Below are 144179 nucleotides of genomic sequence, written 5' to 3'. Positions count from 1 at the left end.
TTGAAAACAATTTATTTACATTTTTTTAGTCTGATTGAGTTCTATAGTCATTTACCATTAAAAATACATGCATTTCATATGGTTACAGCACAAAAAAAAACATTAATAGGTTTTGTAAGACCAAATTTATTAAAGCAATATTTGTGTCTTTTGCCATCATACTGCTTTGAATGCAAAAAAAATAGAAAAAAATGATTGTGTTCATATTTAATAACTTTTATTGTGTGAGTTTTCTGGTTCAGTGTATGAATTATCCAACAGTGTTTAAAGCTACTTTAGTTTATTGTTTCATGCATGATATAAAACCACTTACAACTGATCTCAAGAAGTATGTTCCCATTGTTTGAGGTATTAAATAGTCTCAAGTCTTGTCACTATCATTGTTCTATTGACTTCAGTGCTGAAAAAGGCTTAGTTATAAATAAACTTATATTTTTGGTACATATATTTCACTTTGTAGATCCATGTTGCACTAAACTAAGTACATTTATTCGCAATCAGTCTCATATCTCTTCTCCACATGAGCTAGCTGTGTAGGCCGCATGTTGAAATTTTAGAATTGCCACACTATTGCTGATGAGAGAGACCAGTTTTCTTATTTCTGTAGCCTGTCCTACTGTATCAACTATGTAGTAGAGCTATAAAAAAAAGAAGAATTCATATATTCATTGTTAAAAAGTAAATAAATAAGAAAATGTCCATATCATATGAAATAAATCCTTATAACAAGTAATATACAGTATAATCAGCTTTTTCTAGTACTATGCTGAGGCTTATTTTACTTTTTTCTCTCTTTGTTAGGCCAACTAAAATTAATTAGTAGATTTTCATCCAAATTTTTTTTTTTTAAATGGGGCGGGTGGGAGGATTTTATTTTTTAAATTTTATTTCATATGAAACCCTCTTGTCATGTGTTATTCATATACGCAAGTGTAATAATAAGCTTATAACATGTAAATACATCCATAAGGTATCGTGTATAAGACAATAACAATTACTGTGGGTATCCAATCACCTTTGTGGTAGTGAATTACCTATTGCCTGACCAGTTAAAAAAATTGCCAATACAATTTGTCCATTTAAATTGTACAATAGGTATTGTGAGAGCTATTATCAACAGGTGGTCATTTAACTACCTGTAGATTTACCTGGTTTGTTTTTAACAGAGCTAATTTAAATGAATGATAGCTAGCTTGCTTTCCTCATGTCCAATGTCCTGAATGGACTATTCTATTTAGGTATGGGACATTTTACATTTGATACACTATTTGTTCTTTCTAACAAATATAATTATTGTAAATTTTTTTTTTTTTTGCTAACAATCACAAATAAATCATTGCTGGTAAATCCCACTTTTATAATGAAGAATAAAGCACTGAAATTTCTATTCACTAAGCCATTTGTACTTTTTTGATATATTGAAAATAAATTTTTCACAGTAATTCCGATTGAAGAAGATCCTGAATATTAAATGAAACTTTGATACACTATTTGTTCTTTCTAACAAAGATAATTATTGTAAATTTTTTTTTTTGCTAACAATCACAAATAAATCATTGCTGGTAAATCCCACTTTCATAATGAAGAATAAAGCACTGAAATTTCTATTCACTAAGCCATTTGTACTTTTTTGATATATTGAAAATAAATTTTTCACAGTAATTCCGATTGAAGAAGATCCTGAATATTAAATGAAACTTAGCATTACTACTATTCCATTTCAGGAATCGTAATATAACATGAAAATATATCCCATTATAAAACACCAAGCCACACATAATTCATCTTGTAGAATTATTCACAATTAGATGGGCTATCCAAAAAAATCCATTTCACAAACACTTTAATTCCATATCAGGAATCAGAAACTTAAAATATATCCCACATTAAAACACCATGAAGCAAACATATATTTCCTTTTTTTATAAACTAAATTCACTGATTGAATTTCCATCTTCACTGTAAAGAGACACAAAAAGAAATGGCCTAAAATGCCCCATCTCTAAATAGAATAGTCTATTCAGGACATTGGTCATGATACATGAGGAAAGCAAGCTATCTATCAGTCATTTAAATTTTACCTTTTAGTGATTTTTTTTTACTGGGTAGTTAAATGACCACCTGTTGCTGACCTCTCACAATACCTATCATACAATTTAAATGGACAAATTGTGTTGACAATTTTTTATACTGGTCAGGCAATAGGTATTTAAATACCACAAAGGTGATTGTGGAATGACAGTAAAACCAAGGAGTAACCAATGACTCATAAAACTAAAAGACATTTACATCAACAGTTACAAATAATAAGTAGGAAACAACACGAACTCCACTAAAAACCAGGAGTGAAATCAGGTGCTCCGGAAGGGTAAGCATTTCCTGCACTGTATACGGCACCCGTCATGCTATTTCTTTGTTCAGTTCGGTAATGATGAAAGGTTGTTATGACTGAGGAAGAATATCACTGAGATATGATTTCTGACACAATTTTGTCATAATGCATTGTGTAATGGCCAATCAGCTCATGATGGCGACCATAAAATTGCTTGAGTGATGACCTTAATTTGATTGATTCATAGCCCTGGGTTAGCAACTTTTGAGAAAGCAGTATTCCTCTTTCAACAAAATCAACGTACTTTGAGCTAGCTCTAGAGTTACGTGTCAACTGAGACACATATACTCCATATGCTAGTGCCGCTTTTTCAAATTCATAAATATATATCTCTGATTGGCAACCACTGTTCTACATGTAATTGCCGCTTTAGAAACCTATTTTATAGTAAACAGCAGAAATGTGGAGAAAACTCTCTTCAGTTGGACTACCTACATCAAATGTATTTTGCTTTCTAAGCAATGTTTTGTTGTCCTAATGATCCTAATGAAATGAAGCAAATGCATTGATATGCAACACAAGTACGATAAGTACAGAATAAAATGAAAACTCAAACAGTGTTTAAATAATAGGGTTGGTCCTTAATATGCAAGATGCAAATATAATTACAATATAGAACATAAAGTTGTTTAATGACTCTATCGTGGGTATTGTTTTTCTCTATTTCTACAAAACAAGAGTGCACACACTGAAATGTCTCGCCTTCTTTACTAATCATTGATATTATGTTGATAGTCCTAAGTATAAAGCTTTATTACAACTGTCACATAAACGTTACATTAACCAAGATAACTAAACAAAGACCAATGAACCATGAAAATGAGGTCAAGGTCAGATGAACCATACCAGGCTGACATGTACAGCTAACAATGCTTCCATAAAACAAATATAGTTGACCTAATACTTAGTTTAAGAAAAATAGAAGAGTGCACACACTGAAATGTCTCGCCTTCTTTACTAATCATTGATATTATGTTGATAGTCCTAAGTATAAAGCTTTATTACAACTGTCACATAAACGTTACATTAACCAAGATAACTAAACAAAGACCAATGAACCATGAAAATGAGGTCAAGGTCAGATGAACCATACCAGGCTGACATGTACAGCTAACAATGCTTCCATAAAACAAATATAGTTGACCTTATACTTATAGTTTAAGAAAAATAGACCAAAACACAAAAACTTAACACTGAGCAATGAACCGTGAAAATGAGGTCAAGGTCAAATAAAACCTGCGCGACTAATATATAAATCATAAAATATTTCCATACACTAAATATAGTTGACCTATGGCGTATAGTATCAGATAAAAAGACCAAAACTGAAAAACTTAACTTTGACCACTGAACCATGAAAATGAGGTCAAGGTCAGATGACATCTGTCCGCTAGACATGTTCATCTTACAATCATTCCATACAACAAATATAGACCTATTGCATAAAGTACGAGAAAAACAGACCAAAACACAAAAACTTAACTATAACCACTGAACCATGATAATGAGGTCAAGGTCAGATGACACCTGCCAGTTGGACATGTACACCTTACAGTCCTTCCACACACCGAATATACTAGCCCTATTGCTTATAGTATCTGATATATGGACTTGACCACCAAAACTTAACCTTGTTCACTGAGTCATGAAATGAGGTCGAGGTCAAGTGAAAACTGTCTGACGGGCATGAGGACCTTGCAAGGTACGCACATACCAAATATAGTTATCCTATTACTTATAATAAGAGAGAATTCAACATTACAAAAAATCTGAACTTTTTTTTCAAGTGGTCACTGAACCATGAAAATGAGGTCAAGGACTTTGGACATGTGACTGACGGAAACTTCGTAACATGAAGCATCTATATACAAAGTATGAAGCATCCAGGTCTTCCACCTTCTAAAATATAAAGCTTTTAAGAAGTGAGCTAACACCGCCGCCGCCGGATCACTATCCCTATGTCGAGCTTTCTGCAACAAAAGTTGCAGGCTCGACAAAAACGAAATTAAGGCTAAATCTAAATCTAAGAGCTTGCTATAAATTAATAAATTAAAAATGCGTATGTTTGAGAGGCTTGTTTAGGGGGGTATCAATATCCCATATCCCATTAAGTTTTTATCCCAATATCCCGTATCCCTATAATGTTTACCCCTAATATCCCAATAAATATTTATTACAAATATCCCATATCCCTCATTCCCAAGTCCTCATCATCACAACTTCAACAATTTTGACTGATAAATGATCAAATTATATTTTTTTTTTTTTCAAAATACTAACATTTGATTAATTGTTGAACTAGAATATAAAGGGAAAACAAACTGTGGTAAAGGAAATTTACAGTGCATACTTCCAGTGTTAAATAAGAATATATGTGTCCAAAAGATGAAGTGTTCCATCTTAGAGAAATATCTTTTTATGTGATCTTAAACGATAAATTTAGTGTAAGGGGTCTAATTTCAGACATTTTATTTTAATTGTTCAAACCGTGATGCATATGACTGTAAAATTTCATTTTGATAGCATTCTTCTTTCATTGATAAGAAACTTCATCCTACACGTTAACCTATGTTGGAAAGAACAGAAGGACTCAACCCTGTCTCTTGTCCGAGATTGCTCTGACACCCAACGGCTGTTTTGACAGACAAGCTGAGATTGTGGGACGTCAGAGCACGTCCATATCAAAAAGTGGATATTTAGCATGCAAGTTCAATAACTCAAAATTTAACACAAGAAAGCTTTCTGCTAATACACCTACATTAAACTTAACTGTTGCAATATTTTTACAGCAGGCAAAATTTGCACAGCCCTGTTTTGCAAAGACATAACCCAACATTTGACTCTGTGATCTTGAACTTTAAGAATTTCATAGATCACAATATGTTTGTTACTTTTTTTTTAATTTCCTACCTCAAAACACCAGTAACAAAGGGAAAATATATCAATTTACATTGATTATTTAGTAATTATTCGTTATTAACATAGTTTAAGCTTTTAAAAAGCTATTTAAGAGATAATTTCAAATTCAAACAAGGCATCCATTTTATACGGCGAAATATCTACTTTTTGATATGGGACGTGCTCTGACGTCCTTCGGCCCCAGCTTGTCTGGCAAAACAGCCGTTGCACATCAGAGCAATCTGTAAAACGTGGAGACCTCTGAAGATCCTCACCACGTAAACAATAAGAGGTAAAACACTAGAAAATATCCTGTAATCATATAAAGCATCAAAACAAATAAAAATATTGACAACAATAAGGCTTAACTCATCAGATGGATACATTTAACAAAAATCTATGATTATTTCAAGAAAATTATCAATGCATATGAGCATAATTTTATAATATAAAAAAAGAAGATGTGGTATGATTGCCAATGAGACAACTCTAAACAAGAGACCAAGTGACACAGAAATTAACAAGTATAGGTCACCGTACGACCTTCAATAATGAGCATAGCTCATACCGCATAGTTATCTATAAAAGGTTCTGAAATGACAAATGTAGAACAATTCAAACGAGAAAACTAACGACCTAATTTATGTATAACTAGAGGCTCTTAAGAGCCTGTGTCGCTCACCTTGGTCTATGTACATATTAAACAAAGGACACAGATGGATTCATGACAAAATTGTGTTTTGGTGATGGTGATGTGGTTGTAGATCTTACTTTACTGCATATTCTTGCTTCTTACAATTATCTCATTATCTTAATTTATAATGAACTTGGCCAAACAGAGGAAAATGTTTTGTTAAAATTTACAAAAATTTACAAAATTTACAAAATTATTAAAAATTGACTATAAAGGGCAATAACTCCTTAAGGGAACAACTGACCTTTTTGGTCATGTTGACTTAATTGTGGATCTTACTTTGCTGAACATTGTTACTGTTTACAGTTTATCTCTATCTATAATAATATTCAAGATAATAGCCAAAAAACGGTATAATTTCCTTAAAATTTCCAATTCAGGGGCAGCAACCTATCAACCGGTTGTCCGATTCACCTGACAATTTCAGGGCAGATAGATCTTTACCTAATAAACAATTTCACAGCATGTCAGATTGCTCTAAATGCTTTGGTTTCAGAGTTATAAGCCAAAATCTACATTTTATCCCTATGTTCTATTTTTAGTCATGGCGACCATCTTGGTTAGTTGGCCGGGTGACGCTACACATTTTTTAAACTAGATACCCAATGATGATTGTGGCCAAGTTTGGTTTAATTTGGCCCAGTAGTTGCAGAGGAGGAGATTTTTGTAAAAGCTAATGACGGACGACGACGACGACGGACGAAAAGTGATGAGAAAAGCTCACTTGGCCCTTTGGGCTAACTAGAGGCTCTGAAGAGCCTGTGTCGCTCACCTGTTACTGTATTTACTGATGTTGGCCATCTTGGTTGGTAGGCGGGGTCATTAGACACTTTTTTAAATAGACACCCTAGTAATGTTTGTGGCCAAGTTTGGTTAAATTTGGCCCATAGTTTTAGAAAAGAAGATTTTTGTACAAGTAACAAAAAATGACGAAAAGTTATTAAAAATTGACTATAAAGGGCAATAACTCCTTAAGGGGTTAACTGACAATTTTGATCATGTTGACTTATTTGTAGGTCTTCCTTTGCTGGACATTATTGCTGTTTACAGTTTATCTCTATCTATAATAGTATTCAAGATAATAACCAAAAACTGCAAAATTTCCTTAAAATAACCAATTCAGGGGCAGCAACCCAACAACAGGTTGTCCGATTCGTCTGAAAATTTCAGGGCAGATAGATCTTGACCTGATCAACAATTTTACCCCCATGTCAGATTTGCTCTAAATGCTTTTGTTTCAAAGATATAAGCCAAAATATACATTTTACCCCTGTGTTCTATTTTTAGCCATGGCGGCCATCTTTGTTGGATGGCCAGGTCATCGGACACAATTTTTAAACTAGATACCCCAAGGATGATTGTGGCCAAGTTTGGTTAAATATGGTCCAGTTGTTTCAGAGGAGAAGATTTTTGTAAAAGTTTACAGTCGACGGACGACGGACGCCAAGTGATGAGAAAAGCTCACTTTACCTTTCAGGTCAGGTGAACTAAAAAAATGAACAAAAAACAATATGTAACACAGCATCAAACGACAACCACTGAATTACAGGCTCCTGACTTTGGACAGGCACATAATACAGAATGTGGCGAGGTTAAACATGTTAGCGGGATCCCAACCCTCCCCTTTACCTGGGACAGTGGTGTAACAGTACAACATAAGAACGAACTATACAAATCAGTTGAAAAAGGCTTAACTCATCAGATGGATACACATAGAAATACATCTAACAAAAACACAGAGTGGACGTGACCGAGTACTTGTACATCCCATCAACAAAAAGACACTAAGTACAGATCTGAGAGTACTCGCAGCTAGTGCAAAGCCAATAACAACTAATAAAAAAAGTGATGCATCTGAGACTTAATTATCAATCATTTCACATCCAACATCCAATGGCACTGTAAACAACATCTCCGTAAAAATGAGGATGTGCTATCCCGTTTGAAATAGGTTTTCTACAGGTAGAACCAAACTTCAAAACCAAATCTTTACATCTACGGAAGAATTTAGTAAAGATTTTAAGTGATTTGTGGTAACGAAATCCCTGACTTAATAATTTACCAGTAATACATAGATTATGTTCATTAAAATCCAAAACGTTACAACAGACACGGGCATAGCGGAGGAGTTGTGATACACAAACACCGTAAGATAGTGCCAAAGGAACATCACCTTCCAAAATAGGAAAATTAACAATAAGGAACGAAGTATGGAAAGCAAAACAAATACTTTTAAAATTATCACTACATAATAAGTATATAAATATCGAAAATAGATAAATACTTTTTGCTTGGGTGGATTTGGATGACTTTTAAATAAAATGACCATAAACTTAATGAAAATCAACAAAGCAGCTGACTAAAGTGACCTTTAATATTAAACTCTTTTGGGCAATTTTATCAAGTGAGATATAAATATTTCTGTACTTAACTTTTAAATTCCACTTATTTTTTTTTTCATGTTAAAAATTCAATATCCTAATAAATGCATCAATATCCCATATCCCATTTACTTTTAGGACAAATATCCCATATCCCTAAAATTAAAATGGCAAATATCCTGTATCCCAATATACCCTATACAAGCCTCGTTTGTCGATTTTTTGAACTCAATATACGGTCACCAATCTAAAAAGTTCATGGATGATGCTTGTGTCAATTTCTTTATTCCAGTCAAATGTGTTCCACGATTCTAGTGCTTTTGGGTTTCATTCACAGTCCAAATTTCTTGACACAAAGTCATTGCATCAATAAAATAAATCCAAGGTGTTTTACTCACAAACATTTGTGTCATATATAAGTTGTGACATACGGCGATTTGCGTTCTTGGACACAGCGTATTACTCGTAACCCGAATATTTCACGCCCTTCTCGTAATCAATCTCTATTCTCGGTAAATGATGTTGTCATCATAGATCAGCAGAATATATCGACTTAATCATTCAGTAAGAGTACGCTAAGAAATACGAAAACCGAAATTTGAAACAGGAAGTTTTACATGAAACGAAATTATCGACGGATACCGGTATCGGAAATGAACAAAATCCGGAAATCGTATTTTTTTCTAATCATTGTTTGGTGAACATAATCATTTCAAAACTAATCAATTGAATATCATTGTTTGTATTGGGATACAGAGTTAACCGTCTTGATATTTGATAATTCTTAAATCCATGTAAAAACTATTTGCTTGCAAACAGACCTATACATTGACTGTGAATAAAACAAATATAATACCACACACCTGTAGGCACATTTTGTGATATTTTAAAATCATGTTAAGGCTTAATCACTCATTGAAAACAATTTATTTACATTTTTTTAGTCTGATTGAGTTCTATAGTCATTTACCATTAAAAATACATGCATTTCATATGGTTACAGCACAAAAAAAAAGCATTAATAGGTTTTGTAAGACCAAATTTATTAAAGCAATATTTGTGTCTTTTGCCATCATACTGCTTTGAATGCAAAACAAGTTGCTGTCTTTAAAAAAAGAAAAGCAATACATGAACCTAAGACCGCTGACTGCCGGGTCACCAAAAGATTGTTGCTGAATTTGTGTTTGCTTTTGAATTGAAATAATTGACTGTGAATAGAAGAAGCCACTGAGTTGAAAGTATATATTTACAGCTTCTATTTGAATAGTTATTTTAAAGCTCGACTATTTATTACTTGGGAATGTACATAATGTTTCCGATTATAACTCTTTGGCAAATCCTAATTTCTACTAACCAGATGATTTTTGCAAATTGCACAAACCTATCGCAATATAAATTTATGCACTCGGTTTGCTTTATAATCTAGAATTCTGGATGCATTTATTTTATCTATCATATCTTTATATTTTGTTTTCATGGTAGATGTTGTATGCGGTGAAACCTGTGGCATGCAATTGATTGGGACCTCTTATGAAGAGACTTATTTTGGTCTCATAAAACATCTCAAATTTTAAGGATTTCCTGATTTTACTTAAATCAATTCAAACATTATACTGGGAAACTTAGTTTTGCCAAAGAATTTCTTAATTCAGAAGTTTATGAATACCTTTACACACTTTCGAAATAACCAATTTATATAAAAAGGTATGTAGATATAAAAAGATACCAGAATTAAAATGATGTTCGCCAGACACGAGTTAAGTCTACAAGAAAAGCATCAGTGACGCTCGAATGAAAAAAGTTAAAAGGCAAGTACATGTAAATTACAAAGTTAAGGAATCTATTCTTTGGGTAGACAATCCTAAGCTTTTCGAACAGGTCAAAGTTTATAATAGAACAGTGACTCAAAAAAGAAATAAAATAGAAACAACTCGAGGTCAGAATACCGTTAGTAATGATGACCGTGCTTGAAAGTCACATGTAAAGCTCTTTCTCCCGTGTCCTGTATTTAGATAACAAAAACGGAACATAAGCTTTCACAAGTGAATTTAATAGTATTGCATGGAAGTAGTATTTTAGCGCACGAAATAGTAAATAGAATGCATCACACTGATACTCAGGAAAATCTAATAGTTGAATTCGAATGTCAAACGGTCCTGCCTATTTTTTTCAAATTTCATCCTAGCCCCCCCCATAAAAATCTAATGGTAGCTCCCTAAGCATGAACCCCCCAGGGGGTTCGTGCAAAAAATAGAAAAAAATGATTGTGTTCACATTTAATAACTTTTATTGTGTGAGTTTTCTGGTACAGTGTATGAATTATCCAACAGTGTTTAAAACTACTTTAGTTTATTGTTTCATGCATGATATAAAACCACTAACAACTGATCTCAAGAAGTATTTTCCCATTGTTTGAGGTATTAAATAGTCTCAATTCTTGTCACTATCATTGTTCTATTGATTGCAGTGCTCAAAAAGTACTGTAACCTCAAACCTGACAGTATAAAACAAATCTTTATTGTTCACCCCCTATGAAGTCATTTGCATTGATTATCTCCCCTTTATACAACATACACATAGTATAACCTACCATTACCTTAAACCTGACAGTATAAAATAAATCTTTATTGTTCAACCCCTATGAAGTCATTTGCATTGATTATCTCCCCACTATACAACATAAACAAAGTATAACGTACCATTACCTCAATCCTGACAATATAAAATAAATCTTTATTGTTCACCCCCTATGAAGTTGTTTGGATTGATTATCTCCCCTTTATACAACATACACAAAGTATAACCTACCATTGCCTCAAACCTGACAGTATAAAATAAATCTTTATTGTTCACCCCCGATGAAGCCATTTGGATTGATTATCTCCCCTTAATACATTATACACAAAGTAAATATAACCTACTGTTACCTCAAACCTGACAGTATAAAACAAATCTTTATTGTTCACCCCTATGAAGTCATTTGCATTGATTATCTCCCCTAAATACAACATATACAAAGTATAACCTACCTTTACCTCAAACCTGACAGTATAAAATAAATCTTTATTGTTCACCCCCTATGAAGTCATTTGCATTGATTATCTCCCCTTTATACAACATACACAAAGTATAACCTACCATTACCTCAAACCTGACAGTATCAATCAAATCTTTATTGTTCACCCCCTATGAAGTCACTTGCATTGATTATCTCCCCTTTATACAACATACACAAAGTATAACCTACCATTACCTGAAACCTGACAGTATAAAATAAATCATTATTGTTCACCCCCTATGAAGCCATTTGGATTGATTATCTCCCCTTAATACATTATACACAAAGTAAATATAACCTACCGTTACCTCAAACCTGACAGTATAAAACAAATCTTTATTGTTCACCCCCTATGAAGTCATTTGCAATGATTATCTCCCCTTTAAACAACATACACAAAGTATAACCTACCATTACCTCAAACCTGACAGTATAAAATAAATCTTTATTATTCACCCCTGATGAAGTCATTTGGATTGATTATCTCCCCTTTATACAACATACACAAAGTAAATACAACCTACCATTACCTCAAACCTGACAGTATAAAACAAATCTTTATTGTTCACCCCCTATGAAGTCATTTGCAATGATTATCTCCCCTTTATACAACATACACAAAGTATAACCTACCATTACCTCAAACCTGACAGTATAAAACAAATCTTTATTGTTCACCCCCTATGAAGTCATTTGGATTGATTATCTCCCCTTTATACAACATACACATAGTATAACCTACCATTACCTTAAACCTGACAGTATAAAATAAATCTTTATTGTTCACCCCCTATGAAGTCATTTGGATTGATTATCTCCCCTTAATACATTATACACAAAGTAAATATAACCTACCGTTACCTCAAACCTGATAGTATCAAACAAATCTTTATTGTTCACCCCCTATGAAGTCATTTGCATTGATACTCTCCCCTTTATACAACATACACATAGTATAACCTACCATTACCTTAAACCTGATAGTATAAAATAAATCTTTATTGTTAACCCCCTATGAAGTCATTTGGATTAATTATTTCCCCTAAATACAACATACACAAAGTATAACCTACCATTACCTCAAACCTGACAGTATAAAACAAATCTTTATTGTTCACCCACTATGAAGTCATTTGCAATAATTATCTCCCCTTTATACAACATACACAAAGTATAACCTACCGATACCTCAAACCTGACAGTATAAAACAAACCTTTATTGTTCACCCCCTATGAAGTCATTTGCATCGATTATCTCCCCTTTATACAACATACACATAGTATAATCTACCATTACCTTAAACCTGACAGTATAAAATAAATCTTTATTGTTCACCCCCTATGAAGTCATTTGGATTGATTATCTCCCCTTAATACATTATACACAAAGTAAATATAACCTACCGTTACCTCAAACCTGACAGTATAAAACAAATCTTTATTGTTCACCCCCTATGAAGTCATTTGCATTGATTATCTCCCCTTTATACAACATACACATAGTATAACCTACCATTACCTTAAACCTGACAGTATAAAATAAATCTTTATTGTTCACCCCTAATGAAGTCATTTGCATTGATTATCTCCCCACTATACAACATAAACAAAGTATAACGTACCATTACCTCAATCCTGACAATATAAAATAAATCTTTATTGTTCACCCCCTATGAAGTTGTTTGGATTGATTATCTCCCCTTTATACAACATACACAAAGTACAACCTACCATTACCTCAAACCTGACAGTATAAAATAAATCTTTATTGTCCACCCCCGATGAAGCCATTTGGATTGATTATCTCCCCTTAATACATTATACACAAAGTAAATATAACCTACTGTTACCTCAAACCTGACAGTATAAAACAAATCTTTATTGTTCACCCCTATGAAGTCATTTGCATTGATCATCTCCCCTAAATACAACATATACAAAGTATAACCTACCATTACCTCAAACCTGACAGTATAAAATAAATCTTTATTGTTCACCCCCTATGAAGTCATTTGCATTGATTATCTCCCCTTTATACAACATACACAAAGTATAACCTACCATTACCTCAAACCTAACAGTATCAATCAAATCTTTATTGTTCACCCCCTATGAAGTCACTTGCATTGATTATCTCCCCTTTATACAACATACACAAAGTATAACCTACCATTACCTGAAACCTGACAGTATAAAATAAATCATTCTAACATGACGTCCTTCAAACGCTTTGAGTACACACCCGTGGTAAAATATGAATATATTGCATTGGCTGTTCCGATCATACTCCCACGTCATATGCTTTTTTATGAATGAAGTACCCGACGTCATAGAATGATGACGTTATGATTTAAGCATTTTACGGGAAAATACACGCTTCTGATACCGAAAATCATCACAACAAGGAAACGTAAACAAACGATGCTTAAATGTGTTATAAGCCCATTTTTTTATATTCATAGAAGACCTATAAGTAAGTTATCATTAAAATTCATCAAAATCTATCTAAATAAGTTTTGTGAATAGTTTGAGCATGTCACTTATTCTGTTTGCTCCGTTCTTTTACGCCAATCTAAAAGTACGTTAATTTATGGGAACGGCAAATAATGGCCTCCACCTAGAGCGCTTCGATCCAAAAGAATTGCCGTATATGTCCTATTAGAATCGAAATAATTCATGGGGGCTTGAATGTATCTAGATTTTACCACGGGTTGTCCCTTTATGCCGATATTTTACCCCTCGCTATCGCTCAGGGTAAAATATTTGTCATAAAGGGCCAACCCGTGGTAAAATAACGATATATTCAAGCCCATGAATTATTTCTTAATTATTGTTCACCCCCTATGAAGCCATTTGGATTGATTATCTCCCCTTAATACATTATACACAAAGTAAATATAATCTACCGTTACCTCAAACCTGACAGTATAAAACAAATCTTTATTGTTCACCCCCTATGAAGTCATTTGCATTGATTATCTCCCCTAAATACAACATAAACAAAGTATAACGTACCATTACCTCAATCCTGACAATATAAAATAAATCTTTATTGTTCACCCCCTATGAAGTTGTTTGGATTGATTATCTCCCCTTTATACAACATACACAAAGTATAACCTACCATTACCTCAAACCTGACAGTATAAAATAAATCTTTATTGTTCACCCCCGATGAAGCCATTTGGATTGATTATCTCCCCTTAATACATTATACACAAAGTAAATATAACCTACTGTTACCTCAAACCTGACAGTATAAAACAAATCTTTATTGTTCACCCCTATGAAGTCATTTGCATTGATTATCTCCCCTAAATACAACATATACAAAGTATAACCTACCATTACCTCAAACCTGACAGTATAAAATAAATCTTTATTGTTCACCCCCTATGAAGTCATTTGCATTGATTATCTCCCCTTTATACAACATACACAAAGTATAACCTACCATTACCTCAAACCTGACAGTATCAATCAAATCTTTATTGTTCACCCCCTATGAAGTCACTTGCATTGATTATCTCCCCTTTATACAACATACACAAAGTATAACTTACCATTACCTCAAACCTGACAGTATAAAATAAATCTTTATTGTTCAACCCCTATGAAGTTGTTTGGATTGATTATCTCTCCTTTATACAACATACACAAAGTATAACCTACCGTTACCTCAAACCTGACAGTATAAAACAAATCTTTATTGTTCACCCCCTATGAAGTCATTTGCAATGATTATCTCCCCTTTAAACAACATACACAAAGTATAACCTACCATTACCTCAAACCTGACAGTATAAAATAAATCTTTATTATTCACCCCTGATGAAGTCATTTGGATTGATTATCTCCCCTTTATACAACATACACAAAGTAAATACAACCTACCATTACCTCAAACCTGACAGTATAAAACAAATCTTTATTGTTCACCCCCTATGAAGTCATTTGCAATGATTATCTCCCCTTAATACATTATACACAAAGTAAATATAACCTACCGTTACCTCAAACCTGACAGTATAAAACAAATCTTTATTGTTCACCCCCTATGAAGTCATTTGCATTGATTATCTCCCCTTTATACAACATAAACAAAGTATAACCTACCATTACCTCAAACCTGACAGTATAAAACAAATCTTTATTGTTCACTCCCTATGAAGTCATTTGCATTGATTATCTCCCCTTTATACAACATACACAAAGTATAACCTACCATTACCTCAAACCTGACAGTATAAAACAAATCTTTATTGTTCACCCCCTATGAAGTCACTTGCATTGATTATCTCCCCTTTATACAACATACACAAAGTATAACCTACCATTACCTCAAACCTGACAGTATAAAATAAATCATTATTGTTCAACCCCTATGAAGTTGTTTGGATTGATTTTCTCCCCTTTATACAACATACACAAAGTATAACCTACCATTACCTCAAACCTGACAGTATAAAATAAATCTTTATTGTTCACCCCTGATGAAGTCATTTGGATTGATTATCTCCCCTTAATACATTATACACAAAGTAAATATAACCTACCGTTACCTCAAACCTCACAGTATAAAACAAATCTTTATTGTTCACCCCTTATGAAGTCATTTGCATTGATTATCTCCCCTTTATACAACATACACAAAGTATAACCTACCATTACCTCAAACCTGACAGTATAAAATAAATCATTATTGTTCACCCCCTATGAAGCCATTTGGATTGATTATCTCCCCTTAATACATTATACACAAAGTAAATATAACCTACCGTTACCTCAAACCTGACAGTATCAAACAAATCTTTATTGTTCACCCCCTATGAAGTCATTTGCATTGATTATCTCCCCTAAATACAACATACACAAAGTATAACCTACCATTACCTCAAACCTGACAGTATAAATAAATCATTATTGTTCACCCCCTATGAAGCCATTTGGATTGATTATCTCCCCTTAATACATTATACACAAAGTAAATATAACCTACCGTTACCTCAAACCTAACAGTATAAAACAAATCTTTATTGTTCACCCCCTATGAAGTCATTTGCATTGATTATCTCCCCTAAATACAACATACACAAAGTATAACCTACCATTACCTCAAACCTGACAATATAAAACAAATCTTTATTGTTCACCCCCTATAAAGTCATTTGCATTGATTATCTCCCCTTTATACAACATACACAAAGTATAACCTACCATTACCTCAAACCTGACAGTATAAAATAAATCTTTATTGTTCAACCCCTATGAAGTTGTTTGGATTGATTATCCCCCCTTTATACAACATACACAAAGTATAATCTACCATTACCTCAAACCTAACAGTATAAAATAAATCTTTATTGTTCACCCCTGATGAAGTCATTAGGATTGATTATCTCCCCTTTATACAACATACACAAAGTAAATACAACCTACCGTTACCTCAAATCTGACAGTATAAAACAAATCTTTATTGTTCACCCCCTATGAAGTAATTTGCAATGATTATCTCCCCTTTATACAACATACACAAAGTATTACCTACCATTACCTCAAACCTGACAGTATAAAATAAATCTTTATTGTTCACCCCCTATGAAGTCATTTGCATTGATTATCTCCCTTTTATACAACATACACAAAGTATAACCTACCATTACCTCAAACCTGACAATATAAAACAAATCTTTATTGTTCACCCCCTATGAAGTCATTTGCATTGATTATCTCCCCTTTATACAACATACACAAAGTATAACCTACCATTACCTCAAACCTGACAGTATAAAATAAATCATTATTGTTCACCCCCTATGAAGCCATTTGGATTGATTATCTCCCCTTAATACATTATACACAAAGTAAATATAACCTACCGTTACCTCAAACCTAACAGTATAAAACAAATCTTTATTGTTCACCCCCTATGAAGTCATTTGCATTGATTATCTCCCCTAAATACAACATACACAAAGTATAACCTACCATTACCTCAAACCTGACAATATAAAACAAATCTTTATTGTTCACCCCCTATGAAGTCATTTGCATTGATTATCTCCCCTTTATACAACATACACAAAGTATAACCTACCATTACCTCAAACCTGACAGTATAAAATAAATCTTTATTGTTCAACCCCTATGAAGTTGTTTGGATTGATTATCCCCCCTTTATACAACATACACAAAGTATAATCTACCATTACCTCAAACCTAACAGTATAAAATAAATCTTTATTGTTCACCCCTGATGAAGTCATTAGGATTGATTATCTCCCCTTTATACAACATACACAAAGTAAATACAACCTACCGTTACCTCAAATCTGACAGTATAAAACAAATCTTTATTGTTCACCCCCTATGAAGTAATTTGCAATGATTATCTCCCCTTTATACAACATACACAAAGTATTACCTACCATTACCTCAAACCTGACAGTATAAAATAAATCTTTATTGTTCACCCCCTATGAAGTCATTTGCATTGATTATCTCCCTTTTATACAACATACACAAAGTATAACCTACCATTACCTTAAACCTGACAGTATAAAATAAATCTTTATTGTTCACCCCCTATGAAGTCATTCGGATTGATTATCTCCCCTTAATACATTATACACAAAGTAAATATAACCTTCCGTTACCTCAAACCTGATAGTATAAAATAAATCTTTATTTTTTTCAACCCCTATGAAGTTGTTTGGATTGATTATCTCCCCTTTATACAACATACACAAAGTATAACCTACCATTACCTCAATTCTGACAGTATAAAACAAATCTTTATTGTTCACCCCCTATGAAGTCATTTGCATTGATTATCTCCCCTTTATACAACATACACAAAGTATAACCTACCATTACCTCAAACCTGACAGTATAAAACAAATCTTTATTGTTCACTCCCTATGAAGTCATTTGCATTGATTATCTCCCCTTTATACAACATACACAAAGTATAACCTACCATTACCTCAAACCTGACAGTATAAAACAAATCTTTATTGTTCACCCCCTATGAAGTCATTTGCATTGATTATCTCCCCTAAATACAACATACACAAAGTATAACCTACCATTACCTCAAACCTGACAATATAAAACAAATCTTTATTGTTCACCCCCTATGAAGTCATTTGCATTGATTATCTCCCCTTTATACAACATACACAAAGTATAACCTACCATTACCTCAAACCTGACAGTATAAAATAAATCTTTATTGTTCAACCCCTATGAAGTTGTTTGGATTGATTATCCCCCCTTTATACAACATACACAAAGTATAATCTACCATTACCTCAAACCTAACAGTATAAAATAAATCTTTATTGTTCACCCCTGATGAAGTCATTAGGATTGATTATCTCCCCTTTATACAACATACACAAAGTAAATACAACCTACCGTTACCTCAAATCTGACAGTATAAAACAAATCTTTATTGTTCACCCCCTATGAAGTAATTTGCAATGATTATCTCCCCTTTATACAACATACACAAAGTATTACCTACCATTACCTCAAACCTGACAGTATAAAATAAATCTTTATTGTTCACCCCCTATGAAGTCATTTGCATTGATTATCACCCTTTTATACAACATACACAAAGTATAACCTACCATTACCTTAAACCTGACAGTATAAAATAAATCTTTATTGTTCACCCCCTATGAAGTCATTCGGATTGATTATCTCCCCTTAATACATTATACACAAAGTAAATATAACCTTCCGTTACCTCAAACCTGATAGTATAAAATAAATCTTTATTGTTCAACCCCTATGAAGTTGTTTGGATTGATTATCTCCCCTTTATACAACATACACAAAGTATAACCTACCATTACCTCAATTCTGACAGTATAAAACAAATCTTTATTGTTCACCCCCTATGAAGTCATTTGCATTGATTATCTCCCCTTTATACAACATACACAAAGTATAACCTACCATTACCTCAAACCTGACAGTATAAAACAAATCTTTATTGTTCACTCCCTATGAAGTCATTTGCATTGATTATCTCCCCTTTATACAACATACACAAAGTATAACCTACCATTACCTCAAACCTGACAGTATAAAACAAATCTTTATTGTTCACCCCCTATGAAGTCACTTGCATTGATTATCTCCCCTTTATACAACATACACAAAGTATAACCTATCATTACCTCAAACCTGACAGTATAAAATAAATCTTTATTGTTCACCTCTGATCAAGTCATTTTGATTGATTATCTCCCCTTTATACAACATACACAAAGTAAATACAACCTACCGTTACCTCAAACCTGACAGTATAAAACAAATCTTTATTGTTCACCCCCTATGAAGTCACTTGCATTGATTATCTCCCCTTTATACAACATACACAAAGTATAACCTACCATTACCTCAAACCTGACAGTATAAAACAAATCTTTATTGTTCACCCCCAATGAAGTCATTTGCATTGATTATCTCCCCTTTATACAACATACACAAAGTATAACCTACCATTACCTTAAACCTGACAGTATAAAATAAATCTTTATTGTTCACCCCTTATGAAGTCATTTGGCTTGATTATCTCCCCTTAATACATTATACACAAAGTAAATATAACCTACCGTTACCTCAAACCTGACAGTATAAAACAAATCTTTATTGTTCACCCCTATGAAGTCATTTGCATTGATTATCTCCCCTTTATACAACATACACGAAGTATAACCTACCATTACCTCAAACCTGACAGTATCAAACAAAACTTTATGGTTCACCCCCTATGAAGTCACTTGCATTGATTATCTCCCCTTTATACAACATACACAAAGTATAACCTACCATTACCTCAAACCTGACAGTATAAAACAAATCTTTACTGTTCACCCCCGATGAAGTCACTTGCATTGATTATCTCCCCTAAATACAACATACACAAAGTATAACCTATCATTACCTCAAACCTGACAGTATAAAATAAATCTTTATTGTTCACCCCCTATGAAGTCATTTGCATTGATTATCTCCCCTAAATACAACATACACAAAGTATAACCTACCATTACCTCAAACCTGACAGTATAAAATAAATCTTTATTGTTCAACCCCTATGAAGTTGTTTGGATTGATTATCTCCCCTTTATACAACATACATCAAGTATAACCTACCATTACCTTAAACCTGACAGTATAAAATAAATCTTTATTGTTCACCCCCTATGAAGTCATTTGGATTGATTATCTCCCCTTAATACATTATACACAAAGTAAATATAACCTACCGTTACCTCAAACCTGACAGTATAAAACAAATCTTTATTGTTCACCCCCTATGAAGTCATTTGCATTGATTATCTCCCCTTTATACAACATACACAAAGTATAACCTACCATTACCTCAAACCTGACAGTATAAAACAAATCTTTATTGTTCACTCCCTATGAAGTCATTTGCATTGATTATCTCCCCTTTATACAACATACACAAAGTATAACCTACCATTACCTCAAACATGACAGTATAAAACAAATCTATTGTTCACCCCCTATGAAGTCACTTGCATTGATTATCTCCCCTTTATACAACATACACAAAGTATAACCTACCATTACCTCAAACCTGACAGTATAAAACAAATCTTTATTGTTCACCCCCTATGAAGTCATTTGCATTGATTATCTCCCCTTTATACAACATACACAAAGTATAACCTACCATTACCTTAAACCTGACAGTATAAAATAAATCTTTATTGTTCACCCCTTATGAAGTCATTTGGCTTGATTATCTCCCCTTAATACATTATACACAAAGTAAATATAACCTACCGTTACCTCAAACCTGACAGTATAAAACAAATCTTTATTGTTCACTCCCTATGAAGTCATTTGCATTGATTATCTCCCCTTTATACAACATACACAAAGTATAACCTACCATTACCTCAAACCTGACAGTATAAAACAAATCTTTAGTGTTCACCCCCTTTGAAGTCATTTGAATTGATTATCTCCCCTTTATACAACATACACAAAGTATAACCTACCATTACCTCAAACCTGACAGTATAAAATAAATCTTTATTGTTCAACCCCTATGAAGTCGTTTGGATTGATTATCTCCCCTTTATACAACTTACACAAAGTATAACCTACCATTACCTCAAACCTGACAGTATCAAACAAACCTTAATTGTTCACCCCCTATGAAGGCATTTGGATTGATTATCTCCCCTTAATACATTATACACAAAGCATAACCTACCATTACCTCAAACCTGACAGAATAAAACAAATCTGTATTGGTTACCCCCTATGAAGTCATTTGGATTGATTATCTCCCCTTTATACAACATACACAAAGTATAACCTACAATTACCTCAAACCTGACAGTATAAAACAAATCTTTATTGTTCACCACCTAAGAAGTCATTTTGATTGATTACCTGCCCTTAATACATTATACACAAAGTATAACCTACTCTTACCTCAAACCTGACAGAATAAAACAAATCTTTATTGTTCACCCCCTATGAAGTCATTTGGATTGATTATCTCCCCTTTATACATTACACACAAAGTGTAACCTTTTGTTACCTCAAACCTGACAGCATAAAATGATTTTTTTGTTCACCCCTTATGAAGTCATTTGAATTGATTATCTCTCCTTAATACATTATACACAAAGTATATAAAGCGTCCGTTACCTCAAACCTGACAGAATAAAACAAATCTTTATTGTTCACCCCCTATTAAGTCATTTGGATTTATTATCTCCCCTTTAAACATTATACATAAAGTATAACCTTTTGTTACCTCAAACCTCACAGCATAAAATGATTTTTTTGTTCACCCCCTATGAAGTCATTTGAATTGATTATCTCCCCTTAATACATTATACACAAAGTATATATAACCTAACGTTACCTCAAACCTGACAGTATAAAACAAATCTTTATTGTTCACCCTCTATGAAGTCATTTTGATTGATTATCTCCCCTTTATACATTATACACAAAGTATAACCTACCGTTACCTCAAACCTAACAGTATAAAACAAATCTTTATTGTTCACCCCCTATGAAGTCATTTGGATTGATTATCTCCCCTTAATACATTATACACAAAGTATAACCTACCATAACCTCAAACCTAACAGTATACAACAAATCTTTATTGTTCACCCCTATTAAGTCATTTTGATTGATTATCTCCCCTTAATACATTATACACAAAGTATATATAACCTACCGTTACCTCAAACCTAACAGTATAAAACAAATCTTTATTGTTCTGATACCCCTATAAAGTCATCTGGATTGATTATCTCCCCTTAATACATTATACACAAAGTATAACCTACCGTTACCTCAAACCTGACAGTATAAAACAAATCTTTATTGTTCACCCTCTATGAAGTCATTTGGATTGATTATCTCCCCTTAATACTGTGACAAGTAATCCCCAGGGCATATATTTTACAGGGGATAACCTTCAGGTCACTCCAATGGCTTGCTATTGCCTAAATTTCCACATTTTTAGTTGCTTTTTTTATTCCTGCATTTGTGCAGAACGCAGAAATCTACTTCCTTCTTCCAGTCTTGTTGTTGTTGTGAGACTTTTAGTAGTCTAGTAAAATGTAAGAACTCAAGGAACACAATACCAAAATTTTATATTTAATCATTCTTTGTTTTTGATTATACTGAATTAACGTTACCTGATGCATTGTGTTTCTTTGTTTACATTGAACATGACGTCATAACTTAAATAACATCCCAAGTAAAATCTGTAACAATAGAACCAAAATTGGAAACATTACGGTATTTCTGTTTCTTTTTTTTTAATAATTATAAGTTACAAAATAAAATAATTCATACAGACTTCGTCCCCATTCACAAGCCTGCCTCATATCATATAAATAGATGATATATGCATATATTAATATAATATATAACAACAAACCAGTGTATTCTCTTGGACTATTATTACATTAGTATGGAGACGAAGTCCCCAATTACGGTAGAAAAAATCAATAAAAAAAAAATCAGGGAAAATTTTCCCGAAAATTTTTCATTTTACTAATGAACTCAAAATCGTTAACTTTTTTTTCAGATCTACTTCCTGGTCCTGTCTTGTTGCTTCCTGTTCCGGTCTTGTTGGCATTAGACTTTGAATAAAATGTATATTTATCAACATATCAACAAATATAGGAAGGAATTCAACACCCAATCATTTTTAATAATTGTTTGATATGAAAAAAACGTTACCTGATAACAGCGTTTCTTTGTTTACATTGAATATGACGTCATAACGTAAATAACGTCACAATTGAATCCCTAACAACAGAACCAATATCGGAAACGTTACGGTATTTATCAACATGTTTAGATAAAAAAAAATTAATACAGACTTCGTTCCCATTCACAGGTAATGCCATGCCTCATATTATAATAGTCCAAGGTATACTGATTGTAGCACTACAATATGATAGTTATTACAGTGAGGTTGAATTTCCCGTCATTTATTCATCATCCAAGCACGAACTTGTATCAGAAAAAAATATCTCTGTAAATTAACCTCAGTTTCAGGTATAGAGATGTGGTCTGTTTCTGTGACATGTGCTTTTGACCATCCACAAGAACCTGCGGTCATCTAATGTTCAGTACTTCAGTACTTTGATTTTATATTTTTATTATGCTGTAAATATGTTTTCTCCTTGTTATAGATAAGATATATGTTTAAAATTGTTGATAATGTTATTTATTCTATATGAGTGCTAAGTTCCTATGATAATAGGACTTTACTGTTTGTTTATTGTTTATAGAAGAGATATTTTCATAAATTATTCCAAGTCAGGAATGTTTTCATTTTTGCATAAATTGTAAACATCACAAGATTTTGTTAAAATTACTTTCCATATTTTTATGTTTATCTAGTCATTGCAAATACTTTAATAATTGTGTTTGTTTATTAACTTGTACCAACAGCAAATGGGTAGAAAATGAGGAATATTGTGATATTCAGATTTTTTAGACTTATTTTGAGAAAGTTCCCGTACTTTTTCATCTGAAACTTTTTCGGGATCACTTTAGACATACTTTCTGTCAGTTTTGGACAATGACAGCCAAACTTACTTATATACACTCTTTTTCTGAATTCGAGTTTTACTTTTCCCCACTGAAGGTTATGCATTTTGTTTAAACTTGTCGATCTTCGTATCTGTAACGCACAGCATGTATCGCCATTACTTCAGATGAAAGGCTAGCGATTTCATTGGTTGATTAAAAAAATAAAGTATTTTACCTTAATTTTTGTGGAAACTGTTCTGGATATGTTTTATTTTACGATTAATGTTAGAAAAAGTAAAATTTTATATTTTAATAATTTTGTATTCTTTGTCGTTTCAACTTGATAAAGAATGGAGCTTTTTGATTGGCTATCAGTGCAAGATGAGGCACTTAAGGCGAAGTGTACGTAATTGCACGCCTCTAGCGGAATACGGGATTAAAAACGTTCGTCGTTAGTTACGCAAGTTATCTCCCTTACTCCAAGAAAGGACACACGAAAGAGAAACTACTTTCTTCGGTCTATAATGAATCCAACAAGCACGCCTGTGCTGTCTTTAACCTCATAGAAATTATCTAAATAACTCCAATTAGAAATCACAGCATTCTTTACGTTGTTCTGTGTGCAGCCTGACTTAAAAACATTGTTTTAGACGCGTAGGAGAAGGCATTTCGTGTTTATGATATCAACAGAAAGAAAAAACGCCTCACAACAAAATTATAAACAAATAAACAAATAAACATGTAACAATTTTTCTTCTATTGATATCAAATTAATTAAAATGAAACCTGAATTGACCCAACAATATCGTTTTAAAAAGCCGTAGTCTTGAACGAAAAACACAGTACTCAACGTAAAGTTTTATAATAGGTTACACATAATTAATGAAAGACGTGTGAATTTAATTGTTTAATTAAAAAGACGTTGAAATGTTCGTATTTTGTGCAATTGAAAATTTAAGGACAGGATTTATATTCATATAAGAAATCAGACGATACCAAGAGAATAATTTGACCACTTGTGCAAAACTTACCAGTCGGAAGAACAAAGACGGAAAACAAACAAAAAATAAACAAATTATGCCCCAAAAATTTTCTTACTCTAACATTTATCTTAAAATAAGTAAAAATTATGTCATTCAACTCCCAGTTTTCAACTTTTCTACATGTGCAGAAAATAAACAGGTGTCTTCTATTCCGTCCGCAATTTATGGGAAAACTAAATCTAAATTTAGAACCATATTGAAATTGAAAGTACACATGTAAGATAAAATATAACATGTCATTTCTTCTTTCACAAATTCCAATTTCGAAGAGATATATAGCGAAATCTGTTTTCTTTTATTGTGCCTGTGTGCATCATTCAAAATTAGAGAATGTAATTTTGAAGTATCAAGTCTCAGACCTTTATCGGAACTCCGGGATCGGGTGTTTTTAAGCTCGGGATTTCGGGATTGACTCTTTCGGGATCCGGGAATTCTATTTCCGAATTTCGGGTAGTTGGGATTTAAATTTTTTTTTAATTCGGGACCTCGCCGGATTTCGTGTTTTTAAGCCCGGGATTTCGGGATCTGGATCCTTCCTTCCCTCCTCCCTCTATTATGGTTAAAGAAAAAAGGTCAGGGAAGTTCTGTGATACTTGTAACTGCAATTTAATATTTAGTGGAATGAGAGGTGAAATGTGTTCAGACTATTACATTTCGATTTTTTTTTTAAAATTTAACCAAAGTTTACTGCAAGGGGTGTTTAACGACCTCGATGATTATCCATGAGGATCTCGCACTCGGTCAGCTCTAGGTTTTCACCTAGTTCATGATCATACAAGAATTAAGAAGCCTGTGGTTTACTAGTCTTATAATATGAGACTTTGGAGTTCATATAATTTACATTCATTTTTATCGAATATTTCAAGGCTTTTTGACTATCAATGTTGATCCCCTCTTCCAATTGATTGGATAAAATGAATGGATTGCCGCCCCTATTTCTAACTGAAGACCTATAAACTGACTGGTATTCCAATTTGTTAAAAGAAATAATTGGTATCTCTATTGATTCAATATCGTAATGCCGAAAAACAATCATTTGTTTCCACGAATTCCGAACAGCTAGAAATATATTCCCGAGTTTCAATTTGAGTAACTCGAATAATTCAAGCCCTTTCCATGTCCGATTTTCTCCCACACGAGAAATGTAGCATTCGTACATCAGCTGAATAAAACGACTGAATTATTCGGGTTACAATTTGTGTAGATCCCGAATGCACATAAAAGTAAAGGTCCAGTCCGACTTTCGGAATGGACTGTTGTAGATTTCAGGTTGATTTCTAGAAATAAAAATCATACAAAAATGTTTCACGCAAATATTTGTCTTCAGACGTGTAAAGTTATACAACGGTTACTAGCCGGTTTGGATTGTGATAAAAAGAAGCGCATGCAATGCATAAAATATATAATGTCGTGGCTCAGGGATGTGTTGAATTATAGAAATGCTTGTGCGGCACAAAGATTAGATTAATTTACCCAAATGTACTAAGAATTACCACACAACTTAAATTTACTTAAATATTGATTTGTTATCCTGTGCCAGACAGATGGCTGATATTCTGAGAAGAGACCTTGACGAAATGGAGTTTTATGGGAACAAAGATTTTGAAAACACGTTGCAGTGTTTAGATTTTAACAAAAAATAAGGCACCAAAGTCGAAAATAGTTCTAGTTCATAATGAAGAAAATGTCAACCGTTTTCTAGCTTGGCGATCTCCGCACGCACCCGAATATAATAGACAAATACAATACAATAGTACACAAATCGTAGCATAAAGAACTAAAGACCGAGCAACACGAACTCCAACAAAACAGTATATATATATTTCATACAAGTATAGGACTATATGAAGCGTCGTAACTGTTGCGGCGACGTCAATAACGTTGTCGTTGTTTTTTGTTTTTTTACACTCAAGATTCAACTTTAACAGGGTATAGCTTGAAAAGTAGCACGGTTGCTAAGGACTTTCTTTGCACCAATCGATTCCTCAGACATTTAAGAATCGTCTCATAAATTAAAAAAAAAATCGATTGTCTAATATGATAGAAAATCTTGGAAATGTAACAATTCCTGCCGAATTTCACGATTTTCCCTATATATCCTTTGTAATTTTGGTGTATGATGCTGGTAACTTCAACAGCTCGTATCTCAAAAACGAAAACGGTTACCCCCTTTTTTTATTTTATTTTCCGATTTATTTTTACAAGCAGAATCTACATGTAAAATTTAAAAAGAATCCATTGTGTAGTTTAATTACGTACACTTCGCCTTAAGGGTAGATCTATCGTGCATGCCCCTGTGCGATACTACCAGGATCTACCAGTAGAAGCACAAATACACTTAAAGGTTATGACCCTCTTCAGAAATGTATGTACCCAACCCAAAAACAACTAGCAAGGAGGTAGTCCAAATAATTATGACGTCTGGCAAGGACTAGCAAGGAGGCAATTGTGCATCAAGTCAATAGTAACAGTTGGTTTATTGAAGTAAAAACAATCATGCTAAAATACGATCTCGGAAATGCAAGTGAGTGGTTAGATATTCAAATAAAAAAGGATGAACTGTTAAATAAAGCTAAAAAGGGTATCAGTGCCTACTGGATTGAGCGAATAATTAACATATCTAGCTAAGCTCTATACCGGCCTTCGATACCTTAACAGTGATATATTCAGTGCCAGGAAAAATACATCCAATATTGAGAATCAAGCACCAATCTCCAAGAACAGGCGCAAATCCAGAGGGCAGGTCCCGGGGGTTGGAACCCCACCCTCCCCCCCGTTTTTTGGACGATCAATGCATTTGAATCGGGACATGTAATTGGAACCCCCCCCCCTTTTGTCCTGGGTTAGGACCCCCCCCCTTTTCAAGTTAAAATGGCTGGATCCGCCCCTGAAGAGACAGCAAGAGAGTACCTACCAATGCTACAACCTTTAAGATATAAGATATACAAAGAAGGAACTGCAGATCATTGTCTAGCCTGTGACTGTAAAGAAAAGATATTAGAACATTTGCTTATAGAATGTGAAGCGTGGAATTACCTGCGAGATCCAATCACTACAAACAATTAAGAACATAATAACCACAAATGGGAATGTGCGTGAAGACTGAGATCTCACATGTGAAATGACAATTCAAGTATTAATTGACATTACACTTGCAACTACAAAAGATATACAGAGTCACATCTGACGACCTGATGTGTCAAATAGAATTCCGCAATCAAGAAGACGAGTGTTCCTCATACACAACGCACGAAATAAACTGACGATGAAAGACCAAGCAAAGGAAAAGGCTGCCTGAGAGTGGGTGCAATGATGACAGGGACAGCACTGTAAAATTTAAACAAACTAAATTAAAAAAAAATAGTCTACTAAATACTTTTCTTAACAGTATAATCCTTCTTATTAAATCTTAAGAGTTTCAGTTCATAAATATTCTGTGAATTAACTGAAAATATAGTTGTAAAACCATCATCTTTCTTTTTGCTCTCATAATACACAGTGAATAAATTAGTGTCAAATTAACTTTTAAGATATATAAAGGCGAATTCCTTAAGGTCAAAGACCAAAAATCTTGTCTTTTTTTTCATTTTGTGAATTCATGATCTAAAAAGTGAATATGTGACCTAATCTGTAAATGTTATCACATTAAATATCAGTAGACCAAAAAAAATAGAATAAAAAGAAATAAAACAAGTTGCTTTTTTTTTTAAAAGAAAAGCAATACATGAACCTAAGACTGCTGACTGCCGAGTCACCAAAAGATAGTTGCTGAAATTGTGTTTGCTCTTGAATTGAAATAATTGACTGTGAATAAAAGAAGCCAGTTGAAAGGATATATTTACAGCTTCTATTTGAAGAGTTATTTTAAAGCTCGACTATCATATTTATTACTTGGTAATGTACATATTTTTTCCGATTATAACCCTTTGGCAAATCCCAATTTCTACTAACCGGATGACTTATGTAAATTGAACAAACCTATCGATATATATTTTTTTTGCACTCAGTTTGCTTTATAATCTAGAATTCTGGATGCATTTATTTTATCTATCATATCATTATATTTTGTTTCCTATATGAATGCCTTTATATTCTTAACTCGTATTTGAAGCTGTCTTTACTCATGGTAGTCGTTGTATGTGGTGAAACCTGTGGCATGCAATTGATTGGGACCTTTTATGAAGAGACTTATTTTGGTCTCATAAAACATCTCAAATTTTAAGGATTTCCTGATTTTACTTAAATCAATTCAAACATTATACAGGGAAACTTAGTTTTGCCGAAGAATTTCTTAATTCAGAAGTTTATGAATACCTGAACACACTTTTAAAATAACCAATTTATATTAAAAGGTATGTAGATATAAAAAGATACCAGAATTAAAATGATATACGCCAGACACGAGTTAAATCTACAAAAAAGCATCAGTGACGCTCGAATGAAAAAAGTTAAAAGGCTAAAAAAAGTTACAAAGTTACGGAATCTATTCCTTGGGTAGACAATCCTTAGCTTTTCGAAAAGGTCAAAGTCTATAATAGGACAGTGACTCAAAATAGAAACAAAAGAAAACAACTCGAGGTCAGAATACCGTTAGTAATGATGAAAGTCACATGTAAAGCTCTTTCTGCCGTGTCCTGAATTTAGATAACAAAAAAAATAAGCTTTCACTAGTGAATTTAATTGTATTGCATGCAAATAGTATTTTAGCGCACGAAATAGTAAATAGAAAGCATTTCACTGATACTCAGGAAAAGAATACGCATTTGCGTCAGAACCACCCTATCCTATAAGTATTTGCTTTATCAATAAGAAAGTTATTAGTGTTATTTGTCTTTTAGAGATTGTAACAACGTATACTGTATGTACCGTACCGTATACTACAGTATACTGTTAGCTTATTAAAGCAGTAACAGGTTCTGCTAGACATCCGTAATTTCCGTTGCAGGATGCTTACTGATTTGTTTCGGAATTAAGTCATGATGACATCACTTCCAGAACTGCTTCCAAGAATATATCCAGCCATTGTTTACCCTTTTCCAGCAATCAGAACTTCAGCTACATTTATCTTCATTTCCAGTTGTTTTAATTTATATATATAGTAATGGCATTATTTCAGGTATAGCTTATGAACATGAAATTACTGGTAATATCTAACGATAATAGAACAGTTAATGGTGCTTTTGAGATAACACGTGGTTAGCAGCGTTTTAATACTCTTTTGAACTTCGTTTCATTTTAAAACCGAAAGTAGTAAACGTGATCTATTGTTGATTTGTTTACAACCTCCTTTCAGTCCTTATAATCGTTCCAAAAAGGATATAATACATTTCCAACTTGATAGAAATGATATCCAAATATCGACTTAGACGTTTTATAAGGATAATAATTATGCAGTGAAATAATCATTGCAAATTAATTTCTGCTGTGATTCCTTGTTTTAAAAAAAAAGAATCTAACTTTTGTTGTTCAGGAATGACCCCTGGAATAAACTGAAGAGAAATTGTGAACTAAATTTCTGGATTCCATGTCAGAATCTTTCATAATAATGGCCAATACAGTCAAATCATAAAATAACTGCCAATCATGCAGCTGCCTCAATCCCTTAAAATCTGACTAAGTCAAAAGATGAAGCTAGTAATATACATCATTGTTCTATTGCTTATACACAAAATAAGGTTGATTTTAATAGCGCGCAAAAGTGACTAAAGCCCTGAAAATCCTAGCTTAAACCCTGATAGTTCAATATGAAGTCTTGTCTCACACCAAACAGCAAGCTATAAAGGGAGCACAAATTACTGTCTATTCTGGTCTACAATTTTGGAGAATGTACTTAATGTTTAATATGCCCATAGACATGATAGACCAATGTGAGCCACACAGGCTTTTTAGAGCCTTTAGTTTTCTTTGTGCTTGAAGATATTGATTTGATATTTGGTGTATTGTTTTATCCTGACAAGTTACAAATTATATTTAAAATTTTGTTCTGGTCTGATGATTTTGTGCAGAGTCATGTTCCTTGAACTTAATAAATAAATGAAGATATTCAATGGATTAAGTCTTACTAAGACAAACGTAACAAATCAGGTTTAAAATTTTGTTTCTGTTTGATGATTTCGTGTAAATTTATGGTCCATTGACTTAAAATATTCTCTCAGATAATCAGATTTCCGCACTTTTTTTCTTTATGCTTGAAGATATTGAATGGATATTTGTTATAAAGTTTACACCATGACTAGTTAAATATTTGTAGATCAAGTTAGCATATTGTCTCTTAACATTTTAGTATTGTAGCAGTTTTATAAAAAAGAAGATGTGGTATGATTGCCAATGAGACAACTATCCACAAAAGATCAAAATGACACAAATATTAACAACTATAGGTCACCGTACAGCCTTCAACAATGAGTAAAGCCCATACCGCATAGTCAGCTATAAAAGGCCCCGATAAGACAATGTAAAACAACGAGAAAACTAACGGCCTTATTTAAGTAAAAAAAATGAACGAAGGCAAATATGTAACACATAAACAAACGACAACCACTGAATTACAGGCTCCTGACTTGGGACAGGCACAAACATAAATAATGTGGCGGGGTTAAACATGTTTGCTTGTATGTATATAAGTTAAAAAGTTTTATGTTTTTTTATTTTTGAATTAGTTGAAATTTTCTTGTCAGACTATGTTGCCTTAATAGAGTGTTTGTCATTAACAGTTGTTATTCCTATTCAATATAATTATTTGTCTGTCATCATGGAAAACTGATCATTTAAAGGATGCAAGCTTAATGCAGTATTTTCAAGGCTGTAACAATTTCTCTGGGTAGTTTTGACTCTCAATCTAATTTAGATATTAAATTTATTTAGCTAACCAGAAAAAATCTTTTAAGGCATGTTTTGACCCCCCAAAACACACACAACTAGATCATTTAACAAGTTTAAGGGCTTGTTAATAAAAATTAACCTGTATATATAATGAATATAAACATGATATATATATATACATATCCATATATATATAAGTAATTTTTTTGAGAAAATTAAGGGGAGACAATACCATGAAATCAAAATAAAAATCATTCACATTTGCCTAAATACATTGATATATTACTTACATTATCAATAAAAAAGAATGACTTGTATAAATGTTATCCTTTACTGTCATATATAGATTATAAATGAACAGTTAGAATATTTTCTGGTTTCCTTTAACATTTTTATTGTTTTAGCCATGAATTTGGTAGATTGTACATGTCCATTCATGTTCACCTTTAAATCCAATTAAATGAATGATTTTTTTGAAAAATGTATTAAATTACCCTGTCATCTTGTATGCAATTCAACATGATATTCAAGGCCAACCGCTGTGAATATAGAAATGTTAACAGTGCCCATTGAAGTAAAAACTGTCAAACATTTTCCTATAGAAGTTATTGCCCTTAAATTATTTTTTTACCATTTACAGAATATTTTCAGAACTCTAATATCAATATAGAAACTTTAATCAGACATATTATTTTGTTTAAAAAATTTCCTGTACCAAGTCAGGATTATGGCCATTGTTATATTATAGTTTGTTTCTGTGTGTGTTTCATTTTAATGTTGTGTCGTTTGTTTTCTCTTATATTTGAGAGTGAATTCACATTACTAAAGACGTGTCACAGTACATTTTTATCCCAAATTCATGTATTTGGTTTTGATGTTACATTTGGGTTTTTTTGTCCATCGATTTACGAGTTTCAAACAGCGGTATACTACTGTTGCCTTTATTTATAAGATCTACTGTATAAAGTCAAATGGCTGTACATATATATTTTTTTAATTCACAGATCAAGTTTGAATTTTGGTGGTGCCACTTTAAAGGTTCTTAAACGGTTATCCCCCTTTATGAATGGCAAAATTGCTGAATTTTTAATTTGGACCAAGGAGGCTATATTAGATATATATTAACCTCCTTGATTGGAAGGAAGGTTGTCTCATTGGCACTCATACCACATCCCACATCCTCTTACTTCTATGGCTGCTGAAAAATACCAATGGGCATATTTTGAAGTAGCACAAACAATATCGTATGAAAAAAGTCAAATAATAAATTAAAAAGCACAAAAATATACATGAATCTAAAACAGTAATCTCAAATGATCCAAAATGGGTTTACTCCAATTCATATTAGAAGCAGCCTGCATGAAAGACTGTTTATTGCACCCAGATGTCTTTTGATTATATATATATATATATATATATATATATATATATATATATATATATTGTGGTTTTGCTGTCTTGTTGTTTTTAAAAAATGTAGAACAAGTGTCAATGAGATTATACTGCAATCAGCTATTTTACTATACAGATAAAGCTATACGTATAAACGTTAGCTTTATACGTCAATGACCTCAACTCACCTATAAGCCCCGCCTACTTACAACGTCACGTCACAACCATGACAACATGTAGTAACAATGGTCAAACTTTTATGAATTTAAACCTGTTATGTCTTCAAATTGGTAATTTATATACCATGTTTATCAAATGTTATTAATTAAATTCATTTTCCCTTTCTAATTCCTTAAATTGTCAATGCTTACCGCCTAGACTACGCTCATAGGGAAATACCCCAAAATGGTACCCCAAGGGGGAAATTCCAAACACTTTTTTTTAATAATGTTTGTTTCATATTTTTATTATTTTTTTATTTTTTTATCGATTTCAGTATAAAAACAATATACGTATAGTGTCTTGAAATATGAAATTTATTTGTATTCGGCACGAAACGGGAAAATGCTCGGTAGAACCTCGCATTTTCCCGTTTCTAAGCCTCATACAAATAAATTTCATATTTCAAGACACTATACGTATATTGTCTAATTACACTCCACCAGATACTAAATGAGGTAGAAATTACATCTATATAGACTTGAAATTGGACGTTGAACAGAAGCCAGCACAAATGTTGGACATTGATTTGAGAACATTCTTTTAATATAGTACGTAGATGAGAGAACATACCTTTACATAGGACGTAGATTAGAGAACATACCTTTACATAGGACGTAGATTAGAGAACATATCTTTACATAGGACGTAGATAAGTGAACATACCTTTACATAGGACGTAGATTAGAGAACATATCTTTACATAGGACGTAGATTAGAGAACATATTTTTACATATGACGTAGATAAGAGAACATACCTTTTCATAGGACGTAGATTAGAGAACATATTTTTACATATGACGTAGATTAGAGAACATACAGAACATAACTTTACATATGACATAGATAAGAAAACATACCTTTACATAGGACGTAGATACAAAAACATACCTTTCCATAGGACGTAGATAAGAGAACATACCTTTCCATAGGACGGAGATAAGAGAACATACCTTTACATAGGACGTAGATTTGGGATACGGGCCGTCGATCTGAGTTTATGTCCAGTCTTTTAATTGACTTAAAATGTAATTTTAAAAAAATGATCATTAATGTATAAGTCCCAATTGAACATAAAAAAGAAGACGTGGTATGATTTCCAATGAGACAACTCTCCACTAGAGACCAATATGACACAGAAAGTAACAACTATAGGTAACCATACTGCCTTCAACAATGAGGAAAGCCTATACCACATAGTCTGCTATAGAAGGCCCCAGAAAAGACTCAAACGAGAAAACTATTACGGCTTTATTTTTATATAAGAAAACATGAACAAAAACCAAATGTGTAACACATACAAACGACAACCACTGAATTACAGGATCCTGACTTGGGGCACGAACATACATGTATAATGTGGCGGGGTTAAACATGTAAGCGGTATCCCAGCCCTCCACTAACCTGAGATAGTTGTATCACAGTACAACATATGAACAAACTATAAAAATCAGTTTAAAAAAGGATGATTTCATCAGATGGACAAACATACAAGTGAACGTGACCGGGTACTTGTACAAAAATGTAAACCCTAACATCAAAAAGACACTTGGAACAGATCTTTGAGTATTCGCAGTTAATTGACAGCTAGTTCAAAGCCACTAACAACTAATAAAAAATCATGCATCTAAGACTTAACTATCAATCTGTACACATCTAACATTCAATGGATTTAGTGTAAAGACGTAATAAACAGCCAGAGAAAAAAATGGCCTTGTGCAATGCCACCTTCCAACTGATATTAATACGGTGTTGTCATTTTTTTATGCCACATCTCTGTCCAAACAAGTTAAACTCGCCACATTCTTTATGCGAATATGTGTAAGTCTGAATGTGTTCCCATCATTTTCCTCTGATATCCTGGATAATATGTTTTCATTCACAAACATGCCGACCCAACTGCGGCATTTGTATATGGTTTACATATCAATTCATTGCACAAATTCATAGTACATACATGAACAAATACATAAAACAAAATCAAAGAGTTTGCACTGCTGTTTTTTTTTTTTAAACCGAAACATTTAGGGATATTAGATTTTTTTTTGCAAAGAAATCTATAACACATGCTGTTATAAAATGTTTTATATCATTAATTATAACATTCAAACCAAACAAGCACCACAATGAATGTACATGTATATGAAATAACTTATTGATAATTGAAAAAGCACACCTTTTCAAATTTATCTCAACGATATGACGGAATTGCTTTAGAGACTTTCAATGAGTATGTAGCTTAATGTAATATATTTGGTTAGCTTACTTGCTAGCTGAACCGTGAAGGCATTGTTCGGTAAGGTATAGTACTGCCCTCCTTTCAAAGTAGTCTCTGGTCCTACAGACAGATAATTGGTTATCTGTCGGACTAGACTACTCTTAAAGGAGGGTTGTTTCATTTTTATACGCCCGTCAAAATACGGGACGTATTATGGTATACAAATGTCCGGTGTCCGTTCGTCTTGTCTGTCCGTCCGTCCGTCTGTCTGTCCGGCGTAAACATGTCTTCCCGTAACTTGAGAATAACTTATCCAAATTTCATGAAACTTAACATAGTTGTTTCTTATGATGGTCAAATGATCTGTATACTTTATGGTGAAAATAAGATTAAAACTTTTTGAGTTACGTCACTTTGTAACTAAAACAGGGGTGTGTTTTTTTTCACATGTCGCACCGTATCTCAAAAAATATTCTTGATTATGGCTTAAAGCTTTAAACACTTCTTAGTATATTAATCTTGATATCTGTATACTTTTGGTGATGATTCAAAATTTCATTTTTCAGTTATGGAGTGTTTTGTAAAAAAGGGGGAGGTTTTTTTTACATGTTGTGCCGTATCTCAAAACAATTTATGATTATTGCTTAAAACTTTACACACTTCTTAGTTATATTAATTGTAAAGATCTATATACTTTTTGGTTTTGATTCAAAATTTTATTTTAGTGATATTTAGTTTTTTGTAAAAAAAAACCAGGGTTGGGGGTTTCACATGTCCCGCCGTGTCTCAAAAACAATATATGGTTATTGCTTAAAACTTTCTCAGAAACTATTTATGATTATTGCATAAAACTTCCACACAAGACGTCGGGCGTATCATGCGCTGTTTGCGCAGCTGTTTATTTCATTATAATAAGCAAACATCACTATTTATACTGCACTATTTTAGCAGCCAAAATGCGTTGACCGTATATTTCTATGTCATCATTTTTGGTAAACTTGCTAACTATAAATCATTACGTTTTATGCTTATTGTTGATATTTTAGTTCATTATACTCAAACAAATTCGTTCACCATCAATTGCGGATTTTAACAGGTAGTGTAAATTTTATTGTGTTGTATATTTCTCCGCCTGCATTTTTATAAAAGCAGAAGTTTCCCAATATTTAAATCAATTAATTACATTAACACATAACACAACAATTGAAAATGTATTTTTAGATTGCAGTATAAAGACACCGAATGATAATAGTGCATTTACTTACATTTTCCCGTTTCTAAGCCTTATTATAATATTGTTTATATGTCAAGTCAGTTAGCTATTATTATCTATGTGAAGGGTTTTAGAATTGTTAATAATCTAATGACCTTTACCTCTTATACCAAAAATTGCATTTATACCGTTTTTAAAATTGACCATGTCATCGCGATCCGTACCGCATGTACTCGAATTTGAAAACAGAATACAGACAAACAAAGGATATAGCTTATAGGGTATCCATCCATGACAAAATATCAGTTAATGCACAAGAAAAAAATCAACACACTAAAAAGGAACAGAGTTTATTGCTGTTTTTCATCTAGATTCATACAGATGTCCATTATAAGTCATAAATAATGAACATCATTCCGGTTTTCGTTCAAAAATTAAAAAAAAATATGAAATTTCACCTCAAATGTCTATATCAGATACATATATGAAACCTTGCATTCATTTTGTTTTGAAAATTCGTTCAAACTTTTTTAATCTAGGGGTCAACTAGAACAAGACAAGACTTTTCAAAAATACAGATAGAAAAGCTCGAAGATGCATGGCAGAAAGGCCTTACTTCAACAAGTAAAGACCATGCTGCAGAAATTGATGTTTTGAGTAATGAAACATCAATTAGCAGAGAGAGAATTGCGGTATGCTAGTTACTTAGCTTTTGCCCAAAGTAGGAAGCAAGAGTTACAAAATTTATTTGGGGGGACTATAGAAGTATAAAGAAAGTCATTTATTTGTTAATAAATAGCAATGTCATGCTGCATTCATGTTTGAATAAGTGTGATATAAAAATAAGCGAAAGATAGTACCCCAAAAAATGCATAAGAAAAATTAGAAAATAAACGTTGGCTATCAAAGCAACAGACCAGCAGAAAAGTCAAAGTACACAAAACACAACACAGAAAAATGAAGACTGCCTCCCTCCCACCCCCCCAAAAAAAACAATCAAAAAACTTAAACAAACTGATGTTGATCTCAAGTACCCTAGAAGGGTATGCAGAGCGTGCACCACATGTGCATGGCACCGCCAAGAATAGCCAATATTACTGATAGTGGTGTAAAACATCAATCAATGAACCAATTAATCATATCATACCATCAATGTCCTGTACATTTTTAAGTGTTCAGCAATAATGGAAACGTTTTAAGGTAGATGGGGGTGTCTAAATTATAATCCATAGAATTTCTTAATAATTTGCCAACATGTAGTTTATATCCTACTTGTTTAAGAACATTAATAAAAAGAATGGGTCACCGGACTTATTTTCACATTACGGGTTGTGCAAAATTTTTTTGTATAGATTATTCATTGAAAACCCAATTTTCGGTCATAAAACGAAAACTACACCATGGAATTTTAGATAAAGTATGAGAAGATGGCTCAGATATTCTTCTTTCAGATAAGAAGAAAAAACGGGGTCACCGGACTCGTTTTCTTGCTACATAGTAAAATTGGTAAATTCCTAACACATTCTATTGTAAAAGTAACACTATCTGAATTATCTGCCCTTGCATTTGGATTGCCTCTCCTTATTTGGCAAAGTTGGGAAACAATGAATCAAACAAAAGTATTTGTTTTTTGGTAAAATACAACCATAAATATGATAAAACATGGTATTTTCTATAGCATAATGAAATATCTTACACATGAATTACCTACTAATTTCAAAATTTGCACATTTTATCAAAAATCTAGACCTTGTTTTCTGGTATTTCAAAATCCAAAATGGAAGAAGACACCCTATCTACCTTAAATGTTTATTTATTGTTCACAACTGGTGAAAACATTAATTATTACATTTTTGTAACATAATGTTTCAAGTATTTTCCTCCAGGTCTGGATTGGTAACAGAAGAGCAAAACAGAAGCGTGGTGGCCAGGGAGTTCGTCCTACCAAAAAAAGAAAAACAGTAAAAGCCCCAACTGCCTACTCCCTCTTTTCACAACAGTTCAAAAGAGGCAAGTACCGAATAGTAAAAATAGTCAAGACATGTTTGATTATTATTTAAGCTTATCAGAACTAAATATCAAATACTATCATTTTTTTTTCAAACATGTATTGTATCTATTGTGTACAGTACTGTCACACATATATGTATATCATATAAGAAATATCAGTCTTTTCTAATGCAACAACATTTGTAATGATCATTTTTATTGGATAACGTCACTTATTTACACGGCATCAATTGACAATTGATGCTATGGGACGTATGCGAAAGTGCAGACGGCATATGACTGAATTTTTTTTACGTATTTTGTATTTTAAGCTCCGACGGCATCAATTGGGGATTTGATGGTCGCAAATATCAGTTTACTGTCCCCGCAAACGCGTCTACACAACATTTATCAAAAACTATAAACAGTCTACTTCATAACACACATGTAAACTTCGTAAGCGCTAATACAAAATTGTGAACTGTGGCATTCCGAATCCCAATGACGTGGATGTAAGCATATAGATAATCGTGTGGTCTTCAACAATAATGCAAAAGACAAAAATATCAAATGTTATACTTGTATTGAAACTCACTTGTTCATTTTAAGATGACTTCACATCTATGCATATCATTTTACCAATAAAATTTCAATTCTCGTTATTAGGTGATACACCCAAAGAGGAACACCTGAGGTCACTAGGGGAGAAGTGGGGAAGAACCTCAGAGGAAGAAAAGATGGAATTCCGCATTCAGGCAAAAGAAATAAGGGATGACCCATTGAAGGGAAGGACAGCAGAGGAGATTGCCGAAGTGCATTTAAACACCATAACAAATTCGGTTGGTTTATTTCTGCATAAGTTGACAAATTTAATAAAAACAAACTTATCTACATATTCTGAAGTACCTTAAAACAAAGAAAAAAATATATATCGAAAGCACATAAAATTTTCGAACAAAAAATCAAAAAACATTATTTTGTTAATTTTGAAATCTGTGTAATTTTTCTATCATAATTGTTGAGACATGTACAGTACAAAACATCCGTTTGATTGATATAATAAACCCATATGGTGCCTGACTTTGTAGGGGATCAATTTAAGCGGTAAACTGTTTTCAACCCACTTTGTTAACTGTAATGAGCATTTTTGCATTTTTTGTTAGCTGTTTTTGCCAAAATCGAGGTGTTGTTAACATGTTAACGGACCCCCTATTGCCCCCATTCCTTTCATTAATGAACTTTCAACCACAAAAACGCAGTGACTGATCCTATTTTCATATTACATCATTAAAATTGTATGTAACTACAAGATATCATTTTTCTTTCAAATTATACTGCACCTTGACCTAAAATTTAATTTGAAGTTCAATGGTAACTATAATGTATATTGAATTATATATTTATATTTCAGTGTGCTGTATTGCAATCTCTAGGGTACGAGATTGCCGCTATAGCTGCAAAGGAGAGCGAGCCATCACAACTGTTTGGGACACCAAGAGGCCTGGAATTTGTGAAAGGCATGCAATTCCAAAAGGGATTCCGAGAATCTGTATTCAGTTAGTAATGAGGAGTTGAATATTATAATATTATATACCACATTTTTTCAATGGTTGACTGGAGAATTAAAATTTTCAAACAACGTACTTGTAATTCACCAACCTTGTAAAATACAGTCTAAGCACATTAACATATAGTTTCTAGTAACCAAACAGCAGAAAATACACTTAATTATAATGGTGCATGTTTGAGACATTTAACATGACAGCATCATAAAGAAAAAGATTAAGCAGAAATATAATTCTTTTCAGAATTGAAAAAGGTGAAAAATTCGAATCACGTCCAAATTAGGAGGTGACTTTATGTTCCAGATGAATAAGCTATTCGTGCTTTAATATAGGACCCCATCAAGTCACTCATTGCACATTAATAAACTGCAATAACTCACATTTGGTAATATGCAACAATAAATGAATAAAAAACGAAGGAAAGTTTTTCCAAAACTGTGTTAACAAATATTTGTTTTACTATATTTTTAAGGACACATTGTGTATGTTGGAGATGATAGGACTCACAAAGACACAAAAAAAGAGCTAACTGAAAAAGTTAGAAAAATATTCAATTCCTGTTGGGGTAAGTATATTAGAATCTGTCGACAACAAACGAAATAAAAGAAACATGCAAACTTAAAACAAAAATATCTTAATTTTCTAAATGATTTTAAAAAGGGTTTCATTTACCAGTTTACCTTAGAGCAATTAAAGAAATTAATGTGTAAAAGCTACACTGTAATATCGGATTGGCGTTTTTGTCTTTTCCCTAAAGTAAACACAGTGTATGAACCTTTTTTTATATATTTTTTCGAACACGTGAAATATTTGTTTTTGCGAAAGTGTCAATTAACTTGTTCAAATCAAACATGCCATTATTTATTAGTACTTTTTTTTATCACAATTATATATAAGGTTGTTAAACTAAAACAGTAGATACATGTATCTGTTTTAAAGTGTCTTTTAAATGCTAAAACTACCGCGTATATCGTTGGATGGCCAGCAAACATGTTGATTTATGAGAAACGATTCGATAGTTCGTTTTTGGAATGATTGCCATTAACTGATAAGGGGAAATGCTTTAGGCTGAACAGACAGCTTTTGTTTATGGAAGAATAATAAAGATAGAAGCTGCAGGCAAACTACAATATGTACAAGATTTACAAAACGCTACAGACATATGGATCAATTGAATGTCAGTAAAGTTATTGCTGAGTGATGCAAATTAAATACTGGTTTACAAGTTTGAAAAAATATATTTTCTTGTAACTTTGTCGCCGTACGTGTAGTATTTCAATCTTTAGAATTGTGATTGCAATTTATAATAAGAATTGGCTTGTTGCTCCTATTTGCAGATTTATATGATAACATATATCTTTACAGCATCTGCCAGTTTGAAGAATCAGGCAGTACCCTATGGGAATATAATTAAAAACAACTTATATAGAATGGAGGGTCTGCCTGATGGTGTGATTTTTAAAGACCCCAATTCTTATGGTTTGTCTACTCTTAGGCAAATCATAAGCCAGAAAGACTCCATCAAATTTGTGTATGTATTACCCTTACTCTTATAACATGTAGACGCACATTTGATATTATGAAACCACGAATATCGTAGTTTTTAATGAAAAACTAGAAATGAATTTTGAATTTTAGATTTTTCTAAACTTAAATTGTCTAGGCTGATTTTAGTGTTGAAACAAAAGATTTTAAATAACAACATATAAATGAGTTTAGCGAATCATTTAGGATTTACATTTTCAAATGCTCCTTGAAAATACCATAACAAGTGCTAGGAATATGAAGCATTCATCGAAAGTAATAGCAAGGTAATCAAACTTTATCCAGCTTATTTTGTTCCAGTATCGATTAATTGTGAGTTCCGTTAATGCAAATACTAGAAAGAAACCGTTTATAAGATAATATAATTTAATTTAAGATGTTCTATTCCCATGACGAGCAAAGTAATTTATTACAATGATTTTGATAATTGTCACATTAATCTGTTGATATAAATTATATATAAATATGACTATAACGATCTCAACTGTAAGATATTTTAAACCAGTCAAACCATTGCCATACACAAGTAAGTAAAAAAAACCGCATATTAATTATATTTAATACTAACAGGCAAATACTTTCAATGGGTTACAAACTAATATATCTGTACTATTTTGATAGTTTTCTGAGTTCAAAATATTTGTTAATATCAATTGCTATAATTGACAATACCTTTGTGTTTTCTTGAATAAAAGCCAATAAAACTAGGCACTTGTGTTTATATGAAATTCATGAATGTTAATAATCTCTTTAAGGAACGTGATACCAGCTACTACACTTGCCTCATCTGCAACACCATCCAATGGTATGTGTTTACACTTTTAATTGCAGGAAGTTGTTCTTAAGCATTGATAAATGATTTTTTTTTTTAAATTTAAATTATTCAACTGTAGGATTTTTTTGAAAATTTTGTTTTCACAACAATTTTTGAATCATTATTGATATTTATTGAACAACTTTTGTTGTTCGAAATCCTTTTTTTTACACAAATGTTCTTTGAAAATTTAATACTTTGAACACATTTAATAGCTCCATAGTTTTTACACATTTATTCTATGTTTACTCTACTTTCCAAATCACCACAAATGGTTAATCTCAGTCATTTGTAAAAAATAAAAACATGTCCAATATCACTACACAGAGATTTTTTGTTTACACACAACTTTTGTGTTCTGTTCCTCATTTGGTGGCGCATTAGGGATATTGACCCAGATGAGCTTAATATTAATGAAAACTGTATCTTGCCCTATATAGATGCCTTTTGTTTAGTTATGATGTTAGGATGCTGTCTCATTGTAACCGAAACATTGTATTCCTACTTAACAAATTTTGTGTGAGGGATCTTTTGAGTGCTATAAGAAGACACTTTCCCAACAAGGGATAAATATCTAATATATTCAGCAAAACTACAAGCATTTCAATATTAATGTATTAGGGTGCTAATTTTACTTCACAATTAGAAAAACTGAAGTGTAGGGCAGTACAATGTTATTTGGTATTTAAAACAAAACACCATGTGTTAAAAACAAATAAAGACAAAATCAAGTAGGGTACACAACAAATTGTTAACGTACATGCAACTTACTAATTTAACTTTTTCTATATTCTTCAAAATATCTGTAAATTGTATATTTTGTAAAACTGTCACTCCTGGCATCTACTTACGCTTGTTAATTTCATCAGGTGTATATTTTCCGATGTGATTTTTCTGACCATACATCCTGGTCATTCTTCTGTATACAGAGAATAATGGCCGCTGTAAACCTCTATCAATGTTACGATAGAAATCTTTTCTTTCATCTTTTGACATCTCAAATATATATGTGTAGGGTAAACTATATTACGTTCCTACAGAATCACAAACATGAAATTACTATAACATTAGAATATCATAATCAAAAACAATAATATATAATGATAATTCATTATACAGCATGACATATATTATATATACATTTGTCTATTATTGAGGTCAATATGTTAAAAGATGTTGTTGTTGTTGGTTTTCTAAACGGTACGGCTTTCAACAATGAGCAAAGCCCACACCGCATAGTCAGTTGTAAAGGGCCCCGAAAAGACATTTCAAACGAGAAAACTTTGTTCTGTGACTTTTTGTCCTGTGACTGTTTGACTTTGACTTTTTGTCCTGTGAATGTTTGACTTTGACTTTTTGTCCTGTGACTTTTTGACTGTCACTTTTTGTACTGTGACTTTTTGTTCTGTGACGTTTTGACTGTGACGTTTTGTACTGTGACTTTTTGTCTTGTTACTTTTTGTCTGTGACTATTTGTCCGTGACTTTTTGTCGTGTAACTTTCTGTTTGACATTCTGTAAATCTTGTATAATATTTGTAAATAAGGTGTATTTTGCGAACATCTTGAACAACTTAAAACAAGCAGGCCATCGGATGATTTTTAGATTCAGAAGAACAATATTTTTTATATACATCTATATACTTCAATCAACCGAAATCCATCATCAAGATTAAAATGCATGTGCTGAAATAATTTATTCTAAGCTTTAGTAATTTTATTTTTTCAGGATTAGAAAATGAAATTATTACTGAGGACACGGATGCTCCAGCTATACCATTAGGTTGGTATTTTGATCCAAAGTTTGTACAATGTATGAGATTTATTATGTCGTCCACTTCAAGTTAAAACATTTACTTAAACTGTTTTTGATTAGAATAAGGGTGAATATATGTGTTTTCGCGGTGGTTTTTATGAATATATAGTAGTAACTTCACGTTATAACATATTAATATTACGTTCATACAGTAGCATAATGATATTTTATTAATTTATTTTTTTTCAAAATTTTCAATTTTATATACATCACACGAGTCACGACTGTAAATGATAACCTGTACAATGTACTAACTTCACAATATTTCAGAATCCATGAATGTATTAAATACGTACCATAGAATACGCTACCTTTTTTCAAAATGTTTATACGGCTTGAGTGTATAATATGGTGCGGAATGAAGGTGAAAAATACTTATTTACGAATAAACATAATAAAGTGTTTCTGAATTGGCATGATTCAAGGTTTGCTGTATACATAAATATTTACACATTACAATTGTATAGCAGAACTATATTTCTTTTATATAGAGCTGAGAGAAGAACCTATGGAGGCAGTAGCGGATGCTGTAGATATTACTATAGGTTAGTTTGTGTTATTCACCATTTGTACTAAAGCCTCGGTCACACCTTTAATACCGGATAGCTCGAACGGACGCCTAACGGATATTTTTTTTTCAATCCGTTTATGTCCGTTAGACGTCCGTCCATATCCGTTGCATGTCCGTTAAGGTGGTATGGGAGTCTAAAATAAAAATGATATACTTTGCCAAAATGTAGTACTAGTATCTATTGATATATGTTGAAAAATATAATAAGAATGATAGGTCACCGCGCATTTTCCCAAGCTACAGGGCGTGACAAAATGACACATTTTGTATGGATTATACAGGATAAATTGGTTCTTTTAAATGAAAATTCGCATTAAAAATCTGAATTACTGCATCAAATTTTGCTAACTTGATAGAAAATCTGGACCTTTGGTTCTCTGTTTTTTTTCAATCCAAGATGGAGGAAGACACCTATACCACCTTAAGCGTACGTTTTATCTGCCTACGTTCGTTCTATCCGGTGGAAAATTTTGAGCATGTTCAAAACTTTGAACGGACGTCCAACGGATAAAATGCCCGTTGAACGTCCGTTTTGTACGGTACTCGTCCGTTTCGTTTCCGTTTAATATTCGTTATACATGTCCGTTATACATCCGTTTGAGGTCTGGAAAATAAATTCACCAACGGACCTCTACCGGACGATTAACGGATAAAACTGATGTTAAAACGAATGAGAAACGGACTTCTATCGGGCGTATAACGGATAAAACGGATGATGAACGGATCTGAAACGGATAAATGCAAATTGAAAATTTCGCGGCAAAAATGCCAATTTTTGGTATGTCAGATTTCTTAAGGTTCATGAATTCATGTGTTTACTCTTTATTTCAGGTGTTTCAGGCACATAAGCCCATGCTGTTTCCAGTGATGCTGTAGGGGAGCATGGTGTTGAAGTACTTACAGGTTTGAATACAGTTTTTTTAATGCATTATTTTGGTATATATACTAGTCAACAAAAGAAACGATACGCGACTTTGAAATAAAATTTATCAAAAAGCATTTAATATAAAACAAAATGAGATACACCATTTTAAAAAGCTTTCATTTGCAATGTATGCACATGTGATAATCAAAATCAAAACTTGTCGGAAAGTATCTAAATTCCGTGTAAATGACCGAAAAGTGCAAATTAGTTTTACTGAAAGTTTAAAAAAATCGACACATAACTTTCTAAGCACTAAATCAAATTTCAATTTTTTTTTAGATATTCAATATGATAATCAAGTTATTTTCATGATGTAACTAATTGGTTGAAATATTGATTTTTCTCATTTTTTGGGAAAAAAAGTGTTTTTTTAAATCTCAAAAAATGCAAAAAAAATTTTTTTATTTTCGTCTCAAATCAATGCTTTAGATATGAAAATAACACACAGTAAATTTGGAACCTTTCGGATTAGTTATAAGATTGTGACCGCTTTTTGAATATCACTTTACACATACTGTCTATGGTGAATCAGTTGATATCATAATTTATACATTTTACCGATTTCTCGAGGGACTGAACTTTGCTTAACAAATAAACGAAGAAACTTTATGATTTTAAAAAACAAATTGATGGCAAACACTGTCTTAACCTTTAAATGAGAGGTTGGCATCATTAGTTGGAACTTCTGTTTTTAAAATTGTCGTTTTATGTAAATTTTGTAAAAAAAAAAAATCGCGAAAAAACGTCACAAAAGCAAAAAAAAAAAAATTTTGTTTAACGGATTTTTATTTTCATAATGATTAAGTATTACTACCTTCAATATTGGTCCAATGAACGGAAAACTTTTTCTTAAATTTGAAAAAAAGTCTTGTATCGTTTCTTTTGTTGACTAGTATATTTAGGAAAATATAGCTTAATTTTCTGCAATCATCAAAAAATTGTGTACGATTGATTGATCGTTGATTAATAATGTCTAACAACAAATAATTCATAATTCATGTTCAGGATGAAACTTAGTACGAAGTTAGAATTTTAATACAGTATTTGAAGTTTGATATAAATAATTGATGTGATGTTTGATTATACAAAATATTATACCTGAATTTTTTTTTATTTAGATTTGAGTAACATGCACATGGAGGAAATCACAGGTGCTCCAGAGATTCCATTAGGTTAGTAATTTTAATTTGATCCAAACTTTGTTTTACTTTCTTTTGTTACTTTTCTTTAAATCGGACTCAAACTTCTTTTTAACTGAGTTTTAATGTGCGTATTGTTATGCGTTTACTTTTCTACATTGGCTAGAGGTATAGGGGGAGGGTTGAGATCTCAAAAACTTGTTTAAACCTGCCGCATGTTTGCGCCTGTCCCAAATTAGGAGCTTCTTTCCTTTGTTGGTCTTGTTTGACTTTTAATTTTAGTTTATTGTGTATAAATCAGAATTCATAGTTGTATGTTTTTTTACAAAATGTTTCCAAGTATTTTATTATTACAATGACAGCTGGCAGCCAATAATCTTTAAGTTTTTATCCTTTCATTTCAGATGTTTTAGATTCATTAGCTGCAACAATTCAGGTTGATGTCGTAGAGGAGCAAACACGTATCATTGTACCTAAAGGTCTGTTTTGCTATCTTCTTTTAATTGCTTTTTGGGCTAAGCACTGTATTGGCCGGAAGAATTATAAAGTGGTTGTTTTGTAGATTGGCGAAAGAAAGTGGTTTCCAAATTGACGAAATCTCTGCCTTGTTTCTTTCATGTCAGATCCCCGAATGTTCATCTAAGTTTGAATATGAACAAGTCATATAAGTATGAAAAAAGGAAGATGTGGTATGATTTTCAATGAGACAACTGTCAACAAGAGACCAAAACAACACAGAAATTAATAACTATAGGTCATCGTACGCCTTCAGCCATGAGCAAAGCCCATACCGCACAGTTTGATAAAAAAAAAACCAATAATAACAATGTAAAACAATTCAAACTAGAAAACAAACGGCCTAATTATGTACAAAAATTGAACGAAAAACAAATATGCAACACATAAACAAACGAAAACCACTGAAGTACAGATTTCTGACTTGGGACAAGCACATAAATACATAATGTGGCGACATGGTTTAATGAACATTTGGGTTAATTAATTTATGAAAAATGTTTTGTTTATTTCTTTTTCCACCTTAATTTCAGATGAAGAAGAGGAAAATGGCATGTATAAAGTTGTCAGTGTTCTTGCCAAAAAGAAAATTGGAAAAAAAACAATTCTTTTTAGTGCACTGGGAAGGATACAATTCTTCCGATGCTACCTGGGAACCAAGAAAGATCATTCCAAATTATTTTATAAAATGTTTTAATAAAAATCAAACAAAAAAGAGTAAATAAAGTATGTTCCGAGTTTAGGATTATCTTATTGTTTAGGGCTGCTTACAATCATCGTTAATTTCTCCTGTTTAGAAAGCTCATATATAAAACAGCTTGTTCAAATTTGCAAGTTTTATTGAAAATTTCAAAACCCAAACAAAATGTATCACCGGGTTTCATTGGTGCAGTGGATATAGGTACTAACAAAGTCGGTGTTATAACTATTTTGACCTAACACGATAACGAAAATCTTTGGCTTGTTCACATAATATCGATGTGTACTTCAATCTAAACATATATGTTGTTTTAAGAAATGATTTGATCTTAGATTAATGATTAGAGATGTCTCATTATTTTCGATTTGTCAGTACCTATATCCGCTGTACCGATGGTATACGGTACGATCATTCTAAATTGATGTTATGTAAGTGTTTGCAATTAGTCTTAAATTGCAAAGTTGTATTGACACATTATTTATATTATAATTTAAGATTAATTTTAAAAATAGATTTTGACTTATGGTTGAGTATGTTCAATGCTTTTAGTAGTGTTTTGTCATACACATCTACTTAGGCTTTTCAAGTATTTTGGCTCTTCTTCACAACGTGTCTTCATTTTTACAGAACACTAGATATCCAAAATGTGAGGTCATAAAGAATATTTGTTTCTCTTTATATTGTGGCAATTGATATTTGGACTTTCTTCTAATATGTTACTTGTAAAATGGCGCAAATGTAGTTTTTGATTTTTGGTTCAAATGTGTTAAAAAATATGAATATGGGATATCGTAATAATTGATGCTTTAAATTTCAATGACCTCTGCATTAAAATTAACAATTACTTAAAATCTGGAACATACGGTCCTTCTGTATTACAATGTGTGCCATACGCATGTTTGTTTTTATTGAATGAATTATGTTTTACTTATTGTTGAATTAATATATATATATTAAAATGTATCAATTTATTATATAATTAATACAAAATAAAACTTATTACTTTTTTTATTTTTTTTATATATATATAGCGAAATGCTACTTTAAAAGGTGTAACCTTGAGGTGACCGTACAGCCTTCAACAAAGAGCAAAGCCCATACAGCATGGTCAGCTATAAAAGGCCACAAAAGGACAATGTATAACAATTCAAACGAGAAAATTAAAGGCCTTATTGAAATGAACGTAAAACAAATATGAAAAAACACATAAACAAACGACAACCAGTGAATAACAGGCTCTTGACTTGGGACAGGCACTTACATAAATAATGTGGCGGGGTTAAACATGTTAGCGGGATTCCAACCCTCCCCCTAAGCTTTGGACAGTGGTAGAGCAGTAAAACTTTAAAACGAACTATAAAAATCAGTTGAAAAAGGCTTAACTCATCAGATGGACAAAAATATTATACAATTAATACAAAAGAAAACTTTTACTTGATTTTTTTTATATTTTTAGAATTGTTCCTAATACTTGTTATGGATTATAAGTCATTCAATCACTAACCCAGCAGTATAATACTAGTATTATACCATTTAACATCGACAATGAAGCCAACTAAGAGGCGTTCAGTTACACTCTGATGTACACCGAAAGACCTATAAATTTCACTTAACTGATATCCATGTTTAAGTAGTTGTCGTTTTTACAGCGGATGACCGTGATGGAATTCCGTTGAATTGATATCGACTAGATTTCCATTACATACTATTCGTTTTTTACCGATCTATAAACATAATGAATACATAGACATCATCAAGTGCAGACTAACATTCCTTATCACTTGATATGAATGCATTTCTCCAATGAATCACATTTTATACATTTTAAAGAAAATAAACTGATAATATTAAAATGTTTCGTTATATCATATGTATATAAGTGAAAAATCATTAATATATAAGCACACGCATGCAGAAGAATATCGCAAGAACGTTTGCAATTTTAAGAAAAGATAACTCTGTATGACTGATTAAACATTTTTTGCGGGGAAAGTACGAATGCCTATTAAAATCCATTTTATTAGAAAACTCGAATTATTACAGAAGTGTGACATGCCCATCACGCACATACACTGCACATTAACATTAACCTCACTTACATGTATAGAGATGTGATTTTATTTCTGAGACAAGTGCTTGTCGAATCATTTACAGAACTTGCGGTCATCCGATGTTCAGTACTTAAGTACTTTTATTTTGATTCAAATCAGTAGACAATTTAAAGAACAATAGGTCGGTGAAATATCCCCGGTTGTTATAAAAGAACGATTTAAATTTTCTTGTGTTTTCCAATAGGATCAGATTTTTTAGTGTTTTCTGAAACGAAAGATGAAATCGATATTAAAACATAAAATTGAGAATGGAAATGGGGAATGTGTCAAAGAGACAACAACCCGACCATAGAAAAAAACAACAGCAGAAGGTCACCAACAGGTCTTCAATGTAGCGAGAAATTCCCGCACCCGGAGGCGTCCTTCAGCTGGGTCCTAAACAAATATATACTAGTTCAGTGATAATGAACGCCATACTACGTTCCAAATCGTACACAAGAATACAAGAAACTACATTTAAAATAATACAAGACTAACAAAGGCCAGAGGCTCCTGACTTGGGACAGGCGCCAAAATGCGGCGGGGTTAAACATGTTTATGAGATATCAACCCTCCCCCTATACCTCTAGCCAATGTAGAAAAGTCGCAAACATGTAACAATACAAACATTTAAAATTCAGAGAGTTCAAGAGAAGTCCGAGTCTGATGTCAGAAGATGTAACCAAAGAAAATAAACAAAATGACAATAATACATAAATAACAACAGACTACTAGCAGTTAACTGACATGCCAGTTCCACACTTCAATTAAACTGATTGAAAGATTATGATTTCATCATATGAATATCGGAGACAATCCTTCCCGTAATTGGTTTAGTATCATACCATCATAACATATATGAAAAGTACACTCAATGGCAGAATCTTTCACATGTTCTGTAACAAAATGATAATCAAATTAACTTACACACCTCGTTTAACATACTAGTAATTTATGCGCTATACTATATATAAACACCGCGAGTGTGAACCTGGGTTGTTGCATGGTGCTTAATGCAAGTGTCGGATCAAGAATCAATCTGTACGCTTATGGAATGAAGTGGAGAAACAACCATTTTGCCAAATTTATATTTTTCTTTACAGACCTCTCCTATATTTTTCTTTATTGCAGCTTGATAAAAGGCATGTGAGTGGACTACTCTTATCGGGTTGCAAAAATCCATCAGTTGATTTTACATCAGCAAACCGTAATGAGATCTGTTATCCGCAATGATTATTGTTTGGCGGTGTTTCTTACAATTAAATACTTCTGTGGCTCTGTTTGGATCAACTATTATCATAGAAAATTCTCCATCGCAACTCCATTATACCTACATAATCTCTACATACATTAGTATTCACACTTCTATCATACAGGAAAGAAATAGCTTCTAGAGCAGCAGGAAAATAAAAAAAAAAATATCAATATATTCTTTTAAATACTAAATCTGAGCTTTTGACAGAAATTGGTGACTTTATAAAGCAATCTTTAGAATTGCGAAAATGAGGTCCATGTCCATCAAAGGTTACATTAATTACCATTTATAACTATGTTTTTTTTATGTTTATATTTGTAATTCTTCACTGTCTGTATTAAATGTTGTATTTGTGTTTGCTTGACCCATATGGGTGTATTTTGCAAATAAAATTATTATATATAAATATAACTATAAGGTACTCTTACGCTTTACACTACTAGGTAAGTGTTGATACACCCACGCTATACCAACCCTGACTTTAATCTACCAGAAGGAAAATGAAAAATCTTACTATAATGTATACGGAGGCAATATAATACTTCTGCAAGCTTATATAGAGAGCAGCTTTTTAAAAAGCTTGAACAGGATAGAAATCAATGATCACATTAGGAATATATCTCCAAAGCATCTAGTACCAGTCTTGACAATCACCCTCCAAAGTAAGGATGTCTCCACACGATACCAAGCATTTGGATTGCTCCGTGTTTGGATCAGCTATCATAATAGGAAATTCTTCATAGCAACTTCATTATACTTTATAGGAACTACATGACCTCTACGTTCCACAGAAATCACGCTTCCATCATATAGGAAAGTAATAGCTTTTAGAAAAGCTTGAATAAGAAACTAATCAAAAAGCTATTGAAAAATATCAGATGCAACCAGCTGATCTTCTGGTGTAAATTTATAATACAAACATTGCGATAAACTAGTAATTACAGATTTGAAAATCAACTTTTTATAAATATTTTAGAACAAATGTGTTTTCATGATTTTGAATGATATTATAAAGTTATAAATTATTTATTCATGAACAATTCAATATCTTATTTTTGATTTGTACTGTATTTTTATTGCTTGATATTGTGATAAAATGATTTAAATTTAATATATAGCTTTGTTTTCTACTAATCACATCAACAGTTTCATTAAGGGCCGGTAATAAAATAGCATTTTTTTTCTATTTTGCCGGTGCCGATCAAAGAGCCACTACTTTTTTTTTTTAAATGGAATTGACAGTGATGTATAACAGCTTGCGTCCAGTGGCAGGTTATATAATTATGTATATATATATATATATAGGACTCTAAAGTGCGATGGTACTCTAAAGTGCAATGGTCCCGCTTAAGTGCGATGGTCTACGCTAAAGTACCATGGTGTCTCACGCTAAAGAGCGATGGTTGTTTGTTCTCTAAAGTGCGATGGTGTAACAAGCTAAAGTGCGTTGGACCAAAAGGGTAAGATTCGAGGGATTAAAACATTGAGGTTTAAAATAGTCTTTTTACAAAAGATAATTGGTGTATATTGCCGTTCTCACAGTCTATCACTAGTGGGAACACATCCTCATACAGTCGTTATTGTAAATTACAAATATAAAATTAGATTATTGTCGGAATATGTAACATTTTTTTATGCTTTAAACGAGAGAGAGACGTTTCTTCTTTTTCCACACAAAAATGCTATATTTTCCTTCAATATACAGACTAATGTTTTAGCCGACTAAATCAAATTATAATTTACGCATGCAAAAACGTACTTTTATTTTACCGACGTTACTTTCCAACAAAATCGACAATATTTTAACGGGAACTGCAAAGTAAACAGCAGTATAATCAATGATTCAAATGTATCTGTTCGCTTCCAACAAAAGCAGGATAAATGATATCCATGCGAATACTATTTTGTATTTATATGCTAGAAGTAAAATGGTCGACTGCAGGATACAAGTTCTTCCAGCTACAGAAAAAAAACCATTTGCCTCAGCCGACAAAGCACGGTCAGGTTTAAATCATTCCAGACAGTCATTGACATTTGGTTTTAATCAAATGTGTTAATAAAATATTTATAATTTATCTTCCGGCGTGTTTGAAACTTTTAGTTTGTATTGTACTTTCATGCTTTAGCGTAGACCATCGAATACTGCTTTTAGTTTGTGTAAACGACTAAACGTCATAATCAAAGTACGTTTTTACGTCTATTTTTCCCAGTCCATCACACTTTAGCGTATGGAACCATTGTACTTTAGCGTAGACCATCGCACTTTAGCGTGACCATCGTACTTTAGCGTCCCCATCGCACTTTAGAGTCATATATATATATATATATATATATATATATATATATATATATATATACACAACTCGTCTAAACATCAACCCAACAATGTTAGATCTGTAAATTTGCTTTCGCAAATTTTTGGTTCTTCCCTCGCCGGGATTCGAACCCATGCTACTGTGATATCGTGACACCAAATCGCCTGCACTGCAGCCGTCCCGCTAGACCACACGACCACCTGGGCTCTCAAAAAAAGAGCTTTCGCTGGCCATGTGTTACCTTTCCACGTCAGTTTTAATCTAGCGGCGTACTACAGTACATGATATATAAGGCATGAAGATGTTATTGTTACAGATCAGCTAAATTATCTATAGTAAAGGATCCTACAAATTAATGTAAGATACAGTCACAGAAAATAATATAATTATATATATATATATATACGTCTGAGTCAGTGACAACCCTACAACAGATGTATCCATCGGATCGCCATCAATGATGGTGATACATGGCTGTGTACATAATGTATATACAACTCGTGTAAACATCAACCCAACAATGTTAGATCTGTAAATTTGCTTTCGCTATATATATACTTAGCAATCACGTATATGATAAATAATCTGTATCTACTTTGTATACATCTGATGCGTTACGCCTATTTCAACAGATTTTTATAGTTCGTTTCTGTACCCCAAGCCAGGAGCCTACATGTTATTCATTGGTTGTCGTTTAATTGTTGCTGTTTTTCGTTCATTTTGTTTTTTGTACTAAAGTTTTCTTGTTTCTTATCTATTATATTAATTAGTTCTTGGCCAGAATATGTATCTTGGTTTTTGATACATGACGTTTAGAAAGCCACAGGAACATCCAATCGTCTTAAGGTAGATATATATGGTGGTGTTTAACGACCTTGACTGGCTATACAGCCCTCGCACGGTCGGTATCTTAAGGTAGATTGATGGTATACCGCCATCTTGGATTGTACAATCACAGTACAAAATCGGTCTAGTTATTTGCCTAAATCTGCAAATTTAGAGACAGATTTGCATTTCAATAGTTAGACTGTTATTTCTATTTGAAGAAAACTTGTTAATTAATTATGTTATACAAAATATTTTAACAAATATCAATTTTTAGGTTTTGAAATAAAAAAAATTCAAATGAGCTATTTAAGGGGAGATAACTCTTCTAGTACAAAATTTATACTGGGCTAATAGGGAAATTTTTTTATTTTTACTTGTAGCAAGAAAACAAGTTCTGTGACACCATGTTTTCTTTATATTTTCTTAAAACATATTATGAAACCTTTCTTCTCACAATTTTTTTCAAAATTCTATCTCATAGAAATTTTTTTATGCACACTAATGTGTTTTTTTATAAAAAAAACTAACCAAATTTTGGCAATTTTCAACGACTCATAGCTTGAAAAATAGCACGGTGACCCATACTTTTTATTCAAATTTTGAAAAGAGCATAGTAAAATGTTTATTTTGGCAAATTATAAAAAATTCTGTCTCAAAAAATATGTACTTGTGATCTACCTTAAATGTGTTCTTCTCACTGATGTGGTCCCCACCTAGACCTTTCCACTTATTGCAGATGACCAGTTATGATAAGTTTTGACTTTCGACTACTTATACGTATCTTAAGATATACCAGAAGTCTACAACAATCTTGGATTTCAATATAGCAGTAAACAATAGCACAAGTTCATTGCACAAATCTCCAAGTTATGAAACATGTGGGCAATTTTTGTGAAAGTAAGACTGTGCATTGAAACTTAATGGCATTATTTAATTCTGTTTTATCAAATACCAAATATTTGTGTTTTGTCAATGCAATTTTTGAAATAAATCATACACTGGGAGATGATATCTCTTTTAGTACGTTTGATGTGAGATGAAAAAAAAAATGCGACATGGTTAAGGCATATCTGTGAAATTGAGATGACAAACAGCAATAAAGTGATGTTCCTTCAATTCACTGACGGCTTGATTTTGTAACATGATTTCAAACACAATACTATATTTTTTCAACAGGTTTTGATTGGTAGGTTATGCATTAATCATCAACAGTTTAAATTGTCAGAGAAATTATGGAAGTGCCCCTTGTGCAGACTAAGCATAATGGGCTTTGCTCATTGATGAAGACTATATTGTGCCCTATAGTTGTTATTTCTCTCTTGTGGGGAGTTATTTTAATGGCAATCATATACCACATCTTTATAAATTTGGGGAGTTATTTTAATGGCAATCATATACCACATCTTAATAAATTGCATTGTAAAGTGTTTTTCACACTTTATAGGGAATATACAAAACATATTGTCATTGATATACGATTTCTGATCCATATCTTTTGTTTGACAGAATGGCTGCAAATCAGAGGGGACCTATCAATGATGAAGCATTGTGTTAGTTGTAGTTTTGAAAACAGAAACAGGTTATGATGTAAGTAAATATATTTAATAGTTTGTACATTTAATCTATGTATACAGTTTACATTGTTTTACATAAAGATTCATTGAATAAAAAAAACTATTATGCATCCAACAAGAACAAATATGATGCAGTTTCTCTCCATCTCTCTTTAACAAAAGTATTTTTTCAATACAATAGCCTTAAACTCTTATTTTCATTAATCAATATGTATTGCAGTAAAGAATATAAAATTCAGCTGGTGGTACAAGAAAATACAAGCAACAACATATCCGAGACTACTATAACAGTAGTTGCAGAACATATATACAACAAAAAGTATACCAATCAGTTGATGTGTTCTGAGTCCAATTTTTTTAGTTCTAAATTTATCTACTGACACTTACACTACATCATAAGCAATTTAATCTTTTTAACCAATACAATGTTATGAAACTCTTTAGATTACATACACAAGAATGAAGGACATTTAATTTTTTACATTTATCAGAACATGTGATATGTCATTTATAAATCTTAAAAATAGTTATTATTGATTTTAAAAGGAAGACAGTTATAAGTTTTTATATATTTTTTTACCTTAAATGTGATAAAAAAAAATCAATAGCAAGTGAAATTTGGGAAGTATATTCAAATATGATTGTTCAAAAAATAATTTTAATTTAGCGTTTACTGTTGTCAATAGCCATTTAAAAATAACATTTATAAATAAAACATTTTTAGCCTATTATTTAGAATACTTATAAATAATGTAAACCAACAGTTGTTTTAAGAAATACTTGTGTAGATTCCAGAATGAAATTTTATATAATCAATTTCAAAGATAAATTCCAATGTTTTAGATGTTCAATAACCATTTTTAATTTAGATTCAAAAGTTGAAGAAATTCTTTGAAGATTGGTTAGGAATCATCCAACATACTTTGCATACTTTAGTAAAATTTTGCATTTTCTTATTGTTTAAAGCTGTTTTTTTTGTTTAATTACATTGAAACTAAGAAAATCACAGTTATTTTATTATAAAATCTAAATTATTATGCCCAAAAGGAACACTCATAGAATTAAAGACAGTTTTTTAAAGGTCCTCCAAGTCTTCTTCATCACTAATTTCTCCCTCATCATCACTTTCAATGTCCTCAACTGCAATCTCCTCCTTTACAGCCATTTCTTTCAACATCTGTTGCATCCTGTCATAATTATCATTTAATATGTGGTCAGTCAACTGAGATTCAACAGGCAGTTCTCCAATGTACTCTGAAAACTGCCTGTTTAATCTTATTAAACCCATCTCATAATACATTCCTTCTTTTATTAAGAATGCAGTTTCTCCTGCAGTTAGATGTTCCCCTAGTTTTACTTTCACTAGTTGGTACTGGTGTTTGTACCAACTAGTGACAGACCTCATTTCTTGCTTGAGCAATGTTTGCTCTTCAATGGCTCGATCAATCAGGCATTTCAGTTGAATGATTTCCTGTTTAATCGTGTTTGGTATCTCTGATACAACCTCTAAATCTACCATGCAGTTATAGATGTCACTTTCCACGTCCTTGACAGTATCAAAATTAATCGCCTCTGGCAAACCATCAGATGAATCCCCAATCAGGTTGTAAGCTGCAATGGATTTGTGAATTTTCTTTGAAATACACTTTAACTGTTTTGAAAGTTTGATGAAAACAGCCTGTCCTTCTGAAATATGAATAAAATGTACAATATTACTGGTGTTTTATATATGAGATAAGTATATAGTGCTAACACGTCTTTCATAGAGGAATTTGATGTCAACAAGAAATAATGTTAAAATTTTTAAAAATGCCATTGTCAGTATATGCATTACTTTTAGATGGAAGTTGAAGACCAATGGATTTTAAAAGAATCAATCACACAATAAATACCTGGTAACATTATTGTTGATACTAAATTCAAGGACGTTATGATGTGTTTTAATTCTTTGTATTGAGAAAAATGTTATATCAATTTTCATAAATTGTAGTTTTCCAAAAAATTATCATGTTAGCTCAAAGGCAAGTATGAAATCAAAAGTGCTATAATACAGGAAAAGTCTGCAAAATAAAAATTTCTGGTAGATCTGATCTGTAGATTTACAGAAAAATAAAACTTAAATTTCATACATGGACATTATTTGTAAAATAAAGCATAGTAGTTCAGTAAACATGAAGTTGTTAGAGATGAATGAAAAAAGCATCACAGGGTTGAGCATGCTTACATAAAAGAAGTTTTGAATTCCCTTCCCTTCGCTCTATGGCTGATAAAATTTTGCTTACTTGAATATTTGCGCAATAAGCGTAGTAAATAGTGCCTCTCTGAAACATGTTTTTTCAGGGTTACAAATTCTTTTGTTTTTCTTTCACAATCTTTAGATCCTTGTTGTAGTTTTCATCAGTTTGATGTAATCTAGAGGTCTTGTTCTTTTTTTCAAATGCTGATAAGGTTTTCTCTAGTCTGTAAAGACATTTAAATAAAAAAATTATTCATCAGAATGTTTAGTTATTTTAATAACATAATAAACAGTCCTTTCATGGAATTTCAAGGTAAAACTCTGCTCATGAGATCACAAGTCAGTAGTAACACTCAGCAAAACAAGCCTTATTTTCCATGTATGTACTTTATACTGGGTAAAAACTGTAGACAATAAGTGTATACAATTCAGAATATTTGCACAAAAGTGTAGCTTTCCCAGTGTAATATGTGTGTATTCCAATGTTCATACATGTTAAAACATATACTGTGAATTCATTATTATTCGTTGGATACCAATTTTCGTGGATTTCGTGGGTACAAGGGAACCACGAATTTAAATGTTCAACGAAATACAAGTTTTTAAAGGAATATATAGAAACTTTAACAAAACCATGAATTTAAAAATCCACGAATATGCAAGTTTTCCTCAATCCACGAAAATTGGTATCCACGAAAATAAATGAATCCACAGTATAAGGTATGTAGATAAGGTCACAATTAATTTTAGAACATCATGTTAACTAATTTCATATCTCTTAAACTTTTTTTTAAAGAATGACATAGATCAGAATGTAACTTTCCCTTCTGTTTTAAATTTAAAATGATACTATAGATAAATGCTCTTAATATGCATCATTCCAGGTTGTAAAAAAGGCAATGCTGACAAAAAAGAGATTATGACAATTTCTTAAAGTTTCGTAATCACCTTTCCTTTTCTTCCTTGAACTTGTCATCTAATTGTTCATTTCTGAAATTGAAGACTGACATTATTAAAAATAAATATATATGAACATTTATAAACACTTTGATCAAACAATGGAATCACTATAAAAGGAAATGGAATGTACAATTGGAATATTCTGTCAATCATAATGCTTGGTCAATATTGTACATTTTCAACCTGATTTTTAATGATATTGTTGTAATTATGATGCTGTTCTTTTCTTTTATCTTTGAAAGTTAATTACCAACCAAATTAGATTTAACTCTGGGTTAGTACTAAAATGAGTAACATACATTTTGTAAGAGTGCCACATGTGGAGCAGGATCTGGTTGTCCTTAGATCAGTTTTTGTGGGTTTCCTGTTGCATAAGTACAAATAAAGCAAAACTTTCTTTGTGTATCTGTTATTTGTACAATAGTTGACTGATTGCAGGATAAATGTAAACTAATATGCAATTTAGAAAAATAATGGTCTGATTTAGGTACATTAGGTGGCCTTGAAATGTACTGCTTATTTTTGACCTACCCAATTCTGTAATATCTTTGAAGACTGAGAACATATTCATCTGTTTTGTTCAGTTTAACTATAAAAAAAAAAACACAAATGAAGAAGGCAAATTATTTTTTACTGGAATTTACAAAAATCAAATGCATTAAATATAAAAGTAGTTTACAGCCTCTAATAGAATAAAACTTTGTATGTGATTTCTATATGTGTAAACATAGAGTTTATACAGCATTAGAAAAGAAAGAATGATTTTGATATTATAAAACAATGTAAATAGTTTTAATAATCAAAATGGATTGGGAATGATCCCAAAAATAATTCAGTCCTCTTAACTATAAAAATAAAATAGTTTTTGACTAAGGGACGATATCAAAAGTTCAATGTAGGATAAAAAATTCACATAGTTTTTTCACTGACCCCCACACCCCCCCTCTTAACTTAATTTTGGAAAAATTGATTTACCAATAGGGATATATGTAAAAATCGATTTTAGATATACAAAACTTGCAGAATTTTAACCCCCCCCCCCCACTCCCAAACTATTTGATTTAAATTTTTTATCCTACATCGATCTTTTGATGTCGTCCCTAAAATATAAGGAGATCTTACTGTAAGATACTTTTATATCTGTGACACGTAAGTGTTTTCACTTACAGTACAGTAAAAAATGATAATGTTTTGACCAAATTTGAAAATAGGAGACGTATAAGTGCGTTGTGCGATATATTTTCTTGATGTATTAATTATTAAAACTTACTTGCTGCATCATTGTTTTGAGTGTGTATCCATTGGATAATCTTATCATTCCCAATAACCTTGTCTGAATAAGAACAAATATGGATTAAAGTTTGCAAGTGGATACACTTCACATATCATGTACATGTTTTACACATACCTTAATTATAAATATGCAACACAAATTTCCTTGTAACAATTAACATTATCTGTGTTTAATTTTTTAACCTGAACATTTGGTTACAATATAAATGGCATAAAAAGAAGAAACAAATCTTTAATCATGTTTCAATGTTGTTCAATATGAAGAGAGCATCCGAAATCATAAGAATTAATGCTAGTATATCTGCTTTGGTCTGGGATGAGGCATTTAACAATTTATTTTACATAAAACTGACTCAAAGTGACGGCAAAAACTCATTCCTTATGTCATTTGAGTTAAAATGGCTAAAGAAACTATTTGTGTTAGTTAAATGTTCCAAGGTAGGAAGTATGTGGACTGATTTGTAGACAAAACTAAATTTTATTGAAACACTTTCTCAAAAGCAATAAACAGAGCTGTTTGGTTATGTTTCTAAGTAAAAGTTTTTTATAATGCCTTTTTAAATGATATAAACAGTTAATCAACTGCAGCATATCATGAGGACACAAGATATTCATTAAATAGTAATAAATGAATAAAAGTAACAAGTTATTTATTTTTGAAAGATGGTTTCTTACCATGAACAGTTGATAAAATCTCCTTCAAAGCCACATCACTGTTTTCTTCAATTTTCTTTGCTCTTTGGAGTTTCATAACCAATGTGCAATCTGCATGTTTGAATTAAGTGTTAGGCCAACTAAAATTAATTAGTAGATTTTCATCCAAATTTTTGAAAAACATGGGGCGGGTGGGAGGATTTTATTTTTTAAATTTTATTTCATATGAAACCCTTGTCACAAGTTCTTCATACCGCGGGGTATATGCTAGTGGAAAACAAGCTTGTATAATGTAGATATACATGTTGTATAAGGAATCTGACACTATTTTTTAAACTCTTAAATAAAAATCCCTGATTGGCAACCACTGTTATACATAATTGCCGCTTTAGAAACCTATTTATAGTATACATCAAAGGGAAGAGAAATGCTCTCTTTAGTTGGACTAGACCTACACCAAATTTATTTTGCTTTCTAAGCAATGGTTTGTAGTCCACATAAAATCAATAAAATGTTTTGGTACAATTGTATGCAACACAAGTATTATGAGTACAAAATAAAATGTAAACTCAGTGTGGAAAGTAATTATGTGATGTAAAACATGAACTTAACCAAAAAGTAGTTTTTAATGACTAAATTGAGGGTATTGAGACAGTTACAGAGGGTGTTTGCTGTTTGTCAACAAAAACAACAACCATGGGTAAATATAAGGGAATTAAAATGCGTGTTTGTCGACTTTTTTTCTCTCAATATACGGTCATAAATCAAACAAATTCGTGCTTGTGTCAATTTCTTTAATCAAGTCATGTTTTTTGTACCAATTTGTTCTACGATTCTTGCGCTTTGGATATCATTTACAGTCCAAATTTCCTGACACAAAGTCATGGTATAAATAAAGAAAAAACACGGTTTTCGATTCACTTGTGACTACCGCAATTTGCGTTAAATGACAAGGCGTTTTACTCGTTACTCGAATATTTCATGCCCTTCTCGTTATCAATCTCTATTCTCGGTAGATGTTGTCATAATAGAGCAGCAGAATATGTCGACTCAAGCATATCGTTATTAGATTACTCGGAGAAATACAAAAACGAAATTTGAAACAGGAAGTGTTGAATGAAACGAAATTATCGATGGTTCCCGGTAACGGACATGATAAAATCCGGAAATCGTATTTTTGTTAAATAAAAAAAATCGGGGCGGGACGATTTCAGAGGGGCAGGCGGGGATGAAAATCTAGCAATTAATTTTAATTGGCCTTATTATCAAATAATATAAAATTTTGATTCTCTAAATTTGCTGATATAACCCAATTATACAAATTTTATAAAAATTGTGAGTGCTAAGTGTTGAACAGATGGAAGTACAAGCAGAATTTCTATGTTCTCCTCAATTATGAAAAAAAAAAATCTAAATCAAGGGAGCAAAACTTATTTAGTATTTTTTTTTTATTTGACTTGAAAAAACTGGCATTTAAGAGCTTTTATAAAAATTAAATCATTTGCTGTTATAGTAAGATATACCTTGACCTAGAATGGTTTACTTTTTAATTTGTTACTTGGATGGAGAGTTGTCTCATTGGCACTCATATTATATCTTCCTGTATCTATATACAAAAAGTCACAAGCAGGCTATTCCACCATTACACATTTTGCCATTTTCTGTAATTACCTAGTTTGTCTCTGATTTTCTGACCAAAGTAAATAAGGCCATCTGTCAAAAGGTCTGTTCTATTTTCAGGCGTCATCGCTTTTGTGATTGAAGAAAATCCACCCAAATATGACCATAATCTTTCAATGCCTTCACCGTCAGTGAGACCATGATTTTTTGTCCTCCTAGGTCCATACAAAATCTACAAGTATATAAGTATTAACACATAAACTTCAATAATTTAATTTTGGATGTAACACGTCTTCTGATTGGCTTACGTTATTTTGTTATGAGCCCATAGACATAATTTAGTCATGTGACCATGGCGTCATCAATGTTTTTTCATGGTTTTCTACAGTTTAAAATTGAATTAAGAATTAAATTATAAGAAATGACTGTAATATTTTTTCTATCTATTTGAAATAACAAAAAAAATGTGGTGCATACTGTTAAATAACCCGCTACACACGTTATTCAGTGTGCACCACATTTTTTATGTTCTTTTTTCATAGACAGAAAAAATATTACAGTCATTCCTTAAATATATTGTAGACACATGTCTTACAATAATAAAAATCTGTGTCATTTATTTATGAATACCAAGTTTTTTTTATATTAAAAAATCCTCAAATTAGAAATGTTGCTAAGAAAAGAGAAAATCACATATAAACAACATATCTGGTCTTAAAACTTGATATACTTTTTTTTGTGCAGGTTAACATATATTGGAAAACTTTACAAGCCATTCTAGTATAATAAATACTAAGGGGTCATCCATTTTTCAAAGTGCACAAAATGTACACTTGAGGGAAGGGGTTTAAAAAATCAACATTTTTACTGTACACTTTAAAAAAATGAAAAAATAAAAAGTCAGGTATGTTTCAGTTTATTTTCCATGCAAATTTTTATATTAAACCAAACTATAAAAGGGAGGCATTATTTTTTATAAAGAATGATTGATTCTATGCTTGTAATCGACAAATGGTTGACATACACTTTTTTCATCCCCCAAGCTCCCTCAAAAAGTTTTGAGGGTTCTAGTTAACATTACATATACAATATGCACTGAACCAACAAATAGCTTAACAAAACATTTGAAATTATATTATCTTACTTGACATGCAATACTGTGTCCATAGCAGTGGAAAATTGGTATTGAAAATGTGAGTTTTTGTAAAATGTCGTTTCGCCCTGCTTTCTGAAAAAAAAATGTTTTGAATGGCAATAAGACTCCTGTAAACATTTGTATTTTAAAGTTTCAAGGATCTTGATTCCAATTACTGAATAACTAATTAATAAAACTAGATGTCATGATTTGGTATATGATATGTAAAGTTTAAGGGATTTAGACTATACATCATGTGAGAAATGAATGTCAGTGACTAATACTTTTTTTTGTAAAATTTTTAAATGACACCCAGCAAATAATGTAAGGAAATCCTTGAAACATTTCTATAATATCAGATGCAGAACTGCAATAAGTTTGCAACCTCTCTTTGTCATTATGTTTTAAAATTTTATTACATACAGATTTTACTGTCTTGTATAAATTTGGTTAAATATTACTATGTTGAAAAAAAATAATAAACATTTCTTACCAGGCTGTGCATGGCTTAATTTTTTGTAATTATTTTATGAAGTTTTAAGATTTGTATGTAATTTTCTAGTATTTTCTACATTATATTACTGCCCAAACTATAAACAGTACAAATGACAAACCTCTAAATGTCTTTTTAACAAACATGCAATATCATAGGAGATGTGGAGGTGTTTGTCTTTGTTGGCACTTAAAAGTAGTTCTATCAAAAAAACAGCATATCCCAGTCTACAAAATAAAAAAGAGAAAAGTGTTCTGAAATGACAAAAAATTGGTTTCCTATCTTTAATTAAATTCCAATTCTAACTGCATGTATCCCTTTTTCATTACTGTACAGGTAATCATTTTCTCTCATATTCCTCCTAATTTACCAGTGAATACCATTCTCATTTAATTTATGTTTACCAGTATGTCATGAGCAACAAAAACCTTTCATACAGTAGCCATATATGTTAAAAGTTCACATTTTAATGATTACATGTTGTAAGTTTCAAGTTGATATGACCACAACATTTGTTCAATTACCTTAAACAAAGACATTTTCCTGATATGGGTAGGAGATCAAATGACATGCAAATCTGAAAACACACGCAGGAAGTAAGTCCTAAAAATTGCACTCTCTAAATATTATCTACAATATAACTAACTTTTCACCATGTTTTAAACTAAAAAACTTCTGAGGGTAATCGTGCCTACAGGTAGCTCCAAAGACTGTGGTTTCCGACAATTTCTTGTTTTTTGCTTTGGATCTTAAGTCATTTCCTGCTTGGAAATCGCTGCATTCCTGAAAATAAATATGAAAGCTAGCAAACTCTTATCTTTTTCTTACTACTTGCTGTTTTTCAAAGCATTGATTATTTTTTATTTAGTATCTCTCAAATGTACTTAAAATAAACACCTAAAATATATTGTTCCTCAAATGTAATAGTCCTAAATTTGAAGGAATTTGGAAACCTTTATCTTTGATTTTAATGTCCAGAATTCATAAGGCATTTCAATTAAACATATAATGGAACTTATGGAACTTTAATTAGCTAGTATGAACGGGTGCAAAAGGGTTTAAAAATATATGCAGATCTCTTTGATTGCTTCTATGGAAAATTGCTTACCTTATTTCATAAGTGGCTACAATTTTTACCCTGTATGATGGATAAAACTGGAGGAGACCATTTTTTTTATTGTTTGTCAAAGAGTTCTTATCAAACCAATTCAATTGTATTTTTACCAGTTTTCATGAATTAGGCAATATTTATATCACAGAAATAGCAGTCTATAATGTAAACAGCCAGAACTTTTCATAAAGGGGAGGGGGCTGAGTGCTTCAGTAATTCCCTATACTTCTATAATCAACCAATTTTTCGCACATAAGGGGGGCCTGGGCCCCAGGGAACCACCTATGGTAAATAAATAAAATATCAAACACAAAATACCTTTTCTATTTTTGGAGTGTCATATTTTTTTATGAAATCATCTACCAATTCCTGTTGGACGAAAAAATTATCTTTGTGTTTTGGTTCAAGCCAGTGGTTACCAGATGAAGATTTCCGTACTAATTGAAAGTCTGCATCAAAACAAAAGATACTGGTTTCTGTCTAAAAAAGAAATGTTTAGTGTTTAATTTACAATTATAATAAAAATTGTCCAAAAGTGCACCTGATAATTAAAAATAATTATGCAATAAATAAACAAATAAGTATTTAAAATAAATAAAAACTAATTACGTCTACATCATTTAAAGAGTGTCTTAAGTAGAAATGGGTTCTTACTAAGTAATAAATGTAGGTGTGTTACACATCATTTCAGTCCCAAACCTTGAAAAGCTGTTTCAAAGTGATGACAATAACAAAAGAAATTGATAGATCACTGTATTATTAAGAATTTTTGGTTCCAATGCAATATTTCTATCATACAAAGGATATATATGTGAGAGAAATTTATGAATCAACAGTGGATGGCTCAGAAAATGATTTTAAAAATCACTATGCAACAAAATTTTGTACAAAATGAAGAGTTATCTCCCCTTTTCAATGAATTTTCAGTGCTTTCTATGTATTTTTTTCCTCTTTATTTGTTGCAGTTAATAAAAAACAAAATTTAACTTTGAGAAGGAATGAATTTGTCATATGAAGTAGATGAAAAAAAAATGAAAACAAAATATGTCATGTGCCATCCACTGCCTGGTTTTTCTATGGACACCCTCTTAAAGACACAGTAATTGATTGACTGTTGTTCCTATTTTTGTTTATTGTGTTGCATGTGGACTATTGATTATATCTTTTATCCTGTGGCAAATATTTTATTAAAATTAACTTAATCTAGGACATTATACCAATTATACCTCAAAACAAGCTGGACAGGTACAACCATCATCTAGATCTGGAAAATTATTTGTTAAATAGTCCATTTGGTATACAAACTGACGAAATTGGTGAATAGTTTCTGCCATCAAACTCTTATAAATTTCTTTTCCCTACAAGTAAAGTTAAAAATTAAATTTATGATCACACAATTGTGGCTCCATGGATTATAATGAAAAAGAAAAAAAAAATTCACCACCACCAACCAAAACCTTAAAGCTGTACCGTGACATTTAGTCATTAATTTCTGAGTAATTTTATCGATTGTGAATAGTTGTCTTATTGGCAATCACACCACATCATTTTATATATAATAGTGTAAAAAAATATTTTATCCTTTATAAACAAGTTGACAACATAATTATCTAACTTTTGCAAGACATATAATCTTATTGGTATTTTTCATCCTTTCAAATGTAAATTGTGTAAGTTATTTTTTGTAATGCATTCTATAAGTTATTTAGCAATAGAATATGCTTAGGGTTTAACAACAAACTATAAATCTCATTAGTATGGAATCTTAATTAATTAACCTCTTTTGTGACCAACATCTTGTACAGCTTTGGTTGCCTAGCCTTTAAAGCTTCACAAAACCCCTTCACAGATACATGGCACTCAAGCAATAAACCATTTAACCAGCGAAGTAAATCAATGTGGAAGGCTAAATGAGGTGTTTTTGGTGAGGCAGGCCACAGATTGTATGACAACAAGGTAATTGCTTCCTCTTCACAAGAACAAAATTGAATTGTTCTAAGATGTTGTCTACCTGAAAAATAAAGATAAAAATTAAGGTACCAATAAAAAGAGAAATTGTTTTTAAAAGAAATAGGTCTTACAAAAAATGGCTAAAAAGAGTAATGGTGTATTCCACTTTGGAATACCTATTATTTAACTTCTGGATGTGAATTTAAGCATGAATGCAATTTAAGTACTCCTCATAACAGACTCATGTATTGTATGAATGTCGGTTCAAACCCATTTTTGTATGATAGGATATGAATTCAAATTCAAATTGATGGAAATTTATAGTAAATAAGGATACATGTACTTATTAAACATGAAATAAGAAACTTTTGTTTGGATCATATATAAACATTACAGGTAAAACATCTGTCAAAATATTTGCAATTTGGTATATGTATATGTATACAATTTTTTGTCAGAATCATATCAAATATCTATTTTAAAGTAATTCATACCTTTATCCTAATAAATGATACAAGAAAGTATGTTACTATATAAAGAATACCTTTATCATCAATAACTACTATATCTTTCATATAGTCAGTTGTACACATATCATGTTTTCTTCCCTTCCAAGGCTTAGTTGGAGGTGCATAGCCTATAAAAGCCCCATGCTATAAAAAAAAAAGCATGTGTTTTAATCAATTTACCTTTAACTTGTTTCATCAGTACAAAAATATTGGTAATCTTTGATATAATGCTAAGTAAAATGTTAATATTATTAGTTCAACCAAAGTCCACAGTAAAAACCTGAACTATTGTTTTGAATTGATTTTAATCTTCAACTGCATTTACTGCTAAATTTAACAATTGATAATATGTGTGCATAACTTAGATGAGCATTTTGTAGCTATACCAAACCATAAATTGAGGTTTAATGGTACTCAGATCAATGGTTTGCTTGTCAATGTAATTATTTTATTGTCTCATTAAAAAAACCACATATTCTTTATATAATAAAATCATCAAATATATGTTGTTGTAATTTCAAAAAACTGATATGTCAAGCTACCACATGTACAGGGGAATGTTAAATATCAGAATCAATGTGTCCAGTAAATTTTTCAAATCATGAAATCCAGTATCTTAATAAAAATCGCTACCTTTTTTTTATTCCTATAACTGCAAAAAATATTAACTAAAACTGCAAATAAGTATGAATAAAAAGAGATATTGGTGTGAAATAAACCCCACCTAAATAACAAACAAAAAGAAAATACATCCAGATCTCATGCCTCGAATAAACTGAACCCAGCAAGGCCAATTTACACGAAAATGGTTATAATAAAAAAAAACAGAAATAATATGATCAATCAACACCTATTGGTAAGATGAAACCATAAAAACAACCTAGTCTTTGATACATATTTCATAAAGCAATTATCTACATGTATCTTCATGCTTTATTAAAAAGTTGGGCTGTCATGAGACAAGCACTTTTATTAATTTCAGGAATTCTTACTGAAAAGATCTGCTTTCTGCTTTTAGATGTTTTTTCTTAAAAAAGAAGGAAAATCTTACCATCCATTTCTCAAATACATGTAAATGGAAATTGATGCCTAATTTCCAGACAACTTTCACATATAACGGGCCAAGATATACAGTCTAGGCATCGGAAAAGATCAACCTTTTCAGTACCACAATCCTGGCATTTAAAATTGACTACAGCTTCTTTTTCTTTTGCTGCAGACACCAGTTTCTTGCATATTTCTGACCAATGATTTAATCGTTGGATTTTGGCTTTAGCATAATCTAAAAAAAAATGTACTAAAGTATTGGTACTGTAAGTATAAAAAACAACCTATAAATATCAAAATTGAATTATAATTATACAATCTTTTAAATGAATTTTATACTGAATGATTAAGTACAACACATATTTTACGGTCACCTTCATCAATGATGTTTAACACATTTGCACCTTTATAAGAAATTATCAATAAAATAAATGAGTTCTCTCTGGCTTGAAAACAATTCAATGTTATAAGCCTGTTTGCAGGATATTTGTTTTATTGTATCATGTTGTATGACTGTCCAATAGTAATCAACACATCTGAGAATCACTATAAAAGGCTTAATCCTGTGAAACTTGCAAGTTTGGTAAATGGTTTATATCCATTAAAACAGGCTTCCTTTATTTTTTAATACATTTTTAATATGAAATTCAAAAAAGGAAGGGAATATATGCACTCATTGCACCCCTCTTTATTCATCTTGTAACCCATAATTATTTTAAGGAGATAATAAATGCCACTTTAAAATCATTACACTGTACATATTATTTTTAGGTTCTATCGTCACAGGTGTTTCATGTTCATTATTGAGCTGCACATTGCCATTTCTTTCTTGTTCAATGTTCACTTCTGCATTTATAGTTTTATAGTCATCTTTATCGGTGGCACCTGCAGTTTCATCAATCATGGATAAAGGCGTGTATGACTTGGTCATAGTTGTCTTTTTTCCACTCTGACGGACTACAAAAGTGCATGGCACCCTTTCTTTTCTTTATATGAGACATCTAAAAAATAAACAAGAAAAAAATCATCCAACTAAAAGTACAATTAAATCATCAATTTGTATTCATAGAATCTATATTATATACAAAAATATCAGTTTATTTTTGTATTGTTTGATTGCTGTCTCATTGACAATTTGTTTTTTAGGCAATTGGTTCTGTAATTAAGTCATGTTACTAAGTATTCCCCAGGGGGGGGGGGGGTAACTTCCTATTATTGGGTATACAGGGATGTGCCAAAAATATTGGTCATAATTTTGCGAGATTTTATATAAATATGACCCTCCTTTTTAATGACATCCTATATTAAAATGCATTTACGTTAGATATCCGTATATTGATTTGGGGTACTTAAACATGCAGTCAATCCAACAATCCATGCATATATATAAAGATAAAATATATGTACACCAGACATTGTCAATTCATATATAAAAACTTAAGGGTAGCTGGTATATTTATGAATTATGAGTGATGATGAGATGAGTTACAGTGCTTATATAAGCATGGGTCATATTTTAGATATTGTATATAAGTATACTGTAGGTCATTCTTTCTTAAATATTTATATAACTATAGGTACTGAATTTTAGTGATTGTTATATTAAAATGGGCACGTTTTTTGAGGCAAAAATGGCACACCCCTACCAAAAAAATATCGAAGTAACCCCCCATGGTCTTCCCTATACCAAAAGCTGCTTAGTTCAGAATGTGAAAAAAGCAGTAATGTAATGCTACTTAAAATATAACACCTCACCTCACCTATCCTTTTCATGCCGGTCGGCATTTAAGGCCCTGAATATAACAACTTATTCTTAATTATCTCCCCTTTCAAAATTTTACCATTTTCAATTTAAATATATTTCTCAATTTTCATTGATATAGTAAATTAAAAATTTAATATATTTCTGAATTTTAATACATTATACATCATAGAAGGTTGCGTTAAATTATCATATCAAAACATTTTAACTAAATTGTTTACCGTACTTACAATATAAATTGAATTCACCTTTAATTACATCAGTACATGATTATAAATCTTCTTACTGAAAATACATGTATATCAAATTTTTATGGTCACTAAACATTGTTTGCCTATGATACATATTGTCAAATCATATGTTTTTGTACTATGTACGCTTTTTTAATGGAAATTGGTACATCATAATGCATTTGTAATAAAATGAAGACCGATGAGACCGTGATATATATATATAGAGAGATTCACCACTGCATCAAGTATTATTATACGATATTTATCCACTCAAGACAGTTCAATATTTAAAATTTAACTGTTGAGTTCATAAATCGTATTACACGAGATTTGGTGGTGGAATGAATATGTTTCTCTAATGATATGAAATAAGAAGCAAACAATATTTTTCCTTCTTATCATGTGAAATGAAAAAAGATGTGTTCTTTCTATGAGAGGTCATCAGGCATGGAAGCCTTTAAAAATTTTTTTACGTCATAATCTGATTTTAACCAATGAAGAACTAATATAAAAAAAATCACGTTGATTAAATTTTTTTTATACAATGGGTGCAGATAGGTAATTAGAGAAATGTAGTTATATATGTATTATGGTGTTAGCCTTTTTCACCACAGATAATCCAACTGTCATAAAGTTGTCACGTGTTAAGACACACTTATAATATATCTATACTATAATAACAAGGTTAAATTTGTTAGCCTTCATAATGTTAACAAGACAAATCAAATAACTTAACTTTATACATAACTTATATATGTCAATGGTGTTGATTAAAAATAAAACCAATCCAACCCTTTTGTTTTCAACATTTTAAAAGTTGCCAATTATTAACAAGTTTGGTGTGGAATCAGATACTGATAACAATAGTATATGTCACATGTATGTATGTTCTGTATCCTCCTCCAAAAAGAGCACTATCTGGTACCATATCAAAAATGTGTTGCTCCTAGTGCAAAATGTAAATCCTATTTAAAGAGTTTTTGAGTACCTCCCCTTTTCATAATTTTGTAATATATTAATTATAATTAAAAAAAATATTTCCAATTTTATTGGATAAAAAAATAAGTAAAAAGTTACTTTATTGCTATCTTACCAATACATGTAGTATTAAATTTACTGGACCTTGGATCACAGGATTTCACAGTAAACTATCTTCAATCTAAAAAATATAATTCAGTAAATTTAAAGGTGACATTAAGTTGATGTCATTTTCATATATATATGTATGTATATAAGTTTTATAACTTTTTCTGTAGGCTTTCCTTCTGACCTCAACTTGTCTCTAATTGTATTTGGTTGGTTGCTGTCTCATTGATGTATTCCTCATATACTTTTTGTTTGGATTTCTTGGAAAACCACTGTATTCTTTAAGCAATAAAAAGTTTGAATTTCTCTGTTAACTTTTTACTGACCTCTTCTTGTCTTATTTTTTATTGCACAGTTGCTTTCTTTTTGACGTGTTCTTCATATATTTTTGTTTACTTTTCTTGATAAACCACAGTGGTCCACTTTATGGTTATGCAATATCAAAATATTCAAATGGAACAACTGTTGATTATCTCCCCTCTCAAGTTTTATCAATTAGAATTCCAATTTATTCCTGAATTTTGTGTGATTAAATGATTACCTAAAAGCTATTATCTATTTCACTTTAATGCAAACTTACCAATACAAATGTAATAATAACTTAACAGGGCATTAATACATATGACATCAGTACACAGTAGTAATTAGCTCTTCAAACTGAAAATATAATCAAATTATTAAGGTCACTTCCATTTTCAAATACTGATACCTATAGTATATACATTTATATCAAATGTATGGTTTTTTTTTGGTTTTTTTTTTCAATATCTTTCTCCTTTTATAAGAGCACTACCATATAATCAAATAAATATTGTTCCTAGTGCAAAATGTAAATTCTGTCCTATTCAAAAAGTTCTTCATTACCTCCCTTTCATAATTTTATAATTTAATTTAAATTAAAAAAAACATTTAACAATTTAATTAGATAAGAAAATAAGTAAAAAGTTACTTTAGTGCTTACATACCAATACATGTTGTATTAAATTAACTGGATATTGGATCACAGGATTTCACAGTAAACTATCTTCAATCTAAAATACAATTCAGTAAATCATAAAGTTTACATTAAGTTGATGTTATTTTCATATATGTATGTATATAAGTTTTATAACTTTTTCTGTAGGCTATCCTTCTGACCTTAACTTGTCTCTAATTGTATTTGGTTGGTTGCTGTCTCATTGATGTATTCCTCATATACTTTTTGTTTGTATTTCTTGGTCAGACACTATTTATCTATGCAATTTATTGTGCAATGATAACATGTGACGTTTTGCCAAAACCAACGTTGCTATATTTGTGCAAAATGTTCATATATATTGCAAAGGAAATAAAAGCACTGATATGATGCTACATGTAAAGATAAGTACCTTTTATATATCTCCCAATTCAGAATTATATCATTTAAAATAAAATACACTATGAACAAACTAGTAGACATTTCTATACAATTTGACTACAATGTTTACTTACCAACAGGTATGACTTGCTATAACCATCAACTACATCAGTGCATAGAATTATTATGTCGCCAACTAAAAAAAAATGTTAATTAGTAGGTCACTTTTATTTTGCTACAAATTATTTTATATATATCTAAAAGTTTTAATTTTTCTGTAAACATTTTACTGACCTCTACTTGTCTCTTTTTGTATTGTTCAGTTGCTGTCTCATTGACATATTTCTTATATATTTGTGTTTTCATTTCTTGATGTTGTGTATGCAATTAATATTGTGAGAATATCATATTACCTTTTGTCTACTAATAGATCTGGTGTAATAAAACTTCTAGTGGAACACCTCTTGGTTATCTCCCCTTATAGAGTTTCTTCAATTAGAATTCAAATTTATTCCTGAATGCTCTTTTTTATAATTGAAAAAGAAAACCAATGGTTTTACAATCAGACTTTAATGGCAATAGTAATAAATAAACTGTACAAAGTTATATATGACATCAATACATATTAAAGCTCTTCAAACTGAAAATAAATAAAGGTCATTTCATGTTGCTGCAGATTTATATATAAGTATATATTCCTGTTCATAATAATAAAAAAAAGCTCTAATGGAATGCTACTTTAAATGAAAGATTCTTATTATCTCCCTTTTCATACAAATTTTATCATTTACAATTTTGTATATTTCTAAATTTCTTTTTTTTTTTTTAAATAAGATTTTTACTGAAATCTTGGACTTTTATCGACCAAGCTAAAGTATTCACTATAATTATTATAATCATAGATTTATTGACTCATGCATAGCACCGCAAAAACCTAAACTTATTTAAGAGTTTTAGGACAAATTTCCTATTAGATATTCCTATTGAATTTATGATAGTATATATGCTTTTTAATTTATAAGCCATTTATTTTGTGGCATACAGCTCTGATGTTTAATGTAAAAAATATAATTAGAAAGCAGAAAGTAAATCTGTAAAGGTCTATTAATATTTTTGTTTTTCAAAATTGGGATTTTGTTTTATTCATCCCCTCTCTTACTATATGTGTGGCATATAAAATTGAGAATGGAAATGGGGAATGTGTCAAAGAGACAACAACCCGCCCAAATAAAAAACAACAGCAGAGGGTCACCAACAGGTCTTCAATGTAGCGAGAAATACCCGCACCCGGAGGCGTCCTTCAGCTGGCCCCTAAACAAATATATACTAGTCCAGTGATAATGAACACCATACTAATTTCCAAATTGTACACAAGAAACTAAAATTAAAATAATACAAGACTAACAAAGGCCAGAGGCTCCTGACTTGGGACAGGCGCAAAAATGCGGCGGGGTTAAACATGTTTGTGAGATCTCAACCCTCCCCCTATACCTCTAACCAATGTAGTAAAGTAAACGCATAACAATACGCACATTAAAATTCAGTTCAAGAGAAATCCAAGTCTGATGTCAGAAGATGTAACCAAAGAAAATAAACAAAATGACAATAATACATAAATAACAACAGACTACTAGCAGTTAACTGACATGCCAGCTCCAGACTTCAACTAAACTGACTGAAAGATTATGATTTCATCATATGAACATCAGGCACAATCCTTCCCGTTAGGGGTTTAGTATCATACCATCATAACATATATGAGAAGAACATAACCCGTGTCATGCCAACAACTGTTTTTAGAATAAATGTGTTTAGTTCCGATGCAAAGACCTTATCAGTGACTCAATATTAACGCCAAAATATGCAATCTTTAATGACTTGACAACAGTATCGTAATTATATCCCTTCTTAATAAGTCTATTCAAAGGTTTTGTAAGTTTCTGAGGTGAATACTGACACCTTTGTGCTTTATAAAGAATATTACCATAAAAAATTGGATGTGAAATACCTGAACGTATTAGAAGTCTGCATGTTGAGCTATATTTACGAATGATGTCTTTATACCGATGATAAAATTTAGTAAATGTTTTGACTAGTTTGTGATATCGAAAACCCTGGTGTAATAATTTTTCAGTAATACATAAATTTCTCTCGTTAAAATCTAAAACATTGTTACATACACGAGCGAATCGTACAAGTTGAGATATATAAACACCGTAAGATGGTGACAAGGGAACGTCACCATCTAAAAACGGATAATTAACGATAGGAAATGAAAAATCATCCCTTTTATCATAAATTTTAGTATTCAGCTTTCCATTAGTGATATAGATATCAAGATCGAGAAAAGGGCAGTGGTCATTGTTAGTATTAGCTTTATTTAAAGTAAGTTCAACAGGATAAATTTCATTAATATACATACTGAAGTCGTCATTATTGAGAGCCAAAATATCATCCAAATATCTAAAAGTATTATTAAATTTGTTTATCAGATGTTGTTTCGATGGGTCTTTGCTTATTTTTGTCATAAATTGTAACTCATAACAATACAAAAACAGGTCCGCAATAAGTGGTGCACAGTTAGTCCCCATTGGAATTCCGATAATCTGACGATATACGGAATCCCCAAAGCGAACAAAAATGTTATCTAGTAAAAATTCAAGGGCATATATAGTATCAAAGCATGTCCAATTAACATAGTTTTTTTGTTTATTGCTACATATATACCTATTTTACCTAAAATACTATCAATTTATCCAGAACTTGACACAATTTAGGCCACAACTACCTTATATTAATTTCCATGATCTTTAAAAAAAAAATAAGAATTTAATTTTACAAATTTTTTAACATCATCTCTAATTGACAAGCATCCACTAGGTTAAGAATGAAAGTTTATTCTTATAGTTTCGTTCCAGTTTCGTCGTGAAAATAAAGTGAGATAAGTAATTTAGATTCTTTTTTATTTGCATGTTTTTCGTTGTCAAAAACCAAAAGTCATGCTTTCACCGAGATGGTTTCATTATTGTAGACGCCCCTACCGGAAGTGTTTCAAATCTTCCAGCTTAGTTTGGCAAATAAACAATGATACGTTATAAGTTAATTTTGTTGCACTCTGATTCATTTCTTTGTTATTATCTAGAGCCCAAACGGATATTTCTAATTAAATTTCAGATAGTTTGTAAATTTAATAATTTAACATCATAATCGGTCAAAGTTATTTTTCCAAAAAAAAAGAAGACTCGATGGCCTGGGGGTAAAGGGGGTTTGGGGGTGTAATTTGGATGGGTCATGATATCCCATGCTTTTAAGGGTCACCCATGTTATTTCTAAGCGAGGGGGAGGACAGGGGGGTACCCTTCTCCCTTCTCCCACCCCTCTTCTCCTTTCTCCTACCCCCGTTCTCCTTTCTCCCATTATAAAGAATAAAACATCTCCTTTTGAGATATTTTTTCTTGAAATATTAGATAATTTTTTAAAAGGAGAGATATTTTATTTTTTCTCCTTTCTCCCAGCCTTCCTCTCCTTTCTCCCTGTCTCACTTACCCCTGTCCTCCCCCTCCTAAGCAGTAAACAAATTATAAAATATCGTGACCATTCCTTGCCTTCACAAAATGTTAACTATCTTCCCTAAGTATGTACAGTCGAAGTTAAACTGAAATTCAATCAAATTGAAAAAAGAAATCTGATAACACAGTTAATCAACTAGTTTTCTTTAAAAACATGGGGCCTAAACCAAATCAAACAACATTGCTTATAAATTTCATTTTTTTCTTATTATTTGCAGCGTAAAATTAATCGAAAAACTTGACTAATATTGTGCGTATTGATCTTTTATATTTTAACCCACGGTGTCAGTATGTGTAGTTAATCTATCTACCTTTTACTGTGCTTATCCAATAACCTTTGCGGTAGTGAATTACCTATTGCCTGACCAGTTAAAAAAATTGTCAATACAATTTGTCCATTTAAATTGTGCAATAGGTATTGTGACTTGTGAGAGCTATTATCAACAGGTGGTCATTTACCTGGTTTGTTTTTCGACAGCTAATTTAAATGAATGATAGCTAGCTTGCTTTCCTCATGTCCAATGTCCTGAATGGACTATTCTATTTAGGTATGGGACATTTTACATTTGATACACTATTTGTTCTTTCTAATAAAGATATTTATTGTAAATTTATTTATTTTGCTTACAATCACAAATAAATCATTGCTGGTAAATCCTACTTTCATAATGAAGAATAAAGCACTGAAATTTCTATTCACTAAGCCATTTGTACTTTTTTTGATATATTGAAAATAGATTTTTAACAGTAATTCCATTTGAAGTAGATCCTGAATATTAAATGAAACTTAGCATCACTACTATTGAGTCTATTCCATTTCAGGAATTGTAATATAACATGAAAATATATCCCATTAGAAAACACCAAGCCACACATTATCATCTTGTAGAATTATTCACAATTAGATGGGCTATCCAAAAAAATCCATTGTACAAACACTTTAATTCGATATCAGGAATCAGAAACTTAAAATACATCCCACATTAAAAACACCATGAAGCAAACATATATATCTACTTTTTTTATAAACTAAATTCACTGATTGACATTTCCATCTTGACTATTTAGAGACACAAAAAGAAATTGCTTAAAATGTCCCATATCTAAATAGAATAGTCTATTCAGGACATTGGTCATGATACATGAGGAAAGCAAGCTAGCTATCAGTCATTTAAATTTTACCTTTAAGGAATAGTGAAGATTTTTTACTGGGTAGTTAAATGACCACCTGTTGATGAGTTATCACAATACCTATTGTACAATTTAAATGGACAAATTGTGTTGACAATTTTTTATACTGGTCAGGCAATAGGTATTTAAATACCACAAAGGTGATTGTATAATGACAGTAAAATGTAAATTACCAAATTTGTTAAAATGGCCGCAGCTTTCTTCTTGTTCAAATACCACTTTCTTTCTTAAACATAACAAATAAGAGTGTTTCCCAAAATACTTTTATTCTTTAAATAAGCTAACAGCACACTTTACAGTATATATGCAGTATAATTTGTTACAATTAAAAAAAAGCGAGTGTTTCCGAAAAGACATTTCATCTTCAAATAAGCTAACAGCATACTGTAGTATACTGTACGGTACATACAGTATACGTTGTTACAATCTCTAAAAGACAAATAACACTAATAACTTTCTTATTGATAAAGCAAATACTTATAGGATGGGGTGTCCTATTGACAAAGTTCTTAGATGTATGGCTTTAGTAGAATGTATATTATCTATAAATATTTTTTTTACTCTTTTTCATTTAGGTTTATCACTACAAATGCACCGTATTTATGGACACACCTTTGTTAACTATTAACAAGTTTGACTGATCAGGAGATTCGAAACAATGAAAATAGGGCATACATTCTACATGGCATTTTTTTTTTCTGGAGGTTAAAATTTTATCCAAGACCCTGTCGACCTAACTACAGAAACAATAAAAGATCTCCGTATGACTTTGGTTGGCTAAAAGGCAACATCGGTCAGGTATGATGTCATCCAACTTTCTACAAGATTTGATCTGTTCACGCATTGGTATAGGTATAGGGGGAGGGTTGAGATGTCCGAAAACATGTTTAACCCCGCCGCATTTTTGCGCCTGTCCCAAGTCAGGAGCCTCTGGCCTTTCTTAGTTTTGTATGATTTTTTATTTTAACTTCTTGAGTTTATTTCGAAGCTTAGTATGACGTCCATTATCATTTCAAAGTAGTATATTTTTGTTTAGGGGCCAGCTGAAGAACGCCTCCCGGTTTGGGTGTTTTTGGCCGTTGCCTGCTTTTTAGCGGGTTGGTGTCTCTTTGACAAATTCCTCATGTTCATTCCAAATTTTTAATTCAATCTGTATATAGTAGATCTTGTGTCCTCTTTGAGCAAAACCTCTGCTGTACTGATATATGCCCATGCCAAGGAAGTTGTCTTTGTATGGATATGTTGACCGATAAGAATGATGAGATTACAAGTTAAAATGAAGCTATAATATTCCGATATCGCAATATTCCGACACCTAAATGGTCCAACATCCCATTGGTCCGACATTTCGATCACGGGATTTTAACATTAGAAAGCCAAATATAAGGTTCAATATTAGGAAAGCCTTGTCCTCCGTTTGAAGCGGTGAAACAAGATTAAAAAAAAGTAATACTTAGTGCCAAAGTAGCCGAACGTCATCACTAGCATAATTTAAAAAGAGTACAAACTACTTTGTCAAGTGTTGTTTGATTAATTCTATATCTCAAGATACATGGCGGCCGACTGAAGTAAAATCAAACACATTTTGACGTACAATGAGTGATCATATTTTCCTTGTGATGTTTTATATTAAAATTGTCAATTTGTTGATATAAATATACCAGTAGCACTTTACTCATTTTAGTTGTGTTTGTTAGTACTCTTATCATATCTGATTTAGTGATGTATGAGTTGTTAATGTCTGTGTCATTTTGGTCTTTTGTGGATAGTTGTCTCATTGGCAATCATACCACATCTTCTTTTTTATATATCAACATATTGCACTACAATAATAAAAGAAAATCTGACCTATGGCTGTCTGATCTTGAAGCGGTTGGCAGACTTTCAAACTAACAGGAGACCATACGCTTCCTCAATTTTAATAAACAGCTCATTGTGGAACTTTTCTAAACATTTAAAAATACGTCATATGGTATATTTTCCCCTTAACTTGCTTCAAATATTTTGTTTCGGATTATTTATATCAAATTTGCAGATATATATGTTTGTAAATACGTCCAATCAAATGATATGGAGGTATTATATGATTTAGATAATGCAAGGGCGACTACAGATACATTTGTGTGACTTAAAGGTTGATTTTCAAAGACTCCGAGAGAAAACGTTATGTAACATGCGTTACCGTTAAAATCAACTAAAATTAATTAATATTATGATAGAAATATATTTTCCCTACAGTAATACAGCATTCCTATAAAATTGTTTCGTTTTTGCGTTTGTTTTGACTCGATTTTACAACTAGAAGTATCCGTGAATTGAAATTGCACCCATGACCTTTGACCTCGATTTAAAAAAAAAATGCACCATAATTTCTTTTGACGACCGGGATATTTAGAAAGTACACATTCTTAGCTTTCTAGTGATATATAATTTAGCCGTGTGTTAGGTAGGTGCATTAAAAATGTAAATTTGGCTCTCATATCACTCGCCTATTATTACAACTGTCACATAAACTTAACATTAACCAAGATAACTAAACAAAGACCAATGAACCTTGAAAAAGAGGTCCAGGTCAGATGAACCATGCCAGGCAGACAGGTACAGCTAACAATGCTTCTATACAACATATATAGTTGACACATTACTTAAAGTTTAAGAAAAATAGACCAAAACACAAAAACTTAACACTGTGCAATGAACCGTGAAAATGAGGTCACGGTTAAATAAAACCTGCTCGACTGACATAAAGATCATAAAATATTTCCATACACCAAATATAGTTGACCTATGGCATATAGCATTAGATGAAATGACTAAAACTCAAAAACTTAACTTTGACCACTAAAACCATGAAAATGAGGTCAAGGTCACATGACATCTGCCCGCTAGACATGTACACTTAACAATCATTCCATACAACAAATATAGTAGACCTTTTGCATATGGTATGAGAAAAACAGACCAAAGCACAAAAATTTAACTATAACCACTGAACCATGAAAATGAGGTCAAGGTCAGATGACACCTGCCAGTTGGACATGTACACCTTACAGTCCTTCCATACACCGAATATACTAGCCCTATTGCTTATAGTATCTGAGACATGGACTTGACCACCAAAACTTAACCTTGTTCACTGATCCATGAAATGAGATCGAGGTCAAGTGAAAACTGTCTGACAGACACGAGGGCCTTGCAAGGTACGCACATATCAAATATAGTTATCCTATTACTTATAATAAGAGAGAATTCAACATAACAAAAAATTTGAACTTTTTTTTCAAGTGGTCACTGAACCATAAAAAATGAGGTCAAGGACATTGGACATGTGACTGACGGAAACTTCGTAACATGAACCATCTATATACAAAGTATAAAGCATCCAGGTCTTCCACCTTCTAAAATATAAAGCTTTTAGGAAGTGAGCTAACGCCGCCGCCGTAGCCGCCGACGCCTCCGGATCACTATCCCTATGTCGAGCTTTCTGCAACAAAAGTTGCAGGCTTGACAAAAACCATCTATTTGTTCACCCCCTATGAAGTCATTTGGATTGGTTAACTCCCCTTAATACATTATACACTAAGTGTATATAACCTACCATCATTACCTCAAACAGACAGTATCAAACAAATCTTTATTGTTCAATTACTATGAAGTCATTTGGATTGATTATCTCCCCTTAATACATTATACACAAAGCATAACCTACCATTACCTCAAACCTGACAGAATAAAACAAATCTTTATTGGTTATCCCCTATGAAGTCATTTGGATTGATTATCTCCCCTTTATACAACATACACAAAGTATAACTTACCATTACCTCAAACCTGACAGTATAAAACAAATCTTTATTGTTCACCCCCTATGAAGTCATTTGCATTGATTATCTCCCCTTTATACAACATACACAAAGTATAACCTACCGCTACCTCAAACCTGACAGTATAAAACAAATCTTTATTGTTCACCCCCTATGAAGTCATTTGCATTGATTATCTCCCCTTTATACAACATACACAAAGTACAATCTACCATTACCTCAAACCTGACAGTATAAAATAAATCTTTTTTTGTTCACCCCCTATGAAGTCATTTGAATTGATTATCTCCCCTTAATACATTATACACAAAGTAAATATAACCTACCGTTACCTCAAACCTGACAGTATAAAACAAATCTTTATTGTTCACCCCATATGAAGTCATTTGCATTGATTATCTCCCCTTTATACAACATACACAAAGTATAACCTACCATTACCTCAAACCTGACAGTATCAAACAAATCTTTATTGTTCAACCCCTATGCAGTCATTTGGATTGATTATCTTCCCTTTATACAACATACACAAAGTATAACCTACCATTACCTCAAACCTGACAGTATAAAACAAATCTTTATTGTTCATCCCTTATGAAGTCATTTGCATTGATTATCTCCCCTTTATACATTATACACAAAGTAAATATAACCTATCGTTACCTCAAACCTAACAGTATAAAACAAATCTTTATTGTTCACCCCATATGAAGTCATTTGCATTGATTATCTCCCCTTTATACAACATACACAAAGTATAACCTACCATTACCTCAAACCTGATAGTATAAAACAAATCTTTATTGTTCACCCCCTTTGAAGTCATTTGCATTGATTATCTCCCCTTTATACAACATACACAAAGTATAACCTACCATTACCTCAAACCTGACAGTATAAAACAAATCTTTATTGTTCATCCCTTATGAAGTCATTTGCATTGATTATCTCCCCTTAATACATTATACACAAAGTAAATATAACCTATTGTTACCTCAAACCTGACAGTATAAAACAAATCTTTATTGTTCAACCCCTATGAAGTCATTTGGATTGATTATCTCCCCTTAATACATTATACACAAAGCATAACCTACCATTACCTCAAACCTGACAGTATAAAACAAATCTTTATTGTTCACCCCCTTTGAAGTCATTTGCATTGATTATCTCTCCTTTATACAACATACACAAAGTATAACCTACCATTACCTCAAACCTGATAGTATAAAATAAATCTTTATTGTTCAACCCCTATGAAGTCATTTGGATTGATTATCTCCCCTTTATACAACATACACAAAGTATAACCTACCATTACCTCAAACCTGACAGTATCAAACAAATCTTTATTGTTCAATCCCTATGAAGTCATTTGGATTGATTATCTCCCCTTAATACATTATACACAAAGCATAACCTACCATTTCCTCAAACCTGACAGAATAAAACAAATCTTTATTGGTTACCCCCTTTGAAGTCATTTGGATTGATTATCTCCCCTTTATACAACATACACAAAGTATAACCTACCATTACCTCAAACCTGACAGTATAGAACAAATCTTTATTGTTCATCCCTTATGAAGTCATTTGCATTGATTATCTCCCCTTAATACATTATACACAAAGTAAATATAACCTATCGCTACCTCAAACCTGACAGTATAAAACAAATCTTTATTGTTCACCCCCTATGAAGTCATTTGCATTGATTATCTCCCCTTCATACAACATACACAAAGTACAACCTACCATTACCTCAAACCTGACAGTATCAAACAAATCTTTATTGTTCACCCCCTTTGAAGTCATTTGCATTGATTATCTCCCCTTTATACAACATACACAAAGTATAACCTACCATTACCTCAAACCAGACAGTATCAAACAAATCTTTATTGTTCAACCCCTATGAAGTCATTTGGATTGATTATCTCCCCTTAATACATTATACACAAAGCATAACCTACCATTACCTCAAACCTGACAGAATAAAACAAATCTTTATTGGTTACCCCCTATGAAGTCATTTGGATTGATTATCTCCCCTTTATACAACAGACACAAAGTATAACCTACCATTACCTCAAACCTGACAGTATAAAACAAATCTTTATTGTTCACCCCCTATGAAGTCATTTGGATTGATTATCTCCCCTTAATACATTATACACAAAGCATAACCTACCATTACCTCAAACCTGACAGAATAAAACAAATCTTTATTGGTTACTCCCTATGAAGTCATTTGGATTGATTATCTCCCCTTTATACAACATACACAAAGTATAACCTACCATTACCTCAAACCTGACAGTATAAAACAAATCTTTATTGTTCATCCCTTATGAAGTCATTTGCATTGATTATCTCCCCTTAATACATTATACACAAAGTAAATATAACCTATTGTTACCTCAAACCTGACAGTATAAAACAAATCTTTATTGTTCACCCCCTATGAAGTCATTTGCATTGATTATCTCCCCTTTATACAACATACACAAAGTATAAATTACCATTACCTCAAACCTGACAGTATAAAACAAATCTTTATTGTTCACCCCCTTTGAAGTCATTTGCATTGATTATCTCCCCTTTATACAACATACACAAAGTATAACCTACCATTACCTCAAACCTGACAGTATCAAATAAATCTTTATTCTTCAACCCCTATGAAGTCGTTTGGATTGATTATCTCCCCTTTATACAACATACACAAAGTATAACCTACCATTACCTCAAACCTGACAGTATCAAACAAATCTTTATTGTTCACCCCCTTTGAAGTCATTTGCATTGATTATCTCCCCTTTATACAACATACACAAAGTATAACCTACCATTACCTCAAACCTGACAGTATCAAATAAATCTTTATTGTTCAACCCCTATGAAGTCGTTTGGATTGATTATCTCCCCTTTATACAACATACACAAAGTATAACCTACCATTACCTCAAACCTGACAGTATCAAACAAATCTTTATTGTTCAACCCCTATGAAGTCATTTGGATTGATTATCTCCCCTTAATGCATTATACACAAAGCATAACCTACCATTACCTCAAACCTGTAAGAATAAAACAAATCTTTATTGGTTACCCCCTGTGAAGTCATTTGGATTGATTATCTCCCCTTTATACAACATACACAAAGTATAACCTATCATTACCTCAAACCTGACAGTATAAAACAAATCTTTATTGTTCACCCCCTATGAATTCATTTGGATTGATTATCTCCCCTTAATACATTATACACAAAGTAAATATAACCTACCGTTACCTCAAACCCGACAGTATAAAACAAATCTTTATTGTTCACCCCCTATGAAGTCATTTGAAATGATTATCTCCCCTTTATACAACATACACAAAGTATAACCTACCGCTACCTCAAACCTGACAGTATAAAACAAATCTTTATTCTTCACCCCCTATGAAGTCATTTGCATTGATTATCTCCCCTTTATACAACATACACAAAGTATAATCTACCATTACCTCAAACCTGACAGTATAAAATAAATCTTTTTTGTTCACCCCTATGAAGTCATTTGAATTGATTATCTCCCCTTAATACATTATACACAAAGTAAATATAACCTACTGTTACCTCAAACCTGACAGTATAAAACAAATCTTTATTGTTCACCCCCTATGAAGTCATTTGCATTGATTATCTCCCCTTTATACAACATACACAAAGTATAACCTACCATGACCTCAAACCTCACAGTATAAAACAAATCTTTATTGTTCACCCCCTTTGAAGTCATTTGCATTGATTATCTCTCCTTTATACAACATACACCAAGTATAACCTACCATTACCTCAAACCTGATAGTATAAAATAAATCTTTATTGTTCAACCCTATGAAGTCATTTGGATTGATTATCTCCCCTTTATACAACATTCACAAAGTATAACCTACCATTACCTCAAACCTGACAGTATCAAACAAATCTTTATTGTTCAACCCCTATGAAGTCATTTGGATTGATTATCTCCCATTAATACATTATACACCAAGCATAACCTACCATTTCCTCAAACCTGACAGTATAAAACAAATCTTTATTGGTTACCCCCTATGAAGTCATTTGGATTGATTATCTCCCCTTTATACAACATACACAAAGTATAACCTACCATTACCTCAAACCTGACAGTATAAAACAAATCTTTATTCTTCACCCCCTATGAAGTCATTTGCATTGATTATCTCCCCTTTATACAACATACACAAAGTATAATCTACCATTACCTCAAACCTGACAGTATAAAATAAATCTTTTTTGTTCACCCCCTATGAAGTCATTTGAATTGATTATCTCCCCTTAATACATTATACACAAAGTAAATATAACCTACTGTTACCTCAAACCTGACAGTATAAAACAAATCTTTATTGTTCACCCCCTATGAAGTCATTTGCATTGATTATCTCCCCTTTATACAACATACACAAAGTATAACCTACCATGACCTCAAACCTCACAGTATAAAACAAATCTTTATTGTTCACCCCCTTTGAAGTCATTTGCATTGATTATCTCTCCTTTATACAACATACACAAAGTATAACCTACCATTACCTCAAACCTGATAGTATAAAATAAATCTTTATTGTTCAACCCCTATGAAGTCATTTGGATTGATTATCTCCCCTTTATACAACATTCACAAAGTATAACCTACCATTACCTCAAACCTGACAGTATCAAACAAATCTTTATTGTTCAACCCCTATGAAGTCATTTGGATTGATTATCTCCCATTAATACATTATACACCAAGCATAACCTACCATTTCCTCAAACCTGACAGTATAAAACAAATCTTTATTGGTTACCCCCTATGAAGTCATTTGGATTGATTATGTCCCCTTTATACAACAGACACAAAGTATAACCTACCATTACCTCAAACCTGACAGTATAAAACAAATCTTTATTGTTCACCCCCTATGAAGTCATTTGGATTGATTATCTCCCCTTAATACATTATACACAAAGTAAATATAACCTACCGTTACCTCAAACCTGACAGTATAAAACAAATCTTTATTGTTCACCCCCTATGAAGTCATTTGCATTGATTATCTCCCCTTTATACAACATACACAAAATATAACCTACCATTACCTCAAACCTGACAGTATAAAACAAATCTTTATTGTTCACCCCCTTTGAAGTCATTTGCATTGATTATCTCCCCTTTATACAACATACACAAAGTATAACCTACCATTACCTCAAACCTGACAGTATAAAACAAATCTTTATTGTTCATCCCTTATGAAGTCATTTGCATTGATTATCTCCCCTTAATACATTATACTCAAAGGAAATATAACCTATTGTTACCTCAAACCTGACAGTATAAAACAAATCTTTATTGTTCACCCCCTATGAAGTCATTTGCATTGATTATCTCCCCTTTATACAACAGACACAAAGCATAACCTACCATTACCTCAAACCTGACAGAATAAAACAAATCTTTATTGGTTACTCCCTATGAAGTCATTTGGATTGATTATCTCCCCTTTATACAACATACACAAAGTATAACCTACCATTACCTCAAACCTAACAGTATAAAATAAATCTTTATTGTTCAACCCCTGTGAAGCCATTTGGATTGATTATCTCCCCTTAATACATTATACACAAAGTAAATATAACCTACCGTTACCTCAAACCTGACAGTATAAAACAAATCTTTATTGTTCACCCCCTATGAAGTCATTTGCATTGATTATCTCCCCTTTATACAACATACACAAAATATAACCTACCATTACCTCAAACCTGACAGTATAAAACAAATCTTTATTGTTCACCCCCTTTGAAGTCATTTGCATTGATTATCTCCCCTTTATACAACATACACAAAGTATAACCTACCATTACCTCAAACCTGACAGTATAAAACAAATCTTTATTGTTCATCCCTTATGAAGTCATTTGCATTGATTATCTCCCCTTAATACATTATACACAAAGGAAATATCACCTATTGTTACCTCAAAGCTGACAGTATAAAACAAATCTTTATTGTTCACCCCCTATGAAGTCATTTGCATTGATTATCGCCCCTTTATACAACAGACACAAAGTATAACCTACCATTACCTCAAACCTGACAGTATAAAACAAATCTTTATTGTTCACCCCCTATGAAGTCATTTGGATAGATTATCTCCCCTTAATACATTATACACAAAGCATAACCTACCATTACCTCAAACCTGACAGAATAAAACAAATCTTTATTGGTTACTCCTTATGAAGTCATTTGGATTGATTATCTCCCCTTTATACAACATACACAAAGTATAACCTACCATTACCTCAAACCTGACAGTATAAAACAAATCTTTATTGTTCATCCCTTATGAAGTCATTTGCATTGATTATCTCCCCTTAATACATTATACACAAAGGAAATATCACCTATTGTTACCTCAAAGCTGACAGTATAAAACAAATCTTTATTGTTCACCCCCTATGAAGTCATTTGCATTGATTATCGCCCCTTTATACAACAGACACAAAGTATAACCTACCATTACCTCAAACCTGACAGTATAAAACAAATCTTTATTGTTCACCCCCTATGAAGTCATTTGGATAGATTATCTCCCCTTAATACATTATACACAAAGCATAACCTACCATTACCTCAAACCTGACAGAATAAAACAAATCTTTATTGGTTACTCCTTATGAAGTCATTTGGATTGATTATCTCCCCTTTATACAACATACACAAAGTATAACCTACCATTACCTCAAACCTGACAGTATAAAACAAATCTTTATTGTTCATCCCTTATGAAGTCATTTGCATTGATTATCTCCCCTTAATACATTATACACAAAGTAAATATAACCTACCGTTACCTCAAACCTGACAGTATAAAACAAATCTTTATTGTTCACCCCCTATGAAGTCATTTGCATTGATTATCTCCCCTTTATACAACATACACAAAGTATAACCTACCATTACCTCAAACCTGACAGTATCAAATAAATCTTTATTGTTCAACCCCTATGAAGTCGTTTGGATTGATTATCTCCCCTTTATACAACATACACAAAGTATAACCTACCATTACCTCAAACCTGACAGTATCAAACAAATCTTTATTGTTCAACCCCTATGAAGTCATTTGGATTGATTATCTCCCCTTAATACATTATACACAAAGCATAACCTACCATTACCTCAAACCTGTAAGAATAAAACAAATCTTTATTGGTTACCCCCTGTGAAGTCATTTGGATTGATTATCTCCCCTTTATACAACAGACACAAAGTATAACCTATCATTACCTCAAACCTGACAGTATAAAACAAATCTTTATTGTTCACCCCTATGAATTCATTTGGATTGATTATCTCCCCTTAATACATTATACACAAAGTAAATATAACCTACCGTCACCTCAAACCTGACAGTATAAAACAAATCTTTATTGTTCACCCCCTATGAAGTCATTTGAAATGATTATCTCCCCTTTATACAACATACACAAAGTATAACCTACCGCTACCTCAAACCTGACAGTATAAAACAAATCTTTATTGTTCACCCCCTATGAAGTCATTTGGATTGATTATCTCCCCTTTATACACCATACACAAAGTATAATCTACCATTACCTCAAACCTGACAGTATAAAATAAATCTTTTTTGTTCACCCCCTATGAAGTCATTTGAATTGATTATCTCCCCTTAATACATTATACACAAAGTAAATATAACCTACTGTTACCTCAAACCTGACAGTATAAAACAAATCTTTATTGTTCACCCCCTATGAAGTCATTTGCAATGATTATCTCCCCTTTATACAACATACACAAAGTATAACCTACCATGACCTCAAACCTCACAGTATAAAACAAATCTTTATTGTTCACCCCCTTTGAAGTCATTTGCATTGATTATCTCTCCTTTATACAACATACACAAAGTATAACCTACCATTACCTCAAACCTGATAGTATAAAATAAATCTTTATTGTTCAACCCCTATGAAGTCATTTGGATTGATTATCTCCCCTTTATACAACATTCACAAAGTATAACCTACCATTACCTCAAACCTGACAGTATCAAACAAATCTTTATTGTTCAACCCCTATGAAGTCATTTGGATTGATTATCTCCCATTAATACATTATACACCAAGCATAACCTACCATTTCCTCAAACCTGACAGTATAAAACAAATCTTTATTGGTTACCCCCTATGAAGTCATTTGGATTGATTATGTCCCCTTTATACAACAGACACAAAGTATAACCTACCATTACCTCAAACCTGACAGTATAAAACAAATCTTTATTGTTCACCCCCTATGAAGTCATTTGGATTGATTATCTCCCCTTAATACATTATACACAAAGTAAATATAACCTACCGTTACCTCAAACCTGACAGTATAAAACAAATCTTTATTGTTCACCCCCTATGAAGTCATTTGCATTGATTATCTCCCCTTTATACAACATACACAAAATATAACCTACCATTACCTCAAACCTGACAGTATAAAACAAATCTTTATTGTTCACCCCCTTTGAAGTCATTTGCATTGATTATCTCCCCTTTATACAACATACACAAAGTATAACCTACCATTACCTCAAACCTGACAGTATAAAACAAATCTTTATTGTTCATCCCTTATGAAGTCATTTGCATTGATTATCTCCCCTTAATACATTATACTCAAAGGAAATATAACCTATTGTTACCTCAAACCTGACAGTATAAAACAAATCTTTATTGTTCACCCCCTATGAAGTCATTTGCATTGATTATCTCCCCTTTATACAACAGACACAAAGCATAACCTACCATTACCTCAAACCTGACAGAATAAAACAAATCTTTATTGGTTACTCCCTATGAAGTCATTTGGATTGATTATCTCCCCTTTATACAACATACACAAAGTATAACCTACCATTACCTCAAACCTAACAGTATAAAATAAATCTTTATTGTTCAACCCCTGTGAAGCCATTTGGATTGATTATCTCCCCTTAATACATTATACACAAAGTAAATATAACCTACCGTTACCTCAAACCTGACAGTATAAAACAAATCTTTATTGTTCACCCCCTATGAAGTCATTTGCATTGATTATCTCCCCTTTATACAACATACACAAAATATAACCTACCATTACCTCAAACCTGACAGTATAAAACAAATCTTTATTGTTCACCCCCTTTGAAGTCATTTGCATTGATTATCTCCCCTTTATACAACATACACAAAGTATAACCTACCATTACCTCAAACCTGACAGTATAAAACAAATCTTTATTGTTCATCCCTTATGAAGTCATTTGCATTGATTATCTCCCCTTAATACATTATACACAAAGGAAATATCACCTATTGTTACCTCAAAGCTGACAGTATAAAACAAATCTTTATTGTTCACCCCCTATGAAGTCATTTGCATTGATTATCGCCCCTTTATACAACAGACACAAAGTATAACCTACCATTACCTCAAACCTGACAGTATAAAACAAATCTTTATTGTTCACCCCCTATGAAGTCATTTGGATAGATTATCTCCCCTTAATACATTATACACAAAGCATAACCTACCATTACCTCAAACCTGACAGAATAAAACAAATCTTTATTGGTTACTCCTTATGAAGTCATTTGGATTGATTATCTCCCCTTTATACAACATACACAAAGTATAACCTACCATTACCTCAAACCTGACAGTATAAAACAAATCTTTATTGTTCATCCCTTATGAAGTCATTTGCATTGATTATCTCCCCTTAATACATTATACACAAAGGAAATATCACCTATTGTTACCTCAAAGCTGACAGTATAAAACAAATCTTTATTGTTCACCCCCTATGAAGTCATTTGCATTGATTATCGCCCCTTTATACAACAGACACAAAGTATAACCTACCATTACCTCAAACCTGACAGTATAAAACAAATCTTTATTGTTCACCCCCTATGAAGTCATTTGGATAGATTATCTCCCCTTAATACATTATACACAAAGCATAACCTACCATTACCTCAAACCTGACAGAATAAAACAAATCTTTATTGGTTACTCCTTATGAAGTCATTTGGATTGATTATCTCCCCTTTATACAACATACACAAAGTATAACCTACCATTACCTCAAACCTGACAGTATAAAACAAATCTTTATTGTTCATCCCTTATGAAGTCATTTGCATTGATTATCTCCCCTTAATACATTATACACAAAGTAAATATAACCTACCGTTACCTCAAACCTGACAGTATAAAACAAATCTTTATTGTTCACCCCCTATGAAGTCATTTGCATTGATTATCTCCCCTTTATACAACATACACAAAGTATAACCTACCATTACCTCAAACCTGACAGTATCAAATAAATCTTTATTGTTCAACCCCTATGAAGTCGTTTGGATTGATTATCTCCCCTTTATACAACATACACAAAGTATAACCTACCATTACCTCAAACCTGACAGTATCAAACAAATCTTTATTGTTCAACCCCTATGAAGTCATTTGGATTGATTATCTCCCCTTAATACATTATACACAAAGCATAACCTACCATTACCTCAAACCTGTAAGAATAAAACAAATCTTTATTGGTTACCCCCTGTGAAGTCATTTGGATTGATTATCTCCCCTTTATACAACAGACACAAAGTATAACCTATCATTACCTCAAACCTGACAGTATAAAACAAATCTTTATTGTTCACCCCTATGAATTCATTTGGATTGATTATCTCCCCTTAATACATTATACACAAAGTAAATATAACCTACCGTCACCTCAAACCTGACAGTATAAAACAAATCTTTATTGTTCACCCCCTATGAAGTCATTTGAAATGATTATCTCCCCTTTATACAACATACACAAAGTATAACCTACCGCTACCTCAAACCTGACAGTATAAAACAAATCTTTATTGTTCACCCCCTATGAAGTCATTTGGATTGATTATCTCCCCTTTATACACCATACACAAAGTATAATCTACCATTACCTCAAACCTGACAGTATAAAATAAATCTTTTTTGTTCACCCCCTATGAAGTCATTTGAATTGATTATCTCCCCTTAATACATTATACACAAAGTAAATATAACCTACTGTTACCTCAAACCTGACAGTATAAAACAAATCTTTATTGTTCACCCCCTATGAAGTCATTTGCAATGATTATCTCCCCTTTATACAACATACACAAAGTATAACCTACCATGACCTCAAACCTCACAGTATAAAACAAATCTTTATTGTTCACCCCCTTTGAAGTCATTTGCATTGATTATCTCCCCTTTATACAACATACACAAAGTATAACCTACCATTACCTCAAACCTAACAGTATAAAACAAATCTTTATTGTTCATCCCTTATGAAGTCATTTGCATTGATTATCTCCCCTTAATACATTATACACAAAGTAAATATAACCTATTGTTACCTCAAACCTGACAGTATAAAACAAATCTTTATTGTTCACCCCCTATGAAGTCATTTGCATTGATTATCTCCTCTTTATACAACATACACAAAGTTTAACCTACCATTACCTCAAACCTGACAGTATCAAACAAATCTTTATTGTTCAACTCCTATGAAGTCATTTGGATTGATTATCTCCCCTTAATACATTATACACAAAGCATAAACTACCATTACCTCAAACCTGACAGTATTCACCCCCTTTGAAGTCATTTGCATTGATTATCTCCCCTTTATACAACATACACAAAGTATAACCTACCATTACCTCAAACCTGACAGTATAAAACAAATCTTTATTGTTCATCCCTTATGAAGTCATTTGCATTGATTATCTCCCCTTAATACATTATACACAAAGTAAATATAACCTATTGTTACCTCAAACCTGACAGTATAAAACAAATCTTTATTGTTCACCCCCTATGAAGTCATTTGCATTGATTATCTCCCCTTTATACAACATACACAAAGTATAACCTACCATTACCTCAAACCTGACAGTATAAAACAAATCTTTATTGTTCACCCCCTATGAAGTCATTTGGATTGATTATCTCCCCTTAATACATTATACACAAAGCATAACCTACCATTACCTCAAACCTGACAGTATAAAACAAATCTTTATTGTTCACCCCCTATGAAGTCATTTGCATTGATTATCTCCCCTTTATACAACATACACAAAGTATAACCTACCGCTACCTCAAACCTGACAGTATAAAATAAATCTTTATTGTTCAACCCCTATGAAGTCGTTTGGATTATCTCCCCTTTATACAACATACACAAAGTATAACCTACCATTACCTCAAACCTGACAGTATCAAACAAATCTTTATTGTTCAACCCCTATGAAGTCATTTGGATTGATTATCTCCCCTTAATACATTATACACAAAACATAACCTACCATTTCCTCAAACCTGACAGAATAAAACAAATCTTTATTGGTTACCCCCTATGAAGTCATTTGGATTGATTATCTCCCCTTTATACAACATACACAAAGTATAACCTACCATTACCTCAAACCTGACAGTATAAAACAAATCTTTATTGGTCATCCCTTATGAAGTCATTTGCATTGATTATCTCCCCTTAATACATTATACACAAAGTAAATATAACCTATCGTTACCTCAAACCTGACAGTATAAAACAAATCTTTATTGGTCACCCCCTTTGAAGTCATTTGCATTGATTATCTCCCCTTTATACAACATACACAAAGTATAACCTACCATTACCTTAAACCTGACAGTATAAAACAAATCTTTATTGTTCACCCCCTATGAATTCATTTGGATTGATTATCTCCCCTTAAAACATTATACACAAAGTGAATATAACCTACCGTTACCTCAAACCTGACAGTATAAAACAAATCTTTATTGTTCACCCCCTATGAAGTCATTTGCAATGATTATCTCCCCTTTATACAACATACACAAAGTATAACCTACCATTACCTCAAACCTGACAGTATAAAACAAATCTTTATTGTTCACTCCCTATGAAGTCATTTTCATTGATTATCTCCCCTTTATACAACATACACAAAGTAAATATAAACTATTCTTACCTCAAACCTGACAGTATAAAACAAATCTTTATTGTTCACCCCCTATGAAGTCATTTGCATTGATTTTCTCCCCTTTATACAACATACACAAAGTATAACCTACCATTACCTCAAACCTGACAGTATAAAACAAATCTTTATTGTTCAACCCCTATGAAGTCATTTGCATTGATTTTCTCCCCTTTATACAACATACACAAAGTATAACCTACCATTACCTCAAACCTGACAATATAAAACAAATCTTTATTGTTCACCCCCTTTGAAGTCATTTGCATTGATTATCTCCCCTTTATACAACATACACAAAGTATAACCTACCATTACCTCAAACCTGACAGTATAAAATAAATCTTTATTGTTCAACCCGTATGAAGTCGTTTGGATTGATTATCTCCCCTTTATACAACATACACAAAGTATAACCTACCATTACCTCAAACCTGACAGTATCAAACAAATATTTATTGTTCAACCCCTATGAAGTCATTTGGATTGATTATCTCCCCTTAATACATTATACACAAAGTATAACCTACCATTACCTCAAACCTGACAGTATAAAATAAATCTTTATTGTTCAACCCGTATGAAGTCGTTTGGATTGATTATCTCCCCTTTATACAACATACACAAAGTATAACCTACCATTACCTCAAACCTGACAGTATCAAACAAATCTTTATTGTTCAACCCCTATGAAGTCATTTGGATTGATTATCTCCCCTTTATACATTATACACAAAGCATAACCTACCATTACCTCAAACCTGACAGAATAAAACAAATCTTTATTGGTTACCCCCTATGAAGTCATTTAGATTGATTATCTCCCCTTAATACATTATACACAAAGTAAATATAACCTACCGTTACCTCAAACCTGACAGTATAAAACAAATCTTTATTGTTCACCCCCTATGAAGTCATTTGCAATGATTATCTCCCCTTTATACAACATACACAAAGTATCACCTACCATTACCTCAAACCTGACAGTATAAAACAAATCTTTATTGTTCACTCCCTATGAAGTCATTTTCATTGATTATCTCCCCTTTATACAACATACACAAAGTATAACCTACCATTACCTCAAACCTGACAGTATAAAACAAATCTTTATTGTTCACCCCCTATGAAGTCATTTGCAATGATTATCTCCCCTTAATACATTATACACAAAGTATATATAACCTACCGTTACCTCAAACCTGACAGTATAAAACAAATCTTTATTGTTCACCCCCTATGAAGTCATTTGCATTGATTATCTCCCCTTTATACAACATACACAAAGTATAACCTACCGCTACCTCAAACCTGACAGTATAAAATAAATCTTTATTGTTCAACCCCTATGAAGTTGTTTGGATTATCTCCCCTTTATACAACATACACAAAGTATAACCTACCATTACCTCAAACCTGACAGTATCAAACAAATCTTTATTGTTCAACCCCTATGAAGTCATTTGGATTGATTATCTCCCCTTAATACATTATACACAAAACATAACCTACCATTTCCTCAAACCTGACAGAATAAAACAAATCTTTATTGGTTACCCCCTATGAAGTCATTTGGATTGATTATCTCCCCTTGATACAACATCCACAAAGTATAACCTACCATTACCTCAAACCTGACAGTATAAAACAAATCTTTATTGTTTACCCCCTATGAAGTCATTTGGATTGATTATCTCCCCTTAATACATAATACACAAAGTAAATATAACCTACCGTTACCTCAAACCTGACAGTATTAAACAAATCTTTATTGTTCACCCCCTATGAAGTCATTTGCATTGATTATCTCCCCTTTATACAACATACAAAAAGTATAACCTACCATTACCTCAAACCTGACAGTAGAAAATAAATCTTTATTGTTCAACCCCTATGAAGTCGTTTGGGTTGATTATCTCCCCTTTATACAACATACAGAAAGTATAACCTACCATTACCTCAAACCTGACAGTATCAAACAAATCTTTATTGTTCAACCCCTAGGAAGTCATTTGGATTGATTATCTCCCCTTAATACATTATACACAAAGCATAACCTACCATTACCTCAAACCTGACAGAATAAAACAAATCTTTATTGGTTACCCCCTATGAAGTCATTGGATTGATTATCTCCCCTTTATACAACATATACAAAGTATAACCTACCATTACCTCAAACCTGACAGTATAAAACAAATCTTTATTGTTCACCCCCTATGAAGTCATTTGGATTGATTATCTCCCCTTAATACATTATACACAAAGTAAATATAACCTACTGTTACCTCAAACCTGACAGTATAAAACAAATCTTTATTGTTCACCCCATATGAAGTCATTTGCATTGATTATCTCCCCTTTATACAACATACACAAAGTATAACCTACCATTACCTCAAACCTGAGAGTATAAAATAAATCTTTTTTGTTCACCCCCTATGAAGTCATTTGAATTGATTATCTCCCCTTAATACATTATACACAAAGTATATATAACCTACCGTTACCTCAAACCTGACAGTATAAAACAAATCTTTATTGTTCAGCCCCTATGAAGTCATTTGCATTGATTATCTCCCCTTTATACAACATACACAATGTATAACCTACCATGACCTCACACCTGACAGTATAAAACAAATCTTTATTATTCACCCCCTTTGAAGTCATTTCCATTGATTATCTCCCCTTTATACAACATACAAAAAGTATAACCTACCATTACCTCAAACCTGACAGTATAAAATATCTTTATTGTTCAACCCCTATGAAGTCATTCGGATTGATTATCTCCCCTTTATACAACATACACAAAGTATAACCTACCATTACCTCAAACCTGACAGCATCAAACAAATCTTTATTGTTCAACCCCTCAGAGATGCAACTAATCGTCGGACCCGTCGGACCTAAGGGGCAGAATTGATGCAGGTCCGGCAAAACTCGTAGATGTGCAGGACCTGATGGCTGGCAATATTTAAGTCCGCTTGGGTCCGCCAAAACTGAAATCCCCGTCGGCCCCGGCAGAGTATTTTGTTGATAAAATTGCGATCATCTTTAATAAAAGTAAATGTCCTGTTCCCCCGCATTTTCTAACTCTGGGAACCAGTATTTCCGCCCAGTAATAGTCTTTCGTACCTTGTCCATCTCGCCCCGAACAATTCTCCGTATTTCCGTCATGTTTTTTGTTTTAGAAATTCGCTCTCTAGGAAGGAGGTCTATTAAGCATAGTTGATAAGTTCAGGAAATATGTCATGGCCGATAAAATTTGTAAGTGGGTCGAAACCCGGTAAAAGACCAAACCAGTCACCTATTCAAGTTGATAAAGCTGTAAAGCGGTCTTTGTACGAAAAGGAGAAACGACCTGAAATATTATGTAATGTATTATTCAATAAACTACAATTGTTATGAATCACAGGTTATTTTAAAATAATAATAATATCAACAAAATCAAAATTAACGTTTGTTCAATAGCATAATTTCATTTGATTTTTGAGTGAAAATATGGGTCTGGCAGAAATTTGATGGATCTGGCAAAACTTGGTACCCTGTAGGCCCCATTGTCTGACAGGAAAAAAAACTGTTTGCATCTCTGACCCCTATGAAGTCATTTGGATTGATTATCTCCCCTTAATACATTATACACAAAGCATAACCTACCATTTCCTCAAACCTGACAGAATAAAACAAATCTTTATTGTTCACCCCCTATAAAGTCATTTGGATTGATTATTTCCCCTTTATACAACATACACAAAGTATAACCTACCATTACCTCAAACCTGACAGTATAAAACAAATCTTTATTGTTCACCCCTATGAAGTCATTTGGATTGATTATCTCCCCTTAAGACATTATACACAAAGTAAATATAACCTACCGTTACCTCAAACCTGACAGTATAAAACAAATCTTTATTGTTCACCCCTTATGTAGTAATTTGCATTGATTATCTCCCCTTTATGCAACATACACAAAGTATAACCTACCATTACCTCAAACCTGACAGTATAAAACAAGTCTTTATTGTTCACCCCCTTTGAAGTCATTTGGATTGATTATCTCCCCTTAATACATTATACACAAAGTAAATATAACCTACCGTTACCTCAAACCTGACAGTATAAAACAAATCTTTATTGTTCACCCTCTATGAAGTCATTTGGATTGATTATCTCCCCTTAATACATTATACACAAATCATAACCTACCATTACCTCAAACCTGACAGAATAAAACAAATCTTTATTGGTTACCCCCTATGAAGTCATTTGGATTGATTATCTCCCCTTGATACAACATACACAAAGTATAACCTACCATTACCTCAAACCTGACAGTATAAAACAAATCTTTATTGTTCACCCCCTATGAAGTCATTTGCATTGATTATCTCCCCTTAATACATAATACACAAAGTAAATATAATCTACCGTTACCTCAAACCTGACAGTATTAAACAAATCTTTATTGTTCACCCCCTATGAAGTCATTTGCATTGATTATCTCCCCTTTATACAACATACACAAAGTATAACCTACCATTACCTCAAACCTGACAGTATAAAACAAGTCTTTATTGTTCACCCCCTTTGAAGTCATTTGCATTGATTATCTCCCCTTTATACAACATACACAAAGTATAACCTACCATTACCTCAAACCTGACAGTATAAAATAAATCTTTATTGTTCAACCCCTATGAAGTCGTTTGGATTGATTATCTCCCCTTTATACAACATACACAAAGTATAACCTACCATTACCTCAAACCTGACAGTATCAAACAAATCTTTATTGTTCAACCCCTATGAAGTCATTTGGATTGATTATCTCCCCTTAATACATTATACACAAAGTAAATATAACCTACTGTTACCTCAAACCTGACAGTATAAAACAAATCTTTATTGGTTACCCCCTATGAAATCATTTGGATTGATTATCTCCCCTTTATACAACATACACAAAGTATAACCTACCATTACCTCAAACCTGACAGTATAAAATAAATCTTTATTGTTCACCCCCTATGAAGTCATTTCCATTGATTATCTCCCCTTAATACAACATACACAAAGTATAACCTACCATTACCTCAAACCTGACAGTATAAAACAAATCTTTATTGTTCACCCCTATGAAGTCATTTCCATTGATTATCTCCCCTTTATACAACATACACAAAGTATAACCTACCATTACCTCAAACCTGACAGTATCAAACAAATCTTTATTGTTCAACCCCTATGAAGTCATTTGGATTGATTATCTCCCCTTAAAACATTATACACAAAGCATAATCTACCATTTCCTCAAACCTGACAGAATAAAACAAATCTTTATTGGTAACCCCCAATGAAGTCATTTGGATTGATTATCTCCCCTTTATACAACATACACAAAGTATAACCTACCATTACCTCAAACCTGACAGTATAAAACAAATCTTTATTGTTCACCCCTTATGAAGTCATTTGGATTGATTATCTCCCCTTAATACATTATAGACAAAGTAAATATAACCTACTGTTACCTCAAACCTGACAGTATAAAACAAATCTTTATTGTTCACCCCCTATGAAGTCATTTGCATTGATTATCTTCCCTTTATACAACATACACAAAGTATAACCTGCCATTACCTCAAACCTGACAGTATAAAACAAATCTTTATTGTTCAACCCCTATGAAGTCGTTTGGATTGATTATCTCCCCTTTATACAACATACACAAAGTATAACCTACCATTACCTCAAACCTGACAGTATCAAACAAATCTTTATTGTTCAACCCCTATGAAGTCATTTGGATTGATTATCTCCCCTTAATACATTATACACAAAGCATAACCTACCATGACCTCAAACCTGACAGTATAAAACAAATCTTTATTGTTCACCCCTATGAAGTCATTTGCATTGATTATCTCCCCTTTATACAACATACACAAAGTATAACCTACCATTACCTCAAACCTGACAGTATAAAATAAATCTTTATTGTTCACCCCCTATGAAGTCATTTGGATTGATTATCTCCCCTTAATACATTATACACAAAGTAAATATAACCTACCGTTACCTCAAACCTGACAGTATAAAACAAATCTTTATTGTTCACCCCCTATGAAGTCATTTGCATTGATTATCTCCCCTTTATACAACATACACAAAGTATAACTTACCATGACCTCAAACCTGACAGTATAAAACAAATCTTTATTGTTCATCCCCTTTGAAGTCATTTGCATTGATTATCTCCCCTTTATACAACATACACAAAGTATAACCTACCATTACCTCAAACCTGACAGTATAAAATAAATCTTTATTGTTCAACCCCTATGAAGTCGTTTGGATTGATGATCTCCCCTTTATACAACATACACAAAGTATAACCTACATGTACCATTACCTCAAACCTGACAGTATCAAACAAATCTTTATTGTTCAACCCCTATGAAGTCATTTGGATTGATTATCTCCACTTAATACATTATACACAAAGCATAACCTACCATTACCTCAAACCTGACAGAATAAAACAAATCTTTATCCATTACCCCCTATGAAGTCATTTGGATTGATTATCTCCCCTTTATACAACATACACAAAGTATAACCTACCATTACCTCAAACCTGACAGTAGAAAACAAATCTTTATTGTTCACCCCCTATGAAGTCATTTGGATTGACAAACAAATCACTGAACATGACGTCATAACTTAAATAACATCCCAAGTAAAATCTGTAACAATAGAACCAAAATTGGAAACATTACGGTATTTCTGTTTCTTTTTTTTTAATAATTATAAGTTACAAAATAAAATAATTCATACAGACTTCGTCCCCATTCACAGGCCTGCCTCATATCATATAAATAGATGATATATGCATATATTAATATAATATATAACAACAAACCAGTGTATTCAGATCTACTTCCTGTTCCGGTCTTGTTGGCATGAAACTTTGAATAAAATGTATATTTATCAACATATCAACAAATATAGGAAGGAATTCAACACCCAATCCTTTTTAATAATTGTTCGATATGAAAAAAACGTTATTTGATAACAGCGTTTCTTGGTTTACATTGAATATGACGTCATAAAGTACATAACGTCACAATTGAATCCCTAACAACAGAACCAATATCGGAAACGTTACAGTATTTATCAACATGTTTGGATAAAAAAAAATTAATACAGACTTCGTCCCCATTCACAGGTAATGCCTGCCTCATATTATAATAGTCCAAGGTATACTGATTGTATCACTACAATATGATAGTTAGTGAGGTTGAATTTCCTGTCATTTATTCATAATCCAAGTACGAACTTGTATCAGAAAAAAATATCTCTGTAAATTAACCTCAGTTTCAGTTATAGAGATGTGGTCTGTTTCTGTGACATGTGCTTTTGACCATCCACAAGAACCTGCGGTCATCTAATGTTCAGTACTTCAGTACTTTGATTTGATATTTTTATTATGCTGTAAATGTTTTCTCCTTGTTATAGATAAGATATATGTTTAAAATTGTTGATAATGTTATTTATTCTATATGAGTGCTAAGTTCCTATGATAATAGGACTTTACTGTTTGTTTATTGTTTATAGAAGAGATATTTTCATAAATTATTCCAAGTCAGGAATGTTTTCATTTTTGCATAAATTGTAAACATCACAAGATTTTATTAAAATTACTTTCCATATTTTTATGTTTATCTAGTCATTGCAAATGCTTTAATAATTGTGTTTGTTTATTAACTTGTACCAACAGCAAATGGGTAGGAAATGAGGAATATTGTGATATTCAGATTTTTGAGACTTGTTATTTTGAGAAAGTTCCCGTACTTTTTCATCTGAAACTTTTTCGGGATAACTTTAGACATACTTTCTGTCAGTTTTGGACAATGACAGTCAAACTTACTTATATACACTCTTTTTCTGAATTCGAGTTTAAGAATTTACTTTTCCCCACTGAAGGTTATGCATTTTGTTTAAACTTGTCGATCTTCGTATCTGTGACACACAGCATGCATCGCCATTTCCAGTAGGACAACCGGATGTGCCTTTTTGGCCAAAATGTGATTCGGTGGCGCTCAGTAGTCCTACGCCGAAAATTGGACTTTTTTGCGTCGGCCGACGTCAGCTGAAAAATGGCGCGCTTTTGTACAAAATATTCATTCGTTTACAGCAAAGTACCGGCGGTAAATGCTGTTGATTGTAAGCACATTTATAAAAGAAAAATATATGAGTTTACTTATTATTTTCATGTTTGAACAAAAAAATTAAAGAAAATCTTATTTTTTCACATCTGAACATAGAATTTCTGATGTCGATTTTCTGCACTATAGAATTAAATAGCGATATTAAAAAGGGGTACAAAAAAAAGCCTATCCTTCAATTACCTCGAATTTTTTACATCGTAATTTCGCTAGTTTTTCACATCGAAATCCGTAAAGAAAAGTGGTGTCCAAAGTAGGGCAAAAAATTGTACCCATTTTAAAGTAGGGGTCTCAATTTTTTATAAGTTTTTCCTAGCATGGCCGGTAGAATTAGAAATTGGGAAAGATTCTGTTTTTAAAGTAAACATTCATCAACTATCAAGAATAGCTGAATCCTTATATATGTAACCCCTATAAAAATATCAATATGTGTCAATAAATTGTAAAATTATAGCCTTTTTTTCGAAATTGAAGAAGGCGCCAATTTCGCCTATTTGTCTATTACGTTTATTGAGGCCCCTCATGGGGGGGTCCTAGTAATCACATAATCACCATTTTTTGGCCAATATAATCACATAATCATTAAATATTTGCTTATCTTTAGTAATCAAATAATCATAAACTAAAAATACAGTCCTAGGTAATCAAATAATCATGAAATATTTGGCTTAATAATCAAATAATCATTAAAAAAACGGCCAAGTAATCACATAATCAAAAACCCCATGAGGGCCCTCTTTATTGGTCTGCTATAATTATTAGCTGATTCTAAAAAATCTCCGCCTCGATTTTTTTTATACTTGCATTTTATAATCTTTGGTACATAATACAGATGTTATAAAAAAATTAGGCACTTCTATCGAGTAGAAATGGAGAACGGTCATCTTTATTTTGTATGTCCCCACTATGGGGGCGTGGTCCTCCTATCCCCTTGTTTCTGAAGTACACGATAGCTATTCATCTCTCTAAATTAATTATCAACTAAATATCATTGAAACAAAATGAATATATTTTAAAACATCATTAAATTTTAAGTGCTACTGATTTTTTTTAACAGAATATGCCGGAATCGACCCCATCCGATGTTGTGTCAATACATAGATAAACGTTGTCAATTTCCGGCGCCGAAAATGTCAACGTAAAATGTCAGTAAAAGTTGTAATCTTTTCTTCTTTGTAGACTTTGTATAAATTTTGTTTATCTTAATGTCAGGAAAGTCAGGCAGTATGTTGAAACCATATCAACGTTATACCAAACCAGGCTTTACTTGGTAAACTAACAGTTTTTAGGCCTGAATCAACATCATGAGATTGACTTGTTGACATCGTAGATCATCGTACTTTAATAAAGTTGAGAAAAGATTCATTTCGTGCATATTCTTACCGGCCCGCTGAGTTTTTGAAATGAACAACTTATCTGTTTGGTCATATCGATTTCTTTCATAATTTTCCTTTCATTCATTAATACAGTTATCGTTATGTGTTTTGTTTCTTTTTTTTGTCAAAAGGGGGGAGGGGGCTTGCTCTTTTAATTTTATCAAAGGCATGCGTAATTTTTAGGACTTATGGTTCTCAATTTCTGATTTGCAGTGAAGGTTCAACCTCTTCATGACTTTACATATTTCAAATCTGCAGTTCCTTAGGAAAATTATTATTTATGATTACTATATTAGTATTACATATATATATAGTAATATACATGTATCTATGCATAGGGGGTAAAGGGGGCGACCATTTGCTATTCTAGGTGGTGGGAATTCGAAGAGAATCCTGGTGTGTTTGTACTAGTATTTGTCTGTCCTAGGTGCTTTACCTTTATATCCATTCAACAGTAGGCCTATATGTTCATCTTTTTTTTTGTTATTTTGTTTAATGTAAATTATTTGAATGAAGTATGTAAAGTTTGTTGCCAACTTTTTTTGATAAACCACATAAACTATAACATTGGAGATCTATAGTAGGATTTTTTTCTGGATTGACTATTTATTAATCTGCATCCATTGCATCATATGCTTTTATTTTTAATTAAACATATTTCACTTTTGCACACAGTCACAGAATATTCCTTTTCAGGTAGTTTTGTGTCATGTTATTTAGGGGTCTTTTATATACATGTAGCTTACTACTTAGTATACGTTATTGGTTCTGCTATAATAAATGTTGAAGGCTGTCAGAGATCTACAATATATTAAGTCATTTAGTATCTGGTGAGGAGTTGTCTCATTGGCAATTATACTCAAACTTCTGATTTTCATATTAGAACTGTAAGCAAGCCTTAAGCAGGCAAACTGAAAGAGAACTGTAGTACCTATAGTAAAATAACTTATTACAAAAAACTGTTCCACTTTAAAAAAAATCAATGAAGTATTTTAAATGATATAATGTAGCTAGCCATATGGAATATGTTTTATATGTTGTGCATCTCTTTTCCCCTTTCAGTCACAGGGGCTATGTTCAAAGCATGGTTGTTTATATCATACATTTGTAACTGGTGGTAGGATATATACATGTAGTAATGCAGTGTTGAATACTGATTCCCCTCTCCCTAAATTGATAGGGATAAAACAATTAAAATTCTTTCACTAAATCTCAATAATAGGGCAAAAGTGAAAAAATCAATCTAAGCACACTATTGTTTCTGCTCTGTCAGACATGTTTTCTGCTCTTTGATAGGGTTGCCCATTTCCATTTTCAATTTAATAGATAATTTAAGTATGTGATATGTGATAAGTACCCGGTATCCAAAAGTGAGCTTATTTGATCAAATTCATCCTTGTGATTCAATTCTTGAAAATAGAGTTTTACAACATATGGGTAAAAGGTAAAAGTCTTATTTACCATGAAAATAGTCAAATAATTCTGGAATGGTAAAACTTGAATTAGCCAAAAGGTAAAAGTGAGATTTCTTTAAATTACACGCATGCAAAATAAAAGGGAAACACTTCAGTCCAGAGGGATGATATATTCGTTTTTCAGAAGTATACAATACAAGAGTGCACACGCTGAAATGTCTCGCTTTTTCTTTACTAACTTATCATTGATATTATGTTGATGGTCCTAAATATAAAGCTTTATTACAACTGTCACACAAACTTAACATTAAACAAATAAACTAAACATTGACCAATGAACCATGAAAATGAGATAAAGGTCAGATGAACTGTTACAGGCAGTCATGTACAGAAAACAAATCTTCCATACAACAAATATAGTTGACCTATTGCTCATAGTTTGAGAAAACAGACCAAAACAAAAAAAAAACCTTAACATTGGACAATGAACTGTCAAAATGAGGTCAAGTTCAAATAAAACCTGTGTGACTGACATATAGATCATAAAATATTTCCATACACCAAATATAGTTGACCAATTGCATATAGTAGAAAAAAAGGCCAAAAATTAAAAACTTAACTTTTACCACTGAACCATCAAAATGAGGTCAAGGTTAGATGACACCTGCCAGCTAGACATGAACACCTTACAATCGTTCCATACACCAAATACAGTAGACCTATTGTATACAGTATAAGAAAAACAGACCAAAACACAAAAACTTAACTACATGTACATGTATAACCACTGAACCATGAAAATAAGGTCAAGGTCAGATGACACCTGTGAGTTGGACATTTACACCTTACAGTCCTTCAATACACCAACTATCCTAGACCTATTGCTTATACATGTTGTATCTGAGATATGGACTTGACCACCAAAACTTAACCTTGTTCACTGATCCATGAAAAGAGGACAAGTGAAAACTGTCTGACGGGCATGAGGACCTTGCCAGGTATGACATTCCAAATATAGTTATCCCATTACTTATAATGAGAGAGAATTTAACATTACAAAAATCTTAACTTTCTTTACAAGAAGTCACTGAACCATGAATATGAGGTCAAGGACATTGGACATGTGCCTGAGAGAAACTTCTTAACATGAGGCATATATATACCAAGGATGAAGCATCCAGGTCTTCAACCCTTTAAAATATAAGTCTTTTGAGTAGTTACCTAACCCCACTTCCATAGTGGCCAGATCACTATCTCTTTGTAGAGCTTTCTGCAACAAAAGTTGCAGGTTCAACAAAAATGAGGAATCTTATTAATTATACAACAGTGATATATTGCTTTGAAACTTTTTTTTCATGAAAACAACTGAGTCAATAATCTGCTTTTTTTTTTTTACTAAATAAGGTGATATTTCACTTGTGAACATTTTAATGTTGATGAATCTTGCATATATTTCAAAATCCTCTTTTTACTACACATTGAGCCCATAGTCAGCTTAAGTTTCATTTATTCAATCCTGCATAAGTTCAAAATAAATGTCTGCTAATAAACAATTGAACCACTTCGGTTACCATTCTGTACATGAATATATCTCATTTTCATTTTCATATTCATTGCTGATTCCAGGTATCAAAATTTTAATCCTCCAGTAAAATTCTTCTTCTGACCATGCTGACAGTGTACTGAAAATGAAAAAAATAAATTTGTTATTAAATAAAGTGTGTTGATTCAATTGAAAAGTAATGATAAATGATAAATGATAATTTTAATATATTATATTTCATTGTTATGGGCATCATTGACCCAAATATGGTCTGCTTAAGTCATTCTCTTGCATGTATCTGAAAAAATGTTCAAGTTTATTTAAACACTTCTGATATTCTCATGGATATGATGCACATCATGTAAGAGTTAATTCCCTTATATTGTTTTAAATCTTTATTAATGAATTTTAAAGTACTGAACCCTTCATTCTTGAAATTAGGTTTTAAATCCAAATGAAACTATCTTGAAATTATACAGCATAGATAATACATGTAGCATAAAATCTTTAAACTATTAAAAGTATACCATTTGGTCTTAAAGTCTGTGTATGATTCTTGGACCTATAAACTATAAATTTTAACTTCCATTCCAAATTTATTCCATTGGCAATTTTCTTGTCTGACTGTTAAATGTAAAATATTTTCAGTCTATTTCATTATCAAAATAGTGTTAATTCATATTCGTCTATCATGTTTTGTTTCATATTTGTGAGATTGAAATCATAGCGCATTGTAAAATAACCCACTGGTGTTACCCTGAACAGACACATTTGGATTTCTTACCCTAATCATGTTAATATATTCTAGTCATCTTGTTTTCTATTTTAAACAAAATAATTTGACATTCCATTTGATTACTGTTTTCTTGCTGTATGTATATCATACCTTTAATACATGTATATGTGCATGTACTGCAATTGTTTTTGTTGATATATAAAAGTCCTCTGTTTTGAATTTTTGATTCATAGTGAACATCTTTCTCCATCCTGTAAATATAAAGCAAAGGTACATACAATTACTAAATCTATTATACTAAATTATTCAAATCAAAATTTAATTAATTTTGCATTGTTGTTATCAACACATGAATACAAATTAGCCAAATAAATTACCAAGAAAAAACATATTTTCTTGATCCAATGAAGACCCATTGGTGGCTGTAGACTGTTGTCTGCTCTTTGTTTGGTTGCTGTTTCTTTGACACATAACCCATTTCTATTCGCAATTTTATATATATCTATTATTATAAATTTCTGCTCTGACAATACATAAAAGTTACAGGCAAAGAAAACATGTATTATAAAAGTGTACAGTGTACATAAATATATGCAAGCTGATTTTTTTTTTACATTTTCAGGGCACTCACAACCTTGTTTTAATTGGAATCCATGAACCACCACTGTCATAACACCATTATTTTGATAATATTATGATATCAATCAAGTTGAAGTACATTTTTTGAAAGAAATCAATATTGTCAATGGATTATCATTTCTAAGTAGCATGATAATTAGCATGATTAGTTGTATAAATATATGACTATAGCCTATAGGAATAATATAACATAAGGGATATAAAGAATCTGTACAGGCATATCAAATTTGTAATAATTCCTGGTCATGAGATACATGTACATGTATAAGCTCTGAAATGGGTGGGTGATTCAGTGGTTAATTTCAATGTGTAAATTTCTTTTAAATATGAGATATGAATTTAGAGGATGCATGGCTATCTATTTTTTTTTGTGTATGGGAAAGAGGAGCCTGTGCCTGTAATTGCTTTCCTTTTGTATTTTATGTTTATGAAAGATTTAATTTTTATGAATTTTACATTTTGGTGTACATATGTACATGACATATATATATGAAATCAGGGACACAAATATTTTTTTTCCAAATTAAATATTATACCTGGTATAAAACATCCAACAGTATAAGTGGGTCTAGTGGCAGATCCAGACATTTTCATAGGTGGGGGCCCACTGACCGACCTAAGAGGGCTCCAGTCACGCTTCAGTGATTCCCTATATAAGCAACCAAATTTTTTCCCAAAAAGGGGGAGCCTGCCCCCCCCTAAATCCGCCTATGGGGTCCACTTTTGAGTTGAACCCGAGACGTTCATCAAAATTCGTGGTGCCTCAGTAGCCTATATTTTGCAATTTATGGGGCATTGAAATTACATGTGTACGCCCCTTTTTCGAGAACTTGCAATCGGCATGAAACGTGATCATACGTGCTTTCGAATTTGATTCATTTTGGTCCGTATTTTCAGTTAGAGATTTACAATGTTCTATTATCTGAGCAAAAAGTGAAAGCGTGAATATATTCCATGGAGATCGTGAAGAACACCTTGACAAGTTTAAAAACGGATGTTGACAACTTGTGTGGGTATAATATTTCCGGAGACAAGTGCGGATACCTTAGACCGAAATCCGAATGTAATTCACCAGTATATAGTTGATTCAATACTAGTATATTATAAGGAAATGATGATATATTGGATTTCAATTTTCATGTTTGATTTTATTTTTGCCGTTTAAATCATTTCTTTGGTTAAATTCATTATTTGATAGTAATTAACTAAAATATATGGTATAAACCATTACCTTTTGTGTTATTCAGCATAAAGATTAAGCATCCAAGAATGTCATTAATGCAACTTTTCAGCATGGAATGCCAAATCCAACGTCAAATAATGGCGGCCATTACGTGTTGACAACGTCGTCTAGTGAACCGTATCACTGAGCGGCGAAATCCTTACTCAGGCGCTTCCGGTTGTCCTACTGTTCTTCAGATGAAAGGCTAGCGATTTCATTGGTTGATTAAAAGAATAAAGTATTTTACCTTAATTTTTGTGGAAACTGTTCTGGATATGTTTTATTTTACGATTAATGTTAGAAAATTTAAAAGTTTATATTTTAATAATTTTGTATTCTTTGTCGTTTCAACTTGATAAAGAATGGAGCTTTTTGATTGGCTATCAGTGCAAGATGAGGCACTTAAGGGTAGATCTATCGTGCATGCCCCTGTGCGATACTACCAGTAGAAGCACAAATACACTTAAAGGTTATTACCCTCCTCAGAAATGTATGTACCCAACCCAAAAACAACTAGCAAGGAGGTGGTCCAAATAATTATGACGTCTGGCACGGACTAGCAAGGAGGCAATTGTGCATCAAGTCAATGAATAGTGATCAACAGAGGCGGATTTAGGGGGGCAGGGGGCCCGGGCCCCCCCTTTTTGGGAAAAAAATTGGTTGCTTATATAGGGAATCACTGAAGCGTGACTGGAGCGGGCCCCCTCTTAGGTCAGTCAGTGGGCCCCCACTTATGAAAATTTTTGGATCCGGCACTGATCAAAAGTAACAGTTGGTTTATTCAGAGACATATATATATCTCTGGTTTATTGAAGTAAAAACAATCATGCTAAAATACGATCTCGGAAATGCAAGTGAGTGGTTAGATATTCAGATAAAAAAGGATGAACTGTTAAATAAAGCTAAAAAGGGTATCAGTGCCTACTGGATTGAGCGAATAATTAACATATCTAGCTAAGCTCTATATATACCGGCCTTACATACCTTAACAGTGATATATTCATGCCAGGAAAAATACATCCAATATTGAGAATCAAGCACCAATCTCCAAGAACAGGCGCGGATCCAGAGATCTTAACAGTATAATCCTTCTTATTAAATCTTAAGAGTTTCAGTTCATAAATATTCTGTGAATTAACTGAAAATATAGTTGTAAAACCATCATCTTTCTATTTGCTCTCATAATACACAGTGAATAAATTAGTGTCAAATTAACTTTTAAGATATATAAAGGCGAATTCCTTAAGGTCAAAGACCAAAAATCTTGTCTTTTTTTCATTTTGTGAATTCATGATCTAAAAAGTGAATATGTGAACTAATCTGTAAATGTTATCACATTAAATATCAGTAGACCAAAAAAAAATAGAATAAAAAGAAATAAAAAAAAACTATATATATATATATATACATGTATAAAAAATAACTCCTAAAAGTAAAAATCATAAAAAATTCTAACTTTAAAATTGAGAATGGAAATGGGGAATGTGCCAAAGAGACAACAACCCGACCATAGAAAAAAACAACAGCAGAAGGTCACCAACAGGTCTTTTGCATGTAAAAAGTCTTAAAAACTGTAAACTTCCCATGTAAAATTTAAAATAAAACCTGTAAACCTCCCTTGTAAAAACACATAAAGACTTAAAAAATGTAAATAGTGTCACCCGATCCTTCAATATTAGCCACTATTAGTGGAGATCTATTAGTAAAATTAGTCCACTAGTAACACTAACAACAGTATATTTATACTGTACAGTATAGATGTTAAGTGCTGGTAGTTCTAACAAAAGTTCTATGTTGAATTCGGGGATAGCAAAAATCATGACAAGGGTTGTTTTGATTTAAAAAAATGGCGTGCTGAATCACAGGCACCAACATGGTTTTCAAAAGGAAAAAACAATCAATTCAGTTACACAATAAACTAGAAGAGGTAAAAGAAGGGCTTTGCTGTCAGATACTCAGTTTTCGTGATATGCACGTATCGTCACCACTGGTAGTACGTCAACTTTACAAGTCAGACACATCAATGACAATTGAATGAAGAAACAAACCAGAAATATCCACATGACATTCAGATTGGTGTTAGTAATAAGCTGGTAATGATAATGAGGGTAATTAATTTTTTTTTAGAAAATGTTAAACGATACAAATTATCCCGATGTACACTGAAATGTATACTCGGTTTTACACATACAGTGCCGTTTGCGAACGCCGTATCCTTCAGTTTCATTAAAGACATAAACTTAAACATAAACTTTATAGTGTATGATATACTGGCAAAAGTGAGAATACAACATAAACGCCAACGGCAATTTACGCGTTTAGAGATTTTATTTAAAAAAACTGATCATTCTGTCTACTTTTAAACGATTACTGGGAAAGGATTCCGATTTTGACTCCGGTTTATATTTTATTTTAGATCTCTACGATAAAGGTAGAAAAGGTATATATAAATATAAAAGTTTCATTTTTCTCTTGTATTGAAATTAAACTGTTCCGCCGTTCCATCTACAATGTATAGCTTCGCACCGAAGGAACGGGTTGGAGCCATCGTCACCTTGGCATGAATTGGACGAGTTACAAATTCAACGATTCGCTAATGAAATTGACCATTTATAGGGATAGGAAATTGCAAATGTTGATACTGGGATGCCGCAAAATAAACAAGTCTGAGAAACATTTATCTGTAACTGTTAATTAGCCCCATGGTGGTAGCGCAGATAAATAACAAACGAGCGTGTTATCAGGTTCTTGACAAACTGAGCAGGTGTCTTTCATTCCCTTAAGAACTCAGTAAGGTTATAAAAAATCAACGCACTAGTGACTACATACTGTAGATTCTTCATTATCAGATTACAAGTATTTGTACAGTGACAATTTATTATTGTATAGAAGATCATGATGTCTATTAGATGTATCTGGTGTGATTTTTCTTATTTTACCACTTAAGATGAAAGAGCAATTTTGTCCACAATTTTAAACAAAACTAGGGTTTGAAATCAGGGGTTTGGGGGCCGCCGAATGTGGCCGATTTTTTTCTCATTAAAATGGCTAAAAATTACCCTTTTTCCTTCGATTTCCTTACTTTAGAATCATCAGTATTGCTTGAACCTGGAAACAATTTGTATGCAAAAACAAGCTGAGATTGCTGTTCGGGTGAGCCAAGGCTCCGTCTTGAAGGCCGTACTTTGACCTACATGTATAATTATTAACATTAAATACCTTGTGAACGCAGATTTTTTTCTCAAATTTAAAATGGCTTAAATGACCCGTTTTCCCTTCGATTTCCTTTCTTTAAGAAACATCAGTATTCTCAGATCCGGACATCCTGGCATTTAAATTTTTCAAGGGGTGAATGCAGATAGGATTCCTCTAGATTTTTCATCGATTTGAAGGTGATACATGTAACTGATTATTTATATTGTTGATTATTTTTTAACCAGAAGATATAGTCTGATAAAAATCGAATTGGAGATATTATATAGTGTCTTTAAAACTGTAAAAGTGGGTAAAATTACTAGATTCAACTGGTGACAATATATATCAATTAAATTAATTTGCATTGAAGTCTATGGAAAATCTAGAGGATTCTTATCCGCATCACCTCTCAACATTGTTAATATAACACAAATGCTAATCATTGATTGGTCAGTTACATGTTGTGATGTCACTGCAGATCTGAGAATTGCCGGATCCTGGAAGCAATTTTTATGCAAAAAATTATTATCTGTATTTTAAAATCTTTTTGTTAGAAATAAAACTGATAAACTGATAAGTTAAAAAAACATATAAAGCAAGATCAACAACGCAAGATATGTTTTTTAATCGAGGACTTTGAATTTCAATATTGTTGAAAGCTGAACAAACATGTACATGTACAAAATGTATATAACTACAACCAGGGACTTTCTATACTAGTATATACTTTATAAGTATAGAAAGTCCCTGCTACAACGAATGGGAGTGTTTAAACATGTTAAATATTAGGGCAATTTTAAAGGCATTGATCGTAATGTTCTAGTACGATCAGGAAATGTTAAAAAAAATGATCCAACTGCTGATTAAGCTGGTTATGAATTTCCGATATTATTAAAGATTCACAATACAAAGGGAAATTCCTATGCTTAATTGAGTACCTAAATAAATGTGAGCAGTTAAGTTTTATTCAAAATTATTGAAAAACAAAGTTTAATATATGTTCTCGTACAAATCTGAATAACAGACAGATGGCCACACGAACAAAAAAAAACAAACAAATACTGAAACGTTTCACTATCGATCAAAAATCTGAAAAATGACATATATCACGTATCATGATAACATTGTTAAAACTGTAGACTTGTGTTGTTTATAATATAAATTCAAATTCTTCGTGTACATATTGTCAATATTTCATTTTATTACTTGAAATTTTGGTGTAGAAAATTCAGGGGAGGCAGTTGCCTCATATGTAGTTGCGGCCCTGAAAACAGTTGATATTACAAAGGCTATAGGCATGATAGGTATTAAAAAGCATGAAGAGGCTACAAAAACAACATTAAAATGCATTTGAATGCCCCCTTGAATGTTTTTTAGGACTGTAAGAGCCATCTTGCATATTCAACCACCATGGACATTTTGAAAAGTTGGAAAGTAGGACAATTACTAGTATAACTTTTTTTAATGCCCAAACGCTAGTCGAAGAGGCATTAACTTTTACTGTTGTCACAATGTTCTCCATGCATATGTCTGTCTGTACAGAAATTGGTTTCAATTTTCTTAAGTTTCAAACAATTCTTTTTTTCACAAAACACTGATCAATGATACTAGTGATCAATTTAATTTGAAATTGAGTGGCATCATTTTGACCATTCATAAGTTATGCCCCTTTATTAATGCAAAAAATCTTTCTTTTCTAGTCTCTAACTTTAGTTTGTTACAACAATAAAACTTATACACTGCTTTTTACCACAAAACATAGATCTGAGACTACTAATTACTAGTATACATAGTAGTTTCAGCACAGATCAAGGTAAAATTTGACCTGCATCACTGCATGTTACTGTTCTTGAGTAACCTGTATTTATGCTCCTTTATTATTAAATGGAAAATTGCCAAATCTATGGTTGATCCCACAAACTTTTGTATACAGATGATATTTATTTAGATATGATTTACAAACTTCAGAAAAGGTTGAGAAGCATTTTAATTCTAGGGAATATCAACCTGAAGCAAGTTGTACCAATGGAAATGACGGAAGACCCAGTAAGAACACTGCATAATTGGGATTGCAACTTCACCATCTGATACAGCATCTAGTTCATCAAAGATGACCTATGCTGAAGTGGTGAGACTTCCTGTGCATGCAAAAGGAGACCAAACTAAGACCACCTTTGATATTAAGGTATGAAAATAATGTCTAATATTATATGAATGGAATATGTGCCAGAGGTATGTCTGTCAGTTTTTATTTTATTTAGACTCGTAGTAAACCCCTCTGTCATCCATCTATATGTCCATCCTTTTTGCAAGTGCTGATCTGCTGATATTGATGAAACATTACACATTAACTTTGATGCGCAACTGTTCAGGGTATGACCTCTGTGGTCGTATAAAGCTGTGCCCTGCGGAGCACCTGGTTACATGATAAACACTGTATTAATTTATGCAAGCTTCTTCAGAATATTTTTCCTCAAAATGGGTCCTAAATGAACGGTCATTCTGGTGTGACACAATTTATTGACTGACATCATTATTTGGAATGTGACGTCACAAAGGTCAAATTTTCATATTTCTGACACATGAAATTCAAATGTAAAAAAAAGAACTCCATGAAATACCATACAAAACACCACACAAATTGTAAGGTAACCCACGTACTTCGGATGAGTAATTGAGCAGTTATTTTAAAGCTTTTAAAACAATAGAAAAGAAAAAATGAAGGTAACCCAGGTTCTATGGATCAGAAAGCAATCATATACATGATATATACTCTCCTGTTGAAATATATTAAGCGTATATATATATATATATAAGTACGTCTGAGTCAGTGACAACCCTACAACAGATGTATCCATCAGATCACCATCAATGATGGTGATACATGGCTGTGTACATAATGTATATACAAATTTGCGAAAGCAAATTTACAGATCTAACATTGTTGGGTTGATGTTTAGACGAGTTGTATATATATATATATATATAAACAAACATTTATCACAATCTTTATTTTTTAGTTTTACAAAAATGTTATTACCGGTACATGTATTACAATTTAACTAGTAGATGGATAAGATGAACAAACAGACAATTGAAATTAAATATTTGTTTAATTGTATATCTGAATCATATTGTGGTACTCTGGCCCAAGGTGACATTTGCTATCACAAGTAACGTAATATTTTTTAACGTTTCCATGTTTGCAGTTCATGCAGGTTCCTTTGCATTTGCCTTTTTTTTGTAAAGTCACTAATTATTCTAAAACAATATAGGCCTCCACATTATGTTTACTTACAATATATCTTCAATTTCAGTGATCATAATTCAATTAATGTTTTACTGATCAACATTCTAAATACAAGAGATTGACAGATTTAATTAGCATGTATTTTTGAAATAGTTAAAATATAAAGATTTTATTTCAATTAGCATTGAACTTTTTTTATATTAATTTGAGTTAAGTTATGTTGATCAGTTATATGCATTTGTATCTAATAAACTTGAGCAACTTCCTAATATTAGTCAGACTGTACGCGTACTGTCCAACCGTATGAGTATTTTGAAAAAGTACACATACGGTCCAGACCATACACGTATAAAAATGATATTTAAGTTGTGTTTAACATTGACTATGAAAAATAATAGCCAGGGTTTGAGACAAGAGTAGACGACCCTTCGGGTCGTGCACTATTGTATCTCACCCTGGCTACTATTTTCACATAGTCAATGTAAAACACAACACTATTATATAAATAATTAATCCCCTAAGAATAAATCTTAAAATTCTTAATTCTTAATTTAGTCTCCACATAAATAAGCTGTACAGAATAATATTGCATTTAATAAACTGAAATGTGACTATGAGTCTCCTATAAACCTAGAAAACAATTTATACCAGGCAAATATTGCATGTAAAATACTGAGATGTGAATTTGAGTCTCGTATAAACCTACATTGTAGATTAAAATTATATCGGGCAAATATTGCATGTAAAATACTGAGATGTGACTATGGGTCTTCTATAAACCTTGAAAACAATTTATACTGGTCAAATATTGCATGTAAAATACTGAGATGTGACTATGAGTCGCCTATCAACATAGAAAACAATTTATACCAGGCAAATATTGCATGTAAAATACTGAAATGTGACTATGGGTCTCCTTTAAAACTAGAAAACAATTCATACTGGGCAAATATTGCATGTAAAATACTGAAATGTGACTATGGGTCTCCTATAAACATAGAAAACAATTTATACCAGACAAATATTGCATGTAAAATACTGAGATGTGACTATGGGTCTCCTTCAAACCTAGAAAACAATTTATACTGGGCAAATATTGCATGTTAAATACTGAGATGTGACTATGGGTCTCCTATAAACCTAGAACACAATTTATACTGGGCAAATATTGCATGTAAAAAACTAAGATGTGACTATGGGTCATCTATAAACCTAGCAAACAATTTATACCAGGCAAATATTGCATGTAAAATACTGAGATGTGACTATGGGTCTCCTTCAAACCTAGAAAACAATTTATACTTGGCAAATATTGCATGTAAAATACCGAGATGTGACTATGGGTCTCCTTTAAACCTAGAAAACAATTTATACCAGTCAAATATTGCATGTAAAATACTGAGATGTGACTATGGGTCTCCTTTAAAACTAGAAAACAATTCATACTGGGCAAATATTGCATGTAAAATACTGAGATGTGACTATGGGTCTCCTTTAAACTAGAAAACAATTCATACTGGGCAAATATTGCATGTAAAATACTGAGATGTGACTATGGGTTTCCTTTAAAACTAGAAAACAATTCATACTGGGCAAATATTGCATGTAAAATACTGAGATGTGACTATGGGTCTCCTTTAAAACTAGAAAACAATTCATACTGGGCAAATATTGCATGTTAAATACTGAGATGTGACTATGGGTCTCCTTTAAAACAAGAAAACAATTCATACTGGGCAAATATTGCATGTAAAATACTGAGATGTGACTATGGGTCTCCTATAAAACAAGAAAACAATTCATACTGGGCAAATATTGCATATAAAATACCGAGATGTGACTATGGGTCTCCTTTAAAACTAGAAAACAATTCATACTGCGCAAATATTGCATGTTAAATACTGAGATGTGACTATGGGTCTCCTTTAAAACTAGAAAACAATTCATACTGGGCAAATATTGCATGTTAAATACTGAGATGTGACTATGGGTCTCCTTTAAAACAAGAAAACAATTCATACTGGGCAAATATTGCATGTAAAATACTGAGATGTGACTATGGGTCTCCTTTAAAACAAGAAAACAATTCATACTGGGCAAATATTGCATGTAAAATACTGAGATGTGACTATGGGTCTCCTTTAAAACTAGAAAACAATTCATACTGGGCAAATATTGCATGTAAAATACTGAGATGTGACTATGGGTCTCCTTTAAAACAAGAAAACAATTCATACTGGGCAAATATTGCATGTAAAATACTGAGATGTGACTATGGGTCTCCTTTAAAACTAGAAAACAATTCATACTGGGCAAATATTGCATGTAAAATACTGAGATGTGACTATGGGTCTTCTATAAACCTAGAAAACAATTCATACTGGGCAAATATTGCATGTAAAATACTGAAATGTGACTATGGGTCTCCTATAAACATAGAAAACAATTTATACCAGACAAATATTGCATGTAAAATACTGAAATGTGACTAAGGGTCTCCTATAAACCATAGAAAACAATTTATACCAGACAAATATTGCATGTAAAATACTGAGATGTGACTATGGGTCTCCTTCAAACCTAGAAAACAATTTATACTGGGCAAATATTGCTTGTAAAATACAGAGATGTGACTATGGGTCTCCTTCAAACCTAGAAAACAATTTATACTGGGCAAATATTGCTTGTAAAATACAGAGATGTGACTATGGATCTCCTATAAACCTAGAAAACAATTTATACCAGACAAATATTGCATGTAAAATACTGAAATGTGACTATGGGTCTCCTATAAACATAGAAAACAATTTATACCAGACAAATATTGCATGTAAAATACTGAAATGTGACTAAGGGTCTCCTATAAACCATAGAAAACAATTTATACCAGACAAATATTGCATGTAAAATACTGAGATGTGACTATGGGTCTCCTTTAAAACTAGAAAACAATTCATACTGGGCAAATATTGCATGTAAAATACTGAGATGTGACTATGGGTCTCCTTCAAACCTAGAAAACAATTTATACTGGGCAAATATTGCTTGTAAAATACAGAGATGTGACTATGGATCTCCTATAAACCTAGAAAACAATTTATACCAGACAAATATTGCATGTAAAATACTGAGATTTGACTATTGGTCTCCTTTAAAACTAGAAAACAATTCATACTGGGCAAATATTGCATGTAAAATACTGAGATATGACTGTGGGTCTCCTATAAACCTAGAAAACAATTTATACCATGCAAATATTGCATGTAATATACTGAGATGTGACTATGGGTCTTCTATTAACATAGAAAACAATTTATACCATGCAAATATTGCATGTAAAAAAATGAGATGTGACTATGGGTCATCTATAAACCTAGAAAACAATTTATACTGGGGATATATTGCATATGGAATACTGAGATGTGACTATCTGTCTATTCAAATCAAACTACAAATCAATTCATACTGGGAAATATTGTACTGAGATGCATGTGACTATCAGTTTATTGTAAACATTGAAATCAATTTATACTGGGGATATATTGCATGTAAAATACTGAGATGTGTCTCTCAGTTCATTATAAACATATAAAACAATGTAAACTGGGCATATATTGCATGTAATGAATATCTTTTTCAGAGATGGGTTTAAGCTGACAGAAATAACAGAATAAATGTCTCAGTAATTTCTAATAATGGAGTTGAAAGCAAAATAAAACACGAAAATATGAATACTTGCAACTAAGGAAATCCTTCACCTTGAGCCATTTGCTGTCAGTGATGGATATAAATGCCAGGTATGTTTATTGTATCATGAACAAAAAAGCAAAATTTATGGTCTTCTTAGTTCTTGTTTTTTGTTGTCTTTCCTTTGATTTCAAAATAAGAAGATACCTTAGTTTAGTTAAAACATATTTATTTATAGTGTATTGGGAAACAAGTTTCGCAACTTATATTAATCCCTTTATATGTATGCCCTTGTAGCGGCAATAACCTGCTCTTTTTCGAAATCTACAAGGATGTCTTTAACATATTGTTTAAACCCCCCTGCCATGATATAATCTTGTTCTTTATCAAACTAATGTTAAAAACACCCAACAAAGTTTTTGGGTGAATATAGAAATTACCCTGTCTGTCTGTCTGTCCGTAAAAACAAAACACCAATTGACCTATCAAATAAATTTAATTATCTGCCCTTGATTCTAAACGTTTTTGTTTTTTTTATAAATCTAAATACGCTTATTCACACTTAGTTTTTTAATAGTTTGATCTACCTTTTCAAGCTAAAGATGTTCCAGCAGTATAATGAATAATACTTGTTAAAATATTTTTAAAACAAAAAAGGTATATTTTGCACCATACCCAAACAGGAAGATCAGAAAAAGACACCATTCCAATTTGAGTTTATTATATCATTGGAAAAGCCAGCCATCTGGTAGAAATATGACCAATACAGTTCAAAGTTTATATTTTTGTTCGTTTTAAATCAATGATTATTTCAAAAATTGAACCATATTTTGTGAATTTTACATGAAAGCAATTCTATTTTAGGTTGATCAAGACTTCAAGTGCCGATACTAGTGTCAAAGAGTGAAGGACAAGAACAATTTTAAAGAAAAGACTTGTTTTATTGTACTTAGTTTTTAGTTGTTGTTTATGTTTTACCACTATGATGGCTATAGAGTAATGCAAAATTCTGGAAATGTATTTTTTTTTAAATATCTGTTCTGAATTACTCCTTTTAAGATATGTTATAGATGGTTTTTTTTTTTTATACCTGTTCCTACTTGAGTACCAAGGACAACTTTTTGAAGTTTTTAGTAAGGTTCCTTTCTTTGGTTTTTTTTTATTACATAAGATTAAGATGTCATTCTTGGATAACTCAGACATGCAGATGTGTTTTTTACTTCTTGTTATGTGTAGTATTAATCCTTCCCCGCCTTATATTCAGTTTTGAAAAAAAAATACCATAAGGACTGTCTACCATGGATGCCTCTTTAAATAAAGATAATATTGGCATACATAATACAAGTAATACAAAAAATTAGGAAGACTTCATACAAAAAAAATTTGAAAGTGTCACATCAGTGATTCTTTTTGTATAATTTAGGTTAGTTTTTAATCTCATTTTTCATGTGGGATTTTCTTTGTTGCATAGAGAATGCATTTATCATAATTTTTAATTAACTCACAATGTGATTTTTAAATGTTGTAAATACAGAAAAACATACATAATAGTCCAGTCAAACCTTATCCAGTCATACTAAGGTTTGACCTCAAACTAATTGCAACAGAAAATGTTTTAGTTCTAATCTATATAAAATTAAGCCCCAGATATACGCAGAAGAAGGTCAAATAAAATCTAACTTGAGGAAAACTCAAAATCAGCAATTTTTATTTCCAACATTAAAAAGGAAAGATAACTCAGCAAAAATGAGTCTTTTTTGTCAGTTTTTTGTTGATTTTCCTAAAATTCATGTAAAGCATGATATTTTAATGGGGTTATAAGTTCGTATTTGACTATATTATATCATCTCCCTCTCTTGAAATGTACAAAACCGAATTGTTATAGGTATTTCTATTGTTTTTGCACATTTTTCATTAAAGAAATTGCAAATTTGTGGCTTTGTGACCATTTTGAAAAAATAATGTAAAAATTTGGTATTGGTTTATTATATCTGTAAGTTATATTTTTTCAGCATCTACTTTGTTTAAAAAGACTTTCTCTAATTCTTCATCAATTTATCCCTTTCTTCACCCATTTTATAAAAAAAATTTAATCAACGTGTGGTTCGTTTGATGTCAGTACTTCATTGGATAAAATCTGATTATGACGTCGAATTTTCTTGCTCTCCTCTGAAATTCCTATTGTGACGACATGAAAAAAGGCCACCATGTCTGATGACGTGACAGAGAAAGAACACATCTTTTTTGCAGATCATTGGAAAAGAAGGAATAAGTTTGCCTGCATAATGTTAGAAAATCATTAGAGAAACAGATTCCACCACCAAATCTCTTGTAATACGATATTTATCCACTCTCGACAGTTAAATTTTAAATATTTAAAACGCTCGGGCAAGCCTCGCATTTTAAATTTGAAAATTTAACTGTCTCGAGTGGATAAATATTGTATTACACAGGATGCAGTGGTAGAATCTATATTTAAACCACAAAAAGAAAAACCTATGCTTAATTATTTTTGCTTAACTTATTAAATTTAAGGTTCTTCACCTTGATATGTTAAAAATTTTAATAAATGGTCAACTAATGCATTACGAAATCTTGGTTAAAGCTTGATATGAAAACACATTTAGAGTTGTTTGTTATACTCTAAAGTCAGCTAAAATATCAAGAATCAATACATTCTGCTGTATAGAAGGGGTAAAGTTATAATTTTGAATCAATTTTTATTGATATTCTGCTTTTTTGGCAGAGTTAATGCAAATCTCCATAGGAATTATAAAATCTTTATATTTTTATAGTCTTCCTCAAGTTATATTTTGTTGGACTTTTTTCTGTGTATATTTTGAGTATAATGCTTAAGATTAAAACTTTAAAGTCTTCTGTTGCAATTACTTTGAGGTTAGGGTCCAATTTTGGCTTAATTGACTGGACTATAATGATTATTATATATGCTAATACTTCATTTTTGCAAATGATTTTAATTAAATTTATGATAAACATATTTAATATTTAATATTTTATGCTTGTTGATTGTTGATGTTGTATGTTTAAAAACAGAAAGAAGTCAAAGGATTCAGAGTTACAAGAGTGAAAGTCAATAAGTCATTATCAATTAATTTACAATTATCAAATGTATAAAAGAAATTCATTAAATATTGTCTCTTTCTAAGATAAACTGCTTGTGCTTGTGCATTATCAATTTTTGAAAATGGTAAACTTCTTAACTAATTAGTGTGGTCTATAATATATAATAAAAATGCCCATTGAATTAGTCTTTCTATTTAAAAAAAAAACAAACTCAAAACCACTTGTGACCTCTTGCTCTATATTTTACGGTAGTTTGAATACCTTTTTGTCTATTTTGTTTTATACCATAATATAATGCATGATAAATATAAATTGTGCTGTATGCATGTCACCAGGCCTGGGGTAATGGTAATTTGTAATTGTAATGCATTGTAATATTACTTTTTTTGGATGTAATGCAAAGTAATTTGTAATGCACATTTTCTGCATTTTAATTACATGTAATGTAATGATTACTTTAGTTAAAAATTGATGTAATGCCTCCATTACAGTACATTACTTTTCATTACAAATTGGTAAAATAGATAAAATGGAAGAATATTGTATAATAAAAATAAAATATTAACAAAAAGAAAAGAAAGTATGGAATAAAATTTTTGTCACAGTTAATTACTGTATTAAATAAATTACATCAATCTTTAAAACACACATTAAGGTAAGAAATATAAAATGGTAAAAAATATCAAGTCTTTGATCTTGGTTTCTGTTATTTGTTTAATATGATATGGGAATATTTTGGTGTTAGGTGGTCTTTGAAAAATCTTATAAAAAAAATTATCAAACAAAACTATATAGATCAATGAAAAAAATATGAAGATGAAAATTTCATAATTCTATACACACCTTACATGTATTTCAATGAAATATTGAATATAGTAAGTAAGTAAGTAAGTAATTAGTTTATTACAGTGTCACAATCTAACATTATACATAATATATTATACATCAGATAAAAACATCATAAAAATATATTAGATTCCTGCCTTAAAAGACATGAGACACTTTTACCTCATGCTCATTAAATGCATACACAATTTAAAACATTTAAAAAAAAATAAATTAAAAATACAAAACAATTACTTCGTAGTTCAAAAAAAAAATTCTCTTAAAAGAACAAAAAAGGTAGAATTAATTTAAAAATCTAAAATAATATGCTAATAAATAATAATTAAAAATTTAAGTTTTTTTAAAAGTTATAAATTTATCTTTCTCCTCTTAAACATTAAATGCAATGTTTTAGCTAATGCAAATTGAATTTCATCACAGCTCATAATATAATTAAATTTCTCTTCTACACTCAAGATTATAAAAACATAGTTTGATAAAAAGGGTGAATTTAAAAGTTCCTCTCTCAGGTCAGAATAAAAATTACAGTTCATTAAAAAATGTTGTTCAGTTTCAATCGTATATATCATACAACATTTTTAAACCAAACTGTGGTTTGGGTCCTGTCTGTGTTGTTATTTCACCTAATTAATATCACAATGTTTTTATTGCAATCAAATCTTCTCTACTTATGTTTGTCCTCACAGAACCCTTAGGCATTTCCAGTGGCGGATCCAGAAATTTTCATAAGTGGGGGCCCACTGACTGACCTAAGAGGGGGCCCGCTCCAGTCACGCTTCAGTGATTTCCTATATAAGCAACCAAATTTTTTCCCAAAAAGGGGGGGCCCGGGCCCCCCCCCTAAATCTGCCTATGATTTCACAAGATAATCCTTTAATGACACATTTATTATATCCCTTTGAAATCCTTAATGATGTCTTAATGATTAAGTGATCAATGTTAGAAACAAAATTATATGATGATTTATTTATTTTTTACCACCACCTAAGAAACTTAAAAGTGACTTTTTCAGTTTCATGCCTCCTACTACTCAATCAAAGGGTATAGACACAGGTAAGGTGCAGTACATGATGTTGACATCTACTTGTCTGAGCCATGTGAAAAAATTTCAATCAATGCACTGGAATAATGGAAGTCAAATTCAGTGTGCCTTTCTTCTTTGGTTAATACAGCTATCAAGTATTTAGCCATTTCCCACACATAAGCTCCTGTAGAAAGGCTTTTAAGTATTGCCGGAAAGGTGTACAGAACTGATCGCTGTTCTCTTAATGGCATCACATTTAAACCACTTATGATGATAAAGTGCAATGGACATATTAATTAACCAGTATTTGAAGTCTATGTCCCTAACACTGTATACATCTGTACATATACCTCTGTTTTTGAAATGCTTTTTGTTTTTATATTGAAAAAGTAATGTGTAATGTAATGCATTACACAGGCAAAGTAATGTGTAATGTAATGCATTACACAGGCAAAGTAATTGTAATGTAATGCATTACATGTGAGAAAAAATGTAATGGTAATTGTAATTGTAATGGAAGAATCACAAAGTAATTGTAATGTAATGCATTATATTGCAATGTAATGGCCCCAGGCCTGCATGTCACTAATGTATAGATAATTTTCTTTAAATGTTGTATAAACTTTATTCAAGTATTTATGCCACTGCATTCATTTACCTATATACAAATTTAGAAGAAAAAAACAGTTTTATAATAAAGAACAAAATTAATTAAACATGTTTTGATTGATTTTATTTTATCCAATATACATATCAAAATGAAACCTGTTCCAATAATAGATATGGCGTTTAAATGTAACTTGCATCATATAGAAAATAAAACAACAAATGATAGAAAGCGAAATAGAAAATTGTTTCAACACGGTTGTACTGTCATATTCAAAGTCACATGTCCTGTTTACAGAAGGAATTGAGTGCAATATAAACCCTGAATTGGATTTAATATCGTAGCTAAGCATTTGTGAATTTATTTATTAAGTGACGACTTTACTAATTTTACCAAGTAAGACTAGATTTGACAGGATACAATCTGTTTGAATTATATGGGTTTATTAGAAATGGTCTACTTGTATACATGTATGTATTGTCTGTGGTTCTAAGATATTCTCAGTATCAGGTTCTTATATCTAGTCTGAATGTATTTTCAAATATTCAAATCACAAATAAGACCCACAAAAACAGCATACACGACATATGTTTGAATCACAGGCACTTGTTTCTATCCATACGAAAGTCGACTATCCATATAAATAGAAGAAGCTTCTTTTATTTATATGGATACTGAGTCGACCTTCGTATGGATAGAAACAAGTGCCTGTGATTCAAACATATGTCATGTATGCTGTTTTTGTGGGTCTTATTCAATATTTAATGATTTAGAATTATGATATATGACAATAAACTTATACAGGATGTTACAGGATCATTTTTCTTAAAACACCTTTCATCACAGTTCTTGTCTATTTATATAAAGCTTTATATTTTGAAAAAATAGAAGACCTGGTTGCTGCAGATACCAGATGTTACTGAAATTCCCTCTGTCTAATGTGCATTGCCCTCAACCTCATTTTTATGATTCAGCATCCGCTTATAGAAAGAACAATGATTGTCATGTGAATTTCTGCATATTTTGAGTAATAGGATAACTAAATTTGGTATAGGGGTTCCTTGCAATGTCTACATTTCAGTCAGACAGGTTTCTTCTGACCTTGACCTCATTTTATGTTAAAGTTCTGTGATTTGATCCATATCTAAAATACTGGAAGTAGTAGGTCAAGTATATGTTGTGTATGTAATGATTGTAATGGATACATGTCAGTCTTGCAGGTTTCATCTGACCTTGATCTAATTTTCATGATTCATTGATCAATGTTAAGTGTTTTGGTCTTTTTTCAAATACTTCAAAGCAATGTGTCAACTATCTTTGGTGTATGGAATTATTGTTAGGTGTGCATGTGAATCTGACAGAATTGATCTGAAATGTTAATTGTCTGTGATACTTGTACTGAAACCTTAATCTATAAGACTGATAAAATCAATGGTCATCATTAAAGTAGGTGAGACATTTCAGCGGTTCACTCTTGTGTGTTTTTAGAAGTCAAATATGAGTTGTTTGCCTAAGAAATGTACTTTTACTGTATGTATACAAGCAGATATATACAGAAATTAGTCTAATTTAGTTCAATATAGATTATGAAAGATGTCAAGCAAATGTACATGAGACAATAAGTAAAATAGAGATAATGAAAGATAAAATGCACGAACACAAGACAATGAGTTAAACATATAGATGATAAAATATAAATTAAGGCAAATTGAAATAATTTTCCCATGTCAAACCCTGGTATGCATTGTCTGAGGTTCTAATATATATTCTGTAAGTATTGTCTGAGGTTCCTAGATACAGTCTGTAAGTATTGTCTGTGGTTCCTAGATACAGCCTGTAAGTATTGTGTGTGGTTCCTAGATACAGTCTGTAAGTATTGTGTGAGGTTCCTAGATACAGTCTGTAAGTTTTGTCTGTGGTTCCTAGATACAGTCCGTAAGTAATGTCTGATGTTCTTAGTTGCAGTCTGTAAGTATTGTCTGAGGTTCCTGGATACAGCCTGTAAGTATTGTCTGTGGTTCCTAGATACAGTCTGTAAGTAATGTCTGAGGTTTTTAGTCGCAGTCTGTTAGTATTGTCTGAGGTTCCTAGTTGCAGTCTGTAAGTATTGTGTGTGGTTCCTAAATAAAATCTGTAAGTATTGTCTATGGTTCCTTGATACAGTCTTTAAGTATTGTCTGTGGTTCCTAGATACAGTCTGTAAGTATTGTCTGTGGTTCCTAGATACAGTCTGTAAGTATTGTCTGTGGTTCCTAGATACAGTCTGTTCGTATTTTCTGTGGTTCCTAGATACAGTCCGTAAGTATTGTCTGTGGTTCCTAGATACAATCAGTAAGTAATGTCTGAGGTTCTTAGTTGCATTCCTACACATGCATGATATATTTGCCACTGGACGTAAATAGTCTGTACGATGGACGGAGTCAAGCAGTTATGCTTTACCTAACTATTGTATTCATCGATAATATGATGTCGTCTTGAACATGAATGAAATATGTGTTCCCATCCTAAACATGCATGATATATTTGCCACTGGACATAAATAGTCTGTACGATGGACGGAGTCAAGCGGTTATGCTTTACCGAACTATTGTAATCATCGATAATATGATCTCGTCCTGAACATGAATGAAATATGTGTTCCCATCCTAAACATGCATGATATATTTGCCACTGGACATAAATAGTCTGTACGATCTACGGAGTCAAGCAATTATGCTTTTCCGAACTATTGTATTCATCGATAATATGATATCGTCCTGAACATGAATGGAATATTTGTTTCTGTCCAAAACATGCATGATATATTTGCCACTGGACTTAAATAGTCTGTACGATGGACGGAGTCAAGCGGTAATACTTTACCTAGCTATTGTATTCATCGATAATATGATCTCGACCTGAACGTCATGAATGGAATATTTGTCACTGGACGTAAAACAATCAAGCAATCAAGCAATCACTAGACTAGTGGCCAGGTATAACTATGTACAAAAAAACCCAGCTTAAATTGAAATACCAAATTAAATTACATGTTCTACATAGTTATTCGATAAGTATATGCATGCTCTATATAACGTTCATACATCAATGAGACATAGTTATCCAATGGGTATAGACCCTATACAACGGCCAGACATCAAGGAGACAGAGTTATTCGATGGGTATAGACCCTATACAACGATCAGACACCAATGAGACATAGTTATTCAATGGGCATAAACACTATGCAACGGTCAGACACCAATGAGACACAGTTATCCAATGGGTATAGACCCTATACAACGGCCAGACACCAAGGAGACAGAGTTAGTCGATGGGTATAGACCCTATACAACGGTCAGACACCAATGAGACATAGTTATCCAATGGGTATAGACCCTATACAACGGCCAGACACCAATGAGACAGAGTTAGTCGATGGGTATAGACCCTATACAACGGTCAGACACCAATGAGACATAGTTATTCAATGGGTATAAACCCTATACAATGAGACACAGTTATTCAATGGGTATAAACCCTATACAACGGTCAGACACCAATGAGACATAGTTATTCAATGGGTATAAACCCTATACAACTGTGCAGACACCAATGAGACATAGTTATTCAGTGGGTATAAACCCTATACAATGAGACAGTTATTCAATGGGTATAAACCCTATACAACGGTGCAGACACCAATGAGACATAGTTATTCAATGGGTATAAACCCTATACAATGAGACACAGTTATTCAATGGGTATAAACCCTATACAACGGTCAAACACCAATGAGACACAGTTATTCAATGGGTATAAACCATATACAACGGTCAGACACCAATGAGACATGGTCATTCAATGGGTATAGACCCTAAACAACGGTCAAACACCAATGAGACATAGTTATTCAATGGGTATAAACCGTATACAACGGTGCAGACACCAATGAGACATAGTTATTCAATGGGTATAAACCCTATACAACGGTGCAGACACCAATGAGACATGGTTATTCAATGGGTATAGACCCTAAACAACGGTCAAACACCAATGAGACATAGTTATTCAATGGGTATAAACCCTATACAACGGTGCAGACACCAATGAGACATAGTTATCCAATGGGTATAAATCTTATACAATGAGACACAGTTATTCGATGGGTATATACCCTATACAACGGCCAGACACCAATGAGACATAGTTATTCAATGGGTATAAACCCTATACAACGGTGCAGACACCAATGTGACATAGTTATCCAATGGGTATAAATCTTATACAATGAGACACAGTTATTCGATGGGTATATACCCTATACAACGGCCAGACACCAATGAGTATAAACCCTATACAATGAGACATAGTAATCCAATGGGTATAAACCCTATACAACGGTCAGACACCAATGAGACAGAGTTATTTGCTACTAGTGTGAGACGGTTATTCGATTGTCCATTGTTGAATAACATAAAATTTATTCAATCCAAGATCTCTGTTGGATAGTTGTTTTATTGTAACGATTGTTCATTGTTGAAGGTCAGATTACCTACAATTGCTTATATCCAATATCTAAGCTAGATAGTTGTCTTATTTAAACGATTGTTCATTGTTGAAGGTCAGATTACCTATAATTGCTTATATACAAGATCTCAGCTGGATACTTGTCTTTTTGTAACGATAATTCATTGTTGAAAGTCAAATTTTGTATAATTGCCTATATCCAAAATCTCAGATGAATAGTTGTCTTATTGTAACGATTGTTCATTGTTGAAGGTCAGATTACCTATAATTGCTTATATACAAGATCTCAGCTGGATACTTGTCTTTTTGTAACGATAATTCATTGTTGAAAGTCAAATTTTGTATAATTGCCTATATCCAAAATCTCAGATGAATAGTTGTCTTATTGTAACGATTGTTCATTGTTGAAGGTCAGATTACCTATAATTGCTTTAATATATCCAAAATCTTAGCTGGATAGTTGTCTTATTGTAACAATTGCTTATTGTTGAAGGTCAGATTACCTATAATTGCTTATATACAAGATCTCAGCTGGATAGTTGTCTTATTGGAACAAGTGTTCATTGGTGAAGGTCAGATTACCTATAATTGCTTATATCCATGATCTCAGCTGGATAGTTGTCTTATTGTAACGATTGTTTATTGTTGAAGGTCAGATTACCTATAATTGCTTATGTACAAGATCTGAGCTGGATTGTTGTCTTATTGTAACCATTGTGCATTGTTGAAGGTCAGATTACCTATAATTGCTTACTAGTATATCCAAGATATTAGTTGGATAGTTGTCTTATTGTAACGATTGTTCTTTGTTGAAGGTCAGATATAACTGCTTAAATTCAAGATAATGTAGAACTTGTAACCATTCCATACATCCATACTGTAGAATTAATGCTTACAGTATCCAAGAAACAGACCAAACTGTGAGAATTTAAAATTGACTAATGAACCATATAAATGTTGTCATGTTTTTGTAGCTGTCACTGATTTGTTCACCTCACAATCATGTAATACACCAAAATAAAGTCTTTTATGACAGGGGGACAAAATAAAACATAGGCATTCAATCAGCACTATATAAGAAATATCAAATAAATACTTCAAGCCTGACGAAAAAGTGTGGAAAACTGTTAACTTGATTTGACAGATAAAAAAAACAGCGTTCAAACCTTTAGTCGGACTGTCCTCTTTGACTTCATCAGTAAGGGACTAATTACTTGCATATAAATCGTTTGAATTGTTTTACATTGTCATTTCGGGCCTTTTATAGCTGACTATGCGGTATGGGCTTTGTTCGCTGTTCAAAACCATACAGTGACCTATAGTTGTTAATTTCTGTGTCATTTTGGTCTCTTGTGGACGGTTGTCTCATTAGCAATCATATCACATCTTCTTTTTTATATATAATACTGGGTTCAAACTAGTAATTACATTTTTTGACACAAATTTTATTTCATTTTTAGTCACAAATAATTAATAAATCATTCGTCAGTTAATGTTCTTATTGCATCTGTGCTAATTAGCAATGAAGTTTGTGAGGGCTGACTTTCAAATATCCCTACAACCAAGAATTTTTTTTTAGATAATTTTATATTTATAAGGGTAATAGAGGCATACTAAAAAAAGACCAATAACACACATTCAACAATCAAACTTCCCTTCCTTCCCTCCCACATAAATTGTAATGGAATAGCCCTCACAAATAACATACAGAATTTAAAAAAACATTTTAGCCATAGTGGCTATGTTTCTTGACCTACAAGGTAATAAGATACAAATTTCCTACTAGATACTCTGAAACTCATCCAGCCAAAGTTTAGCTGAAATTGAAAATCGTTTCAAAGAAAAGTAAAGCAAACTTAAGATGAACAAATTCATGAAATTGTGAAAATGTCTTTAAAGGGCATCAATTGACAATTTTGGTCATATATATACTTATTTGTAGATCTTAATTTTGCTGAAATTTTTTCTGTTTACAGTTTATCTTTATCACTTTAATAATATTCAAGATAATAACCAAAAATGGCAAATTTACTTAAAATTGCCAAATTAGTAGCAGCAACCCAACAATGGGTTGTTAGATTCATTTGAAAATGTTATGGCTGAAAGAATTTGACCTTCCAGCAATTAACATTTTTATGTCACATCAGATTTGTTATATATGCTTAAAGGGTTTGAGATTTAAGCCAAAAACTGCATTTCACCCCTATGTTCTATTTTTAGCCATTGCGACTGTGTTTTTTCTCACAAAAACAGAAAATATACACATACTTTATTTTAGATACCCTAAGGATCATTTAGCTTAAGTTTGCTTGGAATTAGTTCATTAGTTTCAGAGTTGAAGATGTTTGAAAAAGTTTACACCAGACAGACGATTGACGTCAAGTGATGGCAAAAGCTCACTGTTCCATTGGAATGGCGACCTAAAAAGGAGAACATTTTATACATGTGATATTGTTATGAAGACATACATTAAAATATTTTACAACCATCATTTCAAAAAAGTTTTTCTGTATTTGATGTATTTGCGACATCAAAAATGTAGGTGAATTTGGTTAAAACATTAATTTTTGCATTATTTGGCAAAATTTATGACTGTATTCTAAAAAATATTACAGATTTCCACCATTATTTGCTGAAATATTCATATATATATAAATATACCCAACACGTCAATAGGTGATGAGTGGAGCCACATATAAATCTACAAAAAGATAAAATAAAGGTGCAACATTTATACAAATATGGACAAAAATGAAATCTGTCCTATGGAATACATATAAGGCCTATATTATTTATCAATTTTTGATGACTTCCTAATACAAGTTAAAAAGTTTGTCAATCACTTTGAACTATCTTAATACATCTGTATAAGTTTTTGTTAAAATCCTGTTATAAGAAGACATTTAAAAAAATTATGATGCACAACTGTGGAAAATAATGATAACCAAAATAAAAAAAATGAAATATTTATGTTAATTTTCACTATTTACTGTTCTTGAATCCATGATATGCTGGACACACTAATATGATGACCTGTCAATATGTTGGCCATATTAAAATAATGGATACTCCAAAAACAATACTAACCTTATCTCAATTTGTGATGGAGTATGCGCTAAATCAGGCCTCATTTAGAATTTGAAATTTTGATGAAATGAACTTCAGACAAATCAGAATAGTTTTATTTTTAAAATAAGAAAAATTGGTGAAAAAAAAATCACCTTATGTGAATAGATATTTGAAATTTAAGTTTCTACTAATGAACAAATTTTATCAGGTATATTTGTTCATATGGCAAAGATAACAACAATACCATTATTTGACAGTCAAAAATAGGTGCCATATACAAAAGAAATATTAAGTGCATTTCAAATATTAAATTCTTGCATATCTGTATCTTTCCTCTATCAATTTTCTTCCAAAATGACCTGAAAATAAAATCATTGTTTCATGGCTATTAATTATTAATTATAAATTTTATTTATCAATCTACTTTAATAAAGCTTTTTTTCTCACATATTCCCTTTGATTATAGAATCCATCAAGAGATAGGCTAATTTGCAAAAACTGATCTATGAAGAGTATCAAAATAATGTTAGCTACAGATAATCAAATGTTTTTTGTTTCGAAATTGAAAAAAATGATGTCATATCCAGAATGAGCAGGTAGCCATTTAAATATGTAGTTTATCATAAACATCTGCATCATTAATAGGTCTCTGGTGGAGAGTTGTCTCATTGGCAAACTTATGCCACATCTGGAAACCTGAATTGGAGTAATATAAATTTTATCACAGTTTTTTTTTGCGTTTATCAACTTGAAAAAGATAAAATGTTAAATCTATCATTTTTTTTTAATATATTAAAACACATAAGGGCTGTTCCAGAAAATATATAGCCAACAAAAACACACCAGATGTTTTTACTTTGTTTGTTATTCAAAATTCAAGATTTCCCTATACCTATTTATGAAATCAACAAAGAAACTAATAAAATGCTTCACTGAGCGCAGCCTGATACGACTGCAGAGGTAGACCCCTGAACAATTGGGGCAATTTGGACTTAATATTCAAGGTTGATGCTGTTGAAATTTGGAAATATGATCCAATTTTTGACATACTATAGGTTTATGACACAGAACAAGTGTTGTTAAAGATCTTCAAAAATCATTTGTGCAAAACATTGTTTTTTTTTGGTACTGTGCATATTTTGTAGAATGGAACTTTGTAGTGAAATTTTAGAGAGATCCATACAATACACACTAGCAGTGTTCTCCCCAGGATTTTTTTAAGGCGCAAAATTCAAGGGCGCGTAACTCTTTTTTTTTTAGAGTGAACTTTTGTGATCTGAAGCAATCAGTCATTAATCCATGACATGCAATATAAATTATAATGCTTTGTGTTATGTGTTTGATAATGCAGAGTATTTAATAATGAATTACAAGAATATATATATATATGAAATAAATTGATTTTAAACACAAAAGTTATTTATAAGTCAAAATATAAATATTCATCTCTGTACTCTCTGCTCCTTCTAGGGATAATTTTTCAAGATAGAGTTATTTTGTTGGACAGTCTGTTCCTCAATTTTGTCTTTATCCTCTTTAGGGTTGAAACCCCCTCTCACAATAACTTTTGCTTATACCCCCTTTAACATTTGTAAGCCATGAAAACTCAGTCAGTCACTTGTCATTGAAACCAGAAACATGGTGCTTGTTGTTATCACTTGCTAAAACTTTAGCTAGGTTGGGATTAGGAGAAGCAATGACATCTGCTTATACTGACAGTGAAGAGGAAGGTGTATTCCCCTTTTCATTAGAAGTCATTATAGTGGCTGGAAAAAAAACTTCTACTTCCATCATCTGCCTTTTGCTTAGAAGTCACCCTTTTGTTTTTTGCAGAGAACATGTTCATTCAGAATTAATAAAATCGAATATGGTTAAGATATTTGATCATATTTGGTATACAACTTTTTAAAACAAAAATATGTTAATGAACAGCAGCTGACAAGACAAGTTTCCGTAGTTTTACATTACGCTTCCGTGTGTATTATTGTTAAAACCTATCTCTGACAGGTAGATATAAATGAAAACTGCAAGTTTTTTAAAGTTAAGACCATTGAAATTATCAACTAGTGACATTATATAGAAGCTGCAGCAATTCCGTACCCGTGTTGATTGTCACATATTTACCAACGTAATTTTACGATCAATGTTCAATGATCATTTTATTTCTAAAAACACGACAGTTTGAGACAATTTACCTTGCAAGTAACATTTTTTCACTTTATATTAAAATAAATCACTTCTCTTTATCTTTAATCAAAGTTTATTTTATTTTTTTCAATTACAAATACTCTCATTCATAATTTTCATCGTAAATATCTTTAGCAATGAGTATTCAAATTTATCAAGTGTATTCATCACGTTCATTGGTCGTGTTAAAATAGATTCTTCTTCTCGACCAATGAAAAAATTCGTTTTTTTAAACAAAATCATCAACTATTATTATTTCAATATTCTTCAAATACAATTATCTTTCAAGTGATTTGCCTACAAGTTACCATTATCTTTTTTTTAGTTACTATTTGATGGGTATTATTTCGGTAAAAAGGCCATACATGATATCTATAAGTTAGACTATAACCATGATAACACACATATGTAAAGCAAAATATTGTCCTATGAAATATTGTACGACAAGACAATATTTCATAACTATGTATCATGAAATATTGTCCTCGTCTATGGAAAAATGTCCAGAGAAGGACAGATTTACATAGTGAAATTTTGTCTCTATACAGACAATATTCCATAGATGAATACTATGGAACTGTGACTTGTTAAAGGGAGGTTATTTTTGTGTGAATTGAGACAATATTTCACAGATAAATACTATGAAATTTTGTCCTGTTAAAGGGAGGTTACATTTTGTGATTATTGAGACAATATTTCATAGACAGATTGTCATTGAATTTTGTCTCATGAAGGGGAGGTTAACATATATTCATGTTATATAGGATTTTTTTCTGCGACATGTGCCTGTGTATATATTTACAAAATAAGTGATTGTCAGTGCATTATTTATATTTGTATATTATAATGTAATCAGGGCCGTAACTACATTGAGGCAAATGAGGCAAATGCCTCATGTTGGAAATTTCAAAAAAAAAAAAAAAAAAAAAAAAAAAAAATAACTAAAACAAAAGATTGTCTTCATATCAAATTGTTTTCACGGAAAGTGTCTTGCAAGAAGCAAGTTCTCTTCACTCTGTCGCCCCTGCATGTTTTTCGTGATCCATGTTTCTATTTTACTTTTGGTTTTCAGAGTTGATGGTCTATTGTTTGTACTTCTGTGTCCCGGGTTTAAACGACTCAGACAATATACCCAATTTTTCTTAGTATGGATGGTAAAATTGGGTATTTTCTCTGAGTCGTTTAAATCACTCGAAACTAGGCGAGACATGCACAGAAGTGATAGATATGTATTATAAATATCGAAAATTGAATATTTTTATCAGCAAAATAAAAATAAAAAACATTATCTGTATCATATATCCATGCGCCTAAGGATAAAACTAGATAGCTGCCATGGTTTGAATTAAAGTAAGACCATTGGTATCAAATCATTTGAAAAAAAAAACTAATGTATTGGCATATGACCTTTTACATTGGAGGGTTAAACTTGCATTAAGTCATGTTCAGACCCTTTAACAGAAAATAAAGGAATATGTAGTAAACGTGCACGGAACCTAATCGCACACAGCGTCAATGCATACAAAAAATTCAAATGATCAATGGTCAAAGTTTTTATTCCTGTTCTCCATCTTGATAGTTGTTGGAGGGTCTTAAATAATAAAAGAACAGTTTATACCGTAAAACAAAGTTAAGATGGTGCCTAGTGTCAACCTAAGCAGGACTAGAACTTAAAGTATAATTGTAATATATAAATCTAGTGTTAAAAAATCACCAAAGTCATCACAATACAAGACAAGAACTGACAGACCGGTATTAATGATTATGATAATTACGATGTTTACTTTATCCTACATATTGGTCTTTTAATCTTGTCCCTAAAACCGAAAAATCTTAAATTAAAATAAATCTATATTTTTGATGTTAGACCAGAATATTGTCGAAAAAATAGCTAAAGAAATTTGCGTTTCAAAGTAAGAAAGAGTCCGGGAAACGCTCAGAATGCACAATTTTCCGTTATTTTTCTCAGAGCTTCTGGGGGCCTTGAGCGGCCCCAGAAGCTCGGAGAAAAATAATGCAAAATTGGCCCCCCGACCCCTCGCCGAAAATTTTTCGCCTCGCTACGCTCGGCCAAAATATATTTTGCCTCACTATTGAAAGAGGCTAGTTACGGCCCTGGTAATACAATGAAACATATACGTTAGAAAATTCTTTAATGTATACTTAACCATTTGTAATGTATCTATGCAAACTTGAAACTCACTATTAGTAATAATAGAAATTCCTTGCTATACAAAACCATTTTAATTATAAATCTAAAAATGTGCATGCTGCATGCTTATAATGTACTATTTCAAATTGTGTAATAATTTGATTAAAAAATATTTTTAAAGCCAGTATTTCGTACAGAAGTATTGTCAAGAACAGAATTTCATAGTGAAATATTGTCCAGAAGGAGGTGATAAAATTTCATGGACAAGGACACTATTTCATTAATATGAAATACTGTCAGTGGACAATATTTTTTATGAAATTTTGTCAGACAGACAATATTTCATGGGGGACAATATTTCATGTTACACATACACAACAAAACTGCATGATCAACCTGGCGGCTGAGTATAGTTCTTATAAACAAAATGTTTAAACGGAAAATAAGCAGAAATCTATTTTACTTATTTCTACCTCTTTCATATTGGGATCCTTGTAACTGCAGAAATATAAAGTTCATATTTGAGTGGGATGAAAACATCTCTTTAGTCTTAAAAGTGCATGTTGTTCTTTACCGACCATTACTGTCTTTTTCTAGATGTCAGTTAAGACATGAGGCAGACTTACCTGTATCTGTTATATCCTTTATTTCAAGTTCAATAGAATACATGCATTGAACAAAGTTACCATACTTTGAATTATTCAATAAGAGGAAATCATCTTTATAGCAAATTGTGAAGTCTAGGATAATGCTTCATTTCAAACCTCCTTAGAAGCTCCTGTACATGTATGAAGTCTGCCTCATATGAAAAAAAGAGAACAAATGTATATATTGATCATATGTTGCTTTTTGAGCCCAGAAGTATAGAAAAGATCCAGGTAGACTTATCGATCTTTTAAATTAATTTATTCGAAAAGGTTATCGAATCAACACAATAATTAGTTATTAGATCTTTGAATACTGTTTTTATTGGTATTATTATTGATTTGTTATCTGTAAATTAAAAACAAACTATTATAGTTGTTTACATATGCACATTCATGGATCTACAATCTGTCAATTCCAGTATCTTGGCATTGCACATGGTCATGTTTTTCTCTGACTGTTTATGACGCCTTATCATTAAATCCATTGGCTGAACATTGCATGTGTATTGATTAATTATTTAGTCTTAGATGCATGAATTTTAATAATTATCATTGGCTTTGAACTACATGAACCAGCTGTCAGTAACAGATCTATCCTTAATGTATGTGCCTGTAATTCAGTGGTTGTCTCTTGTGGCTGTGTTAAATATTTGTTTTTCGTTCATTAATAACTTTAGGCTGTTAGTTTTCTAGGTTTATTTTGGTTTTTTTTTTAGATGTATTGCTATTCATATCCCATGAGATGAGTTAAGCCTTTTTCAATTGATATTTATAGTTTGTTGTTATAATGACTCATTATAATGTTCACCACTGTTCCCGGTTAGGGGAAGAGGAATGGCACCTTCAAGCAAGTTTAACCCTGCACATTCTGTATGTGCCTGTCCCATGTCAAGAACCTGTAATTCAGTAGTTGTTGTTTGTTGCTGAGTTACATATTATTTTTTACATAAATAAGGCCATTAGTTTTCTCGTTTGAATTGTTTTACATTTTTTATTTTGGGTCTTTTTACAGCTGACTATGTGGTGTTAGTTTTGCTCTTTGTTGAAGGCTTACAGTGACCTATAGTTGTTGACTTCTGTGTAATTGGAAGACAGACAATTTCTTTAAATATTTGCTTAATATCTTTAAGTTATTTGAATTATTTCAGTGCAATGTGGATTACCCTGAAAACATCTTCTCAGTTCTCATGTGTGAACTATTGGTGTCCAATCATGCCAATCGGTATTCTGTGTCATATTGTCTGGGAATTAGTCATGCAGTATCGCTGCTAAATGGGATAGTATCTTGCTCTTTACTTCATCAAACACTTTAACATGTTTAAGGGCATCTGTACCTGAAATATAAGGATTTACTCCTGTACAAAAAAGTATGTGAGTAGAATAGAATAAAAAAAAAAAAAATCCCAAATTACAGGGCCAATAAGGGCATATAATTAGTTACAATCGATAGACATAATTGGTAATTACAACAATAAACATCACAATGAAAGATATATTAACTATGTGAGCATAGGCCAGTTCTGAGATGTGGTTTTCAGACGAATCTGTCATGTGACTTCCATCACCACATGACAAAAATGTATGCATCATCATTCCAAACACATGCATACATGTACGTACATGTTGAACAAACAGGAGAAAAAGTTTGATTTTATACTGCACAAAATATTTGGGAAATTAAAATCCAAAAAGATAGTCACCATCCCTCAGTCATACAGGAATCAAGATTACGTACTTACAGAACATTATTTATTTCTATATTCTATACTACCCTACAGAATAACGATTATGAAAGTGCTAGAGCCTTTTAATAGAGCAAGGATACAGGCGAGCCATCTCTGGTTAATGACGTCATAAAGATGTGCGAAATTGACGATCTTTTCTGGTGAAAAACTTTAATCCAGAAATGACTTAATAATTTGGTCAGAATCGGAGCCAACAACAATATATATAATATAATGTGAATTAAAGAATGAAATTACATTCTATGCGTTCATTAGTTCTATAGTTATCAAACTTAGATCTTAATAGTTTAGAGGGACTTTGTTTTCTGCTCTTTGACACAAACATTAATACAAGTACAAAGTCAGGGGATGTTGAATATGTTAAAATAAAAGTTTTACATTATACATTAACTGCTAATATCTGTATCTTGGTTTCTGTTTCAAGTTTTCTTCCATTGTTGAAAATTGCCAAAAACTGTGCAGTTCATGAATTGAGCTTCAATAAAGAAGATATAAACAAACCATCAATAGCAATCTAAAATCTTTTCACATAATATGGAATTATCATATTACCTACATTGTACATATATACATATTCTATTATTATAAGTATGTATTATATGTGGCAATTTTTAAAATTTTTGCCCATCTCTTCAAATTGTCTTTATAACACCACACAAAACACTTAACATGCTTTCCCGTATGAAATTGTAAGGCGTATTACGCCTGGAAATGAGGCGTAAACCAGGCGTAAGTGGTATTTACGTGTCTAGATCCAGGCGTAAGGGAGCAGGAAACGTTAATTTGTAGTCCTTACGGGAGTAGAAAAAAGCAGTAAATCTGGCGTAAATTGAAATAAGCATTGGCCATTGACATTGTACAGACAATACAGCACAGGCACTTGTTTCTATCCATATGAAAGTCGACTATCCATATCATGTAACCGGAGAGCATGTATCTCCTCTACAAATTTATATCGTCACCACCGGGATTCGAACCGTGGTTGCCTGCGTGACAGTCAGTGCTTTAACCCACTGAGCTGAATCCGGGTCCGTCCGCCCTGATTCCGGTTCGCCCTAGTTCCTGTTCGCTCTAATACCGGTTCGCCCAGAGTCCGTTCGCCCAGATTTTATTTTTTATTATATATAGTGTTGCGTTGTGTGTATATATATATAATTGAATATGTTGAAGTCAGTCTACAATTTCGCCGAATATTTACTATGTATTATGTTGTCTATAGCTAGCTGCTACTAGGTTACAATGTAGCAGTAAATGATTTAGGGTTTCATTTTCATGTACATTTCCATAGTTTATGGAAAATTGCAGTGGTTCCATAATCCACTTCCATATATAACTTTGTCAAAACACACCTCGAGATCAAAGAGCCAAGCTGCGAAAATAATTTCCCTTTCATGTCTAACAATTTTGGCATCAGTTTTTTTACCCATCCAAGCTGACTATTTTATTAGAGAAAAATGTTATTTTCATTATTAATCCATCAAGGACAATTCATGTAACAATCAGTAATATCCAGGGGCGTAGCTAGAAAGAAACGATGTGGAAGCAATTACCGCCGAGCGGAACGAGGCGACAAATTTTTGGGACCCTATTATGCAGCAAATTTTTTTTTTTTTTTCGGTTTTCGGTCATAGGACGGTTAAAAGAGGAGCTATTTGTAGATAAAAATTTATGAATGTAAAACTATTAATAAATCTTCTGAATATAGTAATACATAAACAACACATATTTGTGATACAGAATTTACTCAAAATTGTCCAAAATCTGCTCTTCGGGTCTGGGCAGAAACACACTTCTCTATTACTTTGTCAACATTCACACTAAAATCCCGATGAATATGCAGTAATGCTATGTAACTTTCATTGTTGATCGTACATTTGTTTTCAATTACATACGTAGTACCGTGACTGATAGATCTCAGGGCCATCATGGCATGGTAGCACTCGCGAGATGTTATAAACCAGTGTACGTGTTCGGCATCGAGCGACCTCCCAATTGAATTCGTCAAAATTACATGCTAGGTCAGTTTCGTATTTTTCAGACAATATTGAGATTTGTTCTTTTGTGATATTTCCTACAACACGATGAAGCAGATACAGCACAAAGAAGCGATTTTCTGATAACTTGACGAGACCCCACTCTCCAGTTGCCTTATCATATGGTCTATGAACGCAAAAAATAATGAGACTTTCCAATACTGTTTTGGCGTGGTTGCAGGGTGATTGGCTCCGGTAGTCTGTCAACCACATCGCCTCGGCATATTTTCAATGATATCGAAGGGATCTGATAATTATAATGCCGATTGGTACATCTCATTCCAAACTGATGAACTGTACACTGTAAAATGTGCTCCAAAACTACATATCTTAGACTGAGTATTACAAATTCAAAAGTAAAAATCTTGTAAAAGATACAAGTAACCTTCCGATTTTGTCATAATCTCCAAAAAAAAACAATTATTTTGAAACCAAATGTCGTTATTTAATGATATTTCATCAATTAAAAAAAGTGACAACATAGTTGTTTCCTTTAACATTCAATTTATAAATTTTTATTTTGCCATTTCTTTTTTTGCATGCCGAATCAATGTGCACGCAACTTCGGAGCTATGATCTTTTTCTGAATAGACGAAAAAGACACCAAAAGTCTCCGATTCCGATTGACCAACTCATCTCTCTCTCTTCTGCTTTTTTTTTTTCTTTTTTTTTTTTTTTTTTTTTTTTTTTTTTTTTTTTTTTTTTTTTTTTTTTTTTTTTTTTTTTTTTTTGAAAACGA

At 31.9% G+C, this 144179-nt stretch overlaps 2 protein-coding genes and 4 long non-coding RNA genes across 7 annotated transcripts in view; 2 read left to right on the top strand and 4 right to left on the bottom strand.

Moving 5' to 3' along the window:
- The first annotated feature begins 40064 nt into the window (after positions 1-40064).
- On the top strand, positions 40065-49982 carry LOC143049032 (general transcription factor II-I-like). The gene is made up of 10 exons (XM_076222839.1): positions 40065-40233; positions 40806-40950; positions 41432-41524; positions 42325-42490; positions 43260-43309; positions 45046-45099; positions 45624-45677; positions 47747-47800; positions 48172-48246; positions 48817-49982. The coding sequence occupies exons 1-10, from the start codon at positions 40132-40134 to the stop codon at positions 48978-48980; spliced, it is 957 nt and encodes a 318-aa protein (XP_076078954.1). The 5' UTR covers positions 40065-40131; the 3' UTR covers positions 48981-49982.
- Positions 49983-57051: 7069 nt separating this feature from the next.
- Positions 57052-70276, bottom strand: LOC143050002 (uncharacterized). Its single transcript, XM_076223792.1, has 15 exons — positions 70058-70276; positions 69042-69150; positions 68326-68558; positions 67774-67905; positions 66866-67027; positions 66083-66219; positions 65558-65663; positions 64953-65036; positions 63860-64040; positions 62210-62299; positions 61512-61574; positions 60773-60830; positions 60230-60271; positions 59328-59505; positions 57052-58731 (listed from the first exon to the last, which is right to left on the bottom strand). Exons 1-14 carry the CDS (start codon positions 70058-70060, stop codon positions 59388-59390), a joined length of 1518 nt encoding a protein of 505 aa, XP_076079907.1. The 5' UTR covers positions 70061-70276; the 3' UTR covers positions 57052-58731; positions 59328-59387.
- Positions 70277-73141: 2865 nt separating this feature from the next.
- Positions 73142-74971, bottom strand: LOC143049031 (uncharacterized). The gene is made up of 4 exons (XR_012970014.1): positions 74605-74971; positions 74100-74165; positions 73715-73791; positions 73142-73207 (listed from the first exon to the last, which is right to left on the bottom strand). It is a non-coding gene; the product is annotated as an uncharacterized LOC143049031 (long non-coding RNA).
- A 33671-nt stretch (positions 74972-108642) lies between these two features.
- On the bottom strand, positions 108643-111585 carry LOC143049030 (uncharacterized). The gene is made up of 3 exons (XR_012970013.1): positions 111415-111585; positions 109695-109795; positions 108643-108947 (listed from the first exon to the last, which is right to left on the bottom strand). It is a non-coding gene; the product is annotated as an uncharacterized LOC143049030 (long non-coding RNA).
- A 2674-nt stretch (positions 111586-114259) lies between these two features.
- LOC143050001 (uncharacterized) lies at positions 114260-123315 on the top strand. Its single transcript, XR_012970390.1, has 3 exons — positions 114260-116785; positions 121491-121647; positions 122402-123315. It is a non-coding gene; the product is annotated as an uncharacterized LOC143050001 (long non-coding RNA).
- A 9718-nt stretch (positions 123316-133033) lies between these two features.
- The window catches only part of LOC143047125 (uncharacterized), a 12528-nt gene continuing 1382 nt past the window's right edge, over positions 133034-144179 (bottom strand). Inside the window, exons 2-5 of one of the 2 annotated variants that reach the window (XR_012969417.1) lie at positions 141786-141882; positions 140826-140996; positions 139642-139814; positions 133034-135035 (exon numbers count right to left, since the gene is read on the bottom strand). This is a non-coding gene — a long non-coding RNA (uncharacterized LOC143047125). The remainder of the gene's footprint in view (positions 135036-139641; positions 139815-140825; positions 140997-141785; positions 141883-144179) is intronic. The other variant, XR_012969416.1, reaches the window with a different exon arrangement.

Source organism: Mytilus galloprovincialis, chromosome 10 (genome assembly GCF_965363235.1).
Source record: "Mytilus galloprovincialis chromosome 10, xbMytGall1.hap1.1, whole genome shotgun sequence".
NCBI classification, from domain to species: Eukaryota; Metazoa; Mollusca; class Bivalvia; order Mytilida; family Mytilidae; genus Mytilus; species Mytilus galloprovincialis.
This window is presented reverse-complemented; position numbering and strand designations above follow the sequence as displayed.

Bases quoted from the DNA above. Each gene is read 5' to 3' on its own strand.
- LOC143049032 (XM_076222839.1), top strand. From the start codon at position 40,132: ATGGAATTCCGCATTCAGGCAAAAGAAATAAGGGATGACCCATTGAAG. The intron at 40,951-41,431 runs GTTAGTAATGAG...TATATTTTTAAG, and splicing joins ATTCCGAGAATCTGTATTCA to GACACATTGTGTATGTTGGA. The intron at 45,678-47,746 runs GTTAGTTTGTGT...TTTTTTATTTAG, and splicing joins TGCTGTAGATATTACTATAG to ATTTGAGTAACATGCACATG.
- LOC143050002 (XM_076223792.1), bottom strand. The intron at 66,220-66,865 runs GTATTTTGTGTT...ATTTATTTTCAG, and splicing joins ACACTCCAAAAATAGAAAAG to GAATGCAGCGATTTCCAAGC. The intron at 62,300-63,859 runs GTAATTACAGAA...TCAAACATGCAG, and splicing joins GAAAATCAGAGACAAACTAG to ATTGCACATTGGTTATGAAA.